Source organism: Narcine bancroftii, chromosome 14, assembly GCF_036971445.1.
Source record: "Narcine bancroftii isolate sNarBan1 chromosome 14, sNarBan1.hap1, whole genome shotgun sequence".
Lineage (NCBI taxonomy): Eukaryota > Metazoa > Chordata > Chondrichthyes > Torpediniformes > Narcinidae > Narcine > Narcine bancroftii.
In genome coordinates, this window is record NC_091482.1 from 58806142 (window position 1) to 58925932 (window position 119791).

Sequence of the window (119791 nt, forward strand, 5' to 3'; positions counted from 1 at the left end):
TTATAGACTGACAGGTTAGACAGAGCTCAGGACGTTCACGTTATACCTGGAGCAGTGACCCTGGTCACACATGGATGTACTGGGTGGACACATGTTTGATTTGAAATGAGTGGGGTTAAATTAAGCCTCTTGTTTGAATGGACTTCTCTGAAAGGTCAGGGGCCAGCTCCTGGACCCAGACAAGGGCCGCTCGGCCCTCCGGGTCAATGCTATCCCTCGGCGCGGCGCCAGGGTTCGCCGCTCACCTCCACGCCTCTTCCTCCGAGCCGGGTCGGCAGCGGGCGGCTGCCACCAGCTCCTGCCCTGCGCCGACTCGGGAGGAAGGTCTCCCTCCTCTACCCCACCCCTCCCCCGGCGGAGGATGGCGGAGGCGCTGCTGGCGGCCGCGGGGCCGGACGAGCCGGAGGCCGAGTTGTGGCAGAGCCTCGCCCGCACCAAGACGCGCTCGTACGGCAGCACAGCGAGCGTGGCGGCTCCGCTGGCCGAGCGCTACCTGCAGCACCCGGTGGGCGATGGCGACACGCTGCAGGGCCTGGCCCTGCGCTACGGAGTCACGGTGAGGCCGGCAGCCGGGCTGGGGCGGCCCGGGGGAGGGAAGATGCCGGGTCCTCGCCACGATCCAGCCCGCTCCGACCCGTCACCAACGCGTTCCGACCCGACCCGACCCGTCCCCATCTGGATGCGACCCGTCGCGATCCAACCCCTTCCCAATCCGACCCATTCAGACCCGACCCGTCCCCAACTCGTCCCGATCCAACTCGTCCCGATCCAACTCGTCCCGATCCAACTCGTCCCGATCCAACCCCTTCCCAATCCGACCCCTTCCCAATCCGACCCCTTCCCAATCCGACCCCTTCCCAATCCAACCCATTCAGACCCGACCCGTCCCCATCTGGATGCGACCCATCGCGATCCAACCCCTTCCCAATCCGACCCATTCAGACCCGACCCGTCCCCAACTCGTCCCGAGCCAACCCGTGCCGATCCAACCCCTTCCCAATCCGACCCATTCAGACCCGACCCGTCCCCAACTCGTCCCGAGCCAACCCGTCCCGATCCAACCCCTTCCCAATCCGACCCATTCAGACCCGACCCGTCCCCAACTCGTCCCGAGCCAACCCGTCCCGATCCAACCCCTTCCCAATCCGACCCCTTCCCAATCCGACCCATTCAGACCCGACCCGTCCCCAACTCGTCCCGAGCCAACCCGTCCCGATCCAACCCCTTCCCAATCCGACCCCTTCCCAATCCGACCCCTTCCCAATCCGACCCCTTCCCAATCCGACCCCTTCCCAATCCGACCCCTTCCCAATCCGACCCCTTCCCAATCCGACCCCTTCCCAATCCGACCCCTTCCCAATCCGACCCATTCAGACCTGACCCATCCCCAACTCATTCTGATCCAACCCGTTCCCAATCCGACCAATTCAGACCTGACCCGTCCCCAACTCATCCTGATCCAACCCGTTCCCAATCCGACCCATCCCCAACTCATCCCAATCCAACCCATCCTGATCCAACCCCTTCCCAATCCGACCCCTTCCCAATCCGACCCATTCAGACCCAACCCGTCCCCAACTCGTCCCGATCCAACTCGTCCCGATCCAACCCCTTCCCAATCCGACCCCTTCCCAATCCAACCCATTCAGACCCGACCCGTCCCCATCTGGATGCGACCCATCGCGATCCAACCCCTTCCCAATCCGACCCATTCAGACCCAACCCGTCCCCAACTCGTCCCGAGCCAACCCGTCCCGATCCAACCCCTTCCCAATCCGACCCATTCAGACCCGACCCGTCCCCAACTCGTCCCGAGCCAACCCGTCCCGATCCAACCCCTTCCCAATCCGACCACTTCCCAATCCGACCCATTCAGACCCGACCCGTCCCCAACTCGTCCCGAGCCAACCCGTCCCGATCCAACCCCTTCCCAATCCGACCCCTTCCCAATCCGACCCCTTCCCAATCCGACCCCTTCCCAATCCGACCCATTCAGACCTGACCCATCCCCAACTCATTCTGATCGAACCCGTTCCCAATCCGACCCATTCAGACCTGACCCGTCCCCAACTCATCCTGATCCAACCCGTTCCCAATCCGACCCATCCCCAACTCATCCCAATCCAACCCGTCCTGATCCAACCCCTTCCCAATCCGACCCCTTCCCAATCCGACCCATTCAGACCCGACCCGTCCCCAACTCGTCCCGATCCAACTCGTCCCGATCCAACCCCTTCCCAATCCGACCCCTTCCCAAACCAACCCATTCAGACCCGACCCGTCCCCATCTGGATGCGACCCAACGCGATCCAACCCCTTCCCAATCCGACCCATTCAGACCCGACCCGTCCCCAACTCGTCCCGAACCAACCCGTCCCGATCCAACCCCTTCCCAATCCGACCCATTCAGACCCGACCCGTCCCCAACTCGTCCCGAGCCAACCCGTCCCGATCCAACCCCTTCCCAATCCGACCCCTTCCCAATCCGACCCATTCAGACCCGACCCGTCCCCAACTCGTCCCGAGCCAACCCGTCCCGATCCAACCCCTTCCCAATCTGACCCCTTCCCAATCCGACCCCTTCCCAATCCGACCCATTCAGACCTGACCCATCCCCAACTCATTCTGATCCAACCCGTTCCCAATCCGACCCATTCAGACCTGACCCGTCCCCAACTCATCCTGATCCAACCCGTTCCCAATCCGACCCATCCCCAACTCATCCCAATCCAACCCGTCCTGATCCAACCCCTTCCCAATCCGACCCCTTCCCAATCCGACCCATTCAGACCCGACCCGTCCCCAACTCGTCCCGATCCAACTCGTCCCGATCCAACCCCTTCCCAATCCGACCCCTTCCCAATCCAATCCATTCAGACCCGACCCGTCCCCATCTGGATGCGACCCATCGCGATCCAACCCCTTCCCAATCCGACCCATTCAGACCCGACCCGTCCCCAACTCGTCCCGAGCCAACCCGTCCCGATCCAACCCCTTCCCAATCCGACCCATTCAGACCCGACCCGTCCCCAACTCGTCCCGAGCCAACCCGTCCCGATCCAACCCCTTCCCAATCCAACCCATTCAGACCCGACCCGTCCCCATCTGGATCCGACCCGTCGCGATCCAACCCCTTCCCAATCCGACGCATTCAGACCCGACCCGTCCCCAACTCGTCCCGAGCCAACCCGTCCCGATCCAACCCCTTCCCAATCCGACCCATTCAGACCCGACCCGTCCCCAACTCGTCCCGAGCCAACCCGTCCCGATCCAACCCCTTCCCAATCCGACCCCTTCCCAATCCGACCCATTCAGACCCGACCCGTCCCCAACTCGTCCCGATCCAACCCCTTCCCAATCCGACCCATTCAGACCTGATGCATCCCCAACTCATTCTGATCCAACCCGTTCCCAATCCGACCCATTCAGACCTGACCCATCCCCAACTCATCCTGATCCAACCCGTTCCCAATCCGACCCATCCCCAACTCATCCCAATCCAACCCGTCCCGATCCAACCCCTTCCCAATCCGACCCCTTCCCAATCCGACCCATTCAGACCCGACCCGTCCCCAACTCATCCTGATCCAACCCCTTCCCAATCTGACCCGTCCCCAACTCGTCCCGATCCAACTCGTCCCGATCCAACCCCTTCCCAATCCGACCCCTTCCCAATCCAACCCATTCAGACCCGACCCGTCCCCATCTGGATGCGACCCATCGCGATCCAACCCCTTCCCAATCCGAACCCTTCCCAATCCGACCCATTCAGACCCGACCCGTCCCCAACTCATCCTGATCCAACCCCTTCCCAATCCGACCCGTCCCCAACTCGTCCCGATCCAACCCCTTCCCAATCCGACCCCATCAGACCCGACCCGTCCCCAACTCGTCCCGATCCAACTCGTCCCGTTCCAACCCCTTCCCAATCCGACCCCTTCCCAATCCGACCCCTTCCCAATCCGACCCATTCAGACCTGACCCATCCCCAACTCATTCTGATCCAACCCGTTCCCAATCCGACCCATCCCCAACTCATCCCAATCCAACCCGTCCTGATCCAACCCCTTCCCAATCCGACCCCTTCCCAATCCGACCCATTCAGACCCGACCCGTCCCCAACTCGTCCCGATCCAACTCGTCCCGATCCAACCCCTTCCCAATCCGACCCCTTCCCAATCCAATCCATTCAGACCCGACCCGTCCCCATCTGGATGCGACCCATCGCGATCCAACCCCTTCCCAATCCGACCCATTCAGACCCGACCCGTCCCCAACTCGTCCCGAGCCAACCCGTCCCGATCCAACCCCTTCCCAATCCGACCCATTCAGACCCGACCCGTCCCCAACTCGTCCCGAGCCAACCCGTCCCGATCCAACCCCTTCCCAATCCAACCCATTCAGACCCGACCCGTCCCCATCTGGATCCGACCCGTCGCGATCCAACCCCTTCCCAATCCGACGCATTCAGACCCGACCCGTCCCCAACTCGTCCCGAGCCAACCCGTCCCGATCCAACCCCTTCCCAATCCGACCCATTCAGACCCGACCCGTCCCCAACTCGTCCCGAGCCAACCCGTCCCGATCCAACCCCTTCCCAATCCGACCCCTTCCCAATCCGACCCATTCAGACCCGACCCGTCCCCAACTCGTCCCGATCCAACCCCTTCCCAATCCGACCCATTCAGACCTGATGCATCCCCAACTCATTCTGATCCAACCCGTTCCCAATCCGACCCATTCAGACCTGACCCATCCCCAACTCATCCTGATCCAACCCGTTCCCAATCCGACCCATCCCCAACTCATCCCAATCCAACCCGTCCCGATCCAACCCCTTCCCAATCCGACCCCTTCCCAATCCGACCCATTCAGACCCGACCCGTCCCCAACTCATCCTGATCCAACCCCTTCCCAATCTGACCCGTCCCCAACTCGTCCCGATCCAACTCGTCCCGATCCAACCCCTTCCCAATCCGACCCCTTCCCAATCCAACCCATTCAGACCCGACCCGTCCCCATCTGGATGCGACCCATCGCGATCCAACCCCTTCCCAATCCGAACCCTTCCCAATCCGACCCATTCAGACCCGACCCGTCCCCAACTCATCCTGATCCAACCCCTTCCCAATCCGACCCGTCCCCAACTCGTCCCGATCCAACCCCTTCCCAATCCGACCCCATCAGACCCGACCCGTCCCCAACTCGTCCCGATCCAACTCGTCCCGTTCCAACCCCTTCCCAATCCGACCCCTTCCCAATCCGACCCCTTCCCAATCCGACCCATTCAGACCTGACCCATCCCCAACTCATTCTGATCCAACCCGTTCCCAATCCGACCCATTCAGACCCGACCCGTCCCCAACTCATCCTGATCCAACCCCTTCCCAATCCGACCCGTCCCCAACTCGTCCCGATCCAACCCCTTCCCAATCCGACCCCTTCAGACCCGACCCGTCCCCAACTCATCCTGATCCAACCCCTTCCCAATCCGACCCGTCCCCAACTCGTCCCGATCCAACCCCTTCCCAATCCGACCCATTCAGACCTGACCCATCCCCAACTCATTCTGATCCAACCCGTTCCCAATCCGACCCATTCAGACCTGACCCGTCCCCAACTCATCCTGATCCAACCCGTTCCCAATCCGACCCATCCCCAACTCACCCCAATCCAACCCGTCCCGATCCAACCCCTTCCCAATCCGACCCATTCAGACACGACCCGTCCCCAACTCATCCCGATCAAAACCCCTTCCCAATCCAACCCGTCCCTAACCCATCCCGATCCAACCCCAACCCATCCCAATCTGACTCGATGCAAGCCGTCCCAATTCAACCCTGACCCGTCCTGATCCAAACCATCCTGATCCAACCCCAACCTGCCCCCATCTGACCTGTCCCAATCCAATCCTACCTATTCCAATCTAACCCTGCCTCTCTTTCCACCCCTAAGCCCAATCTGTCCTGACTGCTCACACATCTCTCCCTGACTCTCCACCTCACATCACTCACATCTTGTCTCCCCACCTCACATCACCCATATCCTGTCTCCCCAACCCACATCACCCCCATCTTATCTCCCCACCTCATGTCACCCACATCTTGTCGCCCCGCCAATGTCACTCCCACCTTGTCTCCCCACCTCATGTAACCCGCATCGTCTCCTCGCGCCACGTCACCAACATCTTGTCTCTCCACCCTATATGACCCACATCCTGTTTCACCACCTCTGCCATCAGTGATTATGTACCAATTGCCACTTACAGTTCCTGCTCTCTGAACTTGCCCATTTATGCAACCTGCTTCCCTGACACCTACCATTCCCCCGCCTGACTGCCGTTCTTTCCTGCGCCTCCCCGTCTCATTCAGCTGTGTCTTTGTCTTTACTCCCACTGCCCTGTGGATGCTAAGTCCTCACCCTGTCACACCTAATGACACTACCCTACTCCTTGCTTATTGCCTGAAAAATATGTGTATCAACATGTGTTCAGTCTATAATCAATGTAATGCACAGCATCTGTATATGTGAGCTGCTTTTATAGCTGTCTTCATTTATTCTGACAAAGGATGCCCAGGACCAAGTCAACATTTGAACCTCACCCAGTGCATGCCCAGGCAAGCTTGGACTGACCAAAACAGCTTGCTTTGTAGGCAATATACAAGTTGACTTAAAATATGACAGGAAATCACAAAAAATAGGTTATATGTAAAATGGTACGTGATAGGAAAGTTTTAAAGTGATTTTTGTGATCAGCACCCCAAAAATTGTAAAATGCACCCAAAAGTGTACAGAAAGCAAAATCTTGGTTGTCCAGTGTTATCATTTCCCACGTTCAATTAGCAACTTGAGACTGACGTTACTTCGCTCCTTTTCCAGTTCTTGAGGTGGCCGTTGATGCCAGTGTAGATCCTGCAAGTTCTACTTTAGGTGGGGTAGGAAGTATTAGGAAGAGCAGATAGTTTGATGAGATGGTTCACGTCTGGCTGAGTTTCGCCAAGTTGTTGGATTCTGTTCTCAACGCCATCCTTCACCACTCCCTGAAAGCGAGTCTGGGCTTTCCAGGAGCTTGTGAGGTCATTGCACGTTTTCCAGGATGCATGGAGAAAATCTTGAATAATTTCCTCCTCCACCTGATCTTTCACTGGGATAGATCGTGGATAAATGTTTAGGACTCTGAAGTTGCTTCTGGAGCTGACCTGGCCCCGATGTTGGAGATCTTGGTTTATTTATCTTTCTGGAGGATTTGGGAGGTATATTGGGGACGGAGTTGGTAATATCTCTCCAGTGATGCTTGTTTAAATAGTCCAAATGCTAGAAGCATCTTGAAAGGAAAGCAGCCGGTTGCTCGAGATGGCCATTGCAGAATGTGCAGATGCAATAGTGGTCAGCTAGTCTATTCTTGGTTTCCCCAATATATAGGAGGCCACGTGTTGCTAGCATCTGCAGACCAGGTTGCAGGTAAACCTTCGCATCACCTCAAAGGGTAGATTCGTTCTCTGGATGGTGGAGAGGGAGGGGGTGAAGGGATAGGTATTTAAGGGCATATAAGAGAGAAAGGGACATCGATGTAAGAAAAATAGAGGGTTTAGGAAGGGTTTAGTACTTTTGTTTTTGTAGGAGTATATGGGTTGGCACAACATTGAGGGCTGAAGGGCCTGTACAGTGCTGTAAATTTCTATGTTTATGTTCATTGTTGCTTTCACAACATGTCCCTTGTGTCTTGATCTTCATATAAGTCTTTTCTGGTCAGAGGGACAAAGATTGTGTCAGTACAGTGAAGGCTCTGGTAAATTTCACATTTAACATCTGCCTTCACGGAGAGATATGGGAATTGATCCATGATTTGTGAGGTTTTGCCTCTCTTATGCAGCTGGCCCACAGCTGTTCACCATTTACATTGATGAATTGGAAGAGGGGACAGAGCGTCGTGCAGCCAAGTTTGCGGATGATACCAAATTGAGTGGAAAAGCAAATTGTACAGAGGATGTGGAGAGGCTGCGGAAGTGTATAGTTAAGTTAGGTGAGAGGGAAAAGGTCTGGCAGATGGAGTACAATGTTAGTAAATGCAAGGTCATCCACTTTGGTAGGAAAAAATAGAAGAGCAGATTATTATTTAAATGGTGAAAGACTGCAATATTCTCTTGTGCAGAAGAACTTGGGAGTGCTTGTGCATGAATTGCAAAAAGTTGGGTTGCAGGTACAACAGGTTATTAAGAAGGCAAATGGAATGTTGGCCATCACTAGAGGAATTGAATTCGAGAGCAGGGAGGTCATGCTGCAACTGTACAAGGTCCTGGTGAGGCCGCAACTGGAGTTCTGTGTACTATTCTGATCTCCATACTTGAGGAAGGATATACTGGCCTTGGAGGCAGCCCAGAGGAGGTTCACCAGGTTGATCCCAGAGATGAGGGGGTTGACCTACTAAATCACCTGGGATTATATTCACGAATTCAGAAGAATGAGTGGAGATTTTATGGAAACATATAAAATTATGAAAGGGATAGATAAGATAGAGGCAGGAAAATTGTTTTCACTGGTAGGTGAGACCAGAACTAGGGGACACAGCCTCAAGATTCAGGGGAGTAGATTTAAGACGGAGATGAGGAAAAATTGTTGTTCCCAGAGAGTAATGAATCTGGGGAATTCTCTGCATAAGGAAGCAGTTGAGGCTCCTTCATAAAACATATTTAAGGTTAGGTTAGATAGAGTTTTACATTAAAAACAATGAATTAAGGGATATGGGATAAGGCAGGTGGGTGGACTCGAGTCAATGATCAGATCAGCCATGATCTCATTGAATGGTGGAGCAGGCTCGATGGGCCGGATGGCTGACTCCTGCTCCTATTTTGGATGTTCTTATGTTTGGCAGATGTTGAGTGTAAGGTCCATCTTCCCATGAAGCAAACCAGATGGAGATGAATTTCTATGGGGATCCACATCTGAGTAGGGTATTCCACAGTTATTGGTGTCAATGAAGTTGAAAAGCGCAATGTTAGTGCTGCTTCTTGTATTTCCCTTGTACATGTCCAAATTAAATTGGCAAATGTAGCTATTTACCCAATAAAAACTCGCTATGAGCCCAATAATATCATCAAGGAATTAAGTACCTTGCCTCTGTCTCTCCGAGAATCTGAGTGCGACTTTCCAAGTGATGTTAGGTATTCTTCAAAAAATGTCGAAGCTACTTGTGCTCAGCCAGTTAGACGTTTCCCTGCAAGAAACAGAATAAACTTAACGATAAATCCGAGAGTGATTAAGAAATTCTCATGGAACTTGTGAATGTAATGGGGGGAGGGGGGGAGAAACAGGTGAGAAGTCATGAGTTTTAGCTTTGTTCAGTTATGATTTGGAGTGCAAATCTAACGAGGAAAAGAAGTTGATTCAATCGTAATCCACAAAGAAGACTTAGCAGTTTACTTGAAGTCTATAGAATAATATGGGAGTCCTCGTGCAGGTTAGCCTGAAGGTAAACTTTCAGGTTGAGACAGTGGTGAAGAAGCCAAATGAAACGCTGGCATTTATTTCAAGAGAAATAGAATATAGCATAGCGGTTAGCACCACGCATTTACAGCGCCAGTGATCGGGACCAGACCGGGATTCAAATCTCACGCTCTCTGTAAGGAGTTTGTATTTTCTCCTAGTATCTGCGTGGGTTTTCTCTGGGAGCTCCCGTTTCCTCCCACCATTCAAAAACGTACCTGGGGGTGGGGGTGTGTGTGGGTAAATTGGGCGGCACAAACTTGTGGGCTGAAACGGCCCGTGTTACCGTGTGTTATGTATAAATAAATAAATAAATAGCAGGAGCAAGGAATGGAATGTTGCAGCTTTATAAGGCACTGGTGGGACCTCAGTTGGAGTATATGAGGAGTTTTGGGATCCTCAATTAAGAAAAGATTTGTCGATGTTGGAGAGGGTTCAGGGGAGGTTCACAAGGATGATTCCAGGAATCAAGCGGTTATCATATGAGGATCGTTTAAGAGCTTATTGGAATTTAGGAGCCTGAGGAGGGGTCTCATTGAAACATTTTGAATGTTGAAAGACATGGGCAAAGTAGATGTAGAAAGGTGGGATAATCTAGGACAACTTCAGGATTAAAGGACGTCCGCTTAGAACAGAGATGTGTAGGAATTTTTTCAGCCAGATTGTGGTGATTCTATGGAGTTTGTTGTCATAGGCGGTTGTGGAGGCCAAATCACTGGATGTATTTAAGACAGAAATTGATAGGTTCTTGTTTAGCCAGGGAGAAGGCTGAGCAGTGGGGCTGTGTGAAAATGAATGGTGAGGCAGACTCGATGGGCTGAATAGCCTATTTCTACTCCATGGTCATGTGGCCTTTCAGGGTGTTGGGGAAGTACATTAGAATAGGGATGATTGGACAAGTCTTTCAAAGTATAGCATTGTTCAAAATCGGCAAAAGGTTCTCTAATTCCACAATGCTTCTGTAGTTGAGTGACTCACCCCATAGGGCTACCTCCACATTCTATGTACAATTATGCTGGTCACTTTCAGGAATTTATCAAGATCCCTTGGATTTGCGCCCATTGTGATTTTGTGTATTGATCCAGGAGGGTTTTTATTCTCATCTGGGAACCGTTCAGCCTCGCGAGGTAGTAAGTTGCAGTCATACTTTGTAATTTTTAGCAAGTCCTCTCCTTAACTTACCCCACCCTGACTCCTATCCCCACCACTCCTCCCTTTGGTGTTTTTAACTTTTTGTCTTTGTGTTGCCATGGCATCGTTGCACTGCCATCGGTCCTGCCGCTCTGTAATGGCTAGTCTCTGTTGTGATTGGCTGTAAGGTAACATGATGCAGGGTACAATGCAGGCAGCAGGCATTTTACAATATTCTGAAAATGAACTTGCTTTCTGACTGGCCGCACAGCCACCTTGTGCCCAAAGTAATTTAATTTAGACATACAACAGGGTAACAGGCCCTTCTGCCTACAAGCCTGTACTGCCCAAATGCAGGTAGTCCTCAATGGATGATGGGGTTTTGTCTCATCGTAAGTTGAAAAAGGGCAGTGGGATCAATGTGGTGACTGGCATGGGGTTGTCAGGAGAGAATGGGGTAGTGAGATCAGTGTGGGGGCTGACACGAGGCTGTCAGGAGAGAGGGGGGCAGTGGGATCAGTGCAGTGACCAATACAGTGCTCTTGAGAGACACTGAACATCATAGCCTAGCCAAAATTTGAACTGCAGTATGGATCTGAACCGTCGTAACTTTGAAAAATCGTAAGTCGGATCATCGTAAGTCAGGAGCTAATTAACCTACAACCTCAGTACATTTTGGAGGAAACCCGCGCAGACACGGGAAGAACGTACAAACTCCTCACAGACAGCACCAGGTTCGAACCTGGGTGTGTCGCTTTAATGGCATTGGACGAGCCACTTCATCAAACTTGCCGCCCTGAAGTAGTTTGAGCATTGTATTTAATCTTAGTTAATTATACAGTGAAAAGTTCTGTTTTATATGCTTTTCAGGTAAGTCAATTATAGTGCAATGATAAAAGTGCAGGGTGTAGTGTGACAGTAAGTCAAAGAGTATGGTGTTACAAAGGCAGCGTGTCGAGTGGAGAGAAAAGGATAAATAGTGCACTTTTCTCACTTCTCTGGTTCAGATGTAAGATCATCAACTTGAAGGGTTGATTGTTTCCCTTTTTGAGTTTCATCATTTTTTTCAAACATCCACAGTTTTATTTTTGCCTTTGCATTTGCCCTTGGTTCCACGTGGTCCTTGGTCATTAATCTTGCAGCTGTGGGAATCTGGGATGTTCTGGGTTATGTTATGGAGCAGACTCAGGCCTGTCCTCCCGCCTCTTTTTCCACTTCCCACTTCTACATGTTTGGACTGATGGAAGTGAGTACAGTTGAGAGAAAACACACAGGCAAAGAACAGTGAGTGTTAGGAATATGAAATTTTTATTTAGTCCAACAGCCCTGTTACAGGCCACTTCAGCCCACGAGTCCGTGCTGCCCAATTTACCCCCAATTAACCTACATCCCTGGTACATTTTTGAATGGTGGGAGGAAACCAGAGCCCCCGTGGAAAACCCATGCAGACATGGGGAGAAAGTACAAACTCCTTACAAATTGGTGCTGCTTTCTGTTGTAGAAAACTTATTAACAGCAGCATGTTTCTTGCCGTTTATCCCCTCACTCTAACTTTCACGTGGTCCATCTCTGATCCTTCCTTACTGTCTACTTCACGGACTCCTAAAGCCACCTTAACTGCACTTCACCCACTCTTCCTGTAAGAACTCTGTGGAATTTTCTACGGGTTCTGATGATGGCGCCTCCCACAGCTGCGTTTCTGTAATGTCTTCATTTTTCCTTACAGAGGTTCTCTTTCCACATGGTTCTCCATTGCATCTGTCCCATTTCACGTACTGTGACTCTAACTCCCCTCCCCACCCTCCTGGAGCAAGGAGAGGGTTCTATTATCCTCGACTTCCACCTCAACAACCTCCAAGTTCAATGGACCCTGTCAAAGAGGTCCTTCCTTCCCCACTCCCCCTCCCCCTCCCCCGTTACCACTTCCCCGTCCAGTATTCTGATGGGCTTTTGCAGCTTCTGGTTCTCTCCTACCACCATCCCTCCCGATCACATGAGATCCACCAACTGATCTACTTTTCTCATCAAAGATCCAACAACTCAGGTACCACATTGCATTTGACTCTTGTAATGTGGTCAACTTTAAATTTTTCAACAAATAAAAAATACAAACTGGGCGACGACTTTGCAGAACAGGCCTATTCCATCTTTCAGGGTGTCCCGTACCTCCCAGTTATTTCTGTATTCCATTCCTGCTCTGTTCCAGTGAAACCAAATGCAGATTTGAGGAACTGTATCTCACCTTCCAATAATAGCCCTAAGGATTGAGCACTCAATTCATCAATTGAATGGTCCACAGTGCATCGTGTTAATTCATTTCTTTCTTCCACAGATGCATCCTGAATTGGAAAGCATTTCTGGAATGTTTTGGTTTTGCTTTTCCAACAGCTGATATATTTTTTATCCTGGTTTGACAAAAGCTTTTTTTCCTCCACTGTTCTCATCATCGACTTTCATCTCCTCCAGACAGATTAACTGTGATTTAACGTCAGCCTCACCTTCACGGGTGCTGTTCATTCTCGCATGCTCTCCATCCAGTTATTTGTCCTCTCCTCCGCAACGGAAAACTTTTCCCAACCCCAATAAAATGTTTTGATCTACAGATGGGGCCAGATCTGCTGTCTTTTCCTGACATTTGATGTTTTATTTTAATAGCATAGTTTGGCTATTGCCACTTGAGTCTAAAACATCAAAATGGTCAGTATTCAAGCGCACTTTACGCGAAACCTGTAGCATTCAAATGATAACGAGTTTATCCTTCAAAACGATGCAAATGGCACAAAGGCAAATTATTCAGTGGCCATTGCAGAAATGTGCTTGTAGGGTGGAGATGGCTGGGAACTAAATATCTAGGTGTATCAGGTATTTCAGAAAGATAGGGAGGCCCACCAGGTTCAGGATCAACTTCTACCCCTCCACTCCTCAACAAAACCAACTCAATTAAGGACTCTTACTTTTGCACTTTTAAAAAAAATCTTCTCTCTGGATTGCACATTTCTTTATTTGTTTACATGTGTACATTTTGTACAGTTTTGTTTTGCACTGCCAATAAGTGGTAATTCTACCTCCCCTGCAGGGAAAAGAATCTCAGGGTTATATATGATGACACGTATAAATCTGATATCTGACAGGCCAGATGCCCCACTCCTGTTCGTTTTACTTGCTTTTCTGTTTAGTACAAGGCTAAAGCCACTTTCGGCAGCAGTTTGAGGCAATATTGTCATTCATTCTATTTGCAGGAACGTGTTAACGCTCGCTGTCCTCAGGGAAGTCTGCCACATGTTGCCTCGCTGCCATTGGATAGAAGCTGGCTGTGAAAAGCAACAGATGACAGTCAATAATGTCATGTTGCTCGGAGCCAGAATCTCTTCGGGCCTTGGTTGTTTTAAGTGCTGTTAAACTGTATTGGAAAAAATGCTAAATATGCATGATTTTCATGCTTAAAAAAATAATTTCTCAAAGAGAGGTTCTGTCTCATTAGTGGCAGAACTACCATCTCAGGGTTTCAGGGGCTCGATCCTGACCTTGGGTGCTGCTGGTTGAATTTGTATATTTTGAGCCCGATTGTGGGGATTTTCCCTTTACCAACAATAACCTAGGCCCAGAAATCATCTGCCAAAGGGCATCATTTAAAAAAAAGAATTTAGACATTAGGTACCACAAAAGGTCCTTTAGGTCCATGCCATCCATGTACCCCAAATGACTTATAACCCACCCCCCACCCCCGCACATTTTTGAAGGGTGGGAGGAAACTGGAGAATCCGGAAGAAACCCACTTGGAGAAAGTTCTTACAGATAACGCCAGATTTGAACCCAGGTCGCTGGCTCTGTAACTGTTGCACTAACCGAACCACTCACCTACGTTAACCATGCCGCCCACATCTGCTGTAACTGGGGTTTCTTTTGCCCAGTTCCCACATCATTGGGTCAGGGAGCCAAAAGTCACTAGGATGCCACACAAATGCATTTCATGAGTAAGCTTTAAAGCTAAATAACTGTTCCATCCCACTGAGCTGCATTTGAGTCTTAAGGTTGAAAAAAGAATAGCTGTCTAAAATAGCTTAAGAGCTTAGTTTTCCTTTGGATGCTTGATTCTTACAAATGCTGTTTAGGCCAAAATTGCCCTCTCACCTTGGGTCAAAATTTATTTTGCGAACACCACAACTTGGGAAAGATATAATATTGTAAAACAAAACAAATTTTAGCTCCGATATTTGTTAACATTTATCATAATTCTGTTCCAGACAGAGCAAATAAAAAGGGCAAATAAACTCTTCACAAGTGATTGCATATTCCTGAGGAAAACCCTCCTTATCCCGGTTATTTCCAAGAAGGAGTCACTGTTTAATGGACTGAACTCATTGGACTCTCCTGAGAACGAATCCAGAGAGACGTCTGCTTTCAGTAATGAAAGGCCAGCGAATGTAAAAGAAGAGAGCTCGTCGTCTCCGAGCCCAGAGGGTCCTGACGCCAGGGTCACTGAGCCCATGGAACTTTCTGCCGAAGATTACTTGCAGAGACTGGATTTGCAGATTAAACTATCAACGCAAGCGGCTGCTAAAACAATACAGGAGGACGATCATGGGTAATTGTCTTTTAAGTAACGGCGCGATAAATGTGTAACTACACGGCACATAATGCAGTGTAGTTCTATGAATATTAGAACTAAGCTATTAAAATATTTTGTGAATACACACGTTTTAGGTTCTGAGAAAATTTTTCCATCCTTGGAAGGTGAACATTGTTACCAAGATAATCCTGTGTCCATTAACTAATTGTTTAGCAGTGAACCAGGTATTTGGAGAAATTATTTCTTGTTGCCTTTTATTTAAAAAAAACATTAGTCACTAAATATGTATGTTGAAAGTTGCCATTGCTGACCCATGTTCCATATAGCCATTCCAAATGAAGTTGGTATTTTCCAATACAGGTATACCCTGTTTTATGAATACTTGCTTTATGAAAATTCGCTTTTACAAAGAAACCTGTGTTCCCTTTTACGAAAGGATTTGAATGGCTTTTTTTGCTTTTGTGAAAATAGCCTCCAAAAGTAGTGAATGGGCCATCTTTGCTTATGAAAGATTTCATAAGGTGCGCTCTAGTTTCATAAATGGGGTATACCTGTATTTGGTTTTTGTTTAAACCGGAGAAGGAGATATCAACAGTGAGGATTTGAAGATGACAGGAATGGGATTTCAACAGGAATTTTTCCCTTTGAGTGTAACCCACCATTCAGTGGGATCACGATCAAATTATAACCATTTACGGAGCGGAAACCGCACCGGGTCACTGATTTTGTGCGCCCTCTTCAGGCATTGGTCCCGGTATACTTGACTGTCTTTTTAAAATAAACCTAATCTCCAGGGCGGACTATGTGAGATGGAGAAGAGATAAAAGAGCAAAGCCTTGGCATTGATCGTTGAAAAGCAAGAAACCATAGGTACTGAAAATCTGAAATAAAAGCCCAGCCAGGTATCCTGAAAAGTAAAAGTTGATCCTTCCACCACTGCTGCCCTGTCTGCTATGTACTTTCAGCATTTCTGCTTTAGAGAGTTTACAATCTCTTTAGAGAAAATCTGTTAGGAACCTTGTTTCTAAAAGGCCTTGGTGTTTAATTTGTTTTCAATGGGCCATTTTGTAGGTTTTTCAAAAATATTTTTAGCTTACCAATTATATGTAATTATTCTTTTTAAATTTTAGACATACAGCGCGGTTACAGGTCCCTCCCAACCACGAGCCCATACCGCCCAAATATACTAATTATCCAACAAACACCGTGCATTCTCTTTTTTAGAAGGTGGGAGGAAGCCCATGCAGACACAGGGAGAACGCACAAACTCCTTACAGACAGTGCCAGATTCAAACCTGGGGCTAACGTTGCACTAACCGCTACGCCACATAGTTAATGAATTTGTTGAGAGGGACACCCAATATTCGGAATAATTTTTGTTCCTGTGGGAATTACATTATTGGAACTGGGGAAAGATACAGGAGGATATGAGAGCATTTTTGTTTCCTTCTCTCCCACCTCTTTTTCCTCATTCTTGTAGCTCGATAAGAATCTCAGTTACAGTATTTTAAAATTTTTTATTTTTTATTTTTTTTCCAAACATTTTACATTTTTAATATACAATATATTAAAGTTTTTCTCACAAACACAACAAAAACAAAACAGTCCCTCTCCCCTTCCATATTTACAGATCTGTTCCTCGTCATAGCTTACATATATTTTAAGTATATAGAGTACATTTGGGGAAACTACGTTTTGGTTTATATAATAGTTACTTTTATACCCCTTTTTGTTCCTTTTTATTACAGTATCAAACTAAGTTGAACTTTGGGGGCCCATGTCCTCTGCAGATTGAGATGGCAGCACATTTATACATTGGTGATCCCCACATTATGGCTGATTAGGACTTGAAAATTTCACTTATAGCAATTTACAAATTGTGGAACTAAAATGTGAAGATATGGCATAAAATTAATTCTTGTGTAGAGAAAAAAGGAAATACTATAAATTAACACAATTTATTTTGTCTACACTCACTTTTCTCTTGATACAGACGATGACATTTCATGGTCTGGGAAACTCTAATATGGCCTGTTTTCCGGGAATGCAAATTCCCTTGATGATGTGGGGCAAGTGCCTGCATATGGATTAACTGCAATAGGCTACACAGCCTTCCTCATACATATTTAGCTCTTGACCAAGGTTCAATCAGGTTATTTTTATGCAGGTTTCGTGCACCTTCCAGCAATTTAACCTAAAAGACTGACAGCTGTCCAAAATGAAAGAGAGCGCCCTTAGCAATTCACACTACAGTGTACTCACACTACAGAGAATGTCAAAAATGAGAAATGTCTGTGGTTTCCTTTTAATGGAACATTAAGTCAACATTTATTCACCTTTCAGTGACAACGTCACTTTGTAGACTGTGGACGGTTTTCATTTTTTCTTCTACAGAAACTGCAGGCAGAGAATTGTCCAATTAATGTGACTTTCTATTTCCAGGCAAGAAACCCGATTGCTCCTAGTTTCGTTTTCTGTTGTGGAGGGCTACGGTCACCACAATTCAATTTTGGAGATGATTGTAGCATTTGCATGTGAGAAGCTTTGGATTGGTGCCAGAACTGCTCAAAGCTATTCAAATTGAGTGAATTGACACATTAATACCAAAAATGTGGAATGCTTGTAAGAAGCTCGAATAGTTTCACATTGTTAACCCCCCCCCCCCCCCCCACCGCTCCCTGGTGTGTGTGTGTGTGTGTGTGTGTGTGTGTGTGTGTGTGTGTGTGTGTGTGTGTGTGTGTGTGTGTCTCTCTCTCTCTCTCTCTCTTTCTCTCTCTCTCTCTCTCTCTCTTTCTCTCTCTCTCCCCCCCCCCCTAGGCACATTCAAGCTGGGAAAACATCTGTAAAGGTTCTTCGCCCTTACAGCTAAAGACGTACCTTTCAGAATGTGCTGTCACCGGCTCCGGCTAACCCTTCTCCGGGAAGGATCATCAGTGGAGCGTTGTGCTCCACCACCTGACCTGAATGCTACGCCGCTGCAAGCGGCTGGTTAGGGATGGGCTGATGATGCCGTCATCCCGCTACCCATCTCCCCACTCACCCCTCTCCCTCCATGACTCCCTCAGAGGCAGGGGAGGCAGGGGGAAGCCGTCAGGGCAGTGGGTCCATCAGCCAGCAGGAGCCATCAGCAGGAGTCAGGGCAGTGGGAGCTGGCGGGGCAGCGGGAGCCATCGGAGCTATCAGGGGGCGGCCGGTGCGGGCTGTGACAGCCTCACCGGGCCGCTCTCTGCAGCTCAAAATGCGGCATAGCAATGGCCATCTTCCCTACCCATAATCCCCCATGCAGCTGTTCTGGGAACCACAGAGAAGTCATAATTTTGTGCAGGAAGTGGTAAAGGTTCCATTATTGGAACGTAATACTACATTTACAATTCTTTAACTTTTGTCTACCATAAGGCAGGCTTTGTCCAGCGCCCCTCACAGAAACCTACAGCTCCTGGTGTTCCTAGGCGGTCTCCCTTCCAAGTACTGACCAGGCCTGAGCCTGCTTCGCTTCCAATATCAGACAATCTCAGACGTGTTCAGTCTATTAGGTGCTGTTTTTAAGACTATTAGGTGCTGAATGTCTGGAATTCTATACCCAAGGGATTGTGAAGGCTAAATCAATGGCAGTATTTAAAAAAGGAAGTAAATACAGTTTTGAATGATCGGGGATGTGGGAACTATGGAATTGGGCTCAGAAGAGGGGTAGAGGCCTGGGACAAACAGCTATGGTCACGTTGAATGGTGGGGCAGGCTCTGACAGGCTGAATGCCTACCCATGCTCCTATTTTCTGAAGTAGTAATATATGATATTTTTAAATTTGCTGGCAATCCCAAAGTTAGAGATGTGGTAAGCAGGAAATTAACAGAGAGCAAGAGGGCAAAGAAAAGCAGGATGGGCACATAAAATGTAATATCGTACAGAAATGTGTAAAGTAAAGCAGAAAGTATAAAGAGGGTTTAAATAAAATGACGCAGTTCTGATGAGGGCACAGGAGCCGTGGAACTGGGATGCTTATGTGCATAAATCTTTTGGCTGGGAATGTCATAATGGGAACTTGTAAACCATCCTTGACTTAATGAATAGAACTAAACAGGTTGGAGTTATGAAGGATTTCATCGGCAAGTTTAGTGTGGAGAAAGATGGAGATGTTCTCCTTTGAGCAAAGGTTGACAAGAGATTTGATGGTGGTGTCGATGATGAGGTTAGTTAATAGAGGGAGAAGTTGTCCTCATTAGCTGACGGTTCAAAGGTCAGGATTTAAAATGATGAGCAGAAGATTCCAGAGAGAGAACATAAATTAAGGGTTGTAGTTATCATCTGGAATCTCTGACTGTTGGAAACAATTAGGAATTTGTAAAAGGGCCTGGGCACAAGTGAAAATAACTTGTGGGACTTCAGGGTAGTGGGACTGGCAGGATTACTCTACATAGAGCCAGCACTTACTCAGCAGGTCAATGGGTTCCCTTCTGTGCTTCTCGTGTATCTGTGATGTTTTTGTGGGGTTAAGTGTTGACAAGACTCCTGGAAACTAATCTTTCCTGGTCTGATATACATGTGCTGAGTCTGTTGGTAGACTAGCCTGTTAGCTCTAAATGGAAAAATAAATGAGTAAATTGATTTTCAATCCCATCTCAGTCTGAAATTTTCTACTTGCGTTAATTCCTGTTGTTGAGCATCAAGGGCTTTCTTGACCATGGTTTAAACATTCTGCTTGTGTGGTATCGCGGAAAAAGGTAGCCAAGCAAAGTCACATCAATAATTAAACACAAAGAGGCACATTGTTAAATATACCATAGATTAATTTTTAAAAATAAATTTAAAAAATTTTATATTTAGACCTACAGCACAGTAACTGGCCCTTTTGGCCCATGAGCCCATGCCGCCCAATTCCACCCAATTGACCTAGAACCCCGGTATATTTTGAAAGGTGGAAGGAAACCGGAGCCCCTGTGGAAAACCCATGCCGACACATGGAGAACATACAAATTCCTTACAGACAGCGCAGGATTCGAACCCAGGTCCCGATCGCTGGCGCTGTAACAGTGTTGCACTAACCACTACGCCAACTGTGCCATCCTTGGTATTCCTTCACAGTAACAGCATTAATGGGCATTTTGTTGTAAGGCTCTTTTCTATCCTCTAACAAATCCTGCACATTTGATATTCTTGGCATTTATTCACTCTCCCACCCCCCCACCCCCATTCTGGCTTCCAGCTTTCATCAATTTTCACATTGCTCATGACGTTCTGATGTTAATTAACACCTCCTTAATTCCTGCTGTATAATCCACTTGGTATTAATTTTGAAATCCTACTTCACATTCGAAAAATAATCTTGCTTCATTAATCCATGCACAATTCTGGCAAGGAAGAAATTCCGGTTGTGAAACTTGAGTAAAAACCTTTATGAAGTTTGATATGTTGAACATGCCAAAGAGTGAGTCATATTTAACTCTCCATAAATTTTCCTCAGCTTTGGTTACACGAAGCAATATAATTACTCTCTGCTCTACGGGGTCCCCAAATAGAACACAAGTTGCAATCTTGAATGTTTTGCCCTCACAGAAGATGGAGGTTGGTTGCAAGGTGTTTGGAGCCAGCACAGTGATAAGCTAGCTGTGATTGTAAATCGAACAACTTGCTGCTGTCCACCTTGTGAATTTGATAACGTTGAGAGTAGTTTTGTTTTGGTTGAAGAAAGTATATTGATGCCTGATGATTTTCCTGCAAGTTTGTGGTTAAGCTGCAAGGAAACAGGTTAGTTTGCACTTCCAATGAGCTTTACACCAAATTTATTTTGCAGCTTTTCTTATTGCTGGTACTTTGCAGCTTTATGCACAGCTGTGGTTTTCTACACACCCAACAGTCTCAGGAGGCACTCCAGAATAACTTTTGGACTCAAGTATGAGTAGGTTCCTCAGCATCTCGCGATGTCTCCGCCCTTCCATAATAATGTGACTGGTCTGACTGCAGCAATCCACATTTCGCCAACCCCTGTAGCATCAGGCGATGATGGGAGTAAGTGGAAATCTATTGTGGAGACTTCATACCAGCTCCATGAAAAATTGCACTTGTTTGGAGGCTGAGCCTCTGGTTTGGGGTTAAGAGATTAACAGTTGTCTCTTTGGAACACTGTTGAACAATGGTTCTGCCACTAAGAGCATCAAATCTTGGCCTCAACATTACCTTCCCATTTTTTAAAATCATGGTCCTTCACTCCCTTGTAATATAATGGTCTTTGCATTAAATAGATTCAATACCTTTACACTCACAGCTTTGTGGAGTAGAGAATCCCAAAGATTCATGACTTTGCATCTGAAATGGTTAAATGCTTATCCTGAGCTCGGCCCATAGTTTGAGATACCTCCTCTAGTGGAAACATTCGCTTGGTATTCACTCTCCTCAGAGTTCCATCAGATCACAGTTCATGCTTCTACTGACCAAAGACGAAAGGGTCACAGTGCTCAACCTATCAGCAATCCTCAATGCAACCATCTCCGGAATCATCACACTGGACCTTCTCTGCACCAATTAGAAGTAGGCGTATAATCCTTTAAATGTTGGAGACCAAAACTATATGCAGCGTTCCAGAAGCAGTCTGGAGCACACTCAGCGAGTTGCCGTAGCGTCCATAGGAGGCAAATATATGTATATATATAACCAACGTGGGCCCGAAACGTTGGTTTTATGTACGCACGCCTATGTCTTTGCCTCCCATGGACGCTGCGGATCTGCTGAGTCCACAAATGTGCGATGCCTCGTGTTTACGTTGAGCCCTGCTCCTTAATTTAATTCCCATTCCGCTCTCTCCTTTAGTATTTAAACTGTAACCCAAAAAAATGTAAACGCCATCTTCAGCAGACTAAATTCCTAAAGTGTCGGAACTTTTAAAGCTTTGAATAATTCATTATTATTGCATGAGTTTTTAGGGAAGCAGGGGTTTTCATTTCATACTCCCGCTAACTTACCAGCAGGAGAAGAGACGGTGGTTATTTCAGTCTGACACACACACACACACACTTGCAATCCTCTGCTCATTTGCTCCACTGACACCGTCGAGATCTGGAGCTCAAGAAAATGGGCCTTGTGTATCCACGAAATATATCCTGCCCCAAAAAAAATGATGCAAATCGTTGATTCGTAGACATGAATCGTTTATCTTTGAACTAAAATCTTGCAGCTTTCTCATTAGCAACATTCTTGCATGCATCAGTTCAGCCGAGTGTGACATTGCCAACATTGCTTTTTTTCCTGCAGTGAAATGCCTGGCCTATAAGAGATTCAGAATGCAGTAGTTGACGCATAAACTGGATGACATTCCTTCTTCGTCCAACAACATCAGCCAGGAACAAGGGATCTGACCATTTATTTCTTGCACTTTTGAGGTGTGCACAAGCAAGCCAGTAGTTGAAGAGATAGCCATCTAATATAGATTTGTGCACCTATGTTTGTCTGTCTGTCTGCTCTCCATGCAAATCAATACGGAGCACTCTAGAAATGTCCAAGGAGGTTCAGTAGCGGTAACATTTGATGCTGAACATCATGACCACATTTAATCTAACCTTTAAGGTCATATTGAAGTTCAAAAGTTGTGTTTTGACCAGCTCACACTGACTTGCATTACTGTTTACTATAATTGTGGTGAGATTTGATGCTGAATTTCATGCCCGCATTGAATTTAAGCATTAAGGTCGTATGCAGTTCAAAAGAAAATTGAACTTGCAGCAGGGGCACCTCAATTAGTTACAGGGCTGTGCATCAACGTACATTCAGAAACCAAACCCAGTTCAATATGGGCTTAAAAAAAGCAAAGCAGCATTGGTAGAAGAAGCTCCTCACAAGCTCGTAGAGTCAGACAAAGGAGAAAGCAAGAGACAGCACTGGATCATCAGTCTTGCATCACTGATGCTTCCAGACATGCAAGGAGCAGGCAGCAGGAAACAGAACAACAGTGATAGGCCCAATGCTCAGGCCTCCAGACAAACAAGGAGCAGGCAGCAGGAAAACTGAGGAACAACACCAAGCCCGCCTCAGTGCTGATGCCGCCAGGCATTCCATGTTTCAACCGTGTACTCAACAACTGAGTGCTTTATTTCCTGGGCAGTGCTGGGTATCCTGCTAGTTAATTATAAGGGAGTGATGAATATAAAGAATAATTTTACCTTGCTATCTTTGACAAAAATATTGTTTATTAAAAATATATATACTTTAAAGAAGCACAATCTCCACGGAGCAATAATGAAATTCTTTACTTCCCACAGAGCTGGTGACCTCGAACACAAAAATAATCCTTGTGCAGCATCGTCTTACCAGAGCCTTCAATAACTACATAATGGAATCCAAACTTGCAGGATGCTGATAGATTTTTCCAGTTACCTGTGGATAAGACCACGTGACATCATTTGGTTTGTTTTTGCTTTAAATCGATGCAGGTGCTTTGTCTACTGGGCCGTGCAGGGGCGTGCAAGGAAACGAGAGGCCGCGTTGTGCATCTTTGCCGTGGAGTGTGATTCTGTTTTGTGTTTCCTGATGCCATCTCCACTTGCTGTCTTACATTATCAGCAAATTGTTCTGCTTGACTTGCAGTGTGTGCTTACTTGCTGCATACCTAGTTCACAGGAAATGCGTGTGTTGCTGGCCTGAAATTGGGTGTAAAGCACCGTAAACTACCCGACTTCAAATCCGTTGTCCATCTTGCATGTGTTGGCTGCTGTTCTTTCACAGGGCTGGGGCAGTGATGATCATCGTTGCTCCAACATTAAGCTCAGCCGAAATAATTAAATCTGAACCAAATGCGACCTTTCTGATTTTGGTTTTTTTTTTGCTAACTCAGATTGAACAGAGAGGGAGGGATGTCATTTTGGGCAATTGCCTGGCAGTCCTGTTTTCCCACTGATGAGACTGGTAGTAGACATTGGCGGAGCAGGTTGAAGAGCACATTTGTTTGAAATCTTCAAGTTGAAACCAAAAATAGTAGAGTACTCTCTATGTTAAGCAGTAATGTTAATTTGGGACAAAGACTTGGTTTTTGTTTAAAGTGGAATCGTATCACTTGTATAAAGTTAAACTCAGAGTGCAGGAATGGAAGCCAAACTAAGTCAAGTTTCGCCATTTGCTTTCGGAGGGAACAGCTCCAAGTGGTGTTTCACACACGAGACCAGCTGATTTTCTGCAAGGGCATGGTGCAGGAAACTTACAAACCAAATAGCCTTCAGTGTCGGGGTGGGGAGAAGAGGGTTGTTGGCGGCCATTGAATTGGCAAAGGGGGAAAATTTTGGAAACAATTGCACCTTGATACACATTACGAATCTTCTTCCATAGTCTCCATTATCGCTCTATCTATAACTATTCATTTCAGCTTTTATGAATTATAAGCTGGGGAAATTACATTGCTTAAAATAATAATTGTACAGCATTTGGTTATTGTCCTGTATGAAATCTTTTTATCTATTTGGAGCAACTAGTTTTTTCAATATATTTGCTGTTTCTCTCTCAATCTGGATTTAGGTCAATTCCCTACACAAACAGCTCATTGTTATTGCCCATCTTCAATTCATAGGCTCTGCTTTCAACCAGGATCCTCTCAATACAATGAGGTTACTTTAGTGTGAGGAAGTCCTCCTTGAGGTCCTCAGCAATTACCCTGTAAACCAATTGCACATGGAAGGTAAATCAGGCAAATTGAAATTAGATTTTAAAAATTAGGTATCAGTAAAAGCTCATTTGAATGAGTTCTTAAAACTACTAATAAATAGGTCAAACTCAGTCATTGATCGACTTGCAATATCAATTAATCCATCACACATTTTCACTCGGGAAACCGAACTTCCACTGGGGAAAGAACATACTCAACCAGCCTGCCGTACAAGGATACTGAGAGACAGCTCAAATGTCTGGGTCTGTGTGAGCTTGAATTATTTAACAATGCAATAGAATTGCCTTGTCAGTTTCAGTTTAGCGGGAGCACTGTTGGTCCCGTTTAAAAAGTAGTGTGCCTGCCCTCAGCATTCGTGGCCCCACAGCACGAATGTCACGTACAACTTACTTGTGAAATTACAAATTGCTTTCCCCTCAAGAAAATCTTTTGCCAGTTTTGGTCTCGATCTCTCCCGTGTTATGTTCTCTGTGAAAGGTGACAGAGAGAAATGGGAAGAGGGAGAGAGAGAGAGAGAGCTGATCACATCACTGTGTTCATCGATTACAAAGTGGAAACTAGATATCCCAGGGGGAGTCAGTCTTCTCCAGTGAAAACTCTTCGAGAATGGATTGATTGAAATGGCAGCGACTGCCTTACTTACTCCATGTGAGAAAATGATCCCTGATAAACCTGCCCCCAAAATGACTAACCTTTAACACAAGAGCTCCATAAACAAGTATTGTAGGTTTTCCAAGTCTTGGGGCACAGCCTATTCTTGCCATCCCAGGCGAAGTTCATAATTTCACAAGAAATATTTACCATTTTTTTAAAAAAAATCTCAAATTTTGCTTTGGCTGCTTCTGAAGTAGAGTATGTTATTATTGCATTTATTGGATCTGAAACTTGTAAAAGGGGCACTTCAAAATGTTGCAAGAAAATGTTGACTTGTACGACCCTTGGATTTTGTGGAGAGTATGGGCAATCTAAAAATAGCACAAGTGGTTAGCATTAATTTTAAACAATTACATCTATTTGTTTGAACAATCTATGATTGGTGGCGTTATTTTCTGTGTTCTTTGATTGATAGAACTGGCTGCTGTTAAGGGGGAGTCATTTCCTTAGCAATGACAATGTTCGATCTTAAATGCAGATGAATGATACTCTGTTGACTGAAATTTGAAATAGTTAGCTATACTTGATATTTCGAGAACAGTTTGGGTATTAACATGGTGAAATGACACCCACTTTGTAAGCTGTAAGCACAGCACCTTGCTTTGTTTTTGCCTTACACATTGTGAAGCAGTGAACTGAACTATATCTATCTTCTTTGCTCCATAACAGAAAGAATTTTAAATATAATGGATAGAGGTAATGCAAAATACTAGTATTGAGAAAGTAGAACTGAAATGACAGCAATTAATTGGTAGATAGCGAGATAAATATTAGAGACACCTGCATAGTCGTCTGAAGGAGGAAGGATAATATTTTATTAGTTCAGATGAACAATTTTATCACCAGCTGCAAAGAATTTTAAACTTCCCTTGAATTCAAAGCCACCCCCCCCCCACCCCCAGATTAATGCATTTCACATCGAATGTTTTATTTCTTTAGTTTTCCGTGATTTTCATACAAGTTTGAGTATTGACCCTTTTTTTGGTGAGCAGGAGGGGGGGTGTCAGGAATTTTCAAGCTTGGCAAGAATCTTATTTTATTTTCCCATTTTTTTAAATTTAAGAAACATTTCCACAGGAAAAGTACTGGGCAATGTACCTCTTGCTGTTCACAATCTTTTGACATCCATATTAAAATATTATTTTAATCGTTGCTATTTCTGCAGCTTTTCACATTTCTGTTGACTACACTGAGGAGCTTCTAAACCCTATCTCATTAAATAATGCAAGCTAGGTTTTTTTAAGCTCATTAGCATATTTCAACCGCTGCAGCCGTGCCTGCCTGTCCCGCATCGGACTTGTCAGTCACCAACGAGCCTGCAGCAGACGTGGACATACCCCTCCATAAATCATCGTCCGCGAAGCCAAGCCAAAGAAAGAAGCATATTTCTGGCACAGGTGAAAATGTAGTAAATTTTGTTTTCTTCAGTTCCTCTCTGACTTTTTTTGCCGCAATTCCTCAAAAAATGAACAGCTGGGGATTACTTCTGATGCCGAAATTGCAAGGTGACAACATATCATAGAAACTGCTTAATTTTTATTCTCATTAATTTACAACTTTAACAGCGAATTCACCCCGGATATTGTGGCATGGGTTAGGTCACTTCTAATAGGGATATTATATGTGCATTTGTACACCAGTAAACCATCTGTTACTCAAATTTAGTTTTGATTTTCACAAAAATCGTATCGACTGGATTGAGTGGAAGTGGAGTGAATTGATAAAATCTGCATTTCAAAATTAGACAAACAGTATCAAGTGTACTGCAATAATTATCCCACATAGATTTGTTTTTGATTTATATTAATAATTCAGAAAATGGACAAAGACCTTTTTGCTTCAGGGCCAATACTGGGCAAATATGGTTTTGAAAGATCCAGGTGACCATTCCAAACTACAGTGATCAGCAACTTCATTTTGATGACTCAAATGGGATAATTAATGCAGGAAACGTTTAATGCATGAATTGTTCATGTGTGTGAGTGTATATTGTGGCCTTGGGGTTTTTTTTAAAAAATGTATTGACAATAAGAACTTGTTGTCTGTTTACTATTTCATTTGAAAATCTGCAATAAATAGTTTTTGTTACAACTTCAATGTTTCTTGCATTTTCTTTCTTTGCTATTTTGCAACATGTGCCATTTACTTGGTCATTATAACAAATAAAGCGAGATTTTATTACATACAAGTGCAGTGTGTATCTAAAAAAATAAAGCTCAGCCTGTATGTTGGTTGCAAAAATGTACATTGAACTTGTAAGGAAAATTCAGAACATATTGGTGAACATTTTTCTTTGAGTAGATTCCATTGGCCATACTAAACAAAGGTTTCTGGTTTATAGTATTGTCAATTATGCCTTTGAGGCAGGTTGGCTTATATGTAACTCGGAGAACTTTTCCAAATAGAAGCAGGATCATTCATTCAGAAAATGATTGGACTGGACGAATGATTTCCGTGCATAAAATCAGCTTGCATTATTCACAGAGATATAGTCACCAGGTTTCAAACCAAAACAGAATAGTTCAGATGCTGTAAATTGGAATTAAAAGACAATGCTCGAAATGTTCAGCAGGTCAGACAGCATTGTTAGAGAAAGGAACTGGGAGGATTTAGGATATAAAATGTGGGGAAGGGTTCCTGAAGTGGTTAAAGTAAAGGTCAATGGGTGAAGTGGCAAACAGATTGACACAAGTGGTAAAGCCATTGAAATAGAGTGGTTGAAGTCTGGTGAAGAACAAAAGGAGAAAATGTAATTCACAGCGATAAAATGAAATCTGAAATACCAGAAGAGGGGGATGGACAAAAACGCTCTGTGCTGGAAGTGAGATCAAGAGCAGTTTCAAAAGGTTTGCTTCCTGAAAGAAAAAATTGGCGATTTTGATAAGCAACTTCAAGCTGAACACAAAGATAATTTTAGATTTGCTGCATCTCATAGGAAGTTGGAGAAACTCTAATTGAATTTAGCAGGTTTATTGCATACAGATGCCGACACAATGTGTTCGTTCAACTGACCCAAAAATGTTTTGCCGCTGATTTTCATTTGTACTCAGCATCTGATGCCTCTTGTGTCAGTGTCCAACAATAGTCGGCCAGCATTGATGGATTCCGGTGGCCCTGATACCGCTTTTCCATGGTCGGAATGTCCTGGTGAAACCTTTCACCATGTTTGTCACTGACGACACCAAGATCAGCAGGGAGGAAGTTCACGTGCGAATGCAGAAAATGAATTTTCAATGTCATGTTGCACTTTATAGTTTTGTTTGCTTGAAGTCGTCTTAAAAATGACAGAAATCACAAAAAATAAGTTATATCTAAAGAACGGTACAGGATAGGAAAGTTGGTAAGAGCCCAATTACATCCAATCAACCCTCAATTCCTGATACGTTTTTGAACAGTGGGAGGAAACTGGAGCACCCAGAGGAAACCCATGCAGACATGTGGAAAACGTACAAATTCCTTACAGACAGCGTGGGATTTGAACCCTGGTCCTGATCACTGGCACTGTAACCGCGTAACGGTAACTCTGCCGCCAAGTGTTTCTGTTTCCGCTTGCAATCCTGTGCTTTTCAGTTCTGGAGAAAGAGTTGCTGATTTTGAACTTTAAGAAATTACTCTTCACTCACTGTGAGCTGTTTATTGTGGAAGAAACACATATTCTCGTGCAATTAAAGTGTGTTGGGATTTTATTTCGAATAACAACACTATAATGATGGCTCATGCTCCCTGATGTCCACGGGCTCCATGCCTTGGTACAATCTCCAGGGCCGTGACTCTCTTGTATCTTGAACCTCGACCTCCTTGATGATTCCCCTGCTCCTCTCCAGACCATCATGATGAACAGTCCCCAATCTTTTGCTGTCTCTTAATGTCCCCTAAATCGAGGAGCACTGCTTTCTATTAATAGCTCCCCATAATATTTTGCACTAAAACTTGTTTTTTAATGTCCATACCACAATCATTACTCATTTCAACTGATATCCTAAGGTTTAAATTGCCAAATATATACATGATTCTTTTCAATAAAAAAAAACAAACCTGATTTGTGTGGAAGTACAATTGTGTTCAGCTTCCCCTCAGGGCTGGAAGGTCCTGTTATCTCCTGTTATATCTACACTTAAAAATTTAAATTTATAATTTAACAAAAAATTTAAAACATCTCAAAGATTGAGAAAGCGAAGAGAACTGACATTACAGACACTTTCAATAAATAATTGCAAGGAAAACCTCTCTCTTTCATTCAGTGACCGACTTAATGCTTGATAGCAACTCTAAGCCATCTCTTAGATATATCGTCTACTTCTCTACGAGTCCTCCTGTAACCAATGAATATATCTGCCATCTTAACTTGGATCATCAAGGATATGTTTTTGTGTGAACTTAGCATTCGATTGATGGTTTTTCAACTCCAAGAAAGTAATGGCAAAAACATCCTGTTGCTGCTGCTGGTCACCCCCCTCCCACCCCCCCATTTGGAGTATTGTGAGCACTTTTGGGAGTATATGTTGACATTGGAGGGGTTCCAGAGAGGTTATCGAGGATGATTGCAGGGTTGAGAGGGTTATTAGCACATGAGGGACGATTGAGGCCTCTCTGGAGTTTAGGAGTGGGGGGCGGGATCTCATTGAAGCCTGCTGAATACTGAAAAGCTTGGACAGAGTGGATGTGGAAAAAATGTTTCCAGTCCTGGGAGAGAAAAACACGAAAGGGCAGAGGCTGTGATCGTAGTAAAAACACAGATGCGCGTTTTTCCTATCCTTGGTGCAAAGCATGCAAACGTATATCCAGACATAACACACATAGACAAACGATTCATTTGCGGTACACATATAAAAATATAAAAATAAATAAATGTTGTTTAATAAATAGTAGAGAGTTTGTATGAGCAGTTCCTTTGGTCGTTCAGCATTCTTGCTGCCCGTGGGAAGAAGCTGTTCCTTAGCCAGGTGGTGCTGGCTCTGATCCGCCTGTATCTCTTTCCCAATTGGAATAGCTGAAAGATGCTGGGTGAAGGTTGGTAGGGATCATCAAAGATTTTGCAAGCCCTCTTCAAACAACGATCCCGGTAGGTCACATCAATGGTGGAGGAGACTCCAGTGATCCTCCACCGCTCTACTGGTCCTGTGGATTGAACTACGATCCATTTCTCTGCAGCAACCATACCACACTGTGATATGACCAGCCAGGACATACTCAATAGAGCTGCATAAAGTTGATGGTGGTCGGTAGCTTTGCCCATCTCAGTCTTCTCAGGAAGTGCAGTCGCTGTTGCGCCTTCCTGACAGTTGAGGAGATGTGTGTCCACAATAGATCGCTGGTTAAGTGGGCTCCAAGGAGCTTTCTACTTTCTCCAGTACCAAGCTATTAATGTGTAGTGGGCAGTGGTCCTCCTGAAGTCCTCAATCATCTCCTTTGTCTTGTCCACATTGAGATTCAGGTTGTTATTCTCACCAATTCACAAGATCTTCCACCTCCTCTCGGTGGAGCGACTCATCGTTGTTGCTAATGAGGCCCAACTACTCTCATGTCACCTGCAATCCTGATCAATCTGTTGGAGCCTGTGCCATCCAAATACACCGATTCATCTACAAACCCCATACGGTTTTGAAGGGTGGGAGGAAACCGGAGCACCTAGTGGAAACCCATGCAGACACGAGAAGAATGTACAAACTCTTTACAGACAGTGCCGGATTCGAACTGGGGATGCTGGCGCTGTAATTGCGATGCACTAACTGCTACACTACTGTAGCGCCCCACCGTGATGCTAACCGCACTGCCCCTGTGTGATATTAGAGACTGTTCTGAAAATCTACCTGATTTGTTATTGTTTCACCAATACCCTGATGTATGGAATGGTGGGGGATGTGCAGGGGTGAAGCATTTTAAATGAACAATATGACTTTTGTTTCAGGGTAAGTTTGTAAAGAAACTCAAAACAATTTAATTGTAGCGTTTTTTACACGAATTTGAAAAGTGGACAAATATTTACATGAACAAAGTACTGCTTGCATTTACTGACAATCATTTACACTCACAAAGGACCCAAGACTCCACATATAATCCATTCAGGTAAGTGAATTGATCACATTTCCCCCAATCCATTCACAATAAATGTGATCTCTCTGGATGCAGACACGATGCACAAGAATCAGCTTGGAAAGTCACTATTCAAACAATGGGGACAGATGTCTTTACTCGAGTGAGAAACCACTTATTGGCAGAAAAGTCAGTGTGATCTTTGAAACTCAAGATACACCAGTCAAACTGATACAAGGTAATTTACTGACAAGGAAAACAAAGGGAAGAGTATTAGATGTGGTTTATATCCAAACAAGCTTTTGAAAACTCTTCCAATCCTTTATTAATTTTAACACAGTTCCTTACAAATGGTTAAAAGGAGACTTCAAGATATAATTTGTAATCAAGCGATGTCATGGAGCCCAGAAATAAATTTTAACTAAAAAATAAAATCAAAGTACACAGATCATTCCCTGTGAAGCTGGGCCTTGCATTTATGAGGCAAATCTTTCACCGACTAACTTGTCAGAGGTGGCGGACTTTACAGTTCTAGTAGTTGGTGGGACAGCTTCTCATTTTGAAGAAGGATGTTAGGATTTGAGAGCTTGGCCAAGCGCAAGAGTCTCGTCCTATATTCTGCAGTCTCTACAAAAACACAAGAGGCTGTTGAACAAGAAGGTCTACAAATGTGGTGAACCTGCCAGCTGAGAGTGTGCTGCCCCTTCCCTGCTGGTAAATCCAAAGAATGTGGGATCCACTCCCTCCTTCCCCACCATTCCCACTCTAACCTCAGCCCAGATTATCCTCGTTTCCTGTTTAGCATCGGCTTGAAAGTACAGAACAGCCAAGGGAGAGTGAAGCTTATTAAATAACATAATATAAACTATATTTGAGTAAACTGATGGTGCTGGCCATTGTCGAAGGATCAGAATTATTCTCCTCTTGTACAGGAGGATTTCACAGGCTATCGTAGATACGTTTGATGACATCCCCTTCTCCTTCCTCCAGGATTCCCTTCTGTACGTAGGTGTCAACTTGTTGATCAATGGTGTCACGCAGCTTCTGAAGATCATACCCTGCAGTAAAAGATGTAGAGGGCATATTTTAGCACTAAGCTCATTCAATGCTTGAGATTGAAGCAAGAGGCAGATTGAGGAAATAGGAAGCTCACTGAGCAGTTGTACCTATATCTAACTGTCGAGAGAGTAAAATTGAATGTATTCTTAAATTTAGACATACAGACCCTTCCGGCTCATGAGACTGTGCCCCCCCTCCCAAAATACCCCAATTAACCTACAACTCTCGTACGTTTCTGAAGGGCAGTAGGAAACCCAGAGGAAGTCCACAAAGACACGGGGAGAACGTACAAACTCCTTACAGACAGCACCAGATTCAAACCCAGGTCACTGGCGCTGTAACGACATTGCGCTAACCAATACACTAACCATGCTGCCCTAATAGATGGGTTTAAACAGGGCTGATTCGCTTTATATAACTGCACCATTGATAATTGGACTGATTAAAAATTTATGAAATGCTGGAACTGATTTTTTTTTGTGTGTTAGAGTGAAAGTCCTTTATAGTCCCACTTGTACAGGGAAGAATAACAAATGGTCACAAGGAACCTGGCTACTATTTCTCAGAGGGGAGCAGAATGCTTTGGATTTCTCTCCTTGTAAATCTTTATTTATTTAAGATGTGTGATATATTTAATGGAGATACTGAAACCTAAAGTTAAGCATGGTTGAGAGTTTAATAAGAATTGCAAATTGATTTATGAAGTGTATCACATCTGATACAAAAGGGATTGCTATTTTTAATTTCCATAAGTTACAAGAGGCAGAGTGGAATTCTATCTGTGAATGGATCTGTAAAAATAATTCGATTTGCAAAGTTGGCCTGCATGATCTTATTTCATTGTCAAGTATAAAATTCTGCAGACGTGGGAGCCTGAAATAAATCAGAAAATGCTGAGAGTACACAAGATGTCTGGCAGCTTCTGTGGTGATCGAACACAATTGACCCAAAATATGACTCCATACTCTGTTTTATGTATGTCTCTCTACATAATTAAGCATTTAAGTGCGTAACAGTTTATTTTAAAACAAAAAATAACTTTTCAAAGTTATTTTCTACCTTTTTTTTAAATTTTTTATTTTTCACACTATATACAGTGTTGTTTTCTCCCCCCCTCCCTCTTCCCATCCCACCCTCCCTACCTCCCCTCCCATTCATTTAAAGTTCAGAATCTAAGATACATTAAACCCGTCAAAAGTTATTTTCTACCTTGATGAAGGGCTCAAGCCTGAAATGTTTAAACGTTATTTAAAGGACACTGTTTGACCTGCTGAGTTTCTCCAGCTTTGTGTTTTACTTCCTTTTTTATTTTGAAATAGGAGTTGGACACGATCCCTTCGCTGTTGAAAACAATCATTGACTGTAATCCTTTTAAACTTACCTTCCCCATTCTCCTGTTTGTGTTTCTTCAACCACTCGATATTCTTTCTGATTGCTAAAAGGTAAGACTCTGTTTTGTCAAAATCTGTTGATCAAAATGGAGAGATCAAGTTCCATTAGCAAATGATGCTTAAACAGATGTGAGCGTGCATTAAAGGTTTGGGCTTGTCCCTCATTATGCCCCAGTAGAGGCAAAATGTGCAAACATCATGCGCAGGAAATATAAATGCTTTACTTCTGCTTCATCAATATGCTGCATCTCGGTTGCAGAGCTCAGTCATGAGGCTCTGGTAGTAAGATAGAAGTGGGAATTGCAAGATTCCTTTCAAGTTACTGTTTCAAAAACTTTCTTCACAGTAACAATTTTCTGAAATAATCCCAAACAGTGGAACCATCTTTCAAGCATATTACCATGGCACTTTACAGATAAAAATAGGGAAAGCAATGGATTGATGAAATGTTACATCAAAACTATAAACAATATCTTGCTTGCAATTGCTGCAAAACTCTTACATTCTAATAGACTGGACAGGATTAGAGTTTAGGTCTCGTGTCATTCCTCGGAGATCCAATTAGAAGTGCATATGGTTATTTATGGTAGTATTAACTACTAAATCTGATCTGCTCCCCCGTCAACTTAATGCTCTTTATACATTTCAAAAAATTTAAAAAAAAGATCCTCGTGCTGTCGACCTAAATTATTTTCAAAACCAAATTTGTCCTTAGTTAATCATCTTTTTTTTCCAGTTTTGATGTGTAAGATATTTTATTCTGCTAACCAAAGTGACTCCCTGAGCCATGGAGCTATGTGTGCCTTGGACAACAGTGCTGTCCCTTTACCCCAACATTCTCAATGGAGCTTTGACTATATGAAAGCGCTCATAATTGTGGGGACCGGAATGTACGGCATGTTATTAAATAGCATCTGACATTACTGGAGGATCACAAGCCAATGCAAGAGAAAACAATTAGTTCTGTTGTTAATAGGCAGGCTTTATATTTTAATATGATCAGTTACTTTCAGACAAGTTTAGATTCAATCACAAAACAAGCGTACTTGTGAACAGATGATGTTAAACGATTTTATTTTATCATTATATGTGTTTGATGCACAGGACAAAAATACTTTTAAAACCGGTGAAGGGGCGTAAAGCTTTCACCACACGGTTTCTAAATATAGTGGGTCAGGGTCGGTCCTAGAATGTGTACATGGCCAAAGCAGAGACACTGAGGAACGAGAGCAGAAATGAGGGAGGTTTGTATATTTTTTAAAAGATTGGGCAATCAGCTGATGCCCACTTACTTATCCAGGTGAGTGTGAAACACTGACAAAAAGGATTTGAAACATGTATTTTTCAATTGTCTACCGTTGATATAATTTAACCAGTCATCTTGCTTGGTGCTTGTGGAATTCTCTGTATAGATGGATTTCTGCATTTGCCTCCAGAATATTTAAAAATAATTCACTGTTTTTGGGAAAACTTGGATATTCTTTCGCTATAATTGATAATATTTCAATAGAACTTTTAAAAAAAATAATGGGCAGTCTTGCTAGAAAACAATTGAGGTAATCTCCTTTATCAGAATCTTCAATATTTCTTTGATTTCTGTATTCTCTATTTTGATTTTAGAATGAAAAACCTTGTTATTTGCAAAGTTTTAATTTCAGATACAAAATCAAAGAATTAACCAAAACTTTGCAAATAGCAAGGTTTTTCATTCTAAAATCAAAATGGAGAAATCAGAAATCAAAGAAATATTGAAGATATTCTATCTATCCATTCTATCTCATGGAGGCATTTTGAATGTTGAAAGGCCTGGACAGAGTAGATGTGGCAAGGAGGTTTCCCCTGGTAGGGGATTCTCAGTCAAGAGGGCATGACTTCAGGATAAAAATTTAAAATAGAGATGTGGAAAAATGTATTTAGTCAGAGGATCGTGAGTCTGTGGAACTTGTCGCCACAGGCAGCTGTGGAAGCGAGGTCGATGGGTCCATTTAAGGCAGAGATTGACTGGTATTTGATTAGTCAGGGCATCGAGGGTTACGGGGAGTGGGGCTGGATCAGCTCATGATTAGAATGGCAGAGCAGACTCGATGAGCCAAAGGGCCTACTTCTGGTCCTGTATCTTGTGATCTTTTAATAACACTCAAATTTGCAATTGTCAAATTGAATTCTGTACATTAATTGCCTGGTTTTGGTGCTGGCAATTAATGGTTTGTTCCCAGTTTCTTAAACAGCCACAATGACCTTCTAGCTACTGTCGTAAAACAGCTTTTGTTCAGAAGGCAGTTGGTAAGCACCTCAGGGGATTGGATGGAGTGCGGCTAATGGGAATTGATTAAGTCGGCCAGAAGCACAATTCCACGGAAGAATTCAAAGGAGCATTTTGTTCTCTCATTCGTGTATAATGACCACTGCAAAAAACCCGGCCTCATCTAGATGTCTGGAGTGATCTCATTCCTTATAAATATTAGTGAATGTTCAGGGCATTATTATAAATTGAGAGGCAATTATATGGGTTAAAACAGAGTTGCTGATAGGTTTATCTGCATTTTTGGGTGAACCAATACTTCATCTGGGTAAGTGAATTTTAGACAAAGGTATCTTAATTCTTAAAGCTGCTAGCTGACACCTTTATAGATCAAACTTCACACATGATACTTTGTGAAGGTATTTCGTTGAAAGTATGATGACATTATGATGCACCTAAATTCCCTCTGACAGTTGAGATCCAATCTGTCCCACTAAAAACTGTACCATTCATTTAATCTCTTATTGCTGAAGTAATCAACCAATCTTCCAGAATATGTATCCCTTCTCCAATCCAGTAAAACTCCTAGTATCCAGAATTAGAGCAACTGGCAGCCTCAAGCAACAGGCAAACAAAACTGAGGAAAATAAATTTTAAACATTTAAATAAATAAGAATAAAATACTGTAAAAGGTAAAAGTAAGTGTTTAAAATTGTAAAATTACATGTTGTCTGAAGTAAAATATACACCTTTGGTGAAGATGGGAGCAAATATTCAGCCAGGGATGGCCTTGTTTGGACTTTGCTTGTGGCAGCTGTTTGAATAAAGTTGTGTGAAACAGCGATGGCGTCGCCCAGGTTGAAGAGCTGGTTGATGCCACTCGCCGTTGGGGTGACACTCTTAAAGAGTCTCCTTGTCCCTTAGTGAGAGTTGCCCCTAAGCAGAGGCTTTATCTGTAAACTTGGGGAAGGGGAGGGAGGGTCATTATCTATAATGTTATTGTTCCCCTTTTGGGTGGCTCCATGGGTGGGGAGGAACCTGCAGATGGAGCCCCAGTCAAAAGTTTTCAAAGATTCTGACTGAAAATAAAGTAAAATGCTTTAAGGTTTATATATTGATGCAAGTGAAGTTTGTCCAGTATAAGTATTTTTGTCTTTTAAACTTTTTATTCTCAAAGAAGATCGATAAGTTATCCATTGCAAGAGTAAGTCTCAAGCAACCAGGAAATACACTTATCTGGCATCTACCAATCCTTGTGCCAGATACCAGGGGTTTTACTGTACTTAATCTTGCCTGTTAAAGAGAATTATATCTGTAATGGAATCAACATGAATGGAGATAACTCTAAAGGTCATTTTCAAACTAAAGCAACATAAATGATCATCTAAAGGGGTTTTCTAAATCCACTGTTGAACCTATTTACATTGAAACTGCAAACAGTTTATGCAATGAATTATTGATGATGGAACTCAGAGGAGAAAAAGGGACTATATTTGGCTATCATAAGGTTTTTCATCTTTCCCATCTTTTCAGATTCTGCTGTGAACAGCTATCTGAGATTTACAATAGGACAGATGGCAAGCATTTTATTTCACTTGTCATTTCTTAAATGTAACAGATGCATTCTGAACGGGAGAAAGCTGTTTGCTACACAATTCAATTTTGCTTTCCTCTTGGATGTCATTATAAGAACCTGATTATCTATTGTTAGGCACCGTAATAAGGCCATTGCTACACAATGCATTTAAATCACTACTCAGGACATTGTTCAGGAATACTTACAAAATGCACCATTAATGGGCTCTGCTTTGAAATTACTTTGATGCTGTTGACTTGGCACTTACGTAGATTCAGCATTAACCAAATTTACCCAGGGAAAAGCAATAGTTTTGGCCAAGTGCTTTTTGTTCTCCACTTAAGAAGTTGCTTCAAGGATGCATTAAAAGGAGTGGCAAGCACACATTTACAGGTACTCCATGACTTGCGACCTCTGCGACTTGTGTCCATTTGCACATACGGCCGGGAAAAAAATTAAAGAAATTATATGAAACTTATTTGATTACAGTGAAAAATCAGGCCTATCTTTGGAAAATAATGCCTCGATGAGACGTTACAGCGGTGGCCAACCTCTTGCGAGGCCTGGCCTTGGTGGCCGCCACATTAAGATAGTTCACAGCTTTTTAACTCCTCGCGTCCTGGTTTTCTCCTGATTTTGTTGCTTGATATCTGACGGTCAGGCAGACTTTAGAGCCCAGCAGAATCCGCAGGGTGATCAGGGAGATAGAGAATGGAAGGAAATCCATCGTTTTACTCTTCAGTTTCACAGGTAGGGCAATTTCCCCGGCATACGTCCATTCCAACATACCATCGTTCATCTAGAACGGAATGCAGACGTATGTTGGGGAGTACCTATATAGTGCCGTTTGCAGCAAACTCTCATGCAATGGTGTCTCTTTAATATCTTCGGTTCATTCACTTGAATTTTTTTCAATGAATTAGAGCCGAATACCCAGCAACGCAGAGAATTAATGTGCAGCTCTGGACTATTGGAAAAGTTAGTTCTTCTGATTTATGTTTTAGATGTGACCAAGTAGGTACTTTTTTTCATTCGATGTGTACTTGTTCTAAAGTTAAAAGTTTTTGGTTGCAAATTTTTGGAACAGGTTAAATTTACCTTTTGACCGGTGTTATTTTAATTAGGAGATATCAAGTCGATAGCTTTAAGATTGAGATTGACTATGTACCAAATTGAATTTTTGTGTTTGTCTCTGGCAGTTTCTAAGCATGAAAATCTGACTCGGTTTTAGGTATGAAAAGATGGAATCATGAAATGAAAGCTTGTATTCCTTTAGAAAAGATTACATATATTTTAAGAGAGAAATAATTTTTTGTTTACTAAAGTTTGGAGCCCTTATTTGAAAACTATTGGTGTTGGAATTTGACCTCTCAGTCCACTCCAATAGGTGCCAACACTCCTGCAGCCAAAATGTATTAATGTGATTGTAGTAGATGATGATCTCTCCTTTTTCTTTCTTTGTAGGTGGGGAAGGGAGAAGGGAGGGTATTAGTGGGGTGGATGGTGAGGTTGGGGTTTTTTTTATATATAAATGACTAATCACATTATGCCTGTATTAAAATGTAGTAACTAATGTTATATTATGTGATTTTAAACTTAAATGAGACATTTAAAAATAAATAAAAAGTTGATGGAACAGCTGGTAGCTGAGGGACAACAGGAGAAGGAGGTTGCATCTCATGAAGGTGTCTCCCCAAGTGTATATTAACTAGTAATCCACGTGAGCCTCTCAAAGTCAATCAGTTCACTGTCCTGCCAGCCTTGCAACATTTATTTGCAGCCTGTGGTTCAGCATCTAGTCCAAATTCCCAAATGAAGATATGTGGATTAAGAGTGGTAGCAGTACTAAGTTAAACTTTTTTGTGTGTTACACCAGAATTACATTAAAGGATTTTTATCATGGTGTGACATATACAGTAACACCCCTAGTATCCAGAATTCAAGGAACCAGCAAAAAAATTCAAGGAAAATAAATAAGAATAAATAGGTAAAAAATACACAAGTTTTAAATTGTAAATGTTCTCTGAAGTAACACCTTTGGTGAATTTGGGAGCAAATATTCAGCTAATAGAGTGTGCTGGTCGTGCTTTGCTCGTAGCAGCTGTTTGAACAAAGATGTGTTTGAATAAAATGGCATCGCCCAGGATGAAGAGCTGGCTGATGCCCCTCACCGTTGGGGTGAATCTCTTAAGGTGTCACCTTATCCCTGCTTATTACGCGTCACCACAGCCATAGGGTTTATCTGTAAACTTGGATGGGGGAGGGGGTTAATTATCTGTAATGTAATTGTTTTTCTTTTGGGCATCTCTGTGGAGGGAGAGGAACCTGCAGATGCAGCGCTGATTAAATGTTTCAAAATTGTGACTGAAAATTAAGTAAAATGCTTTAAGGTTTATGTAATTCATACAAGTGAAGTTTGTTCAGCTTAAGTACAGTGTAGCAATTTTGTCTATTAAGTTTGCAGCACGGTTGGCTTAGCAGTTAGCGCAATGCTGTTACAGCGCCAGCAACCAGAACTTGGGTTCGAATCCTGCACTGTCTGTTTGTACGTTCTCCCTGTGTCTGCGTGGGTTTTCCCCGGGGGCTCTGGTTTTCTTCCACTCTTCAAAAACATATCGGGGGTGGGGGGGGTAGGTTAATTGGGTGTAAATTGGGCAGCACGGACTTGTGGTCTGAAATGGCTGTATGACTAAATTTTAAAATTTAAAATTTATTCTTAATGCAGGTGTATTCACTAGGCTTTGTAAGAGTAAGTCTCAAACAACTGGAAAATACACTTATCTGGCATCTACCAATCCCCATAGACGCCAGGTACCAGAGGTTTTACTGTAATCAGGTCTGTTAAGCACATCAGTGATTTAACAAGGTTCCCACTTTCCCACGTGTTTACCATCTCCCATGTAACCATTCTCTCTCTTTGGGTCTTCAAGAGGTCATAACAAGAAAAGGTATGATAGGAAAATGGATGCATTTGGATGGATTCCATCTTCCTGCTGAGCAATGACGGCCCCATTGATCCAAGGATCAGTGAATGATTGTACCTTTCATATTTTTTCTTTGTTCCACTTCCTCTTTTGTGGAGTCTTCAGAATCTGCCGCCTCTTTGTCCTGCTTTGCGACGTATTTCTTTGTGCTGTCCGAGTTGTCAGTCGTCTCTGCAGAAAGTGATGGAACCTGATTTTAATGAAATGATCCTTGCGCAGAAAACAGTCCCTGAAGCAATGATCCCAAATTTACCTGCTGCCTCCTTATATAAGGCATACGGCTTGGCTTTACTGAGCTTGCTTTTGGTCTGAACAGCTATCATTGCATCCAAATTCTCTGCAAAAAAGGGATTATAAACACCAAATAATTCATTCTCTGTTCAAAACAATCTATAAATATAAACTAGTGCAAATTAATTCAGTTTGAGACAATTTGTCTGGTTGTATACAAGTCAAAGATGAGATCTGCAAACATCTTTCAGTTTCACGTCTCCTACCCCTCTCTAAAAATAAATCCTTTCATGTATAACATGAAAAATTGATTCTGGATCATACGTAAGCTAGTAGTTGTACAGTTGCCAATGCTACATCTGCAACTCTTCATTTAGAATCACATGATATTAACATTGATGCCTTCAGGAATAAATGGCCTAACATCACCAAGATTTACCAGGCTGAGGCTACGTCACAATGAGGTGTGTTTGCCGTAGAGCATTGGATCGGTGGTCGATGCACGAGACCCCCTCCCCCTCCCCCCCATCAACGTGATCTACTGGGATCATTGTCTGAAGAGGGCTCATAAAATCGTTAAGGACCCCTACCACCTTCTAGCTACTCCTGTCAGGAAAGAGATACAGAAGTATCAGAACCACCAGGCTGAGGAACAGCTTCCCACAGACAGTGAGTCTTCCGAATGAATTGCACATACAATCCCTCTAAGAATTTACTATTACTTAACAATATTTATTTATTCTTATATAAATTGCTTGGAAATATGTGTGCTATGTCTATATATGTGTTTGCATTTTTTTTAAACATCGAGGTCCGAAGAATGCTATTTTGTCCAGTTGTCTGACAGTATTAAACTTGATGGGCATCCATACTCGTGTCCAAAATGGAGATGGTATTAATGCTCCAGCCCCTAACTGTACTAACAATGGAGCAGACACATTTTTCTGCTCTACAGTTAAGCAAGAAAATCTGCAGAGGTTGGGGGTTGAGTTTAATACACAAACGTGTTGGAGAAACTGAGCAGGTCACGCATCATCCATAGGAAGGGTGACCGACGTTTTGGGCCTGAGCGCTTCGTCTGAATGCCTGGATAACAGATTATATTGGCGCCCTTTCCCCCAATCGACATACACTTCTTCAGGAGGGACAATATCTGAAAGAGTGAAGCAGACTTTAATACATCTCCTGTTCTTGTATTTTATCTGCAGCACCCTACTCTATGTTCAAAGAATTTGTGTCTACTTTACAAACACAATGTAATTCAAATTGCATATAGTAGTTGCACAGTTTGGAACAATACATTGTGACTGATTTGCATTGTAGTTATCAAGACGTATATACAAAAGGATTGCTTGTTATCTCAGGAAGAAAATGGCATTTGTAAGACCAATTAATGATCAAACTGCTTGCTCACCTATTCTTGTATATAAACGGGATCCAGTTCGGGCGCCTGCCGACCTTTTGCTCACACCTTGATGAAGGGCTCAAGCCCGAACTGTTGTTTATGTGTCTTTATCTTTGCTACATAACGTCCACTGTTTGACCTGCTGAGTTTCTACAGTGTTGTGTTTATACTTCAACCACAGTGTCTGCAGACTTTCATGTCTTTTCTACTCCAGAAATACAATTTTTAAAATATAATTGTCAGGTATTTCACTTTGTTTTGACCTGTGATAATACTGAGAAACACAAGGCTGATAAAAAGAAATAATAAAAGAAATAATACAAACAATGCAAGCATGACGTAGCAGCTCCAGTTTTGTATGGAAAAAAAAAGATCTTCTTTTGAATGGTTTACAAAGATAAAATTAAGAATATAATAGTTAATGAAAAGTTATGAGATAAGCAGTTCACTCTCCACACGCAGATAGTTTCTCCAAGTCATATGATCTAGATCAATGGTTCTCGACCTTTGCTTTTCCACTCACATACCACTTTAAGTAATCCCCTACTCTCCACAGAGCACCTATGGTATCCTAAGCCATAGATGCTCTGTGGTTAGTAAGGGATTACTTAAAGGTAGTATGTGAGAGGAAAGAAAAAGGTTGACAACCATTGATGTAGGTCGTCCATTAGTGCAAATCATATTCTTGTTTACAGATGATGTCCACTGTGTTTTTGATAATTGAGCCCACGTCGGTATTATATACTTGATGTATAATTGAGATGTATTCTTACCCAGATAAGAAACGCCTTCTTCTGGTTTTATTGTTCCGTATCTCACCATCATTTTCACAAAATCAATGAGGGTTTTCATGACGGTTATCAATGTTTCCTTTTCCTTTGCATCTTGCTCTGAATAAATAAAATCAAGTGTATTGGGCAAAACCATGCATGCAATATACAAACTGAAGCAGTTTTAAACCAATCCAGAATGAATATTGATGTAGATTTCAATTGTTCAATTCTGGAACAGTAATATGTTTTAATTGGGATTCCTTCATTGATTTTAATACAGGGGTTAAACAGCTGATGGCTAGTACTCCTGAAGTAATATTGAGGTTGAAGAACATAAAGGCATTGATTCTAGAATAATATATTGATCCCATTTTTTTTTGCTGCATCCAACAGTTTATAAAATTTACCCAACATGTTTATGTGGCCCTACCAATACCAATTATTTTTTGCAAATGAGAAAATTTCCAAATTTTTCCATTAATTGTGTGATCAATTTCCAAACGTAGTTCAAGTGACTGCCCAACCATTTGACGTTAATATTGCAATGCTTTAATAATAAAATTTAACGGTGGGGATTTTTGCATTTGGTGGACCAGATTTTTGAGCATTGTCAGTGAGTGAATACGTGTCAGTCACACGTTCAACATTGAACTTCTGTGGGAATGCTTTGACCAATAAGTTCAAATAAAGAGATGCCACACCTGGAAGAAAGAACTCGGGACCAATGAGAACAAGCTGAGCACACTTCATTAAGCAGCCATATTGAAGGACAATTACTGAGATGCAGAATTCAAGTTGGTACAGTAGGCTTGAATGGTTAGCGCAATGCTATTACAGCGCCAGAAACCCGGGTTCGAATCCAGTGCTGTCCGCAAGGAACTTGTATGTTCTCTCCGTGTCTGCGTGGGTTTCCTCGGAGTGCTCAGATTTCCTCCTACTGTTCAAAACGTACAAGGGTTGTTGGTTAATCAGGATGGTCTTGTGGGCTGGAAGGGGCTGTTACCATGCTGATTAAATAAATTTGTTACGAGTTCAGTGAACCCCCATATACCAGCAGCAATAGAAATACACCAAAGCAATGGTTCCTTAAACAAAATTAGTTTATTTCTATGAGTATAGAATAACAAGATCAACACTTAACTTATCAACACTAAGATATTTACACAATCCCTCCACAACCCCCCTCCCCCAACTTTATCTAAGTGCAAGTGAGTGTAATGTGTTTTCAAGTCCTTGTTACTGGCCAATCTTCCACTGTCCACATTTTCAAGGCTACAGTTTCCAGTCATCTTCAATCCTGTGCACAGAATCAAACAGTCATTACATTCAAGCAAACTTCAGTGCTTAACTTAGAATTACCAGACAGGAAAGTTATGGAGGGTTGCAGAGAGATGGTTGTTGCTTATTGGACACCCCAAACAGGAGTGTCTTCCAGAAGAAACTTGTCTTCTTTCCAGGTTCTTCTCACAGAGTTCTTCTCCTCTTCGCCACACCGGGAAGACTAACTGCCACTCCTGATTTCCACAGAGAGTCCACTCAGGCTACCATACAAGAACTCTGCCCAATCTTGAAAAAGGAAGCCTTTTCAGCTCGTCTTCTGTCCAACCTTTCTCAGACCGCCTCCCGTTAACCTTCTCTCTCCTTCTCTGCCGATCTCCTCCTGATGTTCCAGGCACTGTTATTTTTTTTTTGGTTTCAGTTTGCAAATGTTGCAATTTCCAGGCTTTACAAAGAAAACACATGGTCCCAACTCTCTGCAAATGTTTTGGTTTCTGGGGTGTGCTTGCACGTGTTGCTAAAGCCCAGAACCTTCTATTTGCACCTTCTCTCTAACTCTGCAAGGCATTGCTCTGCCTGTAAAATGCATGTACCTAACAGCGAACCCAATTCTAATACCTTTTATAAACATATATTTAATTAATCCATTGTGTCACAATTATTAATTGATTATACATAAACAACTCGATGAAACAGTGTCTCTCCAGATCAGGTTAATAGGGAAGGATCAATCAGAAAATTTAATTCAATGTCAAATTAGGAACATGAAATTAATAGAAGTTGGACAGAAGTGCAAATGTGATTTAAAAAAAAAGTAATAAATTTATGTGCTTTTTTAAAAAAACAATTCCACAATAATTGGGCTTTACATTTTCAGAAGTTAATTTTCAATGCAAGTTGTAGACAGCAAATGAGAGCCTGCTATTAAAATATTTCTTGGAATGGACAAGGTTTTTATTAAAATGGGGAGTTGGAAGGTACATACAAACAGCACAGTAACAGGCCCTTTCGGCACAAGAGCCCATGGTCCCCAAATACCCCAATTAACCTACAACCCCTGCATGGTTTTGAATGGTATGAGGAAACTGGAAACCCACAAAGAAGGTACAAAGTCCTTACAGACAGCGCCGGATTCGAATCCCGGTCGCTGATGCTGTGACAGCGTTGCATTAACCACAACGCAAACAGTGCTGCCCCAGGAAGGTCATGAGAAAGGATGCTTTGGTGAAGCCAATGGAAGAACCGTTTCTGGAGGAGCACAGCAATCTCCATCAGCACCCCCATGATCTACACGTCTCACTGGGCCGACACGATGCTTGCTCACCATTTACCCCATTCCAGAACTCGCCCTGATTTCTCAATTACCTGCGTCCAAACTCTGCAGTAGGTTGTAGAAGTTGGGAAAGTACTGAAGCTCTTCCATGCCATCGGCAGAGGCTGCATTACTTTTCTGCTTCTGGTAATTGCTCAAGCCCCGACTATCGCCCAGAGCACGCTTGCTCTCCTCCTCCACAAACTCACTTTGGCTCTTTGTAGGTTTTGTCGTTTTCTGTGGAAGAAGTGAGAAAATAAGCAAAAGCAGTGTTCTCACGAACACAAATGCAAGGCGATACAGAAATGAGAACAGAAGGCACCCAAATCATGAAAAACATGACCGGTTTGAGTTCCTCCAGGTCCACTGAGCTCTAAAATGATCACCACCCCAATAATGGTCTAAAGTTGAGGTAAGGAAAGAGAGAGCCTCCCTTTGACTTATTGTTTAACAGAATGTCAAGGAGTCCTGGTTCAACAGAAGAAGGGACTCCAATGGTTGGAGTCAAACATTATGGAAAGGCACATGGTTGTGGCTATGGGAGATCAATCCTCCTTGCCCCAGAACAGAAATTGCTTGCAACCGTGTCCTACGCCCAATGCAGCTTCATCTGTCCTTCCATCATAAGGTCACAAATGGAGATGCTTAACGATAATTTAATGATAATCCACTCTGCTCACAAATCCTCAAAAATTTGTGTTTGCCTGCTTTTTTTGCCTGGCCACAAACATCTCAAAGAGAAAGGCCAACTACCAAACTTTGTCATTTAATGGCATTTCATCACCAAACCCCTCCCCCCAGCATCAACATTCTTGGGGTCGTCATTGACCAACTGGACTACCTGATACTTAAAGCTTTTCCGTCACCTGTTAAGAACACCTTGGATGAGTGCAGCTCCACTAACACTCAAGAGGTTTGACTGGACTCGTTTTGAAGTTTGTCCCAGCCAGAATCATCTGTGTAGAGCCAGAATAAACCATTAAATCTAACATGACTATTCCTCCCATTTCTACAGGGAATCTGTTAGTTTTGCTCTTCAGCTGTCTGCAAAGAATTGGTTCAGAGAGGGTGCTCAGTTAATTATCATAGTCCCATGTTGGTGTTCAATGTATCTATCTCCTATAATATTTAAGTGTATCAAAGACATACGATTTAAGAAAAAAAATACCTGTAATTAGCAATGTACACAGACTCGACGTCCAGTACTGCATCACAGACAACATTACAAAGGTGCTTGTTTTCTGAAACCTAGTCACGGTTACGTCAAGTAATGATTGAGAATATCTACAGGGAATGCTGCCATCAGAGAGCACCACCAATCACCAAGGATAAGCATGGTTGGCGTAGCGATTAGCACAACGCCTTTACAGCGCCAGCTATCAGGACCGGATCAGGGTTTGAATCCCGTGCTGTCTGTAAGGAGTTTGTATGTTCTCCCCGTGTCTGCGTGAGTTTTCCCCGGGGACTCTGGATTCCTCCCACCATTTAAAATGTTCTGGGGTTCTCGGTTAATTGGATATAATTGAGCTTTTGGACCAAAAAGGTCTATTACCGTGCTGTCTGTCTAAACATTTTTTTAAAAATTTCAATTAAAAATTAAAGATCCACACCACCCAGCACACGCTCTCTTCTCACTGCTGCCATCAGGAAAGAGGTAGAGGTGCCACAAGACTCACACCGCCAGGTTCAGGAACAGCTGCTATCCCTCCACCATCAGTCTCCTCAACGACAAACTCATTTAAGGACTATTACTTTTGCACTTTATTGATTTCTTTTCTCTTCACTGCACAGTCAGTTTGTTCACATTTCTTTACAGGTGTACATTGTGTATGGTTTTATTTGCACTACCAATAAACTCACTCGCAGGGAAAAATGTATGTACTCTGACAATAAATCTTAAATCTGGTTTAAGGGAAACACAAATAACACCTGCCCCAACTGTAGGAAAAGGTCATCTATATTAACAAGGATGGTTAAAATGGTATCATGGGATGTTTTTTGTGGTCAATCAGGAGTGAAAATGAAAACAAAAACACACACACAAAGGTGGAGAAACTCAGCAGGTCAAACAGTGTCCTTTATAGAGCAAAGGTAAAATACAGAACCAACATTTCTGGCCATCCAAGCAAAAGAGAAAGGGGGGGGGGGTTTATAAAGTCAGGAGGTGATAGGTAGAGAAGGAAGGGAGGGGACAGCAGTGAGCAAGAGGAGGGATAGCTGGGTGAAGGGATGGAGGAGAACAGGAAAGGGCAAGGGCAGAGGAGAGCAGGAAAAGTCAATGTTAATGCCATCTGGTTGGAGAGAGCCCAGACGGAAAAATCAGTGTTGTTCCTCCAATTTATGGGTGGTCTTACGTGGGATAGTACACAAGGCCAGACATGTGAGTGTGGGAATGTGATACAGAACTGAGATGGTTGGCTACTGGGAGTTCTCTGTCACTGGTGCGGACGGAGTGAAGCGATCTCCCAGTCTGTGCCCAGTCTCTCCACAAAGGGAGCACCAGATGCAGTAAATCAGTCCTGTGGGTACACAAGTGAAGTGATGCTTCACGTGACGTGAAAGGCCAGTTTGACCCTGGTGGGGGGTGGGGGGGGAGGAGAGGAGGTGTGGGCGCAAGTGTTACACTTCCTGCGGTCACAGGTGAAGGTGCCGGGGCGGGGAGGTGGTGGGGGTGGGTTGGGGGAGAGGAAAATTAGTTCAGTTTGAAAGGTTCTAGAACACCTCTCCTCCCCCCCCCCCCCCCCCCCCCACCTGTTCTTCAGTGAATGTCAGCCAAGATGTGTGCAAGTGTTAAATGTGCATCTGGTAAATGCATAACCTCTGAGGTGAGAGAACTTCCCACTGAGCCATGGCTGACACTTAACTTGTCAACCTAATTAATCAAGGAAAGCTCTGATACAAACAGTTTTCTTGCTGGGTTTACAACACTTTAACATACTTCCTAGGTTCTACAAATTATGAAGATAATTATGCAAACTTTACAGATGACAGAACTTGCATCATCTACTTGTCAAGGACAAATGAATGAAGTCAATTTTTGTGGTTATAGATTATGGTTGTAATTAACCTTTCAAATAAACCATTCTACATTTTGAAAAGCATCTTCTCCTTGGTTCTGCAATTAATAAACATTCGGGATTCTTTTCCCAGCAGCAATTAGTGACCAGAGTTTACTCAGTTCCCCACCATTGGACAAATATTGTGATTCACTCCACTGATAATTCTGCAACTATTAAATAAGTATTATTTTTCCCGCAGGGTGAAAGAGAGCGACCATCATCATGGTACCCAATAACAGGTCTTAATGATGACCGCCCTGTGGCACTGACCTCCAGCATTATGAAATGCTGAGAGTCTGGTGGTGGAATGCATCAAAGCACACCTCCCAGAGACACTGGATTCATTTCAATACAAGGAACTGTTCTACAGACGGTGCTGGCCAACCTGGAGAATGCTGTCTCATACACCAGGCTGCTGTTCAATACGATCATTCCCCAGAGGCTGTTGCAGAAGCGGTCCTTGCTGGGACTCAACACCCCTCTTTCTAACTGGATCCTGGACTTCCTAACGGAAAGACCACAGTCTGTCTGGGTCAGTAGCAGAATCTTGAGCAGTGTCACACTGAGCACTGGCGCACCTCAGGGCTGTGTGCTCAGCCGGCTCCTGTTCATGCTACTGACCCATGACTGCATCACCAGATACAGCTCCAACAGTGTCATCAAATTTGAAGATGACACAACAGTCATCAGCCTCATTAGCAACAAAGATGAATCACACTACAGAGAAGAGGAGGAAAATCTTGTGAAACGGTGTGAGAGGAAAAACCTGAGTCTCAACGGAAATGATCGTGGACTTCAGGAGCACCAGGAACGACCACCCTCCACTGCACATCAACAACTCTGAGGTGTAGAGAGAGTGGGGAGCACAAAGTTCTTGGAGTTCATTTAACTAGTGACCTATTGTGGGCACACAACATCTCACTTGTCAGGAAGGTGCAACAGCGATTGCACTTCCGGAGAAGACTGAAGGCTATTGGCCACCATTATGTAAACTTTTGAGAGGAGCTCTATCGAGAGCATCCTGGCCGTATGTGGTACAGTTGCTGCGGAGAAATGGATCGGAGGTCAATCCACAGGACGATAAGAGTCTGGAGAGGGCGTGCAAAATCATTGAGGACCCCTCTGCCCTGCACTCAGCATTTTTCAGCTGCTCCCGTCGGGAAAGAGATAAAGGAGTATCAGAGCCAATACCACGGGCAATGGGAATGCAGAACAAGCAAAGGAACTGCTCTCACTAACCATCTGAGACTCTCATCTGTACAAAGCAAGATTTATTTATTTATTTTTGTGGATAAAATACATGTCCGGCATATGTATTATTTGTCTCTATGTGTGTTACGTCTGGTTGTGTGTCTGCATACTTTGCACCGAGGACCGGAGAACGCTGGCTTGTCAGTTTGTATGTGCAATCAGATGAGAATAAACTTGACTAGAAAAGTCAGAATTTTGACAATCCAACCTTTGTGTGATCAAATCCCACCTGAACCAATTCAAGTGCATTGTAAAACAATTAAATGTTACATATGTAACTGTCATCTGTGTGGTGAGCTTGTATACAGATGAGGAAGACTCTCAGTAATTTGCTTTAGCGAACTTACCACTTTCGCCACCTCCTCTCCTCTTTCACTCAGATTATCATCTGTCTTCAGGTCAGGGTGATCAACATTTTCAATCCTCAACTCATTCTTGTGAGCTTCACTGGTAATAATTTCTTTCAGGGCGACAGCAACTTCATCCTCCAGATTATCAGCCTGATTTTCTGTTATCTGTTGAAGACCATATCAACTTTAACATCAACACAGGTATAATATCAATGTTTTTTAAAATACTGTCCTCCCGCCCATAAGCTATCCTCTCCCACTACTACTTCTCAGTTTCTGTTCTCCCACCCGTATCCAGCTAAAGGTCTGTCCTTCTCCCCCAGCCCCTTCTCCCCTCCATTTCATTCAGGCTCCTACCTGCTTTTATATATATATAAACTGGTGTTGGTGCTGCATAATTGCTCGGCAAGAGGAGGTATGAGGTGCTCCTTCCATCCGTAGCCTACAGGTCCCCCTTGGGCAAGTTGTAGTACCTGCTTAGCCTCCATTCAGGGAGATGGTGGATGGTTTTTACCAGCAGGTTCTACAAATTGGAATTGATGGTTGTGAAACTAAAAACGGTGGGCAGATGAATCTGCGGATCAATGGCCAGGGTTACCCGTCCAGTACGGATACTGCAGCTGAAGAAGGAAACGGGAAACCACTTCCCTTGTATGATCACAAACTCAACATCGACTACGGTCTCAGCTCAAAGGTGGAGCCTTCACTGAAAGAGAACAGGGGAGGCAGCAACCACAATTTGGAGGGTCAGAGATCATGATGTGATGGCCCACGCCGAACGGCAAGGCACCTGAGTGACAATAACCTTTTTGCTCACACCTGACCCAAAACATTGGTGACATAATCTTTGCTACATAAAGAACGCTGCATGACCTGCTGAGTTTCTCCAGAACTTTTGTCTACTACGATCACAGCGCCTGCAGATTTTCTTATTTAACTTTTTAAAAATATCCTCTCTTTAGCCCCCAAATCAATATCAGATTCAAATTGATCCATATCAGATTGAGGGGAAAAAATTATGTCAGGATGGGGGTTGTGAGAGAGGAAGGAGGAAAAAGGATTTCTCCTCCCCCCCCCCCCTCTCCCCCGCCATAGTCTTGATCCTTTTATTCAATTTTGTTGCTCAGCCCTTCTCAGTTTGTAAATTAAATGTGATTCTCTTGCAGCTTTTCTGTGATTTCCCTGAGGCACATATGGTGCACTAATTAAGTGTCAAGGAGGTGAGGTAACAATGATCCTTCAGTGCAGCTTTGAATTAAGTATTTGAATTGATGCTATATTTCCCCACAGCACTAGCTCCTGATAATTTCCTCATGCAAATTGAAAAAGATGTTGAATGCACTATCTTTTTTGATTGCATTGTAAATGTACTTGTAATTTTTAGACATCTACCAGTCCCAGGTTTAGGAGCTTGGAAACGATTCTGTCGAACACCCCTCTATCATTTTCTTCATAGATTCGACTGGCGATTTTCTGGACAATGTCTTCAGCAGTTAAGGGGGTACCGTCCAGATGGTGTAGCCCATCAGGGTCATCTATCAGGATAAACAAGGATCAAGGCATAATGTGCATTTTATAATCTACAAAATAATAACACCAGACAATGAAGATTTTGCTTCCTAAACACATTTGTGTGTATTTTATGGATTTTGACCTGCCGATCACGAAAACCACCTTAAATTTTCCTACCACATACTTTTTTTAAAGATACAACCCATTTTTGTGATTTCCTGTCATATTTTATGTCTACATCAAGCAGACAAAACCATGAAATGCAACGTGTCATCAAAAATTCATTTTCTACATTCGCACTTGGACTCCATCCCTGCTTATTCTTGGGGCAGACTTGGCCCTTTCAAACTGCCATGAAATCTGGTGTTAACTGGGCAATTTGCATGGTTAGTGACCCAGGTACATGGTGATTTGAAAGAGTCTAACCGGGTCAACCTGGTTAGAACCCAGCCAAGTCCCTGACCTACCTCAGAGGTGGTCAGAGAACCCAGTAAAACTTACCAGGGCATCTTGCTCCTGTGGTTTGAAAGGGGAAATGGGGGACTCGGTTACTCAGGTGACGTCAGTGCTTGCATTGCAGGGAAGCCCCTGGTGGAAGTGCCACTGACATGATGTGGGGAGAGGGGTGGAGGGAAAGAAGAGTCTTCGCCGTGATGATCAGGATAAGAGAGAGGCCACTGCCGCGATGTACTGCTGCTGTGAACACATTCTGGTTCCCAGCGACTGCTCAATGTGGGAGTGAGGGAGCAATGGCCATCTTCCTTATCCACAATCCCCCAGATTGAGATGTCGCTGTGAATCAGAGCAACCAATCCCCCTCATTCGCAGCAGCTGCAAATCGCTTGGGGGGGGGGGTGGTTAGGAGGTTGTGACAGATGGAGATTAGAGGGAGGACTGATGGAGATTGTAGGGGGGGAATTGACGGCCAATACTTCCCATGAGTGTGTGATGCTTCATTCACCATGTCAACATAGGGGGGGTGGGATCCCCCTTTAATTTCTGAGTTATCAGGTAGGTTTGGGTGCAATTTGAAAGGTGCATCCTGCACCCAAGACCCAGAAATCACATTCAGGTCTCAGGAGGGCTACCCGGGTGCTGCAATTTGATAGGTTTCACAGGACATTGTCACCATGAAAAAGAGGATTCAGGGCAATGCTGGCCGACTATTGTTGGACACTGACACTAGAGGCATCAGATGCCAAGTACAAACAAAAATCAACAGCCAAACATATTCAGGTCAGTTGAATTGGTGCAACGGGTCAGCGTTATTAGGTGATTAAACATGCTAAAAGTCAATTTAATGTTTCTCCAACTACCTACGTGATACACGAAAGTTGAAATTATCTTTGTGTTCAGCTTGAAGTCATCTATCATAATCCCCCATTTTCTTTCATGAAGCAAAATAATTGTCCAATATAATCAGAAGTGTATAAACAGTAAGGATATATAGACCAAGTAAATCTATGTGAGAAGATAGCATGTTATTCTTGGGAAATGAAAGTACAGTATTAGGACGAGACCTTCATCTTTGTAATCCATTGCACTTTTTGTGGAATCATCATAATCCTCTGCCCGTCTCCTGCTTTTGGTGGAATCTGCATTGACAGAGGGAGGAGAGGCATCACTCGGAGCATTTTTGGTGATGGAACCTTCCTTCTCTCTTTCTTTCTCTGCCAATGACATCAGCAGCACGAAGTCATCTGCAAACGAATCATTCTGCAGCTGGACTTGGTCTTCTGCAAGGATATGAAATCAACGTGATGGGCAAACAGGAAAAGTAACTCGAAGGGGAGAAGGAATTTCTGCTGCGCGATGCACAAGTAATCTTAAAAAAAAATATTGTTCACCTGTAGATGCTGGCTGACTGACTTGCCCAGCCTCCGCTATCTAGAGGGAGAGGAAGGAAACATTTAAAAGGTGATGGAGGGGGTTCACCTGCCCCCAAAAATCAAGAGATTTCCCAACAGAGGAACTGATAATGTATCCAACAATAAATATCTCCAAAGGTCTTTATTCAACTTGTTTAGACATATATAATATTAAAAATAATACATATATCGAAATATATATATATATATATATATATATATATAAATATAAATATATATTTTTAAAAACAAATATATATTTATATTTATTTTAAAAGTTATCTGGTAACTTATTGGCTAGCTAATTGACAGGAATAGGTGCTAAGAGACAAATTAATGAGATTCAGATGGAAGATGGTACATATACTACCGACCATTCTAAAGTAAATGGTACATTTAGAGAATTCTACACCAGATTGTACACTTCTAAATCTAATAATGAGAGTACTTTAATGTTGGATTTTTCTGGACCACCTTAATTTGCCTACACTTCCTCAGTATAATGTACAAGCCTGGAGGGACCCATTTCTCAAGATTAAATACATTTTGCAATTTCTTCCTTATAATCTGGTAAATCTCCAGGGCCTGATGGGTACCCCATGGAATGTTATAAATCTTTTTTTCCAAATTGCTCATGGCCCTACTAATTCCGTACTTAATGACTCACGTAAGCAAGGGAATCTTCCATCATCCTTTAATGAAGCTTGATTTACTCTTATTCTGAAAAAGGGGAAGGATCCACTTGAACGTGCTTCTTATATTACTTCACTTCGAAGATTTGGTCGAAAATATTGGCCCATCGATTGAAGAATAAAATGTATCTTTATATCTATATGCGATTATTATATGCTGCATATTGTGTGTAGGTTTGTGTACCGTGGGCCAGAGACATGCTGTGTTGTCAGGTTGTACGTACCAACAGATAAGTGTGAACTTATTTTAAGTGTGAATTTTTTTAACATTGATCTTGAAAAGGGACCAGTATCATTAATAAACAGATGAAGGTGTGTAAAACTCTATCGAAGTACTCCATAAATGATTATGATAGTTTATTGCCATACATATAAATACAATGTACAGAAAGTCTCTGACATTAACAAACTATATGTTAAATTAAAATAAAACAAAATGCTGGGGAAACTCAGCAGGTCAAGTGTACTTTATGTAGCAAAGATAACGCTTTGGGCTGGAACCCTTCATAAATGTACGCAGGCAAAAACGTTGGTTATGTATCTTTAGCTGAGTTTCCCCAGCATTGTATCTTTACTTCAATTACGGTATACGAAGTGTGCAAAAGAAAAAGGGAGGTTACATTTACAATAGTGCAGGCAGACCCCGGACTCGTGCTCTGGTTAATAAATGCAGGTATGAACCGACCAATCAAACCTCGTGTGAAGCAGTAATGCATCATTTACCTGTTCTTCCAACGGGGTTTCGGCCGACAATCCCCGATTAGATTCAGGTTTGTCTGAAATGAATGGAGAACGTGAACAGAATACGTGCAAAACAGGATGCCACGGACTCGAAAGATTTTTCTTGACGTTTGCCCATAAATGTAAACCAAAGGCTGGCTGCTAAATTGAAACTTTACTGCATGTAAACCTGTCCTTGCCATAGGTTTGGCAACTAGAAATTGTTCTCAAGTCCCAGATTGGCTTTGGGTCACGGTTCCCTTTTAGTCTATTGCAAATTCCACTGATTATTCATTCACTTGTCTGGTGGCGCTTCAGCGATTTTAAAATGAGTTGAAGATTAAAATGTCAGAGACTTATCCCACAGCCATTGGCCTCAATCCGCCGCGAACCGACAGCCATTCATTGTGAATATGAAGCCCTGTTAAATCCTCAATTTGCTCGACGAGTGGAACATTCCTAATGCGGATAAATCGCAATTATACCAGTCGGGGTTTTAATATATGTCTGTGATTCCGGGAACCGTTCGGAAAATCGACTCTGGACATATATACCAACTGGTAAAAACTCTTCCAGTTTCACCCGAAATCAGTGTCTTTTTTTTTGGCAACTCCGAAATCAGGTCTGGAAGGGAACAAAACAATAGCGAGCAGCCTGCAGTGGTTCTCAACCCTTTCTCCCCACTCACAGACCACTTTAAGTCATCTCTTACCAACTACAGAGCTTCCTATGGGATGACTTAAAGCGGTCTGTGAGTGGGGAGAAAGGGTTGAGAACCACTGCCCTGGTGTTGTTCAGCATCTTTCCACCAACATGTCTCTGACACACAAAAGGATTGTCTCAACATGAGAAGGCGGCGAGTTTACTAGGGTGGTTAAAACAGCCGAAGAAGAAATCTTCACACGGACCAGTTTTGATTTGATCTGATCCATCGCTTCACAAATGCGATGTCCTACTGCATCTGTGAACGGGCTTACCTTGCGGATCTCCGGGTGTCGGGAACGCATTGATCTGCTGTAACGCCAATGCAATGATCTGCAAGGAGAGGAGACAGACAGTATATTTGGAAGGCATCGCGGTAGAGGCAGAAGGGCGCTGACGTCCCTTGGCAAGAGGAGCTTGGTGGTTCGTGGCTGCAGACGGACGTGGAGTCCGATTCAGCACCGTGGACAGCGCAGAGGAATCACGGAGTAAGACGTGGCGTGCTCCGCCGGTGGGTGGGACTGGGCGCCCGGGCTTGATCTCCTTGGCAGCTCTCAGGAGGTGGACTCCATGCAAATCAAAGCCTGTGCGTCAGCCCTCTCCGAACCTGCGTCACGCCACACACACACAAAAAAACCCAAAGAAAGAGATCAGAGATTTCCATTTCATTACCCCGGCCTGATATTTCCTGCGCTTCAACACTCATTTGTTGCAAAGACACTCAACAAAAGATGCCGCGCGTAATAAATCAGATTAGGAAACACTTTCTTGATGGCACACTCTTGATCATCGGTCGGTCAATATATTTAACAACAGACGCTGATTAATGCCCAGAGGTCCGCAGATCAGATCAACCAGCTGTGATCCGAGAACGAAAAGGTAAATGAATAAAAAGAGATTCTCCAGAAGTCCTGTTCTTTCATACAAAGGTACCTGTAACACAATAGGTTTAATTTAATTTGGCCCAGATGGAAGGGCCTGCTCCTGTTCTATGTAACGTTGATCATTCTGGGGTTCATTGGAAACCCACCGTGGAGAATATAATGTATTCATTTTGCCCCAGTTAAACATATTTCTTGTTTTAAGTGAGAGTGTGAGATGTTAATAGTAGGCCTTTTTTAGACTGCAAAGTATCTCCGTAGACATGGGCCATGTTGAGAAGCCAGCTTACCTGTTCACACTGAGTACAAAAAAGCCGGCTCCATGAGAAAACTGCCTTCCCGAAGCAAAGGAGGCGAGACATTTATGGCATCAACGTTGGCATTAACTGTGCCATAAAATATACTTGAATTTCCCGCACGTTCACCGGGGGCTGAAGATGCCATCTTCTTCATCATCAGCCCTTCCCATTTTGACCTGGCAAGACAGGTGTACCATTTTAGATGGGTCGCGGAGTGCTGCACAGTACCCCTCTTGGCGGATCGGAGAGAGTGAGTTTGGATGCCCGTCTTCGATTTTCTTTTACACAGAGCTCGAAGGTGGATAAAATCCTGCTGTAAATCTGAAATAGCCCCAGAAAACACTGACAGCACCTCATGACCAGGCGACGACTGCGGGAGAGGGAATGGTTTGGATTGAGGATCTTTATCAGCTTTGAAGGAGTGGACCAGGGCTTATGAAGAGGAGGGTCTCTTCAGAATGAAGAAAGAGGCTGGGAAATGGATGTATGGGGTGGTGGGAATTATGGAGGATGAGCTGACGAAGGGGCTGAAGATGAATACAGATTGTCAGAAAACATACATGTCATCACATCCAACCCTGAGATTCTTTTTCCCTGAAGGTGAGGCAGAATTACCACATATTGGTAGTGCAAAAAAAAACCCCTGTACATAATGTACACAATTAAAGAACTGACTGTGTAATAAGGAGAGGAAAAACAATCAATAGTGCAAAAGTAAGAGTCCTTAAATGAGTCCCCGATTGGTGCTATTGCTGAGGAGTCTGATGGGTGGAGGGGCTGCGGCTGGTCCTGAACCTGATGGGGTGAGCCTTGTGGCATCCATACCTCTTTCCTGATGGTAGCAGCATTCTATGTAGATGTTCTCAGTGGTGAGGAGGGTTTTGCCTGTGATGTCCTAGGTTATGGCCATGACTTTTTGCAGTGCTTTGTGCTCAGGGACAATGGCACCCCCCCCCCCCATTCCCGACCACGGTGCAGCCAGTCAACACACTTACCACCACACATCTGTAGAAATTTGCCAGGATTTCCGATGTCATACCAAACCGCTGCAAACTCCTGAGGAAAATGGCTCCATCTGACGGTAATCTTTCACTTGTCCTGGTGTACCCATCTCCCGCTGACCACTCCCTCTCTCTCATATTGCCCATCATTCTTCTCAGTCCTGAAACAGGGTTTCAGCCCAAAACATTGACTGTCTATTCCCCTCCATGGATGCTTGCATGGAGATACTGCAAACCCCTGAGGAAGTAGAGGTGCTGAGTACAGGAGAATAGGGTGGTGACAGGCATGGGACAAGAGCAGAGATGTAAGACATTAAAAGGATCTGGTCGGGGACCCTGACATCCTGATAGAATGGATGCCCCAGATAAGGGAAAAGGAAAGTATCTCAGAATGAGGGGAAATTTTAGTAAAAAAAAATTTCAGATTCTATAAGGGGAGCAGTTCAAGATAAACATTGGGTTGTTTCTAATAGTGGATGAGTCTTCAATAAGGCAATATAGTTATTGGGTAAGGAGGTAGTCATTTAAATTTGAGGTGTGTAGGCACTACTCTGGAGGACTATGAAGACGAGATCACGGAGTTAAAGAGGAGAAGAATTCCAGGAATCTAAGGACTATGGCGAACTGGTTCAGGAGTTCAGGCCTGGTGCAGATCACCTGTGGTTCCACCGAATGGCAGGCCAGGCTTGACGGGTTGAGTGGGGGAGGGGCCTGCTATTTTCTCGTGTTCTTTTGATCAGGTTCCCTTGTCCAGCATCCTATCACCAAAGTAGATAAAGTGAGGTTTCAGGAACTGCAAGAAAGGAGTGACGTTCTTACAGGTGACAGTGCTGGGAGGAAGTATTATTGAGGCAGTGGTGGGAATCTGTGGATTTGGAATGGATCTCTAACCTATCCCCTGAGACAGTGAGATCCAGAAAGAAACTGGCTGAGATGGGCCATTGGAAGATGATTAACAGGAAAAGTCCTGACCTTTTCAGGTTCTGTGTGAGTGCAGGAGGCAGCATTAATAATGTACTGCAAAAAATAGTTGAGGAAAGAGAGTGTGTGAGACTGAAAGAAAAACTGTTCCCTATATGCCCCCAAAATAACTCTCAGAACAATCTGGTGTGATGTGGAAGTATCGAGGCAGTGCCCACCACTGGTAAAGGTGAGGGATTTGGAAACAGACCAAGTGGCGGAGAACTGCCTCCAATGCAATTGGGAAGGGACTAGATTCGGGGACAATGGATGGAAAAGGATAGGAAGCAACAAGTTGACTGGATCAGGTCGAAACAATGGAGCTGCTCAGTTAGTCCTGCTTATGGATCGAGTGGATTTGAGGGACCAGGAGTCTGAAAGGGTGTAGAGAGAAGATCTCTTGAGGAAATGAGGTCAGTGCCTGGAAGATAATGTTTAACTTCCAAGAGAATAATCTCATAATTTCCAGTCCACCCATATAACTAAAATCCAACGTTTGTCAAATCAGTTTTGTAAATTCAAAACAGAAAGATCAGAAGGGTCTTTGAGCTGAAACAGTAGCTCTGTTTCTCTTTCACCAGATGTGGCCTGACCGCTGGAGTGATTTCACCCATTTTGATCAGGTTCCCTTGTCCAAATATTGGAATTTTGGATTTCCAGCATCTGCAGTTTTAGAAGTAAAGTAATTCATGATTATTTTAGTAAATCTTTTCTGCCACACTTCTAACATCTACATGTCATTCCTGATGTAAGGCAGTCAAACCTGGACACCATAATACACATGTGGCTGAATTAATGTTTCATAAAGATTCCTCACAACTTTGTTCTCGTGCTCTGCATTTCCATTGATAAATTCCAACATCCTAACAGCTTTTTTAGACCACATTCTTAATCTGCCACTTTCATCAAATAACAGCTCATTCAATGCTGGGTGTCCCCAGCACATTCGTCTATTGCTCTGGTATCGCTTTGTCCTCACATTTCTACAGAGGTGTGGTGGAAAATGTGCTGACTGGCAGCATCATGGTCTGGTATGGAGACCCCAATGCCCCTTGAGCATAAAGCCCTGCTAAAGGTAATGGACACAGCCCAGGACGTCACAGGTAAAACCCTCCCCACCATCGAGAACATCTACAGGGAGCAGTTGTTTTTATTTTGTTAGCGGGGGGGGGGGGGGGGGGGGGTGAGATTTAGGGAATCATATGAGTTCCTATAATTTTAAAATATTATTTATATGATGTAAGTAATAATGTTCTATATGAGTCTTGGAAAAATTAAAATAAAATATTTTAAAAAGCATCTACAGTACAGGGAATGCTGCTGTCAAAGCAGCAGCAATCATCATGGATCCACATCACCCAGCACACGCTCTGTTCTTGCTGCTACCATCAGGAAAGAGGTATAGGTGCTACAAGACTCACTACACAAGGTTCAGGAACAGCTGCTATCCCTGCAGCTGCTACCCCTCCACAATAAATATTGCGAAAGACTCCACACATCCCACATGTAAACTGTTCCCCTTCTGCCATCAGGAAGGAGGTACCATAGCACTCCGGCCCTTATGCTCTGAGTGGGAAACAGCTTTATCCTCCCAAGGCATCAGTCTCCTGAACTCTCAGTACAGATGTAAGGTGGACTTTCAGTGCATCCTTCTTAGACCCTTAGCATTTTAATGTGTTAACTGCTTTGCTAACTTTCATCTCTGTAAATATGATCCGTGGTGCTGGAGAAACACTGTTTCATCTTTACCGTGTGTTGGGCACTACCAGTTGCCCCAATAATCACAAGGATAAAGACTGAGGGGAACGATAGGCTTTATTGTACATAAGACTTGAGCTGGCCCAGATCCAAGCTAGGGAAGTGCAGGGAAGGGAGAGGTGGCTCAACCTTTGTGGCCTTGGCAACAGGGGAGGAGACCAGGGGAGAGTGTCATCAGCGGGCAGGCCAGCCCGTGCCTTTACCGGCCAATCACTATATACAATCCAAACCATTACACTGTGTGAACATGATATGAATGATAAATAAAGTTGACGACTATCAGACTCCTCAACAACAAATCCAATGAGGCACTCATTTAAGGATTCTTACTTTTGCACGTTATTGTTTTTTTCCCTCTCTGTGTTGCACAGTCAGTTTGTTTGCATTTCTTTATTTGTTTACATGTGTACATTGTGTACAAATTTTTTTTGGACATAAGTGGTAATTCTGCCTCGCCCACAGGAAAAAGGTTGTATGTGATGTAATGCATGAACTGCGACAATAAATTTGTGCTTAGTTCAGAGTATTAGGTAACCTTGTAACTTGCTTTACCAAGCACATCCAGCCAATATTTGATATCCCCCAGTGGAGCCTGGGTCCGTGCGCCCCCTGACGGAGACTGGGTCTAAGCGCCACCTGTCGGAGACTGGGTCCGTGCGCCCCCTGACGGAGACTGGGTCTAAGCGCCACCTGTCGGAGCCTGGGTCCGTGCGCCCCCTGACGGAGACTGGGTCTAAGCGCCACCTGTCGGAGACTGGGTCCGTGCGCCCCCTGACGGAGACTGGGTCTATGCGCCTCCTGTCGGAGACTGGGTCCATGCGCCCCCTGTCGGAGACTGGGTCCATGCGCCCCCTGTCGGAGACTGGGTTCAGGCGCCCCCTGGTGGAGACCCGTCTCCCGAGTGCCGCTGTCAACGTTTAGGGTCAATAAAGTTTTCCATTCAACCCGGATGCGGCGTCACCAAGATGGCGTAACCCAGAGCTGAGGGGTCGCCGTGGGGAGAGGGACGGCTTGTGTCGGAGAGATGAGCGACGTCGTGGAGAAGACGCTGTCGGCGCTGCCGGGCCTCTTGTCGCTGGAGCCCGGCTCCAAACTCTCGGCCACGGCCAAGCTCGGGGCCTTCATCCGCGGCCTCAACGACCTGGCGTCCCGGCAGGTGGGTGATGGGAGCCTGGGCCGGAACGGACAGGTCCCCCTCCCCTCCCCTCCTACCCCCCTCCTACCCCCCCTCCCCCTCCCCTCCTACCCCCCTCCCCCTCCCCTCCTACCCCCCTCCCCTCCTACCCCCCTCCCCTCCTACCCCCCTCCCCTCCTACCCCCCCTCCCCCCTCCCCTCCCCCCTCCCCTCCCCCCTCCCCTCCCCCCTCCCCTCCCCCCTCCCCTCCCCCCTCCCCTCCCCCCTCCCCCCTCCCCTCCCCCCTCCCTCCCCTCCCCTCCCCCCCTCCCCTCCCCTCCCCCCTCCCCTCCCCCCCTCCTCCCCCCCTCCCCTCCCCCCCCCCCCCCCCTCCCCCCCTCCCCCCTCCCCCCCCCCCCCCCCCTCCCCCCTCCCCCTCCCCCTCCCCCCCTCCCCCTCCCCCCTCCCCCTCCCCCCTCCCCCCTCCCCCCTCCCCCCTCCCCCTCCCCCTTCCCCTCCCCCCCTTCCCCTCCCCCCCTCCCCTCCCCTCCCCCCTCCCCTCCCCCCTCCCCTCCCCTCCCCCCTCCCCTCCCCCTCCCCTCCCCCCTCCCCCCTCCCCTCCCCTCCCCTCCCCCTCCCTCCCCCCTCCCCCCTCCCCCTCCCCCCTTCCCCTCCTCCCCTCCTTTGGGGCAAATCATTTTTACACAGAGTGTGCTGGGAACCTGCTACAGCTTGCCAGGAAGCGGATGCAATAGTACGATTTAAGAGGCTTCTAGATAGATGCACGTATATGATGGAGATAGAGGGATATCTAACATGTGCAAGCAGCAGTGTTGGATTGACTGGGACATCACGTTTGGCACGGACACATGGGATGAAGGGCCTTTCCTATTCTATGTTCTAAGCCCCAAGGTAAGGTGGTTCCATTCTTGACAACTGTTCAAGTTCAAATTCAAGTTTATTTACTATCCAACCTAGCGAAATGGCGTTCTCCGGTCCCTGGCGCAGAATGGTGCAAAATGCACATACAGACAACATGCATACAGATAAACAATACATATACACAGTACTATACAGCGCTGTTACAGGTCAATTCGGCCCTTATGAGTTTGTTCTGCCCAATTTGGAACCCCCCCGCACCCCCTGGGTGGAAACCAGAGCTCCCAGAGAAAACACACATGTTATGGGGAGAACTCCTTACAGTGTGTGATTTGAACCCAGCCGTGGTCCTGATTGCTGGTGCTATAAAGGCGGTGCACTAACCGCTTCGCCAACCATTCTGTCCATAAATAAATATTAAATAATAGAGTCACAGAGAGTTGTTTTAGCAGTCATTCATAACCTGAACTGTTTGTGTGTTGGAAATGGACAAAAGCCAGTGTGTGGAAGTGGGTCACAAGAACCACAGTGAGAGGAGAGTGAGCAGAAGCAGGAAGAGTGGCTACTGCATTTCTGTCTGGCTCAGTGAGCGAATGGCTCTGCCCTCTCCCAGCTCTGCTCGCCTTGATCTCTGGGATGAGGTGGTGGAGTGAAAGGTGTGTGGAAATGGTCCAAAGATGCCTGCGGCTCCACATGAGCTGGCAAATTTACCTGGTGATTTCCCAAACGCCTCTCCGTATCTACGGGGTGTCCACAAGTCAGGTGTTTGCAACTCAAGGAGGACATTTAGCCTGTTGTTCTTGAGGTGCTGAGATCTGATGTTTGTTTCAAATATTGGTTATTATTTGCACAAGGAATACTTTTTCAACCTTTGTCCGACATTGATTTTTTTCAATGTGTCCTGATGTCAGGCTAGTTTAATATTCTGGATTTATTTCTGCCCACCATGCCACTTGAGGTAATTTGAATGATTTGAGGATTTCTGGCTTAGTGTTCAGATTATTCATTCAACAGTGCTCTACTTCAGTATCTTTTCCAAGTTCAAGCTAAGTCAAGTTTATTGTCCTCCAATTGCACCGAGTACAACCCGACAAAACGGCGTTCTCAAGTCCTCAGTACAAAACACGCAGTTACACAACCAGATATAACGCCAATACAATCAAAAAAATACATATGCAGATCAAAAAATAATTTTTATCTACAAATAAACATTGTTTCATGAATGAGAGTCTCTGATGGTTAGTGTGAGCCGTTCCTTTGGTCGTTCACATTCTCACTGCCTGTGGGAAGTTGTACACAAGTCAGAATTGCCATTTCCTAAATTTTTAGTACTTTGGTTTCAGGATGAGGAGAAACTGATAAAGAAGGAATTGGCTGCATTAAAAGAACAGGTCTCTGCCCCTACCACATCACCGGTAAGAACTCTGAATTTCTTTCCATTAAAGTTTTGTAATTGTTGCTTGGTGATTTAATTGTGCACACGTTTTATGGTGGCACTTTAGATGCTCGACTCCTCTCTTGTCCCCGTGACTGAGTGTTGTTGATGGTGCTTTTGATCTGTGCAAAGTTAATTGAGTTGTTTGCATCCTGGATGATTCTTCAGGCAGAGTTTTTTGGTGGCAGCTTTCTCCTCTCCGAGCACACGTGAACAATTGATTCACGGGAGCTCACCTTGCCTTTGACCAGTTGCGTGGGACTAAACCACCTCTGGTCCATGTGGTATCAGGCAGCAGTCTGAAAGAATGAGGCTTGAGGAGGACTATTCCAAACCATTATATTTACCGATTAGTTTTTAAATTGAGAAACGGGCTAAAGCCAGTAACTACAGGATTGAACCAATGATGGAACTTTCAAGTACCGTAGTTATTGGTTTGAGCCAGTTATTCTTTAAAGCTTTGTTGTCTTGCTGTTACAGAAGCAAATGCGGGAGTGTTTGGTGCGTCTGATCTACTGTGAAATGCTGGGGTATGAAGCCTCCTTTGGATATATTCACGCTATCAAGTTGGCTCAGCAGGGTAGTCTGATGGAAAAAAGAGTGGGTATGTTCTGTTTTTTTAAAAACATTTATTAAATATGCTGCATTTTAAATGTAAATTCTAATCTGTGGTCCAGGAGTTTTTGGGTAATACTGAACTTTAGAGTATTTGCAATTCCTTTTACTGGTTATTTGCTGCTAATCTATTTCTTGGTAAATATTCTAAAATTGACCACAAGTTTTGTTCAAGATTCTTTTATTGTCATGTAATAAAACAAAGTGTGATACTACATGAAATTTCTTTGCCTTACGTTAGACTAAATGAGTCACTATCAACAAAAATTGCCCAGTGCCCCTTAAAGCCAAAGAAAGAGAAGCAAGAGTCCCCCCAGAGTTAGAGTATCCATGGCTTTTCCTCCGGCTCTCCCACAGCCTTCAGCAACCCAAGCTCCAGATGCACATGTCTGACATGATCAGGATGCCGCCATCACCCTCTTGCATTCCCAGTTCCAATACCTGGTAACCTTTCAGACAGTCTGCAGATTGATGCGTGTCCTTTGACCGCAGTCGGCAGCAGCCTGCATCCCACGTATGTACCTCGCCTTGAGTCGCCAACAGCGAGGGCCTTTTGGCCCTCCTGGGGGCCATAGCACATTTGGGTAAAAGTTGCATAACTATTTTTTGTAGACGGTGTGGAAGAAACCAAAACTTCTTCATGGAATCAGAATTTATTGACATGATTATGTGATGAAATTTGTGGTTCTGCAGCAGTTTTTCCAGATGCAAATATTGCTATAAACTGCATTTAAAAAAAATAATAAATTAATGCGAAAGAGGAAGTCTGATGGCGGAGAGGAAGAAGCTGTTTTTGTCCCGTTGGGTGTTTGTCTTCAAGCTCCTGTACGTCCTTCCTGAAGGTGACAGTGAGAGGAGGGCATGGCTGATGTAGTAAGGGTCCTTGATGATAGAAGCTGCTTTCTTAAAGTTACCATGTCGATGTCCTCAATGGAGTGAAGACTGATGCCCGTGATGGCGCTGGCTGAGTTCACAATTCTCTGTGCCTTGGCACATCCATACCAGACAGTGAAGGCCTATAATTTTGAGCAGAGACCTATGGGGGCCATAGCCAAAATAAAGGATGACAATGGCTGATCTAGGCCGTGTACTCAGATCTTCAGCTCGTGTGACTAGATAGGACGCAATTGTGCCAGGTTGTTAGCCAGGATGTGGCTGAATGTGGCTGTCGATTAACTTTGCCAAAAAAGTAGGATTTTGGCAAGATACCTGCATGGTCATTCTAAAATTCTGCAGTGTGTATTTGGGAGCAAATTATACTGATGTGGTTTACTTTTTTATTCGTCAATAGGTTACTTGGCTGTTTCTCTCTTTCTCAATGAGAGCCATGAGCTGCTACTACTTCTTGTGAACACTGTCCTGAAGGTAAGAAGTAATAGAATTAATTAAACCTGACTCTTAATCTGTGAACTCGTGGAAGTTGTTATGTGAGACATACCCACACTGTTTGTGCCAATTAGTTCTTCCGCAACACTACCTTCAAGAGAAAGATGAATTAGCAACTTTCATACTGCAGGGCCGTGTAGAGTGAACATATTCTGTTTTGTTGCACATAACCCTATTGGTCTTTCCTCTTTTTATAACATTCTTTTAATTGAAAATCCAAAATCATCGTCAGTAAATTGCACTCTGCCATTTCTAAGGTTAGTTCAATTGTGGCTCAATTCTCATGTTTGGGTGACTCTCCACAACTGCCTCTGACATTACTTCTTCAAAGTTCGTAAAATTCACTGAGGACCCCAACCACCCTGAACACAACATCTCTTAGCTGTTCCTGACGGGAAAGAATATTAGAGCCAGCACCACTAGGCTGAAAAAAACCCAGCTTCTTCCCACAGGCAGTGAGAATGCTGAACGACCAAAGGAACTGCTTGCACTAACCATCTGAGACTCTCGTATTCACGAAACAATATTTATTTATTGGTATATATAAATGCTTGTCTTGCATATGTGTTGTTTGTCTGTATGTGTGTTGTATCTGGTTGTGTGTCTGCATGTTTTGCACTAAGGACCAGAGAATGCTGTTTTGTCAGGTTGTACTTGTGTAATTAGATTATAATAAACTTGAAGTTATAGTGTAAGATTGAACTTGTGATGTCTTGTGACTTCCTAGAGTGTACGTTTTGTATCATATACTCATTTGTAGGACAAAAATTCAAGCTGAAATGCAGACCATTAACAGGACTGTCACTTCTCTTCTTCATGTTCCAAGCCTTTCCTTCAGATTTTCCATTCCAATTTCCCCATTTTGTTGCATCTCACTCTTGCCATGCATGTGAACATCTGGGCTATGGAGTGCCTCAACCATAGCTTTATTTACTTAGTCTGGATACCAACGAGATGACCTAGTAGAGTAAGTTTTGGGATTGGGGTTCATTCTCACCGAAGATGGGCAAATAAAAATGTGCGGATGCATTAACGCATCCATGAATGTGCCCCCTCCAAGAGCGGTCAAATTTAAATTCCTCCTTAAAAACATAAAATGCTGGAAAAGCTCAGGTCAGGTTGTATGTGTGAGAAGATTGAAGATCTTTCAAGTCAGATGTGTCAATGGGAAGAAAAACAGTTAATACTTCAGTTGTCAGTCCAAAGACCTTGATTTGCTGAGTATTTCTAGCATATTTGTTTTTATTTTAGATTTCCATTATCTGCAGTTTTTAAATTAAAAAAAATATTGCTAGCTCCCTTTAGACCATTGCAAATATAGATTCTTTGGTGACTGGTCAAAGTGTTATACTTTTGAGTTGGAGCATGTTTGTTCTAAGTCTGGAATTGGATATCAAATTTCAGGCATGTAATTATTTTTGAAAGCTTGAGTTGAGAAAGATTTGTAGATCTATGTAAATATTATGAATTCACTGTTATACAATTGATCCCTCTCTAAATCAGTCTAGGTTCCATCCACCTGAAATGTGACTTTCAAATGAGTCATCTCCAAGGAAAATGCTAAGAACATCATCAACCAATACACAAAGCATTTTAAATATTGCATTGTCCTTAACTCTTTCAGTTGCGTACAGAAATCAATCTGCTTTGCAGCTGTTTTCAGATGGTGTGCAAGCTGCATTCTTGAACTACTGGGTCCACGACAGACTCATTTTCATTGTAAAGTGGTGTCAAACAATGTTATGACATCATCACCCCAGCACTTTTCTCAGTATTGTTCACCATATTATTTCATTATTCCAACAAGCTGTTCACTGGAGTGAAGCTAGTCTGCAGAGAAAATGGAACTACCTTTACTGGCACCATTTCAGAACTAAATTTGCCCTAATTTCACCCCCCCAAGCTGTAGTTCTTAGACAAAGCAAAAAGCACAGCAGGCCAGGCGGCATCCATGGAGAAAAATGGACAGTCAACATTTTGGGCTGAAACCCTGCTTCAGGACTAAGAGAAATGATGGGCAATGTACGAGGGAGGGAGTAGTCAGTGGGAGACGGGTGGACCAGAGGATGAAGGATTGCAGGCAGATGGAACCAACTTGCTTAAGAGTTTGTGGCGGTTCAGCATGATATCAGAAATCCTGGCAAATTTCTGCAGATATGCGATGAAAGTGAGTTGACTGACTGCATCACAGTCTGGTACGAGGACACCAGTACCCTTGAGCAGAAAGCTCTGCAAAAGGTAGTGGACGCAGCCCAGGATATCACAGGCGAAACCCTCCCCACCAACAAGCACATCTACAGGGGATGCTGCCATTGGAGAGTAGCAGCAATCAAGGATCCACGCCACCTAGCACACGCTCTGTTTTCACTGCTACCATCAGGAAAGGGGTATAGGTGCCACAAGACTCGCGCCACCAGATTCAGGAACAGCTGCTACCCCTCCACCATTCAACTTCAAGAACAAACTCCAGCAGGGACTCAATTAAGGACTCTTACTTTTGCACTTTATTGATTTTTTTCTGTATTGCACCGTCAATTTGTTTACATTTTTTATTTGTTTAACATGTATACATTGAGTGCAGTTTTTTTTGCACTACCAGTAAGTGGTAATTCTGTCTCACCTGCAGAAAAAAAGGATCTCAGGGTTGTATGTGATATCATGTATGTACTGTGACAATAAATCTGAAATGTGAATTAGGCTGGGAGACAGTGAAGAGCTCAAATTTAATTTATAAAATTTAACCTAGTCCAAATTTCTCCAGTACTTTAAATAAAAAGTCCCAATCCAATCAATCAAAGGCCTTTTCTGCATCCAAAGCAACTGTCACAAATGAATTAAGCTAAGGAGTCTTGTTACCTTGTCTACTGATTGTCTTTTCTTCATAAATCCTGTTTGGTCCTTATTTATCAATTTAGACAAAAATTTAGTCAATCTATTTGAAAAGCCTTAGATAATATTTTATAATGAGCATTTAACAAAGAGATTGGTCTATATGATGACAGTTTCAATGGGTTCCCATCACAGTTATTATTGCTGTTGAAAAAGATTCCGGCAAAGTATGGGATCCCACTGCTTGATTCAATACCTCTATAAAGAGAGTCATTAACAGGTCTTTAAATTCTTTGTAAAATTCTGGTGGAAATCCATCTTTGTCAGGGGATCTATTAACATGTAATAAGTTCAATGCCTCCTTTATTTCCAATTGTGTAAAGGGTGCATTTAATGCATTCTGCTCAGTCAAGTCTAAATTTGGCAAGGCTAATTGTGACAAATAGTCATCTAATTTATTAACATCTTTGTGTGATTCCAATTTAACATAAAATTATTTAAAAGCCTCATTAATTTCTAATTGTTTATAGGAGACCCTATTTGTAAAAATCTCCAGCTAACTTTGAGATGCAAATTACATGTTTCAAATGCCAAAAGGTAGATTCAAATAACACTCAGTTCCAAGTTGGTTCAAAGCAAAGGGGTTATCAGGTGGCTGGAGGAAAAGATTCAAAATCATTCTCAAAAGCTTCTTGAGAGAGTTTAAAATCCCACCAAACCACAGGAATGCTTAGCTCTGTGAACATTTAAACCTGAGAAGGTGCATTTGAGCTATGATATGACTGACGAGTTCATTCTTTTGAAGTGGAATGAGTACCCCATCTGTGGTGGAGTCTTCAGATCCCTCCTTGTCCTCCTCAGTCACGTCAGGACGCAGAGGATGGGAGTGGAAGAAAGTTGTCCTCGATCACCAGAGATGGCCTTAGAAGAAGAGTTGGTTGAATCGGTGTGTGAGTGAGGTAGCAATTATTTGGATGACCTCAAGCGTGTGAGGTTCGAGGAAGGGAGACTGCTCAGGAGTGCATTGGAATCTTTGGCTTGGCTTCGCGGACGAAGATTTATGGAGGGGGTAAATGTCCACGTCAGCTGCAGGCTCGTTTGTGGCTGACAAGTCCGATGCGGGACAGGCAGACACGGTTGCAGCGGAAAATTGGTTGGTTGGGGTTGGGTGTTGGGTTTTTCCTCCTTTGCCTTTTGTCAGTGAGGTGGGCTCTGCGGTCTTCTTCAAAGGAGGTTGCTGCCCGCCAAACTGTGAGGCGCCAAGATGCACGGTTTGAGGCGATATCAGCCCACTGGCGGTGGTCAATGTGGCAGGCACCAAGAGATTTCTTTAGGCAGTCCTTGTACCTCTTCTTTGGTGCACCTCTGACACGGTGGCCAGTGGAGAGCTCGCCACATAACATGATCTTGGGAAGGCGATGGCCCTCCATTCTAGAGACGTGACCCACCCAGCGCAGCTGGATCTTCAGCAGCGTGGACTCGATGCTCTCAAGGTAAAAGCATTCAGGAAGGTTTCAGCAGGCAGATCAGCTGATGGCTTCATGAAGAAAGAATAGCAGCCTCAGTAATGACCAACAACAGCCAATGAGTTAATTGGGAAACTTTAAGTATGGTTCTTAACTTTCATTTCCTAAGTGTATTTTGAATAATTATTGAATAGATTATATGTGAGATACTTTTACAAAAGTGATTTCAGATAAATTACTTGCGTGCAGAATGAATTATTTATCAGTGAAAGTATGTTATTTTTCAAGTTGATGTACATGTTAGAGGAAAGGTAGTTTGAAATGTTATAAATCTATTTATCGACATTTAACGCTGGTTTATTTTAGGTTTAGAATATTCATGCAGGAATGAATAGTGCACTTTATAAGTCAGTGCAATGAATGCTTTATTTTTCAACAATTCTTGCTGTTGTTTCTCTTTCATGTTACCCAAGTGACATTTTGATTCATCCATATCCTGCCAAGATCTGGTTTAACGCTCTTCTCATTTGTAATTTTAGTTCCCCCCTGCACCCCCTCCACAGCCCCTCCCTTCTCATTTGGACTGACAACAGTTGCTACGATGAGACGTTTGTGCACTGCTTGCGAAGCTTCCCCCCCCCCCCCCCCCCCCCCATGTTAATAGCACTGCAAGGGCAAAGTTTTAACAGTCTTCAGAAGTGGATTGTATGGGTGTAAAAATAGATAGGAAGAATAATCAAGACCGTTCTTTAATACATTTTCCGCAATATGTTTTTTAATATAAATGATAGTTAAATACTTGTTTCTGGAGTTGGCCTGATGAAGGAGTTTCTCTGCAGTCTGGGTTGTGGAGTGAGACTTCGATTTTTTTTTTTTTTTTTTTTAAATTTCATTTCATGCATTTTTTTTACATAATTTATTTCAAATGCTTAATACCACAGAAGTATTGGTTTGGTAGTGAATTTTGAAGGCTAAAATAGAATTGGTGTCTATTGGTGTCATCTTTCCCTTGATACTTTATCATTTTATACGATTAATCCTTTGGACTCTGCCCCTGTTTTGAGGACTACTAAGCTCATAGCTCCTGGTTTTCCAAGACTGCTTTTATACCCAAACACAAGCTGGGTTCGTACTGGTGTTCCTACTGTCAGGATCCGTGGACCAAGTCTAGAGTATATATTATGAAAGGTTAAAAATGGCCAGAATCCAAAGGGTTCCATGAGCAACTGAGATCATGAAGTATACCCAAAATGATAAATAGCTGCCAAGGGGCTCTGGAAAGGGAATTTTCATGTTGGAAATGACCCATGCCTGAAAAATTTATTTTCTTCTTAGAGATGAGCGATAAATAAAACACTTCACATACGTTGCAATTAGTTAAATAGTTGAGAAGATGTATAATTTGTAGAGTAAACCCTGTTATTTGAAATTCAAGTAACCAGGAAAAATTTGCTGAAAATAAATAGATTAAAAAAAACTGAAGTTTAAAATTGGCGCGCTTCTCCTTTAGTTCACCAATCATGTAACACACAATCTCAAGACACCGGAAAATTCACTATATCTGGCATCTATCAATCTCCATAAGTGCCGAATGCTAGGGGTCTTTACTGCATTTGAATCTCAGGCTCTAATACAATTGTATTAATTCTGGACAATCTCCATAAGTGCCGAATACTAGGGGTCTTTACTGTATCTGAATCTCAGGCTCTAATACAATTGTATTAATTCTGGACAATATTTCTGGACAATCGCCATAAGTGCCGAATACTAGGGGTCTTTACTGTATCTGAATCTCAGGCTCTGATACAATTGTATTAATTCTGGACAATATTTCTGGACAATCTCCATAAGTGCCGAATACTAGGGGTCTTTACTGTATTTGAATCTCAGGCTCTAATACAATTGTATTAATTTTGGACAATATTTTTCTGATTGCAGGATCTACAGAGCACCAACCTCCTCGAGGTTTGTATGGCTTTGACTGTTGGCAGTCAGCTTTTTCCCCCAGATATGATCCCTGCAGTGCTTCCTTTGGTTGAAGAGAAACTTCAACATTCCAAGTAAGAGATCAGAATGGAAGGTGGGCAGCACCCTGAATGTAAATTTTAAAGCCCTTGTTTCACAGATAGAATCTTGTCGGCATATATAATACATCAGGGTATTTTTCTGGATGCACTAAAATTTTCACTGTGAAACAGAGAAGATTCCCACTCTCTGTAGGAAAAATGATGAATTGAATTAAAAAAAATATCATAATGTTGACAAGCAGGATTAAAGAGAACGTCAAAGCCTTTTGTTAGCAGCAATAATGTAGCGAGGGAAAGAGTAGGATCAAAAGGGAAATGTGGAGCCAGAGGATACAAGGGAGATCCTATATTAAATACTTTTCATCAGTATTCACAAGGGAGAAGAATGTGGAAGGTGGAATGTTAGGGGTATGGTGATATTCTGGAATGCGTGTTATGATGCAGTTTATGTAGAAATCCCCAGTGCTGAGGGGATCTATCTCAGGATGCTACTGAAAGGAAGAGCGGAGGTTGCTGAGACTCAACTAGATTAGATTTTTACGTCTTCAAAAGCCTTGGGTGAGGTCTGAGAAGACTGGAGGATAGCTAATGTTGTGTCTTTATTCAAGAAGGACAGTATGGTTCAGCAAAGAAACCAGAGACTGATGAGCTTTGCATCAGTAATGAGGAAATTAGGGGAAAGAAATTGTAAGGTGAAAAATTTGTTTTAACATGGAGAGCAGGGATTGATTGGTTTTGTTTAGGGTAATCTTGTCTCAATCTTTGGCGCACGGTTAGCATAGCGGTTAGGGTAACGCTAGTAAAGTGCCATCGAGCTAGGTTTGAATTCGGCACTGTCTGCAAGGGATGTGTATGTTCTCCCTGTGTCTGCATGGGTTTCCTCCAGATGCTCCAGTTTCTTCCCACCCTTCAAAAACATATGGGGATTGTAGATTAATTGGTGTGTTTGGTGGTTGAGCCGGAAGGGCCTGTAACCATGCTGTATGCCTTCCTTTAAAGTTTTTTGTGAAGATACCTAAGAAAATTGATGATGATCGGGCAGTAAGCATGGCTTACTTGATGGATTTAGCAAGATTTCTGACCAATTCCTGCACGGTAGATTGATACAGAAGGTTTGAGCACGTGGGATCCATGCGATGTTGGCAAAATTTGGTGAGGTTTGAGTATTTTTTCTGACTGGAAGCCTGTAACCAGTGGATTACCACAAGGATCATTGCTACAACCTTTGCTGTCTGTTATATTTTTAAATGACTTGGATGAGAATGGAGGTGGACTGATTTGTAAGTTTGCTGATAACATTAAAATTGATGGAGTAGTAAAGAAAGTTGCAAAGAATAGAAGGGGACGTAGATTAGTTGGAAAGTTGGAGAAGCAGTGTCAGATGTAATTTAATTTGGACAAGTACAAGGTAATTATAGTTTGGATGTCAAATTCGAAATAGGGCAGGGGTAAGTTTTTTTTTTACTTTGTGGGTGGCTGGATTGCATTTCCAGGGGCGTTGGTGGAGGCTGCAACATTAGATGGATTTAATCTTGGGCACATGGATGATAGAAAAATAAAGGGTTGTGAAGTATGGAGGGTTTAGTTTTTGTTGGCACGTCATTGTGGGCTGAAGGGCCAGTACGGTGTTGTAATGTTCTAAGAGTACATGCAGGATGATAAAACAGAGATTGCAGATGGGGAATTGGAGTCTGATTTTTTTTTTTTAAAAGACTAATTTTACTAAATTATTCAATAATAAATGTTATTGCTGACATACCAGCATAAAAATAATGCCTAGTTTTAGGTAACAATTGTGACCATTTTGAGAATTTGTACATGTAAATACAAGTTTTTTTTTCCTTCATAATTCTAAATTGCATGGACAGATAAATTCTTGGTTGGACGCGGAAAGCAGTTATGGTTTGAGAGTGAACCCTTAGGGAAGCTTGCAGAGTTTGAGAGGTTTGTTATTTTTGTGAAATCGTCTGCAGTAGAAAACGTTGGCGTGCTTTTACTGTGAGCTTTAAAATCAGTATAATTCTGTAAATCCAAACTGAAAATATTAATGCTTTACAGGGAAATAATAAGAAGAAAGGCAGTACTTGCCCTGTACAAGTTTTACCTTATTGCTCCAAATCAAGTCCAACACATTCACGACAAGTTTAAGAAAGCTCTATGTGACAAGGACCCTGGCGTCATGGCGGCCTCTCTTCACATCTATCTTTTGCTGATTAAGGTACCATAAGACGTGAAGAACAAGCGATTTGTAGCTGCAGTTTTCTTCTCTCTCCTCTTAAATGCAATGCTGTCAAACCTCGTTCTATCGCCAGTAAGTCGCACTGAAATTATGAATGTGGAGTGATTAATTAAAATGTTGAAGAATATTGTCACAGCATGACCTTTCATAATTGTAAGTGCTGAGCTGAATTCTCTACCATTACTATACTGGAAAGGATTCTAGAAAGAGGCCCCTCATATGATTTCCTCCAAGTCCCGAGACCAATTTCAAAAATTATTTTCTAGTTAATCGCTGATAGAATTAAACTAAGTAAAAGACTAGCCATTGAGCAAGGAAGGAATGACACTAGGGTTGTTTTGAATAAATGAAAGTTATTAGTTTCATTCCTGCATTGTAGGAAAATCCAGATGGCCACAAAGATTTAACTGGGAGCTTTGTAACCATTTTTAAGCAAGTGGTTGGAGGAAAACTTGCAGTGGATTTCAACTTCCACAACGTGCCAGCACCCTGGCTACAGATCCAGTTGCTAAGAATTTTGAGATTACTAGGAAAAGACGATCCAGTGTAAGTTATTCCATTTCAATGTTTACAGTTGCCATATTTGAAAATGAAGCTAATTCCAGGAAATTGTGCTTTTGGCATTTTTATTTGGGCTGGAGCGTATGGGGTGCATTTACTAGATGAGATTTTATAAACTTTTTAGACACAAGGATAATAAGCTATGGCATTGCAATATTGATAATATGCTTGGAGTTGAAATACCCCACACAAGTGGTGGAATTGGCTTCCTGTAATGTTCTGTTCAAGAAGTTAAGATGTTGTCTTTAAATCAATCTTGTCCGGATGATAGCTGGAAACTGGTCCCTCTATAAAAAGCCCTTTTCTCTATCAACTCCTTTATCTATATTTATAATGGTAACTGGCTCTGTCAACTTGCCACTCTGTACTTATTACCCTCAGCAGTGGTTCTGCAGTAACTCCACTGAGGGGAAGCTTGACAAGTACACATTGGCAGCTTCCACTATAAATGTGGGTGTAGGAACTCAAAATGGAAAAGTTGCCAGGAAATGTATGCAGGTGAGGTTTTTAAGATGTAGACAGGCATAATATAACAAGAAATATTTGCATACAAGTTCATCTATTTTCTGTTATAAAGCACATCATATGTATTTAGACAGTAAAAATATCTATTGTGGGCGAACATCGAGATGTTAGTCGTTGCATGTAAATATAAGAATCTATTTTAAAGAGGAAAAACTTACCGTTACACTGTATTACAATAGTATTTGTGCTTTGAGAGGTATTTAATTGGCTCTGAAGGATGGCTAAATGTATCTGGCTGAAGAATCTAGAATCAACAGTCACGGAATAAGGAGCTGATCTTTACAAACAAAAATTTTTCACATGTGAAATTCTTGACCCTGGAGGCTCTGTGGTTGAGTTTATTCAAAAGGACATTGATGGATTTCGGGATATCAAGTGACTTGAGTCACGGGGCTAGTGCGAGAAAAGGGCACTGAGATAAAGAAAAGCTTTATCTTTGCTGATGTCCCAACATCCAGATGCTAATTGTATTTTTTTTGTGTATTTTAGTTATTATGCATTGAACTAAAAAACAAAACTGGTTTAAAAATATTTAGTGCAGATCATCGTTGCAATATCTGCTAATGTTTGGTTCTGTAGATGAAATAAAAGCATGAAATGCTGGAAAATCTGAGCAGGCCAAGCCACATTAAATGTCCAGGAACCTTCATCAGAGTTTTATAGATATATTTGCTCTATTAGATTTGTCAGTTATAGTGAGAGCAAAATTTATAATTTGATAAATCTAATGCTCTTCTAAAACATAATCCAGAATCTTTCATGTGTTGTAATGAAATGAAGAAGTGGAATTTCATCACTTGATTCATTTAACATTTTGAACCATTTTGGTTTATTTTGGTTTATTTAAGGACATTTTTTAAAATAATAAAAATATTAAATTTGCATTGCTAATTCCCAAATTTATTATTTTCTATACAAATTGAATATGTTTCAGAAATAACTCTGTTCAAATTTGGAGTTTTAAATACATCCTTTTTCTGCTATCTTCAGTTAAGATCTTACTTAAGGGATAAATTAGGTCCAGCCCTGGCCTTACTGCAATGTAGAGACTCTGGTTCGAAAGGGGATCACAAAGAAATTTATCTCAAAAATGTATTTCTTACTTCAGCCAGAAACCACTAAACAAGGGCTGGATAAGACAAGAGAGAGATGGGAATCTGATTTGGGTATAGAAATTGATCCATTTTGCTGGTTTGCCTTGTGTTGGGACAGCATGACCAATACAATTAATGTAAGGTATAGACTGGGACAATATAAATTTTTGCATCAGCTGTACCTTACTCCGCAAAAATTAAATAAATTGAAATCTGAAAAATCCAATTTATATTCTCGATGAGGTCAAGATATAGGATCCTTTTTGCATTTGACCTCTTCATGCCCTAAGATGAGATCCTTCTGGGAAGGAATCTGCTGGAACAAATTGCTGGAATTCAATACCCTCAGGTGCTAGAATCGTTTTTTATTGGGGAAATGAGCAGATATAAGACCTAAAATAAGGCTGTCGAAATATCAGTTGAAATTTGTTAAACTTGCTTTAGCGGTGGCCTGGAAATGCATAGCCATGACTTGGAAATTTGATTCCAAAATGAATCTGACTCGCTGGAAGTCAGAAGTGCATAGTTGTGTTCCCCTGGAGAAGATTCTGTACATCCTCAGAAATTGTTACAACATGTTTTTAAGAATATGGAACCCGTATTTGAGATATGCAGGGGTTAACCTTTGATTTCTCCCTGCCGGTTTCCAATACCACTATATCCAATATCCCTAGTGATGTCTATGTCAAGACATTTATCCCTTAAGGGAGGAACTAAGCTCTGGGTGAATAAAGTAATATAATTCATATTTTTGGAAAACACATGATTTTGGACACATTATAGGGGAGAATTGCCTCTTTTTTTTCCTTTTCCTTTGTGGGGACAGGGGACTTTCTCCTTTTTTCCTGTTTCCTACTTTGAAGGATCAACATGGTGTGTAATTTTGTATAAACAATAGTGCAGAATTTGATAATTGTGATAATGTGTTGATTCTTCCTTTTTTGTATATCAACATGTAGTTTAGTTCTGGTATTTTATTGTATCGGTCTGTGACGTTTCTTAGATTTTGCTTGTTTTGTAAATTCACGTTGATTGAAAATTAAAAAAAAAAAACCCAAAGAGAAATAACTGTTCATTTGTATTAATTCATTTCCTGAAAAATATCAATTCATGAAACGTGTGCTTTTGGTTCAATAGCCATATGCATCTTCCAAGTGACGCACAAGACCTTGTTTTTGGATCTTGCTGTCCCATTGACATGTGTTCAGTAGGACGACTGGTGTATAGGGTGAGACTCCGGAAAATGGTTTGTACATCTGGAACTGTACTTTATCAAAATGTAACTCAATCGCAAGTGAAAGTTATTAGAGGAGGTAATTGTCTGCAAGGAAGTGGACCTCAAATGGGTTGCAGTGATTATTAGAAGTTGAATTTGTATATGTCAGCCACAATTCAGAACTAGAGCTCCTATAAGTTACAGGGTCAGAAAGTTTGCAAGGTCATATCCTAGGCTTGTGGCTTGCGGGCATAATTCTACTACTGAGCTGAATGAGTTATTAAACTGAAGCCTCATCTAACTCTTTGGCTGAATTTGCCAAGGCACATTTTGAAATCAGATTTTTCTTATACATCATTCTATTCCTTAACAGCATTAAAATTCAAAATTACTACAGTGAAATTCTTTGGGATATCCTGAGCTAGTGAAAAGCTCCAATAAAATCACTAGCTACTTGTTCAAATATCCAGCATTTCTAAATAATTTTTTTCATAAATTAAATTTGTTGACCTCTCGGATTCTTTTGTTTTTGGCACAGAACTAGCGAATTAATGTACGATGTTCTTGATGAATCTTTGCGAAGAGCTGATCTCAGCCACAATATAACCTATGGTAAGTAAATGCATGGAGTTAGCTTTATTTGTGCATGTGCCTGTAGATCAGCTTTCAAGAAAGGAAATAGTGAATAGTTGACCAGTAGGCTCTGCAGCGGGTTAAATTTTTCCAGGGGATAGAACTCCACCACCTTGTAATTAGAAATGGTAGCCAATGGAAATCTACCATCCTTAAACCTTCTGAACTTATTGGCTCATTATGATTTTTTTCTCTCTCCCTGAAGGTGACGAGGTGTGGTCATGCATGGTTGCAATCTGCCAGCCTCCTTTGGTTCGAATAGGAATTGGCACAGTGTAGGAAAATCTTATAATTGGCAGTAGTTTTTTTTTCTGGACTCGATTTAAAGCATAACCGAAGTAAAACATGAAAGTTTGCAGGCACTGTGGTTGAAGTAAAATCACAAAGCTGGAGGAACTCAGCAGGTCATGTACTTTAATATGGTCCATACTTTGAAGGGCCCAAGCTCGAAACGTTGGTTATGTATTTTTATCTTTGCTACAGTACATGCTGTTATATAGGATGATCTGAAACTTAAAATACAGCATTCACCTCAAAAATCAAGGTCGTTCTCTACAAAGGATCTAAAATTATTACCTCGACAACAGTCTCAATAGTGCTGCCGTCTTCCTGCCGGCTCCGACGCAATCTTGTGCATGCCCCGTTAGTTATTTGTGAAGCCTTACTGCTTCTGCGCAGGGTCCATCTGCCGGGTCTGACTGTTGTCTGTACAGGCTTTAAACAGCCTGTCACTGGAGCCAACAGTGGTTTATTTTAAAATATCAAAATGAAATTTAAATTTTATATGATTAGTTATTAAAATATTGTGATTTGCTTTTAACAGCATCCACTGGTCAGTGATAAATGCCAGATTTGGGGGGGGGGGGGGTTGTCTTATATAAAGGATATTGCTCAAAACTAACATTTTAGGTGGAAATTCCAGGGGATTTCCGATACATGAGTCATTCTCTATGTCGGCATGTACAAAGTATGACCTGCTGAGTTTCTCCAGCATTGTTTTTACTTGAACCATAACTGACTGTCTTTTTTTTAAACTGTGTTAAAGTAATTGGCAACAGATGCTGAATCAGCACTTTTTTTAGTTGAAATATTGACCAGTAAAGCTCTTTAGTATTTTAGATATTTTAACTGTGTGAAATAGTGCAGTGAAGGTTCAGAACCTGAATTTTTGATCGCAATTGGATGCAAACTGTTTCAGTACTGGATTACTCAGTTAACTTGCTTTTAGGTGCAGAGGTTATAGCCATGGTCTACACCAGTATTGACAGCTACTGTATAGTTTATATACTCTCGATGATGATTCAGGGGGCCTAGCATGCTCAACTACACCAGGGAATGTATGATTATTCCACATTCAATGACTGAGCATTTTGAAAACTAGTGTTAAATTTTAAGTCCCAGATTATAAAGTTGTACTTGATGTACCTGATTCTTATTTTCATAGGATACTGAAACATTCAGTTGGAAAATGGAACATAATTTAATATTTTAAATGCTTGATGCAGACTGGCCAATAGGAAACAGAAGAAAGCCTAACTGGTCAACTCTGACCACATAAAGTAGAAGGGCAAGTGCACAATTAGAGATACAGTGAGAAAGATCAATTAGTACCAAGCAAAGGCAGCATGAGATCACTGTTAGTGGGGTGCATTCAGGAGCTTGATGCCTGCAGGATAGAAAGTGTCTTTAAGCCTGTTGGTGTGTAATTTCACATATGACTCTTCTCCCAATGGGCAGAGGGAGAAAAGTGTGTCAGGGGTGTGATGGGGCCTTCCATATGTTACTGGCTTTTATTAGGGATCAGAGATGTAGATGGAGTTCCTGGAGGGGAGGGAAGATTGCAGGATGTACTGAGCTGCAATCAGCTCCTGCAATCAGGAGAGTATAATTGCCCGTAAATCTTTGCTTGATTCAAACTACTGCTGATTCCTTGAAGTACTCATTAAGTGCTGTGAATGAATGGCAAACGGTTGGTTGCAGGTGCAACAGGCTATCCAAAAGGCAAATGGAATGGTGGCCTTCATTGGTAGAGGGAGCAGGGAGGTTATACTGCAACTGTACAGGGCACTGTTGAGGCAGCATCTGGAGTATTGCTTGATAAGGGACGTACTGGCTTTGGAGGCAGTGCAGAGGAGGTTCACTAGGTTGACTCCATAGAAAAGGGGGTTGGTCAATGAAGAGAGATCGAGTCATCTGGGACTGTACTTTCTGCAATTTAGAAGAATGAGAGAGGGTCTTATAGAAACAAAATTAGGAAAGGTATAGATAAGATAGCATTAGGTAAGATGATTCCATTGGTGGGGGAAGACTAGAACTAGGGGACATAGCCTCAAAATCTGGGGTGGTAGATTTGGGATGGCGATGAGGAGGAACTGTGGTGAATCTGTGGAATTCACTGCCGATTGAAGCAGTAAATCTATTTAAGATCAGATTGGATAGATTTTTACATTGCCGAGGAATTGAGGGATATGGGGAAAAGGCAGGGAGGTTCGGTCACGATCTCATTGAAAGGCGGAGCAGGATCGAAGGGCCGGATGGCCGACTCCTATTTCTTTTAAGCACAGTGCTCACTTCTCTTCACATATTGTCTTGAGTATGAATATCATTGCTTTTCCTGTCGGCTCATCATTACAATCCAAATGTATCAAGAGTAAATGTTTCGGTGGATTCCTGACTGTGCTGTGTCCTATTTTACCATTGTTTTTCAGCAATTTTGTTTGAGTGTATTCAAACAATATATACCATTCATCCAAAGTCAGAATTGTTGGCAAAGGCAGCAAAGTGTACTGCAAAGTTCATCTTATCATCAAAAAACAACCTAAAATATTTGGGTAAGGTGTCTGAAATCATTCTTTGTATTTTTATATTGTGCAATTTATGTTGAAAGTGAACCTCTCCACTTTAATGTTCCAGGTTTAAAAGCACTCACCTACGTAATCCAGCAAGATTTGAATCTAGTTCTTCAGCACCAATTGACAATAATTGAATGTTTAGATCACCCTGACCCGATTATAAAGAGAGAGGTGAGTTGCTTTGACTTGGGTTATTTTGCATGATAAGGCTAATGAAGCAACAGAGTTGTTAAACATGAAAGCATTGATTATTGAATGTTTACCAAAAAAGAGGTACAAGGACTGCCTAAAGTAATCTCTTGGTGCCTGCCCCATTGACCACCGCCAGTGGGCTGATCTCGCCTCCAACTGTGCATCCTGGCGCCTCACAGTTCGGCGGGCAGCAACCTCCTTTGAAGAAGACCGCAGAGCCCACCTCACTGACAAAAGACAAAGGAGGAAAAACCCAACCAACCAATTTTCCCTTGCAACTGCTGCAACCGTGTCTGCCCGTCCCACATCGGACTTGTCAGCCACAAACGAGCCTGCAGCTGACGTGGACATTACCCCTCCATAAATCTTCGTCCGCGAAGCCAAAGACAAAGACCAGTAGTAGTCTTACAGTTGCTGTTTTATTTTCTAAATTAATTTACTTACAATTGTATATGGCTTCATAGACCGATTCTGGTCAGTGGAAAGTGTGTACAAACTTGAGACTGTTAATTCTTCCACTTTTCTTCAATGATTTTTGATTCCATTCATATTTCATTACTGTTTTAAAGTCATCTAGGTCGAACATAGGAAGTAGGAACAGGAGTAGGCCAAAAATGGCCCATCGAGCCTGCTCCGCCATTCAATATGATCACGGCTGATCTAATTACAATTTAATAATTGTACTCTTTCCACAGACACTGGAACTGCTGTATCGAATCACTAACGCACAGAATGTAGCTGTTATAGTCCAGAAAATGCTGGACTATTTGAGGCAAACCACAGATGAATATATCACCGTCAATTTAATTGGCAAAATAGCAGAACTTGCTGAAAAATATCCTTTGAGTTTTAATGTGATGTGTTTGAACAAATGGGTATTGATTATTTTTTGTTTCATAAATGTAATGAGATGCTGAGATTAAAAAAAATATGTAGACTGTATAGTAAAATATACTGACACTGCTTGAAAGTGGTATTCTTAATTATTCTGTTGGAAATGTTAGCTGAGAAGAATTCCTAAATTAAGGTAGCAAACTTTGAAATCACAGCAAATTTTTCCGAATAATAAGGCACTGGATGCTTATTTGGGTAATTTAAATTTGTGTCTGGTGAGAAAAGAATGCATTTATTTCACGTTCCACTCTTTTGCAGGATGCGACATATTTAGGAGTTTTCTGTTCCCCCCCCCCAGCTTAGTTTTGGCAATGTGAAATTTCATCTTGTGGAACAGGAGGACTGCACTATTTCAACATATTTTCTCCTATCTTATGATAGATAGTGAACTCTGAATGGATGGAAAGTAATCATTTTTTAAAATTTAGACATACAGCACAGTTACAGGCCCTTTTTGGGCCACAAGCCCATGCCGTCCAAACACACCCAATTGACCAACCCCACCGGAAAGCTTTGTACAGAGGGAGGAAACTGGAGCCCTCGAAAGGAACTGATATAGTCCAGAAAAATGTATCTTAAAAAGGATCAATCCCACTATTGTTTTTTTTTTAGGGTAATTTAAATTGTTTGTTCTGTTTTAACCCATGATGGTGTTAATCTACAGAATTTCCTGTCTTGTTCATGATAATAAATTCTGATTAAAGAAAGTGAGAATTTTCCTGACACTTCACCATCTGTATTGTTGATAGAAGTTACATATCACATTAAAAAGAAAGACTTTGTAGAATAAGTGGATTTAACCAGATTTTCTTTTCTGTTTGCCTTCCTCCTCAGGATCCCCAGAAGCACAGCTGATACTTTAATCAAGCATCTAGACTGGGGTGGCTAATGTAGGAAATGGGCACATCCAACCTGTTGTGCCTGCTCTGCCCTTCAATGAGGTGGTTCATCTGGCTGTGGGCTTGGCTGCACTTACTTGCTCATTCCCCTTGACCCTTCGTTCCCCATTATTCAAAAATCTAATATTTTATTTAATGAGGCTGCTTCTACTGCTTTGTTGGGCAGAGAATTCTAGTCACACCTGGTCTGGCTATGAAGCAATGCAGCACTTGTGTAATTTGATCATTCTAGTGGAGAATAAAGTATGGGGCACAAATAATTTGTCCTTTTTGTTAAAATGAAAATACTTATTTCATTTTTTTTTTCTGTATTATCCAGTGTAATTTTGCGCTGAAATACATCTCAATTCTACAATAGATTGCTTTCTGTCCTTGACAACCCACAAACATATGCTCCCAGTAACGAGTGGTTTATACAAACCATGAATACAGTATTTTCAGTTGGTGGAGATGTGATACAATCAGACATTCCAAACAACTTCTTGAGTCTACTGGCAGAAGGTAAAAAGCAACAAATACTATTGAAACACAGTAGCTGTATCTATCAGGCTCGTGATTTTAAATGATACATTGTTCCTTTTAATTATCATACCTCTGAGACAGTGGAAAAGGCTTTTATTATGCCGTTTCTTATTTGTGACGCTGTAGTCATTTAGAGACTAGCTAAACTCTCCAGTTGTCATGGTTGAGTAAGACCCACTGCCTTACTCAACTCTGATGCGCGTTTTTAAAGCACCCGTGCTCCAGATGGCCTTTGCGTTGCTCGGCCCGGAAATAACGTCATCTCCGACGATTGGCAGCAAGCCTAATACTTCAGGTCTTCCTGTTCTTGCCGACTCCAACCTTCGTGAACCGCTTCGTTGTTTAGTGCGGTTCAGCCCGCTAGAATGCACACTTTTTTTTTCTTCAGTTTATACAAGTCTTTATTACTAAATCTAAAGCTGAATTCACACTACAATATGCAAGCCCTTCCCAATTATACTTACCAATGCCTGGACTGGTCCCAACTGCCAAAGCGAGGTGACAACTGCACACTTGTAGTAGGTGGTCTGGGCGCCGGTAGCAGCTTCTCCACCTCCCCAGACCGGGACGTCGGTTTGGAATCTTGAAGTTGTTCTTCTTGCTGAGAGATGTTGCCACCTCTTGGAGAGTCTCTAGAATGCACACTTAAAGCACAGAAATATAATCATCCTCTGATGAAGACTTTTGACTCCATTCTTTTGCTGCTTTGCTTTCTTGTTTGCATGTGTCTGTATGACAGGACTCTTTTCAGGATGCACATCATTCATATAATTTAGATATCTGGATCAGATCTTTTTCCAAAGATGAGTCCTGAAGATAAATTTTCCAGATGCATTTTCAGCTTAGTTTTTAATATTTAAAATACGATTTCCTTTTTGACCTTTAGGATTTGATGACGAAGTGGAAAACAAGCAGTTGAGACTTTATGCTGTGAACTCCTACCTTGCCCTTTTGGAAAAGCCTAATACACGATATCCTCGGAGATTCCTGCAAGTTATGAGTTGGGTAAGATTATAAATAAAAGGGACGGAGTAGACTTAGCTGTTTAACAGCCTAGGGTTTGATCAAACAGGTAGTGTGTTAATGCCATACTTGTATTCATCAGGGAAGCTAAAGAGGTTAGAAGTGGATATTAATGTGTACACATGGCAGTGAAAGAATCACAGGATTCGCATGAACTGATAGTATTACCATGAACTGATAGTATTACCATGAACTGATAGTATTACCATGATAGAATCCTATTCACAACCACATTGGACCATTTCTGACATTAAATTGTTCAGGGTTTATTTATGCTGCAAGAGAGAAGAAAAAAACAAACTGCAGAAAAACCTGGCAAGTCGGGCAGTAACTGTGGAAGGAGAAATGGTCAAGGATTTGTAACTGGATGTCAGAACTGAGAAAGAGAGATGCAGGTTTGTTTTAACTGGGAGAAGAATGTGTTGAACAAAAGGAGGGACTTTTGATGGAGTTTTGTTTTATTTCCTCTTTCCAACATTTGCATATCTTTGGAAAAAGAGGGAATTTGTCTCTTCTTTTATTTAACCCCGTTCAATCCCAGAGATACTGATGTTTTCCTCCATTGTTCTACATCTGTACAGGATACTGGTGGGGTTGGGCTTAGAATACATTCTGCAATTCATATCTTGAGAAAGATTATCCTGGCTTTGGAGGTGGTGCAGAAGGGGCTCACCAGGTTGATCTATGACTAAAGAGTGAGTAGTGTTGGTCTATACTCATTGGCATTTAGAAGAGGGAAATCTTGTAGAAATATATAAATAGATGAAATAAATAACATGGAATCAGGAAGTTTCTTTTTCCCCTGGCAGTTAAGCTTCAATATTCTGGGGAGTAGATTTAAATCAGAGATGAGGAGGAAGGGTTTCTCCCAGAGCAGTGAATCTGTGGAATTCTCTGCCCAATGTAACAGTGGAGGTTGTCTCTTTAGATGTATTTAGGGAAAAATTTTTTTTGAATAGCAGGGGAATCAAGGGTTAGGTGGAATTAGCAGATAAGTGGAGTTGAACTCATGGCCAGATCAACCATTATCTTATTGAATGGTGGCGTAGGCTCAGTGGGCCAGAAGGCCAACTCCTACTACTCTTTTTGTTCCTGTGTAGAGTGATGTAGTCCTCATACCTTTGACCTTGAGATTAATTCAACGCAACTAATTGTTTAAACTTTTCATTTCTGTGAATTTTAATGAATTTTCATAACTTTTTGATAAAGTCATGACGTGCTTGGCCTATCACACTTGACACATGCAAAGGAGTTGTTTTAGCGTAAATGTCATTAAGACAAAAGTTCTACTGACACTTGCTGGTCTACGAATTCCAATCCAAGCTCAGAATATGTGGAATAAAAATGTCACTGGACAACAAATTTTTTTCCAAAAGGTTTGCTTCCTGAAATAAAATTGGGGATTATGATGGACAACTTCAAGCTGAACACAAAGATAATTTCAGATTTGCTTTATCAATGGAGAAACATTAAATTTGCCTTTTATTGAATTTAGCAGTTTAATAAACGCTGACACATTCTGTTAGTTCAATTGACCAAAAGAGTTTGCCGCTGATTTTCATTTGTATTCAATGCTTCTCGTGTCAGAGTTTAACAATAGTCGACCAGCGTTGATGGATTTCAATTGCCCTGATACCGCATTTCCATGGTTGCAATGTCCTGGTGAAACTTTTCACCGTGTTCGTCAACGACTGCACCAAGATCAGCGGGGACGAAATCGAAGTGCGAAGGCAGAAAATGAATTTTCAATGACATGTCGCACTTCATGGTTTTTCTATACTTAAAGTAGACTGAAAATATGACAGGAAATCACAAAAGTAGGTTGTATCTAAAAAATGGTAGGCGATAGGAAAGTTTTACGGTGATTTTCGTGATCAGCAGCTCAAAATCTATAAAATACACTAAAAAGTGTTCAGGAAGCCAAATCTTTGTTGTTCACTGTGTTCAGCCCAAATGTAAGAGAAATTCTATAAAAGCAATGTCTATATTAAATGATTGTAATGTTTTTTTTATGTTGTGTGTATCAGGTGTTGGGAGAGTATTCCTACCTCAAGACAGAAACCAAACCAGAAGACATCATACAGAAATTGCACTGTTTACTCGGGAATTGTGCTGCAGATTTAGAAACAAAGGCTTGGATTTTGAGTGCAATTACCAAACTCTTTCGTCAAACTTCGAATAGCAAAGCGTTATCTGAAATCATGCAAAGTTTTGGGAATTCAATGGAATCTTGTTTGAGGCAATCTTGTTTTGAGTTGAGACAGCTTGTTGAGAACAGAGAGCTAATGCATGCTGTTTTACCACTGAATGCAAGTTGTGATGAGATAGTGGTGAGTCTCTTCAGGTAATTATTTGTATGCAAGACTAAAACTGAAAATTTAATTTGGGTTTAAAAACCCTCTGTGCATAGACTCGTTCTTAAAATGTGTAATTTTCTTTGAAATATTCTTTTATTTTCTGGATAATTCAATTGGAAGATGGAATTTCTGTGTGGTTTTGAATGAAACAGTAACACAGTTAACTGAATATAAACAGAAACTTAAAAGCAGAGAAAAAAATCGTGCACTTACGAAATGCCGCCTTAATCTCAAAGATGTTTCAAATTATTCATCCCTGCAATTTACTTTTGAAGTATTATTTAGGCTATCATGACTGTCAATTTTCATATAACATGGTGACATGAGGGCTAAACATGTCAGGAGAACATATGAAGAAAGACTAGAACGACTGGGCTTGTACTCGCTGGAGTTTAGACGATTAAGAGGAGATTTAATAGAAACGTTCAAAATTTTTAAGGGATTTGACAGGCTAGATGCAGGAAGATTGTTCCCAATGTTGAGCAAGTCTAGAACCAGGGGTCACAATTTAAGGATAAAGGGGAAGTCCTTTAGGATTGAGATAAGGAAGAATTTTTTCACTCAGAGGGTGGTGAATTTATGGAATTCTCTGCCACAGGAAGTGAGTGAAGCCGGTTCCATAGCTATATTTAAGAGAGAGTTAGATTTAGTACTTGTGACTAGGGGGATCAGGGGGTATGGAGAGAGAGCTGGAACAGGGTACTGAGTGGATGATCAGCCATGATCAAATTGAATGGCAGTCTAGGCTTGAAGGGCCAAATGGGCTACTCCTACACTTATTTTCTATGTTTCTATGGACATCATTTTGGGGTAACAGTGGGAGGGATTTGAAAGGTTTGGGGGAAAGACCAGATTAAATTGGTTTTAGTATAATGACTCCTCTTAAGGTGGTACTTCTTGAAATTCAGGCTTCAACCACTGGACAAGGGAATGAGAAAGATGATCTGAGTAATTTCTCATAGTGATTATTGAGCTATTGAACAAATGAGGGCATTTGTGGTAATTTGAAGCAATTTGCTATCACAGGCTTTGTAAAAAGGGAAACCAGATGCACCTTTTTTGTTGGATTTAAATTGTAAAAGATGCAATCAATTTTGAAAACTACAGTTAAAAACCCTGGTAACTGGCACGGGGATTGGTAGATGCAGGATAAGTGAACTTTGCAGTTGCTTGAGATCCGATGGTGCGTGATTGGTGAACTGTCTGCTCGGGACGCCAATTTTAAACTTTTGTTTTTTTTAAACCTATTTATTTTTTTGACGGTCGCCTTGAATTCTGGATAATGGGAGTTTTACTGTATTCGCAAATAATCGTAAAGAAGAAAAAAATGTTGAGCCTGTTCGTTTTCTTTCTTAGGTTGATGTTTCGCTCTCTTTTCTTGATGGTTTTGTTGCTGACGCTTTGGGACGCGGAGCTGCACCTTACAAGCCGCATCATCAAAGACAAGAAGAGAAGTTACCCCAAGAAAAAGGTAAAGGAAAAAAAAATTCAGTTCGTTTCAACTTGCAGAGCCTGGTGGACGTATCGGATTTCATGCAGTCATTCATTTTTTTAAATCAGAGAAATGATCTTGTGTTTAAATTGTATGTGAGATGAATTTCCAAGCTCTTGAAGCTACCTGTGACTCTACACGTGATTTCAGCCTGGGCCTTTACTGTTTTTCTCCCTTGCCCCATTAAGCCTCACAACCAGACTAAGAGAAGATGCACTTGAAATTCAAGATGCGCTAAAATTGATAAATTGGCACCAAGGAAAGCTCGATATTTTAAGCATATTGAGCTTTTCTAGTGTCAATTTTAGTCCATCTTGAATCTCCAGTGCATCTTCTGTTTCTGAGCCTTCAACATCATCATAAAAGATTGATGTGAAGTACTCTCAATATTATAGGCCATGTTGTCTGCCTCCATGAGTATATTTTCTCCTCCTGTTCACATGCCATGAAATTGTTTATTGATTCCATTTACTTGTGCTCTCCCATCATATTTCTTATTTCCTTTTTATTTATGTTTCTGTACTTTCCATAATCAGCCAAGTTTCTACTGGTATCTGTCACTTGTTTTTTTTTTTTCTGGACTATTTTACAGTCTCTTTGGTTAAATGTCTGATGTAAAGATTGTATCCATTGCAGTGAAGATATCTTGCATTAACTTCCCTTCCCATATCCCTTTACCGCACTGAAACCTGTTCATCCAAAAGCCTGCCTGTGCTTTATTTTTGTCTGGCGAGTTTTGATTCCAGTTTATCTGGACCAGACCTGTCCTCATCTGTTTGAAATTTACTCTTCTCTATTTGACTAATTTTATCTTGGCATTTTTAGTGTCCTATTGCTGTTCTCACTACATGATGATTATTGTTTCCTAGATGTTCTTCCACTAATTAATAACCTGATTTTGACTGCAGTTAGAACGACAGATGCTGGAATCTTGACTGCTTGGACTGTAATGCAATCTGAAAAGTTGAGAGCATAAAGAACTATCTATATGTATCTGGCTAAAATAGTGTTCATAAATCTAAGCGGAGGCCTTTTAATGAAATTACTACGTTGGGTGCAGTGTACGGAGTCTTGAATAAAGGTCTTAACTGTGCGTTTCGCCCAAATGCTGACTGACTTCCTGTGTCGCTCCAACTTCTCTTTGTTTGCTCAAGATTCCTGCATCTGCAATTTTGTGTCTCTGGAGTTATAATGACTCTTTTCTGGCCCTGGCCGCCCGCCCATCAGAGCTCCCGATGCCCTCAACGCAGACTCTCACTGAGGCTCTGGCCACACCCCTGTCCAAGCTCCTGACTCCTTGACCGCAGACTCTCACCTAGGCCCCAGGCACCTGCCCAGCTGAGTTCCCAACGAACTGCCCTTGGACTCTCAACAAGGCCCCAGTTGCCTGCCCACCTGACCTCCTGACCACGGTCTCTCACCGAGGTCCTGGCCACCTGCCCACCTGAGCTCCCGCCACCACGAACATGGACTTACCACCTGTTCGCCCATTCAAGCTCCAGAATGAAGTGGGAACTTACCGCATCAAAAGTAGCACGTGTGTCATAATAGACCCCTGAAATTTTACCCTTTAAAATAGGTCAACAAAATTCGACTATTATACATGTATAAATGATGGGTCAGTCAGTTGCTTTACTGTGGGTTCCCAATTTCGAACTGCTCCTCAGCAGGAAAATGAGAGGTATGATAAAAGCAGAAGGCTTGATGATAGCCACCTGCATTATTTAAATTTTACCATTGTCAGTAAATTGTACAAGTCCTGATTTTTTGGGGGGCCAGTAAAGAGCATTGTGTTGAGAATCAGATGTTCAATACGTTCCAACTAATGGTAACCTTCACCCAATTCTTGAACATTTCACATTGAAGCAGGCTGTAAGTTCAGGATGTACGAGCCCTGCTGTACGAGATAACATGGTGTTTTGCAAAATCCTGTTTGGTGGTTGTCAGCAGCTGTTACTGTGCACTCCAGAATTATTGAGGGTGACCCAAGGCATTCTGAAGCCTGATTATGACTGGTGATGCCATAAATGGGTGTGATGTTGATGTTCAGTGAAACATTTTCAAAATCCATGTCATTGTAGAAAATTAAATCACTGTGGCCATTAATTCGGGTTCAAGTATGAAAAGGTGATTCCTAGTTGGGCTTATTGGTGGCATTTACACTCCATCAACTTTAGTAACTTTCAGATTTAAATTCTTTGGGTTATGCCTTTGAAATCAATGGCCTTGCTCAGCAGCAAAGCAATTTTTCTGGCTCTCTAAAATTTATGTTTATCAAAGTAATTGCTGATTAGCTTAACACCATCTAATAAATTCCTTGCTGGACAATTATGTTGAGTCAATCCACAAGGTGGAGTGGTACAGTGTGCTTTAAAAATGTGTTACAGAAGGACGAGACCCATTGGATTTATTGTTCACTTGTATAGGCAGTGCCTTTTATGTAGGTATAATGCATTAGTAAGCAAATACATTTGTTAAAAAAGAGCACCACCAAGTGGAAATGGAGAACTCGTCAAAATGCAGAGATGCTGAAGGAACTTGGCTGATCTCAGCGTCCATGGGAGGTAAAGACTATTACTGATGTTTCGGGCTCTGAGCCCTTCCTCGAAGTGTGAGCAAAAAAGAGACCGGTGTCCGTGTTAAAGGCTGGGGGAAAAATGGGAGGGGAAGAGTACACACTGATAGACATCAAGTATTAATTGGACATGATAAAAGGACAGGAGAGAGAAAATGAGGAAAATGAGAGAAATGTGAAAGGAAACAGGGAAAAGGGAAGAGAGAGAGAGCACGAGAGGAAAGGAGACACGGGGAAAGATGGTGGGGGTGGATTTCTAATGGACAGCCAAGGTCGATGTTAATGCCTTGGGTTGGAGGGTTCCCAGGTGGAATATGAGGTGTTGTTCCTCCAATTTGGTTCTCCTCTCCTGTCCTGTTATCATCTCCTTTTGTCTGTTGGTCTGTACTCCCATTCTTCCCCTTTTTTTGCTCATACCTTGCAGAAGGGCTCAGGCCTGAAACATCGGTAATAATATTGTTACCTCCTTTAGATACCACAAACCAGCTGCGTTCCTCTGGCATCTCTTCATACTGCCATCACAGCATCTTGTGTTTCTCTCGAAATAAAGATCTAAAACAGTTATGAAAACATATTTCCCAACTGAGTGAAAAGCTAAATCAACTCAAACTCAGACAACTTTTAATACCGAACTAGTCTGTTCAAGCATTTTCTATTGCAAGAACGGTTCAAAAAATGTCTATTGCAAGGGTTGGGGTGTGGGGGTGGTGGGGGGGGGTGGGGGGGGGTGGGGTGGGGTGGGGGGGTGGTGGGGGTTGGGGGGGGAAATTACTTTCTCTTTGATGCTTTAACCACGATTGCACATATGCCAATACTCTTCTGTTTAAAAACTGCACAGTAAAGCGATTTCATTTACTTTACTGCAGTGTTGAATTTTGAACCATATGGACTATCTTTTCCAACAAGTCCAGACACCTTCGCTATTACAGGAAGACAGTCTCCAACTGGCCTGTCAGTGAATTCAGAGATTTCTTACAACAGTATGGAATCCGGATTAAAAGAGTAAGTTTAGACTTTTTTCGTTTCATCTGATAATTATCAGTAGAACCCCTGGTATCCAGCATCTACCAATCCCCATAGGTGCCGGATACCAGGGGCTTTTTCTGTATTTTTACCATCTATGGACATTGCATGACCTGCTGAGTTCTTCTGGCATTTTTAATGGTTATTCTTTTGTTGAGTTAACATTGCTTTGTTCAACTATCCAAATCCAACGATTTAACTTGTGCATTGTTTGAAATCGTGCAAGATCTAGCAGTGATTTCTTGCATTCGGTAAATATGGGATCTTTTGCCAGCGTTTGATGGCATGTATTGAATTGTTTACCTCTTGTTTTCAGTTCAGATAGTCTAAAACTTGAAGGGGTGAAGAAAACATGGGGCAAGAAGGGCTACCTTCGAAACAAGGAGTCTCAGGAGGAAACCTTGAGCAAAACAAGCGGAATTTTTAAAGGTGAAGTGGCTACTGCACGTCCCTCCTCAGCAGAGAATCCTGCTTGTATTTCTGCAGAAGAAGAAGAAAGACACCTCTTGGCATCATCTTTATTTGTTGGTCTGGGATCCAATGACTTAGTAAATTTGGTAAGTAAATTTAATATGTGCATCTGGATTCACTTCAAATAGGATTACGATTGAGCATGAATCAAATCGTCCTCTGGAAGCTTAACATGAATATTTCAATTAGGGACTAATTATTTTTGTCTCAAATTAACAACCTGAATTTGTACATTCTCTGACGATTATTGGATTAATTTCGTGTTTACCTCGGCAACTGGTGCTATTGTTTGTAATTTTCAAGTTGCAATCTGAATGATCAGAGCATAAAGTGTGAAAATCCCTGGCCGTTCTGAATCTTCCGCTCCAACGAAGGGCTTGAGGATTGAGTACTGGCGCGTTGGAATCAAAGCTGTTGTCTGTCCTACTTCTGATCATTGACGCAGGAGGGAGGGTTTGGTGGGGGACAGCATCTGGTGAGAAGAACCGGTCGGTCGGTATGTTTCCAGGCAAGAGAAGATCAAAGCCAGGATCGTGTTTGGACCTTAAAGAGAAAGGATGCTTTTAAAAATCAGTTCAAAAGGACTCAGAGCAGTAATACTCTACTGGTGTAAGGATCGTTCAAATCATTCGATATTAGCAGAAAAGAAACTGTCCTTGATTTGATGGTGCTTGAATCTCCCTCCTGTTGGAAAGAGGGAGAAGAGTGTGTGGCTGGGGTGGGAGGAGACTTTTAATACCTTGGCTTCTTGAAATTTGCTTTTGAATGTACAGCACATTACATAATTTGGCTTGTTTCAATTTTCTGGATTATACCTGTTCGCTTTGCATCCAGTGATGAATATTTTTTACATTGATGCTTAACTACTTAAGCTCTCTTACAGTGTTTTACAATTTAGTTAAATAAATCCTTGAATAAGATGCAAGCACATCTTAAAACATTCCTACAATATTTATATTTAAGATAAGAAAACGGTAGGATCTACGTTTTGAGGATGAACCCAGAAAATTTCTCTGCCTCATTTCGGAAAAATTGTATGGAACATCTAGCATGGCCACCAGAGGGAGGGCTTTCTAATTGTGTAGCATCAATCCAATATTATGTAGTAGAGACACAAGGTAATCTGTAAGACTTCACCATGAATATTTTTTCCTGATTTTGTATATTGCAAATAATACTACAGTTGATATGATTGCAGTATTTGATTAACTGTCTATTAATTGAATAGAAAATGAAAATAAAAAGGGCAGTGTGGTTAGTGCAATCCTATTACATCACTAGCAGCCGGGGTTTGAATCTGGCGCTGTCTTGAAGGAGTTTGTGTGTTCTCTCCATGTCTGCATGCCTCCCACTGTTCAAAAACGTACCAGGGTTGTAGGTCAAATGGGTGCAATTGGGCGGCATGAACTTGTGGGTCCGTGAATCAAGGCTGTATTGTAGCGGCGGCTACACTGCTAACAGAAGGATCGCACAACCAGATGGGTTGAGTTCAGTGAGCAAAGCTGATTTATTGCAGGCTGCCTGGGTGGTCTTATACTCCCAGCCCAGACCTGACTGAGAACCGCACTGGGGGAGGTCCCGACGTCACCGGGGTGTCATGTGGGTCACCAAGCGCAGGCTTCTGAGCCCGGTGCTGAGGTCGGGAGGAAACCCCCGACGGCGCCATTTTGGCCAGCTGCCCCGCCACGCGCGTGACAAGCGGGGCTGGTTCGCCTGCCTAATGGCGTACCACCACAGTATGTCTAATTAAAAAAAAATTTAATTCCATGGTAATCTTTTTAAAGTTTGATATTGATTTTGCTTTCATTTTTGCTAATTATCCCCTTTAAAGATGTCCAATTTGAGCAAATCCACTTGTAGTGTGTAAGAAATTGTGCAGGTGAACATGTAACAAACTTGTTAAGTTGGTTTGACATTCTGATAGCATACAACTGGCAGATGGATATATTTGATTGTACTGCATGTATAACTAGACTTGTGACAAAACACAGCAATTTGACATGGCGGAGTGCACAATATTTTTTTCAAAGGTTAATGTTACTGTGGATGCAATTTTTTGGGGTGGGGGGGGGGACAAATTCTGATCAGCAATTTAAAGACTTGTAATATGCAGTTCATATGTTTTGTGGAATCTTTCCAGATAGGAAAATCTCAAAGCACCGCCCATAAATTTCGGAGAAAGTTGATGAATGTGGAGAACGAAAATAGCTATGAAAAGCCAATGACTGCTCAGAAGGCAACTGCTTCACACCCTGCTCAACTTTCACATCCTGTGGATAATGTCCCAGAAAGTTGTATTTCCTTCCAAGAAAGTCAAGTGGTATCTCTTGGGAAAGCAACAACTTACCCTGGAATGGAACGTGCCCAAGTATCTGATCAAAGCTGGACTCTGAGTAATAACTTAATGATGAACAAAGCCAGGCCTACAGCATCAAAGGAATCATTTTCAGGTCTATTTGCAGATGGAAATTTTGACATTGTACAGCCTGCACTTTGCAACGCTGCCTCTGTGACCCGTGAACCAATCTCCAGTTTGACTCCAAGCTTTCCAGTGGAATTCTCCGAGTATTCTCATTCAAACCTTGAGCAAGTTTGTGCCACTGAAAACATAGCTTTGTTTTTCTGCAAAATCTGGAAAGAGGACTGTCTGCTAATAATCCTATTTTTTTCCAATCACAGCAATGTCAAAGTTATTAATGCATCTATCGACTTTGCATTAACTGAGGAATTGCAGGTAAATGTGATTGATGTCATCAGCCAGAATTAAAACAACGAAGCCAAGTATTTCCTCATTTGTTTGTAAGATATAATGATATTACAAATAAAGAAAATGGCAACGCAGGAGGCCATTTGGGCCATTGTATCTGTGAGGTGATAAGTTGGCATAGTGAAAGCACTCCAACTCTTGTTCAGCAGCTAGCCATACCTCATGTATTGAGTTTTTTTTTGCTCAGAGCTCCACATTCCCAAGTTCCTTGGATGGGGGGGGGGGGGGGCGGGGAAGTCCTCAGATGCAATTAATCTTTCTACCAAAGATTTATCTCTGTGAATGCCCTAAATTGATATTATACTGAGATTTCTATTACTCTTTGCTTAAATAAAATCCCTGATACTATTGCATTTTCAGAGCCTGTCAGGTTCTGCGATTGCAACAAATAATTTGCGTTGTTTTTAAAGTCTAACGAACGTGTGCAGTTGTTTATATTGTGATCTGATACGGAGAAGGGAGGGAAGTAGCCCATCTGCTAATGCATTGTCCCTCGCTGAGTGATAAAGCACATGCATTCTCCTCAGCTGCTGCTTGTTGGAAGTCTTTCATTTTCAATTTGTGAAAAGTGTTTGTCCTTGTCCCTGCCTGCCTAATGGATGGGCAAACCAGTGCAGAGAAAATTATAGTTCTGCACGTTAAATACTACCTTATCAGATAATATTTTTCTTGTTTGTATGTGACAGTCCAATGTGCTTATAATTTTGTCTAAATTTCCTAACTGATTTTAATTTATTTACAGGCTGGTGAGGATACAAATTTCCATTTTGACACAGTGGAGTCACATTTCTCAGACAGATGTCAGCTGTGTTTGCAGATGGTGAAACCGTGCACCCAGGTAGCCCTTGCAGGGCACATCAGTTATAATCCTGAGTACAGTCATTGTACTGAAGAGAAATTTACAATAGCTTTATTCTTATCTGATTTTCTCAGGTATGTGACTAAGATGCACCAAACAATGTTTATTACCAGTGATTAAGAACATTATATCACAATGTAACAATACTGCCGCACTTGCCATTGTAATGAATTTCTCGTTGCTTAAAATTACTTTGATTTGTTCTCTGGAGAATGTCTTGTGAGCAGCAGATGCACTGGGTGAATGTTGGTATTCTCAGGTAATCAAGAACACGCTCTGAAGGGAGAAAGCAAAAAGCAAATTTCAGGATTTAACTGTTCTGAGATGCGCCTTCCTCCCACAATTTAAAAAAAAAAGTATCTGGCACCTATGGGGATTGGTAGATGCTGGATAAATGAATTTTCTGGTTGCTTGGGATTGCGTGTTGCAAGGAAAGGCGAACTAACCGTGAGCGGGCGCCAATTTTAAACGTTTGTATTTTTTAACCTATTTATTTTCTGCCATTTTTTTTGCCAGTTGCTTGAATTCTGGATAAGGGGGAATTTTACTGATTTACCTTTCTAATCCAGTAAAACAATGCAGGCTCACTTGTCAGTGAGATATTTACTTGCCAGAAGAAGTCTGCTATGGGGAAGTATTAAAATTTCCACTTTAGTTAGGGTAATGGAATTTTTCTAAGGGATAGTGGTGTATTTGGCAGTCCTTCATGAATAATGCAATTAATGTGTGGGTGCAACAAGCAGTTAGGAAAATAAATATTATGTTAATCATTATTGTTAGTGAGGTGGTTAGTGCAATGATGAGGCAGCACCAACAACTGGGACCTGATTCACATCCAGCGCTGTCTATAAGGAGTTTGCAGGTTCTTCCTGTGTCTGCATGGGTTTCCCCCAGGGGCTCCGGTTTCTTCCCACTGTTCAAAACATACCAAAGTTGTAGGTCATTTGGGTGCAGTTGGGCGGCATAGGCTCGTGAGCCAAAAGGGCCTGTTACCGTGCGGTATGTGTTTTTTAAACAAAAAGTAAAAAGTCTTGCTTGGAAATTGATCTGACCTCAGGGGCTTGTGTTTCTGCAGCTTGTGTTACAGGCTAGTTATGGGGTAGGGATTAAGGCGTATTCGCTTCCCCATTTCTCCTAACTTGGGTCGTAAATGGCCAATATCGTTTTCCTGACCATGTGACCCATTGTTCCAGGCACTTCAATTAAAAAAAAATCCATGTTTCAATAAAATAATTTAATCTTGTTTTAATGCTGTGTCACATTAACCTTATGTCAATTTCATGAATGAAAATCTTGGTTTCATTAAAGATGTAATACTTTTATAATTGAAAAACCGGCAACAATAAATACAAAGCTCACCCTTCTCACATATTTTGGATTTTGACCTTCAGTTAATTATATCCAAACCGCTTAGTGAGTTGTTGTTTTAGTTTTGAGGGTGATTTGGAAGCCTTATACATCTGAAACTGACAACATATTCATGGGAAAGGGGTTGAGATTTGATTAACTCCAATGCACATGTGACAAAAGAAATTATTGCTGAAGCTGAGCCACAGACTTTTGGCTTTAAGCCTTAACTCAACTAACTGGTATCCTCCCAGGTTCAAAGGTACAGACACTTGAGGGGAGGGGGGGCGGGGGAATGAAGAAACTTGGGTGGAATAGGTATTCCAAAATGGGTAAGTGAGCACTAGACAGCTTTTGGGGATGCTACTTAATTCTCCTGTCCATTGTCTTTTAGAAGAATACTGACAAATAAGTATAGTAAACCCCCCCCCACCGGTATCTGGCCCCCATGGGGATTGGGAGATGCCAGATAAGAGAATTTTCTGATTGCGTGTGTGATTGGCGAATTGACCACTGGGGGCACCAATTTTAAGTTTGCATATTTTTTTCACCTAATTTTTGACAGTTGCTTGAGCCTACCAGCTGCGTGAATTCCAGATAATGGGGATTTTACTGTATTTTAAAATTTAGGCATACAGAACGGTAACAGGCCATTTCAGCCCAATTTACACTCAATTAACTTACACCCCTGGTATGTTTCAAACGGTGGGAGGAAACTGGAGTCCCCTGGGAAAACCCATACAGGTACACAGGGAGAATGTATAAACTCCTTACAGACAGTGCGGGATTCGAAACCTTGTCCCGATCACTGCAGCTGTAAAGGCTAACCTCTGCGGAAGATAATTATCATCCCTTATTTAGTTCAGGGCCTCAAAAAATGGTGCTTTTATGAAAATTAGTTAGTTTTCTGAGGACCACTTCTGCCTTCAGTATGGAATATATTAAAGGAAAATCAAGGCATCTAAATGGAATATTAGCTCTCCAAATAGATCAAAAGTTAAATAAAATGATGACATTGCCTAATTTCTTTGCAATACAGCGATTCTGGTTCTTTATAATAAGGTTTCATTTCTGACTGCTTGCAGGCCTTTAAAACTGTCCACTGAAGAATTTGGGAACCTTTGGCTTTCACTTACCAACGACGTGAAGCAGAATCTTAACCTATCATCAAATTCACCTGAAGCGCTGACTTCAGCGCTTCGTGCTCTGCAGAAAGAGTTCAGGCTGCATATTGTGGCCATTATAGGTAATATCTGTTTATTGTGCAGGCTCGAGCACCAAATTGTGCAATAATGCAGAACGTTGGACAGAAATTTGCCAATGAAACCTTTCTTGTTCCATGCAGTCAGATTGTTATTTTTTTCTAATTATTCTCCACTGTTCCCCTCCAGAAATTATCCACACATTCCTTAGAAGTGATGGCTTTAACTGATTTACTAGTGACCAGACTTTTTGTGTGCAGGGATGCTATTAAACAGCCATGCGTATATGATAGATTTAACATAATGGCAATCTGAGGAGCCATTTTGAACATTGGCATTAGATGTTCATTATGTTTAAACATGACATTGATTTTCTTGTCATCACTTGCGAAAGAATCTCTGCTGTGCTTTGGACAAATCTTTCTCTTGAACTGTGCATATCTGGGACAGGCAAGTACTGGCAATGGATGATGGACCAGCTCATCTGACAAGTCACTGCCTAGCCACGAAGTACACTGTTCCTTCTCCACCCCCCCCCTCCCCCCCGGCCATTGCCCCTGCTGGATGCAACCTGCTTGTAGATAGAGTGTTCGCACTGGGCACATGGAAGACCATATTTGTGTGCTGGTAATATTGGTCTTAAAGGCTCCCTTCCCAAAATGATTGCTATTGCAGCAAATAAGAAATATAAAGACAGCAGGCAGGTTAAATCTCAGAAGCAGGGGCAATAACAAGCACTTTCTTAGAAAAGATACATTTTTCAACGCTGTGATTTGCGGTGAGGATTAGATGCAAATCACAGCCAAGTTATCCCAGGTGGATGCTCCAAAGCACTTCCAAGATGTATGATTAGCATGTTATTTATGTAAAACATTTCTCTGTAATTTATTTTGCTTTTCAATGTCCTCAGTCTTGCCCTTTTTTTTGATACGATTCATCTTCCCCCACATCATCTCCGCTTCTCTCTAAATATCTGGAATTGTATCTTTAAAAACTCTGAAATAGTATTGCTGTGCATCAGATCAATGTTAGTAGAAGTTAAACCCTTATTTGATATTGTTTGGAATGTAGTACTTGGTTTAAAAATACTTTTCATTGATCCTGATGTCAAAACAAATGTATATATTTGTGACTGTTGATTAATTTAACCCACAATTACCATCTTTCTGCCGTTGCTGCTCTATTCAAATAAATGAAGATCTATTTATCTGCGGTTAGTTTGCAAACATATGAGTTGTATTGATTTTGTTTTTAAAAAGTGAAAAGTTGTTTAGAGATTTCTTAAAGTGAATAATTTCAATGCAGAGTTGTAAAAAAAAAACAAGGAAATGCATTTATTAAAAAAATCTACTTTAATAGCTTTGGATAACAGCAGGTAATTGAAAACCAGACCGAGAAATTAATAGAGAGCAATGCAAGGGTATCAGAACAGCCCAATAATCTCCACATCCTTTGTTAACCACAGTTATTGCCCTTGAGAGGACCAGCGGGAAGGGAAGCAACTTCAGAAAATGGTGGCAAGACAGGGAGAAGGTACAAACTCCTTACAGACAGCACCGAATTTGAACCCTGGTCACCTGTGGTGTAACAGCATTGTGCTAACTGTGCCACCCCATTATTAAAATTTTTAGACCTACAGCACAGTAACAGGCCCTTCTGGCCCACTATCCCATACCTCACAAATCCCCCAATTGACCTACCACCGCCGGTACATTTTGAACGGTGGGAGGAAACCCACGCAGACACGGGGAGAGTGTATGAACTCCTTACAGACAGTGTCGGATGAAACTTTTGGTGAAAGTTATTAGGTTGAATACATTGTTGGTAAATAAGGTAACCATAACTAAAACTCTTACCACCACCAGTTGCTTAAAGACAGGAAGTAGGTTTCATTAAACCACCTTCAATAATATCTATTAGCTATTCATGTTTTTCGGTTACTCAGTTCCAGCTGACTAATATTTAACTTTGATGACAGAGATCCTAAGACATTGTTGAAATTAAAGCAGTGTATTAGTTAGGAAGGATAAAATAATATCACTTAATTCTGTGGATTCCTATCCCAGAAGGGTCCCAGTGTCAATGTGTTCCCGCTCTTCACCTCCTGGAATGTAATACTGGACTGGGCTTGTTGTTTCAAGTGCGTTGGAGTTTATCTTGACTTGGATACCACAGAAAGTTGGCCTTGGTTTGCATTTAGTGCTTCAGTGAAAGCTGTAAAATAGATGTCAAGGAAACCAAACCTACCACACAGGTGGTATTTCTGCAGCTCTGGGATGTTTGTCCAAAGTAACCTTTACCTTTATCTGCAGGAGCAGAAGGGATCGTTGCTTGCCAGCTGCTTCCATCAACATCCTGTTTACTTCATTGTCGATTGCACGCTGGGATTCTGTCACTGTGGCTGCGATCAGGTTGCTGTGTCCTTCCAGACTGTTTGCTGTACGAGTGCCAAAAAGTGATACAAAAAAATACAACTTCATAAAAACCTGAAGCAAAAATAGTCGACTACCCCGTGTTTCATTCACTGGTTTGGCAGTGTTCCTCAAGTTATTGAAACCAAGGAGATGGTGAGATTTGATGAGGAACATGTCGTTCAAGGCCATTGCAGGTTGGTGGTTCCAGAACAACGATGTGACAAGAACAATGGTTAACCACTGCTCCCCCAAGCAAGAGCATTTTGCAGTGGTGAAATCTACCAGGCGTAGCTGCCTCTTACTGAATCTGATCTTTGGAGAGACCCTTAGATTTGATTTCCTTGTGGTTTCTGGAGAGATGTTCAAATATTTTACTTTGATACAGGGTGGCACTGTTAGCGCAACGCCGTTACAGCGCCAGCTATTGGGACTGGGGTTCGAATCCTGCACTGTCTGTTTGTACGGTCTCCCTGTGTCTGCATGGGTTTTCCACAGGGGGTCCGGTTTCCTCCCATCCTTGAAAGCGTACCGGAGGTGTTGGTCAATCGGGTGTAATTGGGTGGCACAGGCTCATGAGCCAAAAGGGCCTGTTAGTGTGCTGCAAGTCTAAATTTAAAATTTAAATTTCCAAAGCTTTTTATAAATATGGAAATTCTAGATGAGAGCTAGGTCAGTGGCAATATGAGCACTAGAAGCTGTAAAATAAGATAAAACATCATGGATTATGGTCGTGTTTTGATTCCACATTTGAAATTTTGGACATACTGGGATCTGTGAAGCAAACACATACTTCCCTACTTTTTCTGAATGCCAGTTACCTTGGAATATTGTATGTGCAGCATGTTTATAGTTTCAAACACATTTAGAAGTTCTCATTTGGGAGTTTTCATCAATTTATTCTGCTTGTGTTGCGACTTTTGAGTCGTAACTCTGTCGGTCGGTACCCATTCAATACCAGAAACATTTTAAATCATACACCATCAGTCTTTGAGCACAGAAATTGTCAAATTGTGTGGGGTTTTTATTGCATTTTTTCTTATTTTTTGTCCTATTTAAGCTGCATTGAAATTGCAAAATGAAATTTGCCTTTGGATAATGCAAGGACATTTTATTATACTAATACTCTCATTTGTTATGAGTTTCACAATTTGTTGCACTAAGATTAAAAGAAGGGAGTTTGCTTTTTTTTTTGCACTGGTCAAGATAAAATTAATAATCAGGGAAGCATTTTTATGCTGTATCAGAGCGGTCATGCATGTAAATTAACAGTACTTATTAAGACTAACCTAAAGCCTTATGTTTGTATAACAAGCTTTTTTTGGACTGGTGGTACAATCTCCCTGTTTAATAATGTGTGAATATATACAACATATAGTATGTTTTGTGATTTTTCTTTTTGTAAACATTGTAATTTAATGATTGCCTTCTCAATATAACTTTTTATCTGATTTGTTTGATCTTATTTTTAATTGCTCAGCAGTATCATGCCCGTTGGCATCCATCTTTCACAGTGTGATCAATTACTCTGTGACAGTTTTGACCTCCATTCAGTTTAGCTTAGATTCATTAAAATCACTGTGCAGCCACCAGAACTTCAGTTGTACGGTGCCACAGTCCTCTATCAACTAGAGCTTTGGATGAGTTCTTGTGAGATGGGTAAGTTATGATAAAGTATGTTGTATCTAACATTTTGTCTGTCGCTCTTCCGAAGCATTCACGTAAGCCGAGAGCAGCTGAGCTATGGTTATTGCATTCTGCAAAATAAAAGCCTATTGACTAACATTGTCATTAGTTAGAAGGCATTTAATTTGAGCTGAGCTTAACACAGTGCTAGGGAGGGAAATACACTCATTTGCAGTAGCATTTATTTCAAGACAAATAAGTCTTAAATTTGTAGGTAAACAAGAAAGTCTGCAGATGCAGGGGTCTAGTGCATTATACAAAAGTACTGAGAAACTCAGCGTCATCCATATAAAGTAAAACCCAGTCAATGTTTTGGACCTGAGGAGCATTTTATCACAACCTCGCCACTGAATTATTACCGAGGGACCAGTTTTCATCATAGAGCTAAAAATGGCATTACTTTGGGCTAACAAGATCTTAAATAACTAGATAAATACAAGCAAAATATTAAGGGTACCTTCCTCTACAATTCACACAGTGGGGGTCAGATCCCAATTACCCTCTGGACAAAAAAATTTCTTCTTTAGACGCTGAGTTTCTCAGTACTTTTGTATAATGCACTGGACCCCAGCATCTGCAGACTTTCTTGTTTACCTACAAATTTAAGACTTATTTGTCTTGAAATAAATGCTACTGCAAATGAGTGTATTTCAGAGTGATCTGGGAGTTCTAGTGCACGAATTTACAAGTTTAGCTGCTGGGTCCAGCCACGGTGACAAACATGGTAAAAGGTTTCACCAGGACTTTGCAAACATGGAAAAGAGGCAACTGGAATCCATCAATGCTGGCCAACTATTGTTGGACACTGACACGAGAGGCATCAAATGCTGAGTCCATATGAAAATCAGCTACAAAACATTTTTAGGTCCTTTGAACCTGCGCAACATGTATCATTCTGCGATTAAACCTGCTAAATTCAATAACAGCTCATTTGATGTTTCTCCAGCTTCCCACAGAATACAACACATCTAAATTTATCTTCATGCTCATCTTGAAGTTGTCTATTATAATCCCTAATTTTATTTCAGGAAGCAAACCTTTTGAAAAGAATAGTTGTCCAATGTAGTTAAGAAGACAATCAATGTGTTGACCATTATTGCAAAGAGGTTAGAATTTAAGAATATGGAGCTGATCAGGATGTCGGTGAGGGCACATCTGGAATACTGTGTGCAGCTCTGGACCTGTTACCTTTTGGGGGAGGGGGGATGGAAAGGATTTTTGTAGCATTTGGTGGCAGTCACTGGGCTAATTCCTGGGATGAGGGGGTTGTCTTATCAAGAGAGGCTTATATGATTTATATTTCTTAGGATGTGGAAAAACAAGTGACTTTATTCAAACCTCTCGGATCCCAACGGGGGTTAGCAGGGTAGATGTTGAGATGTCTCCATTCGTGGGACAGTCACAAAGGGACATAGCTGATCATTTAAAACTGAGGTGTACTGAAACTTCCCCGCTAAAGCACTGAACCTCTGGAATTTTCTGATGATCTTGACTGGGAAACTGGCACAGAAGAGCAAAGGTCACCAAAGATCAGGCAGGATCATATTGAATGGCAGGAGAGGCTTGTGAGGCCTTGAGTGGCCTATTCTAACTTTGTCATGTTCTTCCATTTTTTTAAAAAAAATTAGAACAATGAGTTTCAAGACTTTTTTTCGTTCTTGCATTTTAGCGTCAGCTTCGAGTGAAAGCAGGTAGCCAAAGATTGCTTAATGGCAAGAGAATCTGCTCTTCAGTATCCTTTAGCATTGTAGGAGTTCAACATGTTAGTATAATGATTTGTTGGCCTGGCACTACGGATTGTCTATTTTTTTTCCATAAATTGTCCTTTCAGACATAAAGATGGAAGATGCGGTAGAAATATGCTTGGGCCTCATTGTTATTCTGTCGGAAGGATATGATTGCACTGGAGGGGGTGCAGGGGAGATTCACCAGCGTAATTCCTTAGATGGAGCATTTCATTTATGAAGAGAGACTCGATAGACTGGGATTTGCTTCCCTTACAGGGGAAGAGGTTGAGGAGGATTTGATAGATGTCTATAAAAATTAAGATAGGCAGGATTAAACTGTTTTCCCTAACAGATATTTCTTAAACTCGAGAGTGTAGATTTAGCATAAGGAGAAAGAAGTTTAGAGGGGGTCTAAAGAAGAAATTTTTTTGTCCACACTGTGTGAATTGTAGAGGAAGGTACCCTTAATATTTAAGCTTCGCTTAAATAGGAGCAGAAATAGGCCTATTGGTCCATTGAGTCTGCTCCACCATTCTAATCATGCTTCCTCTCAGCCCCACTCCCTGGCCTTCTCCCCGTAACCCTTGATGCCCTGACTGATCAAATACCAGCCACTCTCTGCCTTAAATACACCCAATGACCTTGCTTCCACAGCCACAGACTCACGACCCTCTGACTAAAGAATTTTTTCATCTCTGTTTTTAAAAGATTCCCTTTTATCCTGAAGTTATACCTTCTTGTCCTAGACTCCCCTCCCATGGGGAACATCCTTACCATATCTGTTCTGTCCAGGCCTTTCAGCATTCGAGATGCCTCTTCTTGAATAAAGTGAAGATGGCATCAGAGCAAGGGCTGGTAGATGGGATTTGTACTCGGTCATCAGCATGGGTCCATGTCAATGGTCTATAAATAATGAAAATCAGGTGCTAAATGCACAATGTGCAAGTATTGTAGTTAATTAATTTCCGATTCAATGTTAAAGGGATACGTTTAATACATTCAGTTGAGTTCATAGAATTTCACAGACTAATGAACCAGCTTTTAGCTGCCATTAATACCAGAGAGTGAGAGAAGAATGTCCAAACAGAGAAGTATTTCCATTTTTTTAATTTCAAAGATGTCCTAATTTCTATGTCCTAATTTAAGGGGAAAGAACATCTTATCCATCTCTTCAATCAAGAGCATAAAACTGTGCCTTCGCCAGTGAGAAGAAGTTTTATATATGTTCTCATTTTCCCAGGGGAGGATATCCTTTGTATTAAACAGTTTATGCTTGATATTGCTTGGTGAAAAAGTGCTGGTTTTCTTTGCTGTGTTGAAGTGGACACTATCAAATGTGAAAACAACACCCTAGCATTCAAAAACCACATTACTTTGGAGGCTTGCAACTGCATCCAGGAATTTTATTTTGTGTGTTTATGGGTTGGAAAACATGATGAGGTTTTCATATAGTCTACAGCGTACCAGTCGTTATACAGGAGTATTTTCTTAACCTCTTCTGATCAACAAAAACCAAGGTGCATCCACCCTTTGTTCAATGCAATGAAAACTATTAAATGGATTCTCGATACTCAGGAGAGCTGTGGTGCAATATATAGTTGTTTGCTTGTCTGTGTAAAAGTACTTGCTCTCCTTTTGTAAAAAACAAAAGCCTATTCTCAAACTCTCACAATAAACCACTTCTTCGAAATACATTGCCATTATTGCCATAGAGGACGGCACAGTTAGCTTTGGAGGGTAGCACAGTTAGTGTACTATTATAACCCCAGCAACCCGGGTTCAAACTCGGCGCTATCTGTAAGGAGTTTGTGTGTTATCTCTGTGTCTGTGTGGGTGCTTCTGTTTTCTCCCACCTTCCAAAAGTTCAGGGGTTGAAGGTTAATTAGATGATATTGGGCGGCACAAGCTCATGGGTTGGAAGGGCCTGTTATTGTGCGGTATGCTTCTCTTTTTAATACTAAGTTTTATTTTAAAATCTCATTTATCTATTATATAGTTATTTTTCATTGGGGGTTACTCAGTATCCAAGACCCAGTCAAGCTGATTGAAGCACTAAATAAATGAGTGATAAAGGACATGTATTGACATGTCTTACACCAGGCACATGTTTCAAAAATACAGCAACCAACATATTAACTATGATTAACTGGGGACTATGCTGAGCCACTTCATTAAAAGGTACTGTCTGAATAAAAATAATTCGAGGCAATTGAAGAACTGGCTTTGTAATTATAATCAGTACTTCTTTAAAGATAATAACGTAGCAGCATTTGAGACCTTTCATGCTATGTGATCCTACTGATATGAAGCAAAAATCAGTTTTTGTATCTAATGTTAATTTTAAGGCCAAGTTGTGGCTACATTGATATAATAATTACATATTTTAAAATAAAGCACCGACAATGTATCTGAACATATATATGTGGAGACCACATCCTTCAATGGGTTTCCTTGTGTATGAGATGAAATCCAGAGAAATGATCAAGATTTGTCTTTTAGTTGCAATATCTTGGGCATTTGCCTTGGGATTGCAAATGACTTGCTTCCACTTCTTGTTTTGTGTCACTGACGAGGCTAATGTGGGAACTGCTTTCTTCCATTCATGGAGCAGGTGGTGCTCGACTTGTGGGGAGTTTGAGGTGGTGCTCTCCTCTCTTGGTTTACAAAGGGCTTCTGTGTTTTCCAGGGCATGGACTTGAGGGTCTGAACATCGTTCCATTCTGAAAGCTGCTCCAGTTAGAACAGTCATGGCCCAGCTTTTTACAGGAGTTGTTGGTGATTCACTCTTAAAGCGAGGACATTTTAGTATCTTTTTCTAGCTTCTGTCCAGTAATCTTTCATGCCAGAGCAGCTGTGCAGCAAGTCTGATGTCAGGCCATTACCAACTGAGCTGACTAAATGTAACTAGGGTCTAAGCATTGGTGCCTTTGGATGAGATAGGATGTATCATTCGTTGACATCTTTCCAGTCGTATCTTTCCAAGTTCCTTAAGGAGCTTGCCCCAGGTTCCAGCTATGAGGTCCCAATCTTCAAACATGATTGATCGCAGATAGTGCTGGCCCAATAAAGACCAGGGCAAATTTCAGCATCATTTTCTCCCTCTGAAGCTTCCAAGTTATGGGAGTATCCATGTTTTCCAGGTTCTTGCTGAGGGCCTACAAATTTGTTGGAGGACAATGTTATACAGTGGGGGCAGTTTGGTTCAGCTTCTTTGTCTTGCACTTGTTCAGTGTAATGCCATCCTCTCTTGTCTGCACGTTGCTTTTTGAAGTTCAGATGTCCTAAGTTCTGGAGGGTAGTTAATGTAAGGTTGAACATTTTTCCATCAGTTCTAAAGAACAAGACTGATGTGATGAGAATGACCAGAGTATTGAGGAGCTAATTAATGATAAATGCAAGGTGTTCCCCTGGATTGGAAATGAAATCTTTCCTCAAGGATCTCTACAAGCTCATGAAGGTTAAAGTCCAGCAGAAAATTAATGAACCTGAAGAAATGATGGGAGATGGAAAGAGCACTGAAGGTCCAACAGTTCGCTGACATCTGGGTTCCTCCATTCTGTCAAGGCCAAGATCCTGTTTCATTGTCAGTTGAGAACGGTGGTGGGATTTGGCAAAGACAGAAAGCGGTGTCCACTGGAAAGAAAACTTCAAAGACCAGCTCAACTGTTCTTTTTTTCTTCTTTGGCTTGGCTTCGCGGATGAAGATTTACGGAGGGGTATGTCCACGTCTGCTGCAGGCTCGTTGGTGACTGACAAGTCCGATGCGGGACAGGCAGGCACGGTTGCAGCGGTTGCAAGGGAAAATTGGTTGGTTGTGGTTGGGTGTTGGGTTTTTCCTCCTTTGTCTTTTGTCAGTGAGGTGGGCTCTGTGGTTTTCTTCCAAGGAGGTTGCTGCTCGCTGAACTGTGAGGCGCCAAGATGCACGGTTGGAGGCGATATCAGCCCACTGGCGGTGGTCAATGTGGCAGGTACCAAGAGATTTCTTAAGGCAGTCCTTGTACCTCTTTGGTGCGTCTCTGTCTCGGTGGTCAGTGGAGAGCTCGCCATAGAACATGATCTTGGAAAGGCGATGGTCATCCATTCTGGAGACGTGACCCACCCAGCGCAGTTGGGTCTTCAGCGTGGATTCGATGCTTGCGGACTCTGCCAGCTCGAGTACTTCGATGTTGGTAATGAAGTCACTCCAATGAATGTTGAAGATGGAGCAGAGACAGTGCTGATGGAAGCGTTCTAGGAGCCGTAGGTGATGCCGGTAGAGGACTCATGATTTGGAGCTGAATAGGAGCGTGGGTATGACAACGGCTCTGTACACGCTGATCTTTGTGTGTTTCTTCAGGTGGTTGTTTTTCCAGACTCTTGTGTAGTCTCCCAAAGGCGCTATTTGCCTTGGCGAGTCTGTTGTCTATCTCGTTGTCAATCCTTGCATCAGATGAAATGGTGCAGCCAAGATAGGTAAACTGGTTGACCGTTTTGAGTTCTGTGCCCGATGGAGATGTGGGGGGGCTGGTAGTCATGGTGGGGAGCTGGCTGATGGAGGACCTCAGTTTTCTTCAGGCTGACTTCCAGGCCAAACATTTTGGCAGTTTCCGCAAAACAGGACGTCACGTGCTGGAGAGCTGGCTCTGAATGGGCAACTGAAGCGGTGTCGTCTGCAAAGAGTAGTTCACAGACAAGTTGCTCTTGTGTCTTGGTGTGAGCTTGCAGGCGCCTCAGATTGAAGAGACTGCCATCCGTGCGGTACCGGATGTAAACAGCGTCTTCATTGTTGAGGTCTTTCATGGCTTGTTTCAGCATCTTGCTGAAGAAGATAGTAAAGAGGGTTGGTGCGAGGACGCAGCCTTGCTTCACGCCATTGTCAATGGAGAAGGGTTCGGAGAGCTCATTGCTGTATCTGACCCGACCTTGTTGGTTTTCGTGCAGTTGGATAACCATGTTGAGGAACTTGGGGGGGGTGGGGGGGCATCCGAGGCGCTCTAGTATTTGCCACGGTGTCGAAGGCTTTGGTGAAGTCAACAAAGGTGATGTAGAGTCCTTTGTTTTGTTCTCTGCACTTTTCTTGGAGCTGTCTGAAGGCAAAGACCATGTCAGTCAGTCGTTCCTCTGTCTCTGATGCAAACACCCTTGATTCCGTCCCACAGCAGTCAGCCTCGTCAGTCAGGAGTGATGACGATAAGTTGAAGACCAGTGGGCATGCAATCACTGAATTGAATACTAATGGTCTCTGTGACAAGATAAATCATTAAAATAAACTTTACCCTTAACTGTAAATCAGTACTTTATTTAAATGTAGAAAGAAGTGATTGTACGTGCCTGGTGTTCTGTACACTCTTACATGCTAGAGCCAGCTGTGCTAAATGTGATTGAAAAATGTTTTCAAAAGCCATCAGCAGAACATTGTACTGTTAGAAACCATGATATAGTATGTGCGCATTATGCCATATTTGTAACTTAGAACAGCCTGTGCAATAGAGAAATCAAATGGCATCGACTGGGGGGGAGCGGGGGGTGGGGAGGGGTGGAAGGGAACAATAAAAATAACATGTTAAGCTCCAAAGAGAATGTTAATAAATATCAAAAGATTTGTGAAATGTCTGGTGGCCAGAAAGAAAATCAACTTTGTAATTTGAGGCAGCTGCAACTGTTTTGGTTAATAAATTAAAATGTGTTTCCTGAAGCTATTGATTCATAGTGAACAATAGTTTGAGGAAAGAATTTGCATTTATACAATGCCATATATCCTCAGGCCTTTCCAGAGTTGACTGCAGCCAAAGAATTGTTCCCGAAGTGAGGTCCCTATGTAAACAAATGCAGTTGCTGAGTTGGGTACGGTGAAGCCTCCATGAACTATTGTCAAGTTCCACGACCTTCTGTCTTGGAGCAAACATTCTATAATTGTGGAGAATTAATAACTTGATTTTAAAAGTTAAATATGGCATCATTAGCTCCTTTCACACTGCTGATTCCTCGAGCTTTGCTTGGAGGTTTGCCTGGAAGTTTCCTCTCGCTTCGTCTGACTGCAAGTTTCGAACCTTGAACCTCTTTCTGGGGGCTCCACTGTTCTTGAACTTTGGCTTGAAGTGAAGGTTGAGCTTGCAGCGAACAAGCCGATGGTCAGTGTGGCATTCCGCGCTGGCCATGACCCTGGTGTGGAGCACATCTCGTTTGTCTCTTCCTCGCACCAGGAGGTGCCAGTGTTTGGATCGGGGATGCATCCAGGTAGTCTTCAGGCTGTCTCTCTGCTGGAAAAGGGTGTTAGTAATGACAAGCCGCTGTTCTGCGCAGAGCTCCAACAGGAGGCGCCTGTTGTCACTGCACTTGCCGACACCATGCTTGCCCAGGATTCCTGGCCAGGTTTCTGAGTCTTTGCCGACGTGAGCGTTGAAGTCGCCAAGGATGACAACCTTGTCGGCTGTAGGGGTGCATTGGTTGAGGTTGCGCAGATCAGTGTAGAACTTGTCCTTTTCTGCTGGTTCCGCCTGAAGGGTTGGAGCATAGACACTGATGAGAGTGAAGCGTCGCTTGTTTTGAAGGGGGAGTCGCGTGGACATGATCCGGCCAGAGTGGCCTGTCAGGAGGTTTTCGAGTTTGGAGGCAATGGAGTTCTTGACCATGAAGCCAACACCAGATAGGAGTCGTTCAGCCTGAGGCTTGCCAGGCCAGTAGAGTGTGTAGCCCGCGCCGTGTTCTTGGAGGCTGCCTACATCTGCAAGGCGGACTTCGCTGAGAGCGGCTATGTCGATGTCGAGTCTGAGGAGTTCATGTGCGATGAGGGCAGACCCTCAAGTAACTGCTGATTACATCCGAGTTGACCCACTAATATTGCGGGTTGAATCACGCAGTGTGAAATGACATAACCGGGCAGGCCGAGTAGATTTCGACCGAACTTTAATACGTGGAGAGTGAAAGTGTCAGAGCCCAGCCGAGTTAACTCACCAATTTCCCTCTGGTGGTGTGAAATGATAACCAGTCCAACCAGATATGATTAGTGACATCAGCGGCTTGTGTGCATGCTTCACAGTGGCGGGATGTTTGTCAGTGTATGCTCTAGTTTTAAATTGGTGTTTTTAAAAAAAAAAAATCGGAATAAGCCTCTGTTTATGTCTGTGACTACACAACTCAGCCTGCCTATCTGGCTCCTCCCTGATTCTCCTCATATGCTCCGCGAAAAAGTGGTTGTTTTCGGCCAGTGTTTCCAACTCAGCATTGAAAACTGCTGTTGAGATTTGCCTGGTTCATAATACCACCACAGAATTTCATGTCCAGCATTTGAAAATCAAATCTGTTCTCCGTAACTAACCGCTCAATTAGGGTTCTGTGTGACTTCCGGTGAGTACGTACTGCTTCACTCGTGACGAAAACTGGAGGTGAGACACCCGCCCCCTCCCCCTTAAAATCCTGAGTTGCAGAATTAAATAATGATGCGGAGTGAAAGGCTTCTGGGGTCAGCTTACCCTGCAAATATTCCCGTTTCATAGGAGGGTTGGAAGTGAGAAAGGGGTTATTGATTGGATATAAAATCAGTTCCCCCACCTGTTTGGTCATTTTTTTTCCCTTTCGACAGAAAGAATCTCTGCTTGGGATGTTTTGTGTTTGGTGCTCAGAATCTCACAGCTACACTGTCTTCCATAATGTTTGGGACAAAGACACCTTTTTCCTTGATTTGCCCCAGTGCTCCACAGTTTTAAATTTGTAATCAATCAATTCCCATGTGATTAAAAGTAAAACACGGAAGTCTGTGTGGACACTGTGGTTGAACTAAAAATGTTGGAGAAAATCAGTAGGCTGACATCCCGTGCCTGAGGGGGGGGCAGGGGCAGCGGGGAGGGGGGCGGTCAGGCACTCGCCAGGTGCCTGGGGAGACCTCAGTGCTCCGGCAATTTCTCCTGGAGGAGGGTTACAAAGTGCGCCTCGCAGGCACCTCCTGTGCTTTCAGGTGGCCACCCGACACTCGCATAGGGGTATAATGTGTGGCTTTACATCGGGGTATTTTGGCCACCTGAAAGTGCCGTTTGCCTGCTTTTACCGGCTGAATGAACTGATGTGCCCTGATAGCAGGCAAAACAGAGTTTACTATTATCTCAGCAGGTGTGACAGTAAACAATTTGCCTCAAGCAGAAAAGGAGTTTTCTGGGTGGTATTCAGAACCTCGCTGATGTGCATCAGCCATGCAGAAGCAGAGAAAGGAGTTCACCACCTTGCAAGCTGCCCACCTACCCGTCTTGTCGACCATTTGCCCCATCTGTGGAAGAAGCTGAGTGCCCTTATTGGCCACTGCAAAACCAGAGTGGAGCAAAGTCATCCCTGATCATTGGGACTGCCTAAGGAGGATGATCAAATCATTGTGATATGTGATGAATACACTTTATATTTTGTGCTGTGAATAGGGTGACACATTGAGTGCTACAGGCCCCACTGCTACCTCACAACTCCAGTGAACTGGGTTCATTCCTGACCTTTGGGGTGATTGGCAGTGGAGTTTGTGCATTCCCCCTGTGACCAGTGAGTAAGACCATAAAACATATGGGCAGCTCGCTTGGCGTGGTTAGTGCATCACCTTTACAGCACTAGCGATCGGGACTGGACCAGGATTTGAATCCCACACTGTCTGTACGTTCTTCCCATGGGTTTATTCCCACACTTCAAAAATGTACTGGGGGTTTGGGTTAAGGGGGTGTAAATTGGGCAGCATGGACTCTTGGGCCGAAATGGCCTGTTATCCTGTATGTCTACATTAAAAAAAAATAAGAGCAGAAATAGCCCATCAAGTCTGTCGCACCATTTAATCATGAGCTGATCGATTTCCCCACTCGGCCCCACTGCCTGACCCGCCCTCCCCCTCCATAACCTTTGATACCCTGGCTAATCAAGAACCTATCAATCTGTCTTAAATACACCCAATGACCACAACTGCCTGTGGCAACAAATTCCACAGATTTGAAGAAATACCCTGCACCTCTGTTCTAAGTGGATGGCCTTCAATCCTAAAGTTGTCCCCTCTGGCTCTTGGACTCCCACCATGGGAAACAACCTTGCAACATCTAGTCTGCCCATTGCCTTTTACCATTTGACATGTTTCCGTGAAATCCCTCTCATTCCAAAGAACACAGGCCAAGAGCTGTCAAACACTCCTCGTATGATAACCCTTTCATTTCCCGGAATGATCTAGTGATAATAATGGGCAACACAGTTGGCCTAGTGGTTAGCGTAATGCCATTACAAGAACCAGCAATAGGGACTGGGGTTCAGATCCTGCACTGTTTGTAAGGAATTTGTATATCCTCCCCGTGTCTACGTGGATTTACCCCGGGTGCTTCTGTTTCCTCCCACTGTTTGAAACGTATCGGGGGCTGTAGTTAGGTGACATCGGCTTGTAGGCCAAAATGGCCTGTTACGGTGTTGTATGTCAAAATTTAAAAAGAAAAGTGAATTATAAACCTTCTTTGGACCCTTTCCAAAATCAGGACATATTTTCTTAAATGAAGAGGCCAAAACTGCTTGCAATACTCCAAGCGAGGTCTCACCAGTGCCTTTTAATGCCTCAACATCACAATCCAGCTCGACTATTTGACTCCTATAAATGGATCCTTGTGTACATGGTTGGCAAGAGAATCAGTGGGGGAGTTGATGGGCATGTGAGATAGGAAAATGAAGGACAGGATGGGATTGTTGGGGTTACTCAGACTTAAGAATAGACTTAGTGGACTGAATGGCTTCCTCTGTGTCAGAAAAAATATCTCCAAATAGTAGGATGCTGTTGGCAAAAATATTGATATAAACTTTGCACTAATTATCGAGGCATTGCATGGGTGAATTAACACACTAAAATAGTTAAATGCCTGAGATGTTATTCTTCCAATTGTCTGCAGTTGTGCCAGCAAGAGGTACAAAGCTGGGAATTTCCGAGCTGGATCCTTGATTGGAATGCTATTTAATGCTCAGTTGGGGCGAGACGGGGATGAAGCAGTCACAGTCTTGCCAGGAACTTTAACTGTCGATGAACTCGGGCAGGATTTACTATTATTGGCTATTGCCTGAACCTTGGTTAGTTTGCTGCACTTACCATAGTTTATTCTTGGTCTCAATGTTCATATAGTCTACAGATTTTAACAATCTGAGAATGAGATCACTTAATCATGACTGCTTGTGTAGTCTGTGTACCTGAACTAAAAATGGTTCCTGTCAAATTTCTGGATACAAGTGTGTGACATTAGGCAGATTGAAAGGAAACCACCCAATCAGTGCAAATTTATCAAATGAATGTGCACAGAGTGAGAACAATTGTAACCTTTTGCCTTCCAGTACCTGGGTTTGAACAAAATCTGAGCAGGCAGGATTAAAGTTTGTTTTTCAAAATTCCTGTAAATCCTAATCCATTCATCAATCCCCTCAAAATCATTCAGCAAACTCTAAAGCTGGAAATTAACACTGCACTGTGTAATAAGATCCTGGATTTCCTCACCTCCAGACCACGCTCAGTGAGGATTGATAAAGGCATCTCCTCCACAATCTCCATGAGTTCCGAAGCACCACAGGCCTGCGTTCTTAGCCCCCTTCTCTATTCGGTATGCACCTATGACTTTGTGGCTTGGTAGGACAACACCTTCTACGAATTTGCTGACAATATCACTCTAGTGGGTTGTATACAAGAGGGAGAATGAAAACATGGCTGAATGGTGCATCAACAACAACCTCTCACTCAATGTCAACAAAACCAAGGAGCTGATTGTTGACTTCAGGAAGGGAAGGCTAAAGGTGTATGATCCAGTGATCATTGGGGGATCAGAGGTGGAGAGAGGGAGCAAATTTGATCTTGGGAGTCACTATCTCAAAGGATCTTTCCGGGACCAACACACTAATGGCATTGTGAAGCAAGCATGTCAGTGTCTCTACTTCCTCAGGAGTTATCAGAGGTTTGGTATAACATTGGAAAAACTTCAATAGATGTGTGGTGGAAAGTGTACTCATCGGCGGCATCACAGTCCAGTGTGTGGCACTAATACCCCTAAGCATTAAGCCTTGCATAAGGTAGTGGACACACCCAGGACATCACAGGTGAAACCCTCCCCACCACCGAGAACATCTGCAGGGAACACTGCTGTCAGAGAGCAACAGCAATCATCAAAGACCCACACAACCCAGCACACGCTCTGTTCTCGGTGCCATCAAGAAAGAGAGGTATAGGTGCCACAAGACTCGCACCACCAGATTCAGGGACAGCTGCTATCCCTCCACCATCAGAATCCTCAACAACAAACTCAATCAGGGACTCGTTTAAGGACTCTTACTTGTGCACTTTATTGATTTTCTTCTCTCTGTACTGCAGTCAGTTTGTTTATATTTCTTTATCTGTTTACTTGTACACATTGTTTAAAGCTTTTCTTGCACTACCAATAAGTGGCAATTCTACCTCACCCACAGGAAAGAAAAAAGAATCTCGGGATTGTATGCGATGTCATGCATGCACTCTGACAATAAATCAGAATGATCTGGTTCATAAGTATAGGAGATGAGCCCATCGATGTGTTTAGCACTGGGAACAGCAACGTGGCAGCTAAAATCGACTGAGTTGTAAAGGGCATATTAATACCACACAAGGTTCTGATATTGGATTGGTGTGACAATATTGATGTGATTGGTGGATTCTGCCACAAACTCTGAAAACTATCGCATTATCTAGCACCACTCTTTCCTAATTCTTGAAGAGAACAAATTTAAAACATCGGTGCCAACATCTAGAAGAATGTAAACCATTAGCTTCATGCTCGAAAAGGTTTGAGAAATAGAGATCTCAGAAGTAATGCATCTTTTTAAAAATTTGTTGAAATTATTAATTGGATATTTGCAATCCTGTGTTTGTTCAGTTATGTTTGAATGTTATTAGAATACCCATAATGTTTTACATGTGTTAATGTACAGGTAGGTAATTCCAGCCTTGAGGGTGAAGAAGTTTGTACCATATACCCAGTGTATGTGTAATAGTCAATCCCCTTGCTTTGGTCCAAAATTCAGGTGTTTTTGTATCAGTAGTGTAAAAGTCAACCCCCCCCAACTAATTCTGTTCCCGACTGCCCGCCCATCCAAGCTGCCGACGCTCCGACCGCAGACCCTCACCCCGACTGCCTGCCCTCCAAGCTCCTGGCGCCACGACCGCCTGCCTATCCAAGCTCCCGATGCCCTGACCCCTTGCCATGGCTACCCACCCATCCGTGCTCCCAACACCCCGACCGCCTGCCCACTGGAGCTCCCGACTCCCTGACCACGGACCTTCGCCCCAGTCGCCCACCCATCCGAGCACCCAAAGCATTTGACTGTGGATTCTTGCCCCGGCAGCCCGCCCATCCAATATCCCAAAGCCCCAGCCATACATCATGGTAACAAGCCTTTCCAGCTCATGAGCTTGTGGTGCCCAATTGACCGACAAATCCCATACATTTTGAACAGTGGGAAGACACCAGAGCAATGGAGGAAACCCACACAGACACGAGGAGAACGTGCAAACTCCTTACAGACAGTGTTGGATTCGAACCCTGGCCATTAGTGCTATGACAGCATTGCGCTAACCGTGATGCCCTGATTTATTAGCCATGTTATTAAATATATTGCTGAAATGCTACCATATATTTGCTAACAACTAGTTGAGGGATGTTCGTCTTGGAAAATTTGTTTTCCTATTGCAGCCATTGAATAGTTGCATCGAGCATTATGGCATATTTCAAATCCAGACTGGGGCTTCCTTAGCCAAGTAATGAATTAGCAGCCTTTATTACATAAATGTGATATTTCTCCCATTTTCCAGGCTAGCAGGTCCTGTGGTCTGAGCAATGATTGTCAATTAGTGCTGTTCGGTGCTGGAGTTTGTACCCATTAGAAACAGGATTGAGAATGGCTCATATTCATTTCACATCGGACCTTTGCAGTTAACAGACAAAGGAGGCATTCATTACATCATTCTGCAGTAGATTTCAACTGGGACCCTCAAGGCAGAAAGCCAGTGACTAGAACACTGCACTATCTTATTTGCTGTCTGCAATTATTCTTTTCTTTCCTTGATGTCATGATTATATCAGCTTCTTGGTGACAAGAGTCTGAGGGAGATCAGGGGTGACTAAATTACTGCAAATATTTCAGACAAAAGTTTGTTTAACCTGGGGGCGGGGGGGGGGAAGGGTTTGTTTTTATGGATTATCATTCCCCTCAGTTCATTAGAAGCAAATATATTAACAACTCTTGGCAAATCGTTCACAAACACAGTTCCCACATAAGACCCTACTTGTGTCTCGACAGAGTTGATGTTTTGATGAGTGAAAATTTTACATCGGCATGCAGCAGATTCTGCCTGCTCTGTGTGTGATGGATTTGCACACGTTGAGCAGAATGTGTGTTTCGAATTGATCTTCAGCTTTATTTGTTATAATTCTGCGAACCATGCTTGGCAGTGATTTTTATGTTGCTGTGAATCTTGCCACAGGCAATTGACGTTAAACAAGAAAATCTGCCGATGCTGGGCTTGAGTTCCGTGCACAAATGTAAAGGCCTGAAACTTTGGTTGTATTTTATGTCCTTTGCACGCTATGTGACCTGCTGAGTTTCTGCAGCACTTTTGTGTATTGCAGACGATTGACAGCCTTGTATTGATGAGGTGAACAGCCGTTGACACTCAATCTGATAACAAAATATTTCCAAAGAAGTTTGGTTTCAAAGCAAACCTTTTAAAAATATACGAATTCAATACTTGCTTATATACTTGCTTATAAATGTGGTTGAACGAGATTGAAATGAGGATTCTTGTGGTAGAACCCTAGTTCCTTCTTCTGCACCATCTTGTCCTTTGCTGTGCTTATTTCAGTAGAGTTCAGTTACCTTGGAAACAGACGCATCAGGGTATGTGCAAAAGCAGTTGAGAACAATGCAGCAGAGAAGTGAGCAAATGACTACATTCCTGAAACAAAATGGATGTGATTTCCACTTACATTACTTCAAGATCTAGATCCTATTATATTGCAGGGATATTGTCACTTAAGACAAAATCGGTATCAAGAACCTGGCATTCTACTCCACTCCAATCTTGAAGAGATTCGAAAGAAAGAAAAATCTCAGACACTTGAAGGAGAGAAATGTACCTACTTCTTTTACTTGATCAAAATATCCTCCTTTGGTACTCATGTTAGTTGGTTAGTTATTTTGTTCCCAGCTAGCACATTACTATTTTAAGCGCTTAAGAGCAGGCCTCTCTGGATATGTTGGCCTTGGAGCTCTGAAGATTCAAGCACAAAGACCGGCCTCCTAGGTTTTACAAATTACACTGGGCAATGACGATTTTGCTTCCTCAACACCTTTGGATGTATTTTGGGCTGCTGATCGCGAAAATCACCTTAAAATATTGCGATCACATACTATTTTTTTGATGTAATTTTTTTGTGATTTCCTGTCTATTTCAAGCATGCAAAACCATGAGGTGCAACATGACATTGAGAATTCACTTTCTGCATTTGCACTTGGCCTTCCCTGTTGGTGCAGTCAGTGACAAACATGGTGAAAGGTTTCACCAGGACATTGCAACCATGGAAAAGCGGCATCAGGGCAACTGGAATCCATCGATGCTGGCTGACTTTTGTTGGACACTGACACGAAAGGCATCAGATGCTGAGTACAGATGA

The 119791-nt window shown here is 42.6% G+C and overlaps 3 protein-coding genes across 5 annotated transcripts; 2 read left to right on the forward strand and 1 right to left on the reverse strand.

The window, feature by feature from the left end:
• The first annotated feature begins 226 nt into the window (after positions 1-226).
• lysmd2 (LysM, putative peptidoglycan-binding, domain containing 2) lies at positions 227-27570 on the forward strand. Its single transcript, XM_069910277.1, has 3 exons — positions 227-556; positions 14859-15199; positions 23432-27570. Exons 1-3 carry the CDS (start codon positions 362-364, stop codon positions 23493-23495), a joined length of 600 nt encoding a protein of 199 aa, XP_069766378.1. The 5' UTR covers positions 227-361; the 3' UTR covers positions 23496-27570.
• Positions 27571-31389: 3819 nt separating this feature from the next.
• scg3 (secretogranin III) lies at positions 31390-56438 on the reverse strand. The gene is made up of 12 exons (XM_069911756.1): positions 56193-56438; positions 55219-55271; positions 53783-53822; positions 53456-53671; positions 51816-51958; positions 50421-50588; positions 45817-46000; positions 43174-43290; positions 41018-41101; positions 40822-40935; positions 33953-34036; positions 31390-32570 (listed from the first exon to the last, which is right to left on the reverse strand). The coding sequence occupies exons 1-12, from the start codon at positions 56287-56289 to the stop codon at positions 32452-32454; spliced, it is 1419 nt and encodes a 472-aa protein (XP_069767857.1). The 5' UTR covers positions 56290-56438; the 3' UTR covers positions 31390-32451.
• A 5305-nt stretch (positions 56439-61743) lies between these two features.
• ap4e1 (adaptor related protein complex 4 subunit epsilon 1) lies at positions 61744-103172 on the forward strand. Of its 3 annotated transcripts, XM_069911319.1 has the most exons (22): positions 61744-61972; positions 64153-64224; positions 64725-64848; positions 66151-66224; positions 72479-72600; positions 74626-74785; positions 75186-75352; positions 78741-78814; positions 81544-81666; positions 81749-81858; positions 82575-82714; positions 84061-84173; positions 85081-85199; positions 87245-87547; positions 88931-89045; positions 92508-92643; positions 92981-93221; positions 95276-95869; positions 96645-96835; positions 99194-99354; positions 100776-100843; positions 101623-103172. In XM_069911319.1, exons 1-22 carry the CDS (start codon positions 61841-61843, stop codon positions 101767-101769), a joined length of 3486 nt encoding a protein of 1161 aa, XP_069767420.1. In that variant the 5' UTR covers positions 61744-61840; the 3' UTR covers positions 101770-103172. The 3 variants fall into 3 exon arrangements, with proteins under 3 accessions (XP_069767420.1, XP_069767421.1, XP_069767422.1); XM_069911320.1 differs by lacking the exon at positions 100776-100843; XM_069911321.1 differs by lacking the exon at positions 95276-95869.
• Positions 103173-119791: the final 16619 nt, after the last annotated feature.

Coding starts and splice junctions, on each gene's coding strand:
- lysmd2 (XM_069910277.1), top strand. CDS start 362: ATGGCGGAGGCGCTGCTGGCGGCCGCGGGGCCGGACGAGCCGGAGGCC. Junction 557..14,858: donor CCCTGCGCTACGGAGTCACG/GTGAGGCCGGCA, acceptor ATTCTGTTCCAG/ACAGAGCAAATAAAAAGGGC. Junction 15,200..23,431: donor ATACAGGAGGACGATCATGG/GTAATTGTCTTT, acceptor TACTTCCCACAG/AGCTGGTGACCTCGAACACA.
- scg3 (XM_069911756.1), bottom strand. CDS start 56,289: ATGCCTTCCAAATATACTGTCTGTCTCCTCTCCTTGCAGATCATTGCA. Junction 40,936..41,017: donor CTTATATAAGGAGGCAGCAG/GTAAATTTGGGA, acceptor CACTTTCTGCAG/AGACGACTGACAACTCGGAC. Junction 32,571..33,952: donor CAAACAGGAGAATGGGGAAG/GTAAGTTTAAAA, acceptor CTTTTACTGCAG/GGTATGATCTTCAGAAGCTG.
- ap4e1 (XM_069911319.1), top strand. CDS start 61,841: ATGAGCGACGTCGTGGAGAAGACGCTGTCGGCGCTGCCGGGCCTCTTG. Junction 74,786..75,185: donor TCTATCTTTTGCTGATTAAG/GTACCATAAGAC, acceptor CCTGCATTGTAG/GAAAATCCAGATGGCCACAA. Junction 78,815..81,543: donor CAGCCACAATATAACCTATG/GTAAGTAAATGC, acceptor ATTGTTTTTCAG/CAATTTTGTTTGAGTGTATT.